A 143,445-nucleotide genomic window follows, 5' to 3' on the forward strand; every position below is an offset into this window, starting at 1 on the left:
TACTATGAACTGTCTGTTCAAATCTCTTGATGGGCTGCACTTTAGAGCCATTTGGTTGTTAGATTCTAGCAGAAATTACCTCTTTCTAAAGTCAGTCATGTCTCCACTCACAAATCCTTCCAAACTGGAGTCTCAGATCAACACATACTTTTATATTTATACCTGTGAAGCTAATTCTGAATGAAAAGAAATCTGGTGATAAAACTGTCTTCTGCAAATTCCTAATTTTTAGGCCAATAATTTTTGCTGGCAATAACCACTTACCTTTCGCTATCACGTAACTGATAGAGAGCAAACTTGATCTTTACTGTTATGTTGGAAATGGTTTGTAACAGCTCAAGAGAGCCAGCTGTTCAATTTTTAGGAATTTTGTGAGCCAACTGTTAAACAATGCCATTATTAAAAATTAACTTTTGGGCTTCCCTGGTGGCGCAGTGGTTGAGAATCTGCCTGCTAATGCAGGGGACACGGGTTCGAGCCCTGGTCTGGGAGGATCCCACATGCCGTGGAGCAACTAGGCCCGTGAGCCACAACTACTGAGCCTGTGTGTCTGGAGCCTGTGCTCCACAGCAAGAGAGGCCGCGATAGTGAGAGGCCCGTGCACCGCAATGAAGAGTGGCCCCCGCTTGCCACAACTAGAGAAAGCCCTCGCACAGAAACGAAGACCCAACACAGCCAAAATAAATAAATAAGTAAAATACTTCGCAAAAACTTTCAGATTGTTACCTTATTAGGACCTCACAGTAAATAGTTAAAAAAAATTAACTTTTATAAACTTACAATTAAATAAATTACATCAAGAACAAAGACCAAAAAATGATCAAAACTCATCACTTCCTTATTCTGCTACATTTTACCATTACCTATGTTCTTGAAGGTATTTACATCAGCTATCTGCAGGGTGGAAATCTTGTACAACAGTGTGTAATACTGCACATCTCTTCCCGGCTCTGCACTCAATGACATTGCAAAAATGGCCACGGTAGGAGTATTTATCCCTGCAAATGCTACAAATCAGGGCTTTTCTCTCTCCCCCTCCCAGGGGGACAGTTGTTAACCATGAACTAGCCCTCTATTCATTGCTGATGTGTTGGCTAGGGAGCAGACCAAACATGCCACTCACTTATTCAAAAGGAGTTCAGAGTATTCAGTCAACCTAGCTCCAAATTTGCCTCAGTTAACTTATTTTATGATTATTGTTAAAATTAATTAATTAATTAATTTTTGGCTGCTTTGGGTTTTTGTTGAACAAATCAGAGATAAAGTAGAGCAGACATTTGGGATGATTCCTAGTATGCTTGGAACACAAAAAATGGCAGCTATTATTGGCTATTACTCAGATGCTTATCAGATGAGAGGCAATGTAGCATGGGCTCTGGAGGTCAACTAAGGTTTGAATCTGATTTTGGTACTTATTAGCTGCGTGCCCTCGGGTGAGTTGCTTAAATTCTGTGTCTCTCTTTCCTTATCTCTAAAATGCAGATAATAACAATTACCTAATTCATGCAAGTGTTGTGATAATTAAATGAAATAATGTATGTAAAGTGTTCTGAATGGCATATAGCACACAGTAAATGCCCGAAAAGTGGTTGCTATTATTCCAGACTAAAGCACTTTCACATATATTTTCTAATATTCACAAAGACCTATGAGGATTGTTTTTCATTCTTTTAATTGAAAATTTTCAAACATATACAAAAGTAGAGAGAATAGTATAATGAATCCCTAGGTACCCATCACCCTGTGTCAACAATTAACATATTAATTAGCTAGTTTTGTTTTTTCAACTATACACCCACCCAACTTTCCTCCTACGTTTGGATTATTTTGAGGCAAATCCCATCCATCACATCATTTCATTCAGTATGTATCTCTAAAAGATAAGAACTCTTTTAAGAGTTTATTAACCTCTTTCGGGAATTCCCTGGTGGTCCAATGGTTAGGAACTCCCCACTTTCACTGCTGAGGGTCCAGGTTCAATCCCTGGTTGGGGAACTAAAATCCCGCAGTGGTGTGGTGCTGCCAAAAAAAAGAAAAAAAAATTTATTAACCTCTTTCAATAGGTTGATTAACTGAGGCTCAGCAAGGTGAAGTAACATTCCCAAAGGGACCGAGCTGGTAAGTGTATTAACCAAAATTCAAATATAAACCTGACTTCCTTTACATTGCCATTTACTGACTGATATAAATATTCACAGTCTGAAGGTTAGACATTAAAACTCTAAGCTTCAATAGTAAATCTTAGCATTTTAAAATTTAAAAAGAGAATAGACTTGTGGTTGCCAAGGGGGAGTGGAGGAGGGAGAAGAATGGACTGGGAGTTTGGGGTTAGTAGATGCAAACTATTACATTTAGAATGGATAAACAACAAGGTCCTACTGTCTGGCACACAGAACTGTATTCAATCTCCTGGGATAAACCATGACGGAAAAGAATATAAAAAATGAATGTATATATGTGTGTAACTGAGTCACTTTGCTGTACAGCAGAAATTAGCACAACATTGTGAATCAACTATACTTCAATAAAAAAAATAGAGAATAAAAATAAAATAAAATGACTTGGGAAAAAAATAAAGTAAAATTTAAGAAGAAATCATATAGCACAGGGAACTCTACTTAATACTTTGTAATGGCCTACATGGGCAAAGAATCTAAAAAAGAGTGGATATATGTACATGTATAACTAATGCACTTTGCTGTATACCTGAAACCAACACAACATTGTATATCAACTCCAATAAAAATTTAAAAATAAGAAAAAGAAGTCAGAATAGAATAAAAGCATAGGTGTTCAACACTGAGCAGTGATAGACCACAGATTAAGCTCTTATGGATTTATTTTTCCTCTGGTTGAAAGAATTTACCTTGATCTTTGAAGCCGTCAAGCATGAAGTGTGAAAGCAGACGTCAATTGTTCAGATTTTGTACATAGTGAATAACTGAGCAAATTTTTTCTCCAGCTTTCAGCACTAAAACAAATGCCTGCTGGAAACTACAAGCACCTGCTTGTAGTTTGTCACACTTTCAAAAGAAAATATTCCTAGCAATGTGATTATTTAAAAGGAAGAGTATACAGGCAGAAACTGCATGCAGGGAATTAAAATGACAGTGCCCAGCACCATGACAGCTTTCAACAAATGTTAATTGATGATGATGAAAATGATAGTAATCATAATAATGAGGTTGACACATGACATATGAACCACACGAACGAGCAGGAAGACAAGTCGTATGTCTGTAAATAACAGCTTGCAAAGCATCTTTGGAGTTTGTCTGAGGAAAAGGCCAAAGAGGTGGTTGTGTATGTTCCAGGTACTAAAACCACTGGCTTTGGGGCCAGCAAGAATTCTGATCCCCTACTATTAGATGTATGACTTTGAACATGTTACTTAACATCTCTGAGCCTCAGCTTCTGCATTTGTAAAATGGGGATACTAGTACCTATTGCATAGCTGTTATGAGGATTAGATGAGGTTGTGTGACTGACTTATGACTATCAAAATTGTTTGGGGGCTTCCCTGGTGGCGTAGTGGTTGAGAGTCCGCCTGCCGATGCAGGGGACACGGGTTCGTGATCCGGTCTGGGAAAATCCCACATGCCGCGGAGCGGCTGGGCCCGTGAGCCATGGCCGCTGAGCCTGCGCGTCCGGAGCCTGTGCTCTGCAATGGGAGAGGCCACAACAGTGAGAGGCCCGCGTACAGAAAAAAAAAAAAAAAAAAATTGTTTGAGAGTTACTAGGAGATGTCCCCCAAGCTTGAGAAAATGAGGCAAGTAAAACTGCTTTTCAGAAGTGGAAGAAGGAGACTGAAGTGTGCTTAGGCTGGCAATAATGTATTTGGAGAAACACTGAATTATTTAGAAGGGGAGAGTAAATATCCCAGGTTCTCCTGGTAACCTGATGAGGATCTAGCCTCCTGGGTTAAGTTTGCCGATAAGGAAGGAAATGAGCAGGCATTCAGCCTTCAAGTATGTAAACCCTGGGGCAGTGAGTCTCTCTGTGGATGACTAGGTTAGCATTTGGCTCCTGTGAATTTTGGGGTGCCCAAGTCTGTCTCTCAGGGCCTGGACACTCTGAGGCCTTTCACAGGAAAGGACAGATCAAGCCAGACTCACCTTAGACAGTGTGCACACAAATCACCTACAGGTCTTACTAAAATGAATATTCAGATTTGGTAGATCTGGGGTGGGGCCTGAGATGCTCCCAGGTGATGCTGAGTCTGCTGGTCCCTAGGTCACACTTTGAATAACAGAGCTGCAGACAATGCATGCACCCCCACTTTGTTACCCCTCTACTTTCCACGAGGATTCATCAATAGTATTTATCGTCCTCTCTTTCTTCCTGGGGTCATAAGTGTCCAACTAAGAACCTAACGCTTGCTGCCCAAGCACTCTACATCCGAGGACTAGAGCAAGTCTTTGACTTGCTTCCTTTGTTTTGTTCGTTCATACTTAGGGGTCAGCATGGGGCAATAATGGGTGTCTAAATCTTCCTCTCTCTAATCCAGGGCAGGTCCAGCAAGGGCACTGGCTAAGGCTGCTTAGCTGTATCCTGCCTGAGGTGGACTGAAGCTGAGAGAGAGAAAAGACTGATTGAACACGGGTCCCACAGGAAGCCCAAAGGCAAACCAGGGGAAGCTGAAGCAAAATTAGCTGGGTGAATGGGAAGAGCACCCGAGAGTGGGGTGAAGAGATGATGGTAGATGATTGTTTTGGGGCTAGGAGATCTCAGCTTATCTGGCAAACCCTGAACTTGCGGCTTGCATGATGGAATCCCTGCAACAGGCAAAGCTAAATTTGAATCAAGCCATATCCAGACTTGAGTTGTTAAAATAAGAAACAGGCATTGCAGGGCTTTTGAGAGTATCTTATTTTTGAAAATTTTGATTTGCTCATCTGAAAACTGAGAGAAATAAATTAAAATAAATGGGTCATAGATAAACCATAATGGAAAAGAATATAAAAAAAGAATGTGTATATGTGCATAACTGAGTCACTTTGCTGAACAGCAGAAATTAGCACAACATTGCAAATCAGCTATACTTCAATAAAAAAATATATAAATGGGTTATATAAAACTTAAGTATAGACAAGATTAAAACTCATCTATAATTTTTATTTTTATTTATTTTTAAAAATATTTATTTATTTATTGGCTGCGTTGGGTCTTTGTTGCTGCACTCAGGCTTTCTTTAGTTGCGGTGAGCTGGGGCTACTCTTCGTTGAGGTGCACGGGCTTCTCATTGCGGTGGCTTCTCGTTGCGGAGCACGGGCTCTAGGTGCACGGGCTTCAGTAGTTGTGACACGTGGGCTCAGTAGTTGTGGCTCATGGGCTCTAGAGCGCAGGCTCAGTAGTTGTGGTGCATGAGCGCTGTTGCTCTGCGGCATGTGGGATCTTCCTGGACCAGGGCTCGAACCTGTGTCCCCTGCATTGGCAGGCGGATTCCTAACCACTGCGCCACCAGGGAAGTCCAAAACTCATCTATAATCTTTAGATGAATGGTGTTACACAGGAATAAAGTGCAAGATGTCAGAGGAGAATTAATTACCACTGCATTAACTATCAAAAAACCTTCAAGTCTTTAAAACTTGTCCCTTTGTTTTTTTCTCTCACAAGGGAAATCCTGTTATAATTCTTCCGTCCAAATAAAGGCACTTTAATATCCCCTTTTTTTCTGCATGCTGTGTCTTGTTGAATTACAAAATTAGACATTTTTCATCTTTCAGAAACTTTTACTTAATTTTTTTGTATCCTACGAATAATGTTTTAAAGCTATGCAAAGTTTTAATTATTATAACCAAAAACATACGATAAAAGCTTGTAATCCTTCAAAGTACATCACAACAAATGCAAGAACTTTATTTCCTTCAAAGGGAACTGTCTAAATAAAGGAAGAAAACTGTGTTTTAAGCTAAGCATAATATTGTTTGCTGCTACATAATAACCAGTAGGCACACTATGGCTTGGGGTCTAGCAAATAACAGAGCACAATTCTTCATCACACAGTCTTGACTTTGATCTCAATTAGATTTCTGACCTTGGTAAGCCACTTTATCAGTATTAGTCTCATTTTATCCTCTGTAAAATGAGAGATTAGACTAGTTGGTATCCTGTCCCAGTGCTCCACTGATTCAGCAGAAGCTTGCTTTTGATTGTGAGAGCATCAAAAAGCATTTGCTGTTTTCTATACCATTGAATGTTTTAGTAAGCGGGGACCCAGAGAGGTGAAGCAACTCACCCCCAGTGCTAAAAGGGAAGAGCTAGGATTAAACTCCAAAATGCCTGACTTCTAGCTCAGGATACTTTCTATAATGGCAAGCAACTTAAAATCTTTTTCAGAGATGAACTTCCCTGCTATTAAAATAAAAATGCACCAGGAAAAATAAAAAACACAGAAGACGTTGGTCTAACATAATTTCCTCTAAGGAAGTGGTTATTTTTCTGGGTGGCTTAATATAAGACACAACTGACTGATTACGGTCGGACGTGTGGATGTAAATTATGCTAGAGAACCACATGAAAGCAGGTCAGGTTCTCATATACAGCCAAAATGGCTAGTTTCAAGATTACACAGTACTGATCCTCTTGGTCTGTGAGTGACCTGAAGGCAGAGGCCATGTCTGGTCCATCTGTGTGGTTAGCAAGGCAGGCATTCTGCATCTAGGAGATTCTCCCACTAGTTCAGGGCTGTGGGGGCAGGACTGGGGCAAAGGAGCAGATCTGCAGCATTAGGGAGAGGAACTGAAAGGAAGGGTTCTTTCAGGAGGACAAAGCATGCTACAAAAGGAGATCTTGCAATGGAACCAAACAAGAGTCTGTCCTCTGCACAAATACACGAGTAGGGATGTCAAGTGTCTTCAAAAAAAGTTCCTCACAAACAGGGAATATAGAAGGGATGATGGTGAAAAAAAAATAAACCACATCCGTTTTTTTGTAGATATACCTTGTCCCTCCCCACTCCTTTTCCTCTGAGAAAGTTTTAACATTATCATGTACATAGCATTAGAGTACCTGAACATATTACTTGAAAATAGATAAACGAGATAGCAAATTATTCACATATCTTTATGTAATATTTATATAACACTGAATATGTGCTAGGCACTGTTATAAGTACTTTCCAAATAAATATTAGGTCATTTAATCCTTGTAACAACTCTATGAAATAACACTATTGAAATCCTCATTTTACAAATGAGGAAACTGGAGCACAGAGAAGATAGTAACTTGCCCAAGGTCACACAGCTAGTAAGTGGTAAAGCCCAGGTAGTCTTCTCCCAAGTCCATGCTTTGCTTTATCTTTAAGAAAGGACTACAAACAAGCGGTGAGAGCGTGAAACCGTGCAACTCTGATTGGGACTTGAACCCACATGTGTTGAAACAGGAGGGAGGGGGGCAGGGCACAATCTTTAAAAGAATGACATAGCCCAAGGACACGACATAAAGTGATTAGAACGAAACAGGTCCAAGATGGCCTTCCACTAGACCTTGAGCCTCAGTATATGCTCATTGTAACACATCAGCAAGCTAAATGACACACCCACAGGTGCTGTAACAGTTCCAAGGCCGACCACAGAGGTCAAAAAGTGGGCAGTGGCACAATTCCTGGAAATCCCTACCCCTTCCTGAAATAGCTGGAATACTCCTCCCACTCATTAGCCTATGAAATTACCCACCTCTATAAAAACTGACAACCCCATACACTGGTGCCTTTCTCACCTTCTGAGATGGCCCACACTCTGTCTGTGGAGTGTGTTTCTCCCAAGGCTGCTCTCGCCTTCTGAGCGGCCCACACTCTCTGTGGAGTGTGTTTCTCTCTAAATAAATCCACTTCTTATGTATCATTTTGTCACTCACTGAATTCTTTCTGTGATGAGACATCAAGAACCTGAGTTTCATTAAGTCCTAAAACCAGGTGTGTGATCTCAGTTGGAAGACTGTGGGTTTAGGCTGGGTTCAAGTCCTGGCATGTGGGTTCAAGTCCCAATCTGAGGTGCACGGTTTCAAAAGGGCCAGGTATATTACATTGCTGGAGAAGGAACCTCATGGGTGTCTTAAACCCAGCCACTTATTTTTTGGCTCCTATAGGTGAATGCTAAGTGGCAATAGAACTTTGCTGACACTATGTGAAACTGAGCAGGACCCTGTGGGGCCCTCCTCAGTAGAAATCCTTTTGGATACAAATCCTTTCTGTGTCCCCCATTTCTTGTTTGTAGGAAAGAAGCTTCAGCCTCCTAGACCTTCCCTGTGTACCAATGGGTAGATTCAAACAGTTGCTTATCAGGGAAGAGAGGGAATGCAGACACAAAGGAGAAGCAGTCAGGAAACCATAGTGCAATAATAAAGCAGGGTCCTGGTTCTTCCTCAAGGAATATACATAACAGTATCTTTGAGTTCTTCTGTAGGAACTAAGGCCCCCACCCAGGTGGAGGATGCTAACTTCAGGCTGGGTATGATTCCTGGAGCATCACCCTGTTACCTCACCACCAACCAGTCAGAAGAAAATCTGCACACAGTGGAAGATAAAAGACTCTGACGCCCTCCCCAAATGATTAACTGTGATTAACTTCCCTTTTCTCCCTCTAAGAAACTTTCATGGTCAAGCAGAATCTTGGGAGTTGGTTCTTGGATACAAGTCCTATTTCTCCCCATGTTGCTGGCCTCCTGAATAAAGCAATCTTCGCTTTCCAGTCAACACTTGTCTCTCGAGTATTGGCTTTTGAGTGGCAAACAGCCAAATCTGAGTTAGGTGATATATGTTTCTCTAGTTTCTTGTCGTCACTACTAATTCTGTGCTTTTTTTGTTTGTTTGTTTCAGGATTGCTTATGGCTGATACGTTATTCCCCAAATTTTGTTAGTCATATTTGTTTCTCTACTTGTCCATCTTAAGACCGTGCAAACCAGGAAGGAGAACAGACTTTTACCTGGATGGGAAACAGCTCTTTGATATCCAAACTAGTAAGTTTTTGTGTTTCTGTTTTTACTCTTGACTTGCAGCTGAAATTGTAGATTTAAAGCTATAAATCTATATCTCTGTGTAATTTAGAAAGGCCTTTACCTCTCTGTGTATGAGTGTGAAACTGTAACTAAGCAAAGGGCTCATGGGCCAGCAGTACAGAAAGCCAAACTCTAGCAGTAGGAATTTGCAGCAAAGTAAGGATTTATTGCAGGGCACCAAGCAAGGGAGTGGGAGACTAGTCTCCACTCCAACTTGGTCTTTGAGTTAGGAGTTTTTTCAAGGGGGAGAACAAAGAGGCTGGGGTTAATCATCTTCTTGTGACATTTCTTAATTGTAGTTTTGGGAATCAGGATGTCTCTGGTTTGTGATTCTCTGGCCAAGTGGTCCATGGCTCAGAGGCCTATTAGCTCATCTTGCCCTAGAGAAACCACCTGAGTTTGTTTAAGTTAATAATAATATCTACAACAGCAATTTTAGTACATTAAATCAACAACATCAGTTTTAGTCATCTGACTCTGGTTGATTAGTGTTGAGTTAGCACAGGATTGAGGTCAGAGAAGAAAGAAAGGAAATAAAGTTTGGATAGAAAGAAAATCGAAAATTGGGTATGGGAACTCGGCTTTAGGGGGACTCAGTTGCAGAATGTCTACCTATCTCCAGATGATATTAATAAATTAGATTATAGGGACTTTCCTAGTGGTGCAGTGGTTAAGAATCCGCTTGCCAATGTAGGGGACACGGGTTTGATCCTTGGTCCAGGAAGATCCCACATGCCACGGAGCAACTAAGCCCTTGTGCCACAACTACTGAGCCTGCGCTCTAGAGTCCGCGTGCCACAACTACTGAAGCCTGCATACCTAAAGCCCATGCTCTGCAACAAGAGAAGCCACCACAATGAGAAGCCCACGCACTGCAATGAAGAGTAGCCCCTGTTCACCACAACTAGAGAAAGCCCGCACGCAGCAACGAAGACCCAATGCAGCCATAAATAAAAAAAAATTTTAAAAATAAATAAATAAATAAGATTATAATGACTTCTAAATTAAAGGAGCTCTGCTCTGATTGGCTTATATAGAGATAACTAAATACACACGTAAATCAGATATTCCTAAAATTCTCTTAAAATAAGGAAACCAAGCATCTAATACTTTAAATGTGCTCAACTAAAAAAATTCTAACAGAATATATGGGGAGGCTCAAGGAAAATAGGGTTCTTCTAACAAGGTACAGATTCTTTGTGGCCTCCATTCCCTGTCTCTGGTGATAAGAATGTCCTTTTCTTCCAGGGGCAAAGAGGGCATCTTTCACATGGGAGTTTTACCTCTTGCTTTCAAGAAGAAAGGGGAGGTCACAGTGCCCTTCTTGCATCTGCTGTTTTACAAGTGCCTTTAGCTCAAAATAATCAGTAGGCCAAATCAGCATATTTTGAGGTGGCATGTTCTGAACCCCTTCAAGACTCATTTAACAATTTTGGTTTTAAGAAATAGCTATCTCTTCCCTGATTTATCAGTGTTAAGTATAATACAAATCTACATTTTGTTCTATTTGTGTTTGTTTTTCCTAAACGTATGGAGGTTTACTGACCAAATAAGCTAACATTACTTCTACATAATGTTAATAGAGAAAAAAAGCAGACCCTGACATCCAGGAGCTGGCCTGGTGCTATCTATTGCTGGGCCTTGGTGTTGCTATGAGCTGGCTTGTCACTCACAGCTAGGTCTTAATGTTCTCCTGTTGGACATGAACTATTTCACAGAACATCAACATCAGACAAGGCCACTCTGTGACCATGGCAGATTAATACAAAAACAAGCTCACTCCAATAATCATGTCTGAACGTAGACAAAACAAGAACATTGTCCAAGCCATAAAATACCAAATATCTCTCTAGACCAGCTAGTATGTGACTCATACTGCTTTACCAATTATAGCTCTATGCTTGCATTAGTGTGCCTTCCCTATGAATAAGATGTATTGAGATAATCATAGATTGTCCCCGCTTTCACCTAGAGTAAACCCTCTCTTCCTGTACCTTCTCCAAAATCACCCAACCAAATCCCTAGTTGTATAAGTCCTTTCTAACATCCTATTACTGAGCCGCCCCACAGTTCCCTATGCTGTATGTTCTCTCCTGCTACAAAACCAAACTTGTTCAACTACAGGAGTGTTCCTGGTGGTCTTTGGCTGAAGGGCATTAACAATATTTAAGATTATGAAATGTAAATTTGTGCTCAACTAAATTGAATCATTATACTGACAACATTTTTATTTCAATAATAATTATATTTTGTAGTATGTATGTTTTATAGTAACCTGAAGTTAATTTTCAAGTTCTTTAACTTAAAACATTGGACTGGGAATTCCCTGACAGTCCAGTGGTTAGGACTCTGTGCTTCCACTACAGGGCGGCATGGGTTCAATCCCTGGTCAGGGAACTAAGAGCCCGCAAGCTGAGTGGCTTGGCCAAAAACAAAAACAAAAACCAAAAAAACCCCCAACATTGGACTGATATTAGGTTAATTACTAGATAATCACTGAATACCTAGATAACTTCTAAGTAATATAGAATACTGTATTGTTGATTATTACTAAGCATAGTTTTAAGTATACATAGTTTTGCTTCTTACTTTTTTTTTGCAGTACGCGGGCCTCTCACTGTTGCCTCTCCCATTGCGGAGCACAGGCTCCGGACGCGCAGGCTCAGCGGCTATGGCTCACGGGCCCAGCCGCTCCGCGGCATGTGGGATCTTCCCGGACCGGGGCACGAACCCGTGTCCCCTGCATCGGCAGGCGGACTCTCAACCACTGTGCCACCAGGGAAGCCCTGCTTCTTACTTTTATGTATTATAGAGAGGCTATAACTTGGGTCATGGTAATAAACATGTTCTCTTTGCCACTTTAAGAAGCTGAAAGAGATGTATGTGGCTGTAGAAAGGTGTAGTATATGTGTTCATGAGCTTTGCTAGTCTGCTAAAGTACTCCTGTACAACAAGCAATTCTCATTTATCCATCTGCCAGTTTTCTCTGTACAATAGAAGTTAGTTGCTTTGGTTAAAGTTAGTCCAACATAAATGGCTGAGACTATTCCAGGAGCAATAGTAATAGACAAATAAAACTATGTATGTCTTTTTTTTTTCCAAGGGAAAAAAAAAAAAGCTTTTGTCCTAAAGCAGAAATCCTCTGGTTTTCTCACCTCCAGATTTCTTAACACTTACATTGGAAATGGAACCAAAGAAAATTTAAAGACCTTTTAATTGATTTATTTAAAGTTAGCAATGATGACTCCATTGATGTTAACATAAATAACATCTTAGTATTATTATGAAACAGCTGTGATCTCATGGATCCAAGAGAGAACCACTGTCCTAAACTTCAAGAGAGTGTCAGTTTGTTCCAGAATATTAAAGAGCATAATGATAGGCAAAACTTAAAAGTTAATTTTATTTGCCTGTGCATTTGGCTGTTATAACAAAATACCACAGACTGGGTAGCTTACAAACAACAGAAATTTATTGCTCACAGCTCTAGAGGCTGGAAAGTCCAAGATCAAGGTGCCAGCATGGTCACTTTCTGGTGATGGCCCTCTTTCTGGTTCATTAGCCGGCACCTTCTCCCTGTGTCCTCACATGGTGGAAGGGGCCAGGGATCTCTGTGGAGGCACTTATCCCATTCTAAGCAACTCCCAGAGTTCCCATCTCTTAATATATCATCATCTTTGGGGGTTAGGTTTTTAACATATGAATTTTTTGAGGGGGGAGTGATCATTTAGACCATAGCACCTCGATTTATACTATCTAAGTTTGAAAAGAAGCTATGAAATTGGTGAGTGCTTTAGTGAAGCTCACTCTGTCTTGAACAGCTTGCTTTTATGAAATTATTCCTCCAAGAGCGCAGTCGGCCACTTTGTGGCAAGTTGAGTACATCCGGCCTCTTCTATCCACTTGAGCACCTCCTGGAATTCTTTTGATCCATTATAACTATGAATGGTTACATGTAGCAAACCTGGACTGAGAAGGGTATGATTATCAATAGGTCAGACCCCTCAGACATAAAAGTTTGAGTTGCACTATCAGGTAAGCCACGCAGATCTGCTGGGGTAGTAGCTGAGGGTGAGGGGAATTTAGAATACATAGTGGAAACCATAAGCAAGACGAAAAGACAACCCTCAGAATGGGAGAAAATATTTGCAAACGAAACAACGGACAAAGGATTAATCTCCAAAATATACAAACAGCTCATGGAGCTCAATATCAAAAAAACAAACAATTCAATTAAAAAATAGGCAGAAGACCTAAATAGACATTTCACCAAAGAAGACATACAGATGGCGAAGAGGCATATGAAAAGATGCTCAGCATCACTAATTATTAGAGAAATGCAAATCAAAACTACAATGAGGTATCACCTCACACTGGTCAGAATGGCCATTATCAAAAAATCTAGAAACAATAAATGCTGGAAAGGATGTGGTGAAAAGGGAACCCTCCTGCACTGGTGGTGGGAATGTAAACTGATACAGCCACTATGGAGAACAGTATGGAGGTTCCTTAAAAAACTAAAAATAGAACTACCATATGACCCAGCAATCCCACTACTGGGCATATACCCTGAGAAAACCATAATTCAAAAAGAGTCACGTACCAAAATGTTCATTGCAGCTCTATTTACAATAGCCCAGAGATGGAAGCAACCTAAGTGTCCATCATCGGATGAATGGATAAAGAAGATGTGGTACATATATACAATGGAATATTACTCAGCCATAAAAAGAAACAAAATTGAGTTATCCGTAGTGAGGTGGATGGACCTAGAGATGGTCATACAGAGTGAAGTAAGTCAGAAAGAGAAAAACAAATACTGTATGCTAACACATATAAATGGGATCTAAAAAAAAAAAAAATGGTACTGATGAACCTAGTGGCAGGGCAGGAATAAAGACGTAGACGAAGAGAATAGACTTGAGGACATGGTTAGGAGAGGGGAAAATTGTAGCAAAGTGAGACTAGCATCGACATATATACACTACTGAATGTAAAATAGCTGGTGGGAAGCAGCAGCATAGCACAGGGAGATCAGCTCGGTGCTTTGCAATGACCTACAGAGGGGGGATAGGGAGGATGCGAGGGAGGCTCAAGAGGGAGGGGATATGGGGACATATGTATGCATATGGCTGATTCACTTTGGTGTACAACAGAAACTAATATAGTATTGTGAAGCAATTATACTACAATAAAGATTTTTTTTTTTAAAAAAGAATGCATATGGGCTTCCCTGGTGGCGCAGTGGTTGAGAGTCCGCCTGCCGATGCAGGGGACATGGGTTCGTGCCCTGGTCCGGAATATCCCACATGCCACGGAGTGGCTGGGCCCATGAGCCATGGCCGCTGGGCCTGCACGTCTGGAGCCTGTGCTCCGCAACGGGAGAGGCCACAACATTGAGAGGCCCGCTTACCACAAAAAAAAAAAAAAAAAAAAAAAAGAATGCATAGTGGAGGAAGGAGAGGATGAGTACTAAATGAAGCCTTCAGATCAAATGCAGCAATAGATGCTGTAGTTCTTCCAACACACCTCCCTCACGAAGCAAGTTTCCCCTCAGAAAGAGAAGCCCATGGGCAGCATGGAGGAGGTGCTCCCTGTACAGTACAGAGAAGTAGGTCTGCATGGCACAATAGGTGGACTATGGCAGCTATGAGCTCTCAGGTCTCTGACTCCAGGGACCATAACTGACTGTAGGCCTCTGCTGTTGTGCTTGGAAATTCATCCTTGTTTGTGCCAAGGCCATGCTTCCCTAGCCAGTGACTGAGCACAGCAAGGATACTAAGGTAGGCCCCTTCTGGGAGACTTGTTGCTCTTCTTATGGAGACTTCAGCTGGAAGGCTACCTGATGGCCTGGAAAAGTTTTCTTAGAACTGCATGGCTGTCTAAGCATTCCCCCCTTCCTCCCTTCCTCCCTTCCTCCCTTTATCCCTCCCTCCCTCCCTCCCTCCTGTCCTTCCTTCATCCTTCCCTCCCTCCCTCTCTCCTTTCCTTCTTTCCTTCCTTCTTCCCTTCTTTCCTCCCTTCCTTCCTTCCTTCTCTCCTTCACTCAGGGTCAGAGCTGTACTGCAGTCTGACAGATCTCCCAGCCTTCTCTGGCTCCCTACCCATTTTCTCTCTCAAAGACATTTCCCTTAATAAATTCCTTGCACATTTAATCCTGTCTTGATGTCTGCTTTTCAGAGGACCCAGGAAATGAACTAACTACCAATCAGCCATCCATTCATCTATTTGTATAGAACCCTGAGTTTATTCTGATTCCCTCAATTTCACTCTATTACCATAGGGTTCATTCTAGCCTTCTTCCTTTCCATATTTGAACTCGTTTCTGACAGTGAGAAATCTAGAAATTATTCACATATGTTTACTAAGTTTCTCTGTCTTAGAATGCACAAAAGGTAGTTTCAGAATTACTAACTTGGGCTTCCCTGGTGGCGCAGTGGTTGAGAGTCCGCCTGCCGATGCAGGGGACACGGGTTCATGCCCCGGTCCGGGAAAATCCCACATGCCGCGGAGCGGCTGGGCCCGTGAGCCATGGTCGCTGAGCCTGCGCGTCTGAAGCCTGTGCTCCTCAATGGGAGAGGCCACAACAGTGAGAGGCCAGCATACTGCAAAACACAAAAACAAAAACAGAATTACTAACTTGCTCCATGGCAAAAAGCAAACTAACAAACTAGAGTTTAAAACTTGCTTACAGATATTTTGGATTTAACACCAAATGCAAAGGCAATAAGCACAAAAGTAAACAAGTGGGACTACATCAAACTAAAAAGCTTCTGCACAGAAAACAAAACCATCAACAAAATGAAAAGGCAACCTATGGAGTAGGAGAAAATATTTGCAAATCATATATCTGATAAGGGGTTAATATTGAAAAAATATAAGGAACTCATCAAACTCAATAGCAAAAAAACAACCCAATTAAAAAATGGGCAAAGGGGCAAACTATTATATATAGAATGGATAAAAAACAAGGTCCTACTGTACAGCATACGGAACTGTATTCAATATCCTGTGATAAACCATAATGGAAAAGAATACAGAAAAGAATGTATATATATGTATAACTGTCACTTTGCTGTACAGCAGAAATTAATACAACATTGTAAATCAACCATACTTCAATAAAATAATGGGCAAATGTTCTGAATAGATATTTCTCCAAAGAAAACATACAAATGACCAACAGGTACGTGAAAAGGTGCTCAACGTTTTTAATCATCAGAGAAATGCAAATCAAAACCACAATGAGATATCAACTCATACCTGTTATTTAGTTCATGATTTCAGTTATGGGCTAATTCCATTGCCAAGGAAAGTGCCAGACTGATCCATAGCCTAAACTGGAACCCATATCCAAGATTAGACCTGCTGACCAATCCTATTTCAGTATATGTGCTGCCAAAGCAAGCACTGGCCAATCCTAGCATATCAGTTCAGAAACCAGTTTACAATCCAGCCAGAATCCCAGCCAGTACCATCTCAGTATAATGTTGTACCCAGAGTTGTGTCGACACAGATAGACAAACATGTCCTCAGCTAAGAGATCAGTCCAACTCAGAACATAGTTATGTGCCAGTCCACCTTGACATAGAAACCAAACAACTCCTGACTAACCCAGATTAGGGCCAAGGCCTGGTTTCTGATGGCCCAGAACCCAAAATATGCTAGCTCATTCCCACACCCATTCATTCATTAATTTATTCAACAAGCCTTTAGTGCAGGCCTACTAGGCTTCAGGCACTGTGGTAAGTGTTCATGCTTATCTGGGCCTGGGAGGATTCCAGAGAGGCTTGCATCAATCACCCTAGTGGTGTAAATGCAGGGTCCAGCTCCTCTTCCTGTTGTGGTCAACACTTCCAGACTAGTGTCATCAGATACATTTTCACAGATTTTTCTCATGACATCATATTCTGCTTAATCCCCTTATGGCAATTTTTAAGAAACGATTTTTTATTTATTTGGTTGCACCAGGTCTTAGTTGTGGCAGGCAGTCTTCTTAGTTGCGGCAGGCAGGCTTCTTTGTTGCGGCTCGCTGGCTCCTTAGTTGTGGCATGAGAACTCTTAGTTGCAGCATGCATGTGGGATCTAGTTCCCTGACCAGGGATCGAACCCGGGCCTCCTGCGTTGGGTGCACGGAGTCTTAACCACTGCGCCACCAGGGAAGTCCCCCCCATAACCTTTTGACCTAGTAGATTTCTATACTTGCTTATGACCATTCATTCAACACATTTATTAAATGTCTTTAGATTGCTAGGCCCTGGAGAAACGAAAATACTGCCTTTAAGTAACTCACAGTCTTTAATTCTACCCAAGGAGATTAATAAATTAAAAAAAAACTACTGCAGTTCTAAAATAAAGGTATAAGTTCTTTAATAAAGGTATCTTCAAAATTCTATGACTGCCTAATAGACAAGTTGTTTCTTTTCTTTTTTTTTTTTTTTTGGCCACGCCATGCGGCATGTGGGATCTTAATTCCCTGACCAGGGATTGAACCCGTGATCCCCCTTCATTGGAAGCATGGAGTCTTAACTGCTGCACCACCGCGGAAGTCCCAGAGTTTTTTTTTTTAATGCTAGGAAGGTATAGTTAGAGAAAGTGATTTCTCTACTGTTCTTTGAAAAATGACTAGTTTAGTGAGAGAGAAAAACATTACAAGAAAAGAAGCAGTCTGTGCCAAGGCATGCAGGCAGTAAGGAGAATAGGATGCTCCAAGGACAAATAGTTGGTGATGTTATGGAATGTCTTATTCTTTGGAGACATAATGGTTTATACCACTTAGGGATAATGAGATTTGTTCTAAACTTGACCCATGGATGTTTGACACAAAGGACACTCGACAATATACAAATATATAATAAAAATTATGTCAACATTAGTGAATTTGGGAGGAAAGTATCTTATGAATTAAATTCCATCGATCCAGTTTAATTCCTTGATTAATACATAGACTGCATAATGGAGGCAAAATCCTCTGAGGTCAGAGTGGCAGGATCAGAAAGAATATTATTGGGATTAAAATGGCAAGATATAAACATCCTGCTGCTTCTACTCTTGTCACAATGAATTTTCCAAGGTCTCTATACCTTATGTCATAGATTACCTTCCCCTCCTACAACACTGACTCACCTCTTTGTTATATGGAATTCCCCAAACCAGTGTCACAAACTTAAAAGCCTACAAGTGCTGGGTGGATAATATGAGTAAAGCTGGCTAAGTGGGATTGTAAACTAATAAGTATCTGCCTTGTCCAAAGAGGGAAGCTGTTACTTTGCTCCAGCCAGTTGTTGCCATGTAGGAATACAGGCTAAGGACTGTCAGAACTCCAATATTTTCAAGAGAGAAGCCAGAAATCCTGATTTTTATTATGGGAACTTGTGACTTGGTAACTAGTTGGAAAAAACCCCAATCCTATAAGCAGGTCAAACAACATGTCTATGGGTCTGATTCTACCCCTGGGCACCAGTTGGTTAACTTTTTTAGTTTTCTGTGATATCATACTTAAAGGAATGAAGGACTGTTCCATCTCCTGACATTACTGGATTCCCGAATAAGGACTTAATCTCTTTCTCTTGTGAAGAACTATTTTGTACCACCCTCTAGTAATTGCAGTTTGCCCATTCCTTTAAGCATCAAGTTTTATGCTTAAAACCTCTCTTGTGATAACATGAACTATACCAACAATCTTTCCCTCCATTCTTGAACTTCCCTGGCCACACCCTACCCTTTATGACCTCATGAATTGCCCTACCACCTTGGGATGACAACCCATGCCTCCATACCATTGCAATCATTTGCCTATTTCTTTGTGTCATGCCCCATGATATCATGTATTAACCTCATTCAGGACTGCAACATAGGATGGGAAGTGGGAAGATAAAATCTGTATGGCATCACAAAAGCGTGAGGTTGCTTGGGAAACTTCATGATGTCATAAGAAAATTTCTACATTAAAAGGATCATAGGGACTTCCCTGGTGGCGCAGTGGTTAAGAGTCCGCCTGCCAATGCAGGGGACATGGGTTCGAGCCCTGGTTTGGGAGGATCCCACATGCTGCGGAGCAACTAAGCCTGTGTGCCACAACTACTGAGCCTGTGAGCCACAACTACTGAGCCCGGGTGCCACAACTACTGAAGCCCACGCGCCTAGAGCCCGTGCTCCGCAACAAGAGAAGCCATGACAATGAGAAGCCCACACACCGCAACAAAGAGTAGACCCCGCTCATCACAACTAGAGAAAGCCCGCGCGCAGCAACAAAGACCCAACAGAGCCAAAAATAAATAAATAAATAAATAATAAAATAAAATAAAATGGGCAAAGGCCTTGAATAAACATCTCTCTAAAAAAAAAAAAGATCATAAAAGTTAGAGAAGGATGTGTAAATACTGTGATTTAGATCTCATTAGAGTGAATAAAAAGTATAAATTCAGTTTTCCAAGTATTTCAGGCAAACATCTATCATAGTGAAGTTTTATAGGAGATCTCTAAAGAGATTCTGCTTTCTGGATATACTGTTTATTCTTCAGGGGGAGTGAGAGGTTATCTTTTTTTTAACTTCATAAAGTGAAAATCTAGTGATTGGGAATAAGATTTATATAACTACAGTCATTGCACATTATAAGGTTTTTTGCTGAACAGAAACAAAAATTATGAATGTAGCACACAATATTTATTTGATAACATTCCTTACGGCAGCATGACTGAATTTTTTTCTCACTAAATTCTTGTAACCTATGGAACACATACTTCATACTACTTTGTTTCTAGTTTCTTTTTTTTTTTTTTAGGATTCCTAAGTGGGAGTAAAATTATCATTCTTAGGATGCTATAAAACTTTTTGGGTAGAGATAGTCTAATTTTTAAAGTATGGGACTCTTTAAATTATTGTCATTGTAACATGGATCTAGATATTGTTTTTACTGTCTATTGATTTACTCTTATTAATATTTGTCTCCTATGCGATGATCACTAATATCAGCAGGCAGAGGACACAATTTCCATTCTCCTTATAAAGGAAAAAAAGATAAAAACAAGAATCAAATCCCTTTGTCAAAATACTGAGAAAAAACATCCCGAACAACATGAATACCTAAGATAATTAGGTGATTGTCCTTTCATTCACTCATTCATTCAACAAATATGTATTGATTGCCTACTATATGTATCAGACACTGTGCTAGGCTCTGGGTAAATGGTGAAAAACAAATCAAATATGGTCTATACTCTCATGGATCTTCTGGTCTAGTGAAAGAGACAGACAAAAAACAATTAAGGAAAGAAGTGCATATATATGTATACCTATATATGTAAATAAATTTCACATATATGTAAATGTATATATACATATTATTATGGAGAATAATGGGAAGGAGGAGAGGAAAATTACTTTAGGTTGAGTAGTCAGAGTGGGTTTTTCTGAGGCAATGGCAAGCTGAGTACAAGTGAAGAAGGATCCGGCCATGTAAAATGTAGGGGAAATAGTGGTCTACCGAAGGGGGTATACTTGAGCAAAGGCCTTAGCTGGGAATGGTTTCTAAGAACAACAACAATAAAAAATCAACATGGCTAGAGCAGAAGCAAAAAGAACTACAAGTCTGCAACCTGTGGAACAAAAACCGCATCCACAGAAAGACAGACAAAATGAAAAGGCAGAGGACTATGTACCAGATGAAGGAACAAGATAAAACCCCAGAAAAACAACTAAATGAAGTGGAGATAGGCAACCACCCAGAAAAAGAATTCAGAATAATGATAGTGAAGATGATCCAGGTCCTTGGAAAAAGAATGGAGGCAAAGATTGAGAAGATGCAAGGAATGTTTAACAAAGACCTAGAAGAATTAAAGAACAAACACCTAGAAGAATTAAAGAACAAACAGACATGAACAATACAATAACTGAAATGAAAAATACACTGGAAGGAATTAATATCAGAATAACTGCGGCAGAAGAAAGGATAAGTGACCTGGAAGACAGAATGATGGAATTCACTGCCGTGGAACAGAATAAAGAAAAAAGAATGAAAAGAAATGAAAACAGTCTGAGACCTCTGGGACAACATTAAACGCAACAATATTCACATTATAGGGGTCCTAGAAGGAGAAGAGAGAGAGAAAGGACTGAGAAAATATTTGAAGAGATGACAGTCAAAAACTTCCCTAACATGGGAAAGGAAATAGCCTCTCAAGTTAAGGAACCACAGAGAGTCCCAGGCAAGATAAACCCAAGGAGAAACACGCTGAGACACACAGTAATCAAACTGACAAAAATTAAGGACAAAGAAAATTATGGAAAGCAACAAGGGAAAAATGACAAATAACATACAAGGGAACTTCCATAAGGTTAACGGCTGATTTCTCAGCAGAAACTCTACAAGCCAGAAGGGACTGGCATGATATACTTAAAGTGATGAAAGGGAAGAAACTACAACCAAGATTACTCTACCTGGCAAGGAACTCATTCAGATTCGATGGAGAAATCAAAAGCTTTACAGACAAGCAAAAGCTAAGAGAATTCAGGACCACCAAACCACCTCTACAACAAATGCTAAGGGAACTTCTCTAAGTGGGAAACACAAGAGAAGAAAAGGACCTACAAAAAAAAAAACAATTAAGAAAATGGTAATAGGAACATACATATTGATAATCACCTTAAATGTGAATGGATTAAATGCTCCAACCAAAAGACACAGGCTCACTGAATGGATACAAAAACAAGACCCATATATGTGCTGTCTACAAGAGACCCACTTCAGAACTAGGGACACATACAGACTGAAAGTGAGGGGATGGAAAATGATATTCCATGCAAATGGAAATCAAAAGAAACCTGGAGTAGCAATACACATATCAGATAAAATAGACGTTAAAATAAAGACTATTACAAGAGAAAAAGAAGGACACTACATAATGATCAAAGGATCAATCCAAGAAGAAGATATAACAATTATAAATATATATGCACCCAACATAGGAGCACCTCAATACATAAGGCAACTGCTAACAGCTCTAAAAGAGGAAATCGACAGTAACACAATAATAGTGGGGGACTTTAACACCTCACTTACACCAATGGACATATCATCCAGACTGAAAATTAATAAGGAAAAACAAGCTTTAAATGACACAATAGATAGATTTAATTGATATTTATAGGACATTCCATCCAAAACCAGCAGATTACATTTTCTTCTCAAGTGCACATGGAACATTCTCCACGATAGATCATATCTTGGGTCACAAATCAAGACTTGGTAAATTTAAGAAAATTGAAATCATATCAAGCATCTTTTCTGACCACAGCGCTATGAGATTAGAAATAAACTACAGGGCGAACAATGTAAAAAACACAAACACATGAGGCTAAAAAATACACTACTTAATAACCAAGAGATCACTGAAGAAATCAAAGAGCAAATCAAACAACACCTAGAGACAAATGACAATGAAAACACGATGATCCAAAACCTATGGGATGCAGCAAAAGCAGTTCTAAGAGGGAACTTTATAGCAATACAAGCCTACTTCAAGAAATAAGAAAAATCTCAAATAAACAATCTAATCTTACACCTAAAGGAACTAGAGAAAGAAGAACAAACAAAACCCAAAGTTAGTAGAAGGAAAGAAATCATAAAGATCAGAGCAGAAATAAATGAAATAGAAACAAAGAAAACAATAGCAAAGATCAATAAAACTAAAAGCTGGTTCTTTGAGAAGATAAACAAAACTGATAACCCTTTAGCCAGACTCATCAAGAAAAAGAGGGAGAGGACTCAAATCAATAAGATTAGAAATGAAAAAGAAGTTACAATGGACACTGCAGAAATACAAAGCATCCTAAGAGACTACTACAAGCAACTCTATGCCAATAAAATGGACAACCAGGAAGAAACGGACAAATTCTTAGAAAGGTATAACCTTGCAAGACTGAACCAGGAAGAAACAGGAAATCTGAACAGACCAATCACAAGTAATGAAATTGAAAGTGTGATTAAAAATCTTTCAGAAAACAAAAGTCCAAGACCACCATCACCCTGATACCCAAACCAGACAAAGATACTACAAAAAAAGAAAATTACAGATCAATATCACTGATTACTATAGATGCAAAAATCCTCAGCAAAATACTAGCAAACAGAATCCAACAACACATTAAAAGGATCATACACCATGATCAAGTGGGATTTATCCCAGGGATGCAAGGATTCTTCACTATATGCAAGTCAATCAATGTGATACACCATATTAGCATGTTGAAGTATAAAAACCATATGATCATCTCAATAGATGCAGAAAAAGCTTTTGACAAAATTCAACACCCATTTATGATAAAAACTCTCCAGAAAGTGGGCATTAAAGGAACCTAACTCAACATAATAAAGGCCATATATGACAAACCCACAGCAAACATCATTCTCAATGGTGAAAATCTGAGAGCATTTCCTCTAAGATTAGGAACAAGACAAGGATGTCCACTCTCACCACTATTATGAAACAGTTTTGGAAGTCCTAGTCACGGCAATCAGAGAAGAAAAAGAAATAAAAGGAATACAAATTGGAAAAGAAGACATAAAACTGTCACTGTTTGCAGATGACATGCTACTATACACAGAAAATCCTAAAGATGCCACCAGAAAGCTACTAGAGCTAATCAATGAATTTGGTAAAGTTGCAGGATACAAAATTAATGCATAGGAGTCTCTTGCATTCCTATACACTAATGATGAAAAATCTGAAAGAGAAATTAAGGAAACAATCCCATTCACCATTGCAACAAAAAGAATAAAATACCTAGGAATAAACCTCCCTAAGGAGGTAAAAGACCTGTACTCAGAAAACCATAAGACACTGATGAAATAAATCAAAGATGACACAAACAGATGGAGAGATATACCATGTTCTTGGATTGGAAGAATCAATACTGTGAAAATGACTATACTACCCAAAGCAATCTACAGATTCAATGCAATCCATATCAAATTACCAATGGCAATTTTTACAGAACTAGGACAAAAAATCTTAAAATTTGTATGGAGACACAAAAGACCCCTAATAGCCAAAGCAATCTTGAGGGAAAAAAACGGAGCTGGAGGAATCAGTCTCCCTGACTTCAAACTATACTACAAAGTTACAGTAATCAAGAGAATATGGTACTGACACAAAAACAGAAATATAGATGAATGGAACCGGATAGAAAGCCCAGAGATAAACCCACGTACCTATGGTCAACTAATCTATGACAAAGGAGGCAAGGATATACAATGGAGAAAAGACAGTCTCTTAATAAGTAGTACTGGGAAAACTGGATAGCTACATGTAAAAGAATGAAATTAGAACATTCCCTAACACCATACACAAAAATAAACTCAAAATGGATTAAAGACCTAAATGTAAGACCGGACACTATAAAACTCTTAAAGGAAAGCATAGGAAGAACACTCTTTGACATAAATCACAGCAAGATCTTTTCTGACCCACCTGCTAGTAATGGAAATAGAAACAAAAATAAACAAATGGGACCTAATGAAACTTAAAAGCTTTTTCACAGCAAAGGAAGCTATAAACAAGATGAAAAGACAACCCTCAGAATGGGAGAAAATATTTGCAAACGAATCGACGGACAAAGGATTAATCTCGAAAATATATAAACAGCTCATTTAGCTCAATATTAAAAAAACAAACAACCCAATTCAAAAATGGGCAGAAGACCTAAATAGACATTTCTCCAAAGAAGACATACAGATGGCCAAGAAGCACATGAAAAGCTGCTCAACATCATTAATTATTAGAGAAATGCAAATCAAAACTACAATGAGGTATCACCTCACACCAGTTAGAATGGGCATTATCAGAAAATCTACAAAAAACAAATGCTGGGGAGGGTGTGGAGAAAAGGGAACCCTCCTGTACTGTTGGTGGGAATGTAAACTGATACAGCCACTATGGAGAACAGTATGGAGGTTCCTTAAAAAACTAAAAATAGAATTATAGTATGACCCAGCAATCCCACTACTGGGCATATACCCAGAGAAAACCGTAACTCAAAAAGACACATGCACCCAAATGTTCATTGCCTCACTATTTACAATAGCCAGGTCATGAAAGCAACTTAAATGCCCACTGACAGACAAATGGATAAAGAAGATGTGGTACATACATACAATGGAATATTACTCAGCCATAAAAAGGAACGAAATCAGGTCATTTGTAGAGTCATGGATGGACCTAGAGACTGTCACACAGAGTGAAGTACGTCAGAAAGAAAAGCAATTATCATATATTAACACATATATGTGGAATCTAGAAAAATGGTGTAGATGATCAGTTTGCAAGGCAGAAATAATAGACACAGATGTAGAGAACAAACATATGGACACCGAGGGAAAGTGGGGTGGGGGTGTGGTGGTGGGATGAATTGGGAGATTGGGATTGACATATATATACTAATATGTATAAAATAGATACGTAATAGGAGCCTGCTGTATAAAAAATAAATAAAATTCAAAAATCAACATGGCTAGAGTATAGTGATTGAGAAGGATGGTAGTGAGAAATAAGGTTGAATGGAGAGCTAGGAGACCTCATGAAGAAGCTTGATAGATACAGCAAGGAGTTTGGAATAGAAGCCATTGTTTTCAAGTAGAGCAGTGCTATGTTTTAAAGATCACCCCAACTGCTGTGTGGAGAATGGAATATAGGTGATCAGAGTGGGTGTAGGACACTACTTTAGAGGCTATCTGCAGTATTCCAGTGAGAAATGATGACTTGGACTGGGTTGGTAGCAGCAGAGAGAGAAGTAGATTATGTATTTCGGAGTAGAGTCAACAGAACTTGCTGATGAATTAGATATGTAATATGTAGGAACATTAAGAATCAGGAATGACTCATAGGGTGTGGCTTGAACAACAGGTGCATTCCATTTACTGAAATGAAAAAGATAGAGTGCTAATAGGTTCTCTGGGAAGCAGATGCTGACACAGAGTTAGGTGTGCAAAAAGTTTCTCAGGGAATAACACTTGTAAAAGGAGAAGAGGCAGAAGCACAGTTGTATAGAGAGAGGTCGCAAGCATGATGCAAACCTGACAAAGTCTCTGCCAGCCCAGTGGGGAGCACCAGACAGAGCACAGACTGCTACTTAGTAGAGTTCTGTGTTGGACTAGGTCCTTGTACTACCACCTTGCTCATTCATTGGCTGGGAGCCTCCCCAAGAACAGTACGCCATTAGTTGTACCCCAAGAAGAGTGTAACTGGCTCTAAAGGTGAGGTGGACCCTGAAACAGGTAAGAGCTGGAATCTGTCAGTTAACCCCATTCCTCACAGCTGGGCAGGCAGTCCTTCCTTGAAGGGGGATGTAAGTAAGCACATCTCCATGTCCACCACAGGGAACAACAGGTAGGAAAAGATCAAGAATTTAGTTTTCGATAGGAGCGGGGCTAAGACAGTTAATTAGATCATTCATTCATCAAATTTTTATTGAGCTTCTATAATAGACCATTCAAATGGAAATGTCAGGTGCATAGCTGGTAGCGAGTTCACAAGAGATGTTTGGGCCTGAGATATTTGAGAATTAGCATATATATGATATTTAAGGTCACAGATTGGCTGGCATCACCTACTAAGAGACAAAATGGTTTTTAACCCTGAGAAATATCACTTCTCTAGGGACTGTTGGGAGGCAATTTGGGTCGTCACACTGACTAAGGGGACAAGGGGGACACTACTGGCATTTAGTGGGTAGGGTCTAGGAGTGTAAAACATCCTGAAATACATGTGAAATTCTACTCAGTGAAGAAGTGTCCAACATAAAATGCCAATAGAGCCTGGGTGGAAAAATTGGCTGTAGACAGAGAAGTGGTCCCAGAACCAAGCCTTGGGACATTCCAACTCTTAGAAGTTGGGTAATGGAGAAGAAGCTGGCAAAGGAGACCAAAAAAGGAGTACCTAGAAAGGTAGAAAGAAAACTAGAAGTGAGTGGTGTCAGATGCCAAGAGTGCAGAGTGTTTCAAGGAGAGAGGCAGGTCAGCAGTAAAGAACGTTGCTGAGCAGCTGAATATGATGAGGACAGAAAAGTGTCCACTCAAAGGAAAGCTTAATACTGTAAGAGCCATCTCAGAGGAGTGGTGGAGATGGAAGCCAGATGGGCACAAGCTGAGAGTAAAGGGAGGGGAGCAAGCAGAGAAAGGAAATTTTTAAAGGAATTTGAACAAACAATAAGCAGAGAAACAAGATGGAGGATGATTTGGGGTCAAGGGAAGGATTTTATTTCAAATATTTTATTATCAAAGTTTTAAACATGCAGGAAGTTTAAAGAATATTACAATAAATCTCACTAAGTTCTATCATTAACATTTTACTATGCTTGCTTTATCATATATATATATTTTTTTATGTGGACTATTTTTAAAGTCTTTATTGAATTTGTTGCAATATTGCTTCTGTTTTATGTTTTGGTGTTTTGGCCGTGAGGCATATGGGATCTTAGCTCCCTGACCAGGGATCGAACCCACACCGCCTGCGTTGGAAGGCGAGGACTGCCAGGGACGTCCCTATCATATCTTTTTATATATCCATAAGGAAGGAATTTCTAAAGATGAAAAACACTCCTAGAGTATGTTTGTATGCCTACACTGTGATTCAACAGGTACGGAAGATTAATGATAAAAGAAAGAAAGGGAATAACCAAGTGAGAAATGAAGCCCTTGGGAACTGAGGGAGGGGAACAGGATTCAGAGTACAGGTAAAGGGATTGCCTCTTGTTGTTACAGAGGGAAAAAAGAGCAAATGGTTACAGAATCATGTAGGTTTGTGGATTTAACTCAAAATGGATTAAAGACATGAACATAAGACCTGAAACCATAAAACTCCTAGAAGAACTTCAACATAGGTGGTAAGTTCCTGAACATCAATCTTGTTGATGATTTTTTGGATTTGACGCCAAAAGCAAAGGTAATAAAAGCAAAAATAAACAAGTGGGACTACATCAAATTAAAAAGCTTTTGCACTGCAAAGTAAAACATCAACAAAATGAAAAGGCAACCTACGGAATGGGGGAAAATATTTGCCAATCCTATATCTGATAAGGGATTAATATCCAAAAATAAAAAGAACTCATACAACTCAATAACAAAAAACCAAATAATCCAATTTAAAAATGGGCAAAGGACCGGAATAAACATTTTTCCAAAGAAGATATTCAAATGGCCAACAGGTACAGGAAAAGGTGCTCAACATCACTAATCTTCAGGGAAATGCAAATCAAAACCATAATGAGATATCACCTCACACCTATGAGAATGGCTGTTATCAAAAAGACAAGAAATAAGTGTTGGTTCAGTATCCTATGATAAACCATAATGGAAAAGGATATATATATACATAAAAGAACGTATATGTATGGGTAACTGAATCACTTTGCTGTACAGCAGAAATTAATGCAACATTGTAAATCAACTGTACTTCAATAAAAAATAAAAGAGAAATGTGTTGATATGGATGTGGAAAAAAGGGAACCCTAGTGCACCGTTGGTGGGAATGTAAGTTCATACAGCCACTATGGAAAACGGTATGGAGTTTCCTCAAAAAATTAAAAATAGAATTACCATGTGATCCAGCAATTCCACTGCTGGATATTTATCCAAAGGAAATGAAAATCCTAACTTGAAAAGATACCTGCATCCCTGTGTTCACTGCAGCATTATTTACAATAACCATGACATAGAAGCAACCTAAGTGTCCATCAGTGAATGAATGGATAATGAAAATGTGATATACATCTATATATCTATATCACATTTTCATAATATATATATAATTATATATATATATATATATATATATATATGCATATGCGAGATGGAACCTCCACCACTCCTCTGAGATGGCTCTTACAGTATTAAGCTCTCCTTTGAGTGGACACTTTTCTGTCCTCATCTTATTCAACTGCTCAGCAGCATTCTTTGCTGCTGACCTGTCTCTCTCCTTGAAAGACTTTGCACTCTTGGCATATATATATATATATATATATATGAATATTATTTAGCCATTAGAAAAAGAAGGAAATCCTGCCATTTGTGACAACACGGATGAATGCTGATGGCATTATGCTAAGTGAAATAAGTCAGAGAAAGACAAATACCATGTGATCTCACTATATATGGAATCTAAAAAACAAAAATAAAAACATGAACTCATAGATACAGAGAACAGATTGGTGGCTGCCAGAGGCAGTGGGTGGACAGTGGGTGAAATGGGTGAAGGTGGTCAAAAGGTACAAACTTCCAATTATAAAATAAATGATCCTAGGGATGTAAAGTACAGCATGGTGACTATATGGTTTATTATATTTTAATTTAATTAAAACAATTTTTAAATTGTGGTATAGTTGATTTACAACGTTGTGTTAGTTTCACGTGTACAGCAAAGTGAATCTGTTATACATATACATGTATCCAGTCTTTTTTAGATTTCTTCCCATGTAGGCCATTACAGAGTATTGAGTAGAGTTCCCTGTGCTATACAGTAGGTTCTTATTAGTTATCTATTTTATATATAGTAGTGTGTTTATGTCAATCCCAATCTTCCAATTTATCCCTTCCCCCCCTTATACCCTGGTAACCGTAAGTTTATTTTCTACATCTGTAACTCTATTTCTGTTTTGTAGATAAGTTCATTTGTACCCTTTTTTTAGATTCCACATATAAGTGATATCATATGATGTTTGTCTTTCTCCATCTGACTTACTTCACTTAGTATGACAATCTCTAGGTCCATCCATTTTGCTGCAAGTGGCATTATTTCATTCTTTTTTATGGCTGAGTAACATTCCATTGTATATATGTACCACATCTTCTTTATCCATTCCTCTGTTGATGGACATTTAGGTTGCTTCCATGTCCTGGCTATTGTAAATAGTGCTGCAATGAACACTGGGGTGCATGTATCTTTTCGAATTATGGTTTTCTCTGGATATATGCCAAGGAGTGGGATTGCTGGATCATATGGTAGCTCTACTTTTAGTTTTTTAAGGAACCTCCATACTATTCTCCATAGTGGTTGTACTGGTTTACATTCCCACCAGCAGTGTAGGAGGGTTCCCTTTTCTCCACACCCTCTCCAGCATTTATCATTTGTAGGTTTTTTTGATGGTGGCCATTCTGACCGGTGTGAGTGATACCTCATTGTAGTTCTGATTTGTATTTCTCTAATAACTTGTGACGTTGAAGCATCTTTTCACGTGCTTTTTAACCATTTGTATGTTTTCTTTGGAGAAACGTCTATTGAGATCTTCTGCCCATTTTTTTGATTGGGTTGTTTGTTTTTTTGATATTGAGCTGCATGTGATGTTTGTATATTTTGGAGATTCATCCCTTGTAGGTTGCTTTGCTTGCAAATATTTTCTCCTATTCTAATGGTTGTCTTATGGTTTCCTTTGCTGTGCAAAAGCTTTTAAGTTTAATTAGGTTTTTATTTTAATTTTTATTGGAGTATAGTTGGTTTACAATGTTGTGTTAGTTTTATGTGTACAGCAAAGTGAATCAGTTATACATATACATATATCCATCTTTTTTAGATTCTTTTCCCATATAGGTCCTTACAGAGTATTGAGTAGAGTTCCCTGTGCTATACAGCTGGTCCTTTATGTAGTGTGAAGTACTGTATTTCACATTTGAAAGTTGCTAAAGAGAGTAAATCTTAAGTCTCAGCACAAGAAAAAACAATTGTATCTGTGTGGTGATAGACATTAACTAGACATATTGTGGTGATCATTTTGCAATATATACATATTGAATATGTAATATTGAAACATTATGTTGTATACTTGAAACTAATATAAATGATATATGTCAATTATATCTCAATAAAATAAAGAAAAAAAAGGCTGATGTGATGAAGTTTGATCTAGGGACTAGCAATACTGCTAGTATTGCTAGTATTGCAACACTAGGGTATCACCCTAGTGTTTGTTAGAAATGCAGGCAGATGGGATGAAGTTTGATCTAGGGACTAGCAATACTAGTATTGCTAGTACTGCTAGTATTGCAACACTAGGGTATCACCCTAGTGTTTGTTAGAAATGCAGAATCTCAGGCCTCATTGTAGATCTACTGAATCAGAATCTGCATTTTAATAAGACCCCCCAGGTAATTTGTATGCACATTAAAGTTTGAGAAGCAATGGATTAGGGGATTTGACGAAGGTGAACATTTTTGCAGTCGGGATATTGACAAATGATTCTGGGTGAATTATCAAGATCAAATGTTAGCAATTTTTTTTCTGTAAAGAGTCAGGTAGTAAATATATTTGGCTTTGAGGGCCATAGATTCTCCATTACAACCACTCAACCTTGCCCTTGTAATTCAAAAGCAATCAGAGACAATACATAGGCAAATGAGTGCGGCTGTTGAGAATGGCTGTGTTCCAATAAAACTATTTACAAAAACAGGCAGTTGGGTGATTTGGCCCAAGGGCCTAGTTTGCTGACCACTGACCTAGATCGTAATAAAACTGTTAAGTCTTGGTGCCCATGTACAGTTGTTTTCCTCTTTCTGATTACTTACTGTCTCTTGTAAGTACTCCTGCCTCCCTCTCCCCCATTCTGAACACAGTGAAGAACTTGGCCAAGTGATGTCCTGTGGGATCCTAGAAGTGAGAAGGAGAAAATTGAAGTGTTAAAAAGCCAGAATCTCCCTGACACCTTTTTTTTTTTTTTCCTGTAAGACCAAGGTATGGGGCAGGCTTCACATCAGCTGGTTCTCTGGAGTTGTTTCCCTTTTATTTTCTCCTGGCCTCCAGTAAACTCATTTTGAGCTTTTCATCTGAGCCAAGAAAAATCAAGCAAAGATATTTTATCCTTGCTTAGACCAGGTTAAGCAACAGCTCCTTGATGGCAGTGGCAGTGTTAATCAGAGAGGAGTTCAGAGGTAACAGGCTTGGGGCTTGCAGGGGTGGAGGGGGCAGAGAAATAATATTTATTGAGCATCTCTTCTCTAACAGTTTACATACATCCTCTGAACCCTTACAGTAAGTTCAATATTATGCTCCCAGGTTACAGATGGAAAAACTGAGACCAATATTGTATCAGACATTAATATAGCACTAACTATGTGCCAGGCACTGCTCTGCTTTACAAATATAAACACATTCAATCCTCACAAGTCTATGAGGTGGGAACTATTATTGCCTCCATGTTATAGGTGAGGAAGCTATGCTATGGAGAGAGGTTAAGTAACTTGCCAGAAGATACTCTACTAATAAAGATAGAACTGGGTTTTTAATCCAGGCAGGGCTGGGACCCAGGTCTGACTCCAAAGTCTTGTTTTTTCCCTCTCCAAGCTTGGGGTTTTACCTATTAAGTAATAACATTTCCTTATAAGTCCCTCACATGAGCTCATAGTTCCAGGGCTCACTATCAACATTCCTATTTTTCTCTACCACAAGATAGTCTTTACTAGTATAAGAGATGCTGTTGCCTGCTTTACAGGCACACGACATTCTGAAATACCTTCCTCAGTGATCTCTCCTAATCCTGAGTCTTGCTGTTTCATCTTTGTTTTCCTGTCTTTCTTGTTTTCTTTTTCTTTCACCCCAGAATATTGCTGAGAATATTGCCAGCATCTCAGCCACCAAGCTAGTGTTATCTTTTTCTTTTCATTGTGTTGTTGGACTAATCCAATTTCTCATTTTCCATTCTTCTTCTCCACTAGATTATTAGATAATAGTAATAAATAATATTTATCTAGATAAATAATCTAGATAGATTATTACAAGATCTTTCAGGGTCTCCCCTTAAAGGGTTTATCCCAATTTTTAGGGCCTAGATCAGGCACAGTGTGCTTGGCCCTTTGGTAGATAGTGGGTAATAAAAATGTGGAAGATAGCTCCTGCCTTTGATGTATTTACAGTTTAGTGTTTTCCACAGTGATGGGATGTGGTATTGTCTCCTGACCTAACAGTAACATTGCTTACTAATGGTACATAACCAATACCCCCGTATTAGTATTTCTCATGTTTTTCAAATAGAAATTTAGTCCTCCTATACCATAACCTCTTGAATATACTTTCTTTCTCTAGTGCTTTCACTTTTCAATCTCTCCATCAGAACGGAATATGATTATTTTCCTCACATTTGTCTCTGCTATTAAACCCTCAGTGAAGGCAGAGTCATAACATTCTAGGACTTTCATGATGATAAGGGAGATAGTTTGAGATTTTAAGAAAATTGACAAGTGTTTCCTCCTGAACCTTCAAAAAAGCTTAACCTCCAGGCACTGTTGTAAGTATACAGATGAGAGGTGTGTAAGAGTAAAGACTGCTGTTCTTGGAATCCAGAGACCTGAATTATAGCCGTAGCTCAGCCACTAAAGTGAGAAGGGCTAACATTTACTGAGCACTTACTATATGCCTGTCAATTTTCTATTAACTTATGCTGTAAGGAGGAGGGTACTATTATTCTCATTTTACAAAGAAAGTGAGGCACAGAGCACTTAAGTAACGCTGTGAGACAAGGAATTGGTTTGACATAGGCAGTCTGGCTCCAAATTTGTGACTTAGCTACTATTCTCTATTACTTCCTTATGAAAAGAAGCTACCATTACTAACATATATGCAACAGGTTCTATACTGGTTTTCTGGAATCTTATCTAATCTTCACTAACAACTCTGAGGTATATACTATTTTTCACAAGGGAGAAAACTAAGGCTCGGATAAAGATGCCATTACTTGGCAGACTTAAGTTTTGAAACCAGCCTTGAGGCTCCAAAAGCTTCTCTAACCCTCGAGCCACTAATATCTTTGAAGCTGAGTTTTCCTATCTTTAAAATGAGGGTTGTGGAGTAGATGTCTCAGTTCTATGAGAAGGGTGTGAAGAAAAGACAGATGTCCGCAGATGGGTGTGAGACAAGGTGAAATAAAAGCAATCAAGCCATAGTGGCCCAGGGCCCAGCAAAACGGGGGTGGGTGCGGTTACAAATACGAGGAAGATTCCCGCCATGGAGGAGGCCCGGGGTGTTAGACCCAAGCGAGGCCTGTGGGCGAAAACGAGCCTAACATCCTGTCTCTGACCAGTCCGGGAGCTGCCGGCGCGGACCAGCGGCCGAAGGGGAGGAGATACCTGGGTTTTTGTCCGCGTCCCGGGTAAGCACCTCACCCACCCAAATCCTGCTCCACAGGACTCTCCATGAAAGCCAGAGGAGGAAGGGGCGCGGCTTCTCAGCCCGCGCCGCAGAGCGCCACGTCCCTCCTGGCTCACCCTCCTCGGGGCTCCTACGCGTTAGCTCTCCACATCGCCCGCCTCCAAGCCCTCCGGCGCGGCCTGGTCTCCGCCCTTGCCAATCGGCACCTTCCACTCTTCGGGTAGGACCAATTAGCGGCTGCTGGGGCCCGGGGCGGTCGCCATGGCAGCAAGGAGGCGGGAGCGCGCGGTGGGTAGAAGTACAGAGCAGAGCTGCCGGCTGGGGGCTGCAGAGGCAGGTCGCTGCAAGCGTTCAGCAGGCGGAGCTTCGCGTGTGGAGACGCGGCTTCGTAAGGCCGGCGGTCTCGAGGTGGGTGAGGATCTGCACCGCGGGAGGCTGGGGTGAGTCCTGAGCTAAAGCTCAGGTATTCGCCTACCCTGCCCCGGCAGTAAGGATGGTGGGAGCTCCACGGTTGGGCGGGCACGGTGGAGAGTGGCTTCCAGCTCGAGCTTGAGACGCGGGGTCTCTTTCTCCGTTCCACTCGCTGCCGGGCACCCATGCTTTCTTTGCGGTCGATGAAAGTGGCAGGCTCCTGGCGAGGAGCAGGCGGGGGGTGAGTGCAGGTCCAAGTCCCAGTCTGGGCTCCAGCCCAGCCTTGGCAGGTTGATGGGCGAGGGAGGTGCCCCCTGGTGAGACTGATGCTCACACCGGCTGAGGCGCAGGAGCTAAGATAGGCCGGTGAATCCTGCTCTTCTGCCGGTTCTGTTCAGCCGGCAACCGCTGACATTAGGGGAGGAGAAAGTTCGTGCCAGGTGTGGTATTGTTTTCCCTAAGTGACAAATCATTAGGTGTGAGATGATGGTACAGGGTTTGAGAAGGATGGTACTTCCTTGTTGCACCTGCTAAATAGTGACTGAGTAAAATGTGGTTATTGTTGTGGTTGGTGCTGGCAGTGGTCTTGGATGGCAATTATTTTATAATGTCAAGAAAGAAAATATGAACATAAACCATTGAACCATTACTCTCATTTCTGGGAGACAGAACCTCTTGAAAGTCTCAGTGTCCACTAAACTCCTAAATTGGATAATGTCCATTTACACAATTGAATAAGTAAGTGCTGCCGTCTACGCCTTTTATTAAGGCTATTAAATTCATGAGTGAATATGAACACCAAACTATATATTACCTGGGTTAGAAAAGGGGGGAGGAGGGAGAAGGGAGGTTAAATGCAATTATATCTGATACTCAATGTTGTCTGAAGGAGATTGTGGACTTTCCTTATAAGAACTGAAAGAATTGATGAGATATTTGCTTTAAGGAATTCATTAAAAGTAGCATGACTAGTGGTATAATAGATTTGGATCCATTAACTTATAGCTTCTTTTACAGCCTACTTAAATTACTTGTTTCTTAAGACCTTCCCTGGTAAATTCTGTTGAATAGTGTCAGCCAATATCCAGATTCTTGCATCTTGTTCCTCATAGATATTGCCTCGAGACTCATTCTGATTTAAGCCGAGTGTTAGTTCTTGTTTTACAAAACTTGAAAACCAAGTTCAACAAACGTTGAACAAACAGATGTTTCAACAATTCTTCCTCAGTTAGTAGAGTCAAAATTTTAAGAAAAAAATGGAAATTAGAATTAGAAATGAAATCTCAAATAATATCCCTCTTGTTATTAGGGTAAACATAGGAACTTCTGGGCTTTCCTGGTGGTGCAGTGGTTGAGAGTCCGCCTGCCGATGCAGCGGACGCGGGTTCGTGACCCGGTCTGGGAAGCTCCCATATGCCGCGGAGCGACTGGGCCCGTGAGCCATGGCCGCTGAGCCTGTGCGTCCGGAGCCTGTGCTCTACAACGGGAGAGGCCACAACAGTGAGAGGCCCGCATACAGCAAAAAAACAAACAAACAAAAAAACCATAGGAACTACTGTTTCTCATCTTGGTCTTTAAATTCTCCATGATCTGGTCCAGCTTTTCAAGATAAGTGAAAAATTCATTTGTCTCCTTGTGGTTACCTATGTTGTTCTCCTTCTATTCTAGTTTTACCTATTTTGCAAGGGTGAAGTCCATGTTGTGTTTACCTTTCTATGATCTCCCGAGGTACTTATTGTTCATACCACACATTTTGTATATACCCTTTCAGTATGCTTTTTGCCAAGTTGGTTTGTGCTCTGTAAATACCAGTTAAAATGAAATGCACAATTAAGGCAATAAAGGTACCTTTCAAAACACTAGTTATTGATTATGGGCACTAATATAGAGTATCAGTAACATGATCAATACCAGTGTCTTTTTATTTTGGGATATGTTATGTACCTCTATAGACATACCAAACTAATTTTGTGTTATTTAGAATAATATTTAAATTGCTTTCCACTTTCTAAGGACGTTTTAGATGACTGAAGTGTGCAAAAGTGTACTGGGTAGCTGGAGGAATCAAGTGTAGGATTTCAAAATGTACTGAAAATAATTCTTAAAGTCAATAATCTTTTAAGTATTGTAATTGAGTTGACTATATTTGGCATGATAGGTGATTAACTTTTTCTAAATAATTGAAGGTCTAGAAAGGGGAAATTGTTATTTTTATATTTAATACATGCAATTAGTTTATAGGCTTTAAAAAACAGGCTCCTAACAATTTAAAATAATTTATTCAAGGAAAAGTGTTGATCACTTTAATGATTTTCAATCTAAAATTTTTAAAAACCACCACAATATGGTAAAAAGTACATTTAATTAGAATTAAATGGCCAGATTCCAATCCTGGCTCTGCCAAATGATCTTGGCCAACTCAGTTAACCTCCCTGTGCCTTATAACCTTTTATAAAAGTAGGGTCTGACCCGAACAACCTCTAAGATCATTTCTGGTCCCAGCATTCTCTGATTTTAAAAATTTAAAGCAGCCTAATGGAAAATGAGATAGCAGTTGCATGCTTTTATTTTTGGCAGTTTTTTGTTTGTTTGTTTTTTCTTTGTTTTTTTGGCAGAGCTTCTTGACATACTGTATTTTAATTATTGAAGTACAGTATGTGTAAATAATGAAGACATTGTAATTTTAATAAATTTAAAATTCTTACTGTTGCTCATATGTTTATTGAGTATACATATGAGCAACAGTATCTGCTTTTCAGAAGCCTTATCATCAAGGATACTGTAGGGGAGAGGGAGAGATAAATTAGGAGTTTGAGATTAACCTATACACACTACTATATATAAAATAAACAACAAGGACCTACTGTATAGCATAGGAAACTATATTCAATATCTTGTAATAACCTATAGTGGAAAAGAATCTGAAAAAGAATAAATATAAATATACATATAACTGAATCACTTTGCTGTATACCTGCAAGTAACACAATATTGTAAATTAACTATACTTCAATTAAAAGAATGGTTAATTTAAAAAAAAGAATACTGAAATTGTCTTTTAAGGTTGGAAAAAAAAGGCAATATACTGGTTTTCTTGATTGGTGTCCTTTTCTACAGATATGAGCAGCAGAGACGCTAAGATCTATGCTGATATCTTGATACAGGAAAGGGTTGGAGTCCAGCTCAGCTGGTCATACATCTGATGTTTTATTTTTTTTAATTTTTTAATTTTAGAAAGTTTCTTTTTTTCATATATTTATTTTATTTTTAATTTTATTTATTTAGTTGTTTATTTTGGCTGCGTTGGGTCTTCGCTGCTGCTCGCAGGCTTTTCTCTAGTTGCTGCGAGCGGGGGCTACCGTTTGTTGAGGTGCACGGGCTTCTCATTGCGGTGGCTTCTCTTGTTGCGGAGCACGGGCTGTAGACGCGTGGGCTTCAGTACTTGCAGCATGCTGCGCTCAGTAGTTGTGGCTCATGGGCTCTAGAGCGTAGGCTTAGTAGTTGTGGCGCATGGGCTTAGTTGCTGCATGGCATGTGGGATCTTCCCGGACTAGGGCTCGATCCTATGTCCCCTGCACTGGCAGGCGGATTCTTAACCACCGCGCCACCAGGGAAGCCCAGAAGCTCTGTTTTAATTCCAGGGAGGAAGAGATTGTTTTCTTCTTTTGTTGGATGTATTCTTTTCGTTGGCCTACAGCTGCATCAGGACTTTGGCTATGGCAATGCTCAGAGGAGAGCTCTAACATGGCCTTTCAAAAAATGACATTTAAGGTTGTATGTCAAACTGGTTTATTGCTTTTTAAGTTCAATGACTTTGGGTGTTTACAGCACAGATTTAATTTAAATATATAGATATTAAATTTTCAAGACAGGAAGGGCATTACTGTTTATGGAGCATTTACTATTGCCAGTACTGTGCTAGTTACATTGTATTCATTCTTATTTTCATCCAGTCAAAAACTTATGGAGAAGTATTAGTTCAATTTTATAGATAGGAAAATCGAGACTCACAGAGTCAAATAGCTTGCCAGTAAATGAGAGTGTTTAGGATTAAATCTGCTGGGTTTTTTTATTTTTTTTTGCGGTACGCAGGCCTCTCGCTGCTGTGGCCTCTCCCATTGCGGAGCACAGGCTCCGGACGCGCAGGCTCAGCGGCCATGGGTCACAGGCCCAGCCGCTCCGTGGCATGTGGGATCTTCCCAGACCGGGGCACGAACCCGTGTCCCCTGCATCCGCAGGCGGACTCTCAACCACTGCGCCACCAGGGAAGCCCTGCTGTTTACTTTTGACCATGCTGTGTTCATAAAAGTCATGTGCCTTTCCGACATATTACATGCATATGATTACTCTCCTGCTTAGATAATTTTATGTTAAATATAGTACCATGAAAAGAAATAAATCTGTGTTCTTAAAACTTGAAGATATTTTATTTCCTTATTTTCTTTACATACTGCTTAGAAATAATTATGTTCACTGGTGAGTTTGCACATGAGCTAACTGCCTTGTATTTTACAGTTAGGTAGTGGATTTCGAAAAAGATTTTGAGATGTTTTGCTTTATTACTGATCACTATGTCTGAGGCTGGGGCCAAGGTTAATTTTTAAAAGTGGTGCTAAGATTAAAAAAAGATTCCAGATAAAGATTTTAAGAAAAATTCCAATTAAGGATTTAATGGGGAAACTTACCCTATATATTGAAGTCTCATTGCAGAGGAAAATAAGCTTTTAATTTGAACTTTTCTTAGTTATTTAAAAGAGGAGCAATATGGTAAAACCTGGGTACAATAAATGAGTATCTTTGCTTATTCTGGTCTTTGATTCTGTTTAGTTAATATATTTCTTTCCCTTCCCCCACTGGAATACGATACAGTCTCATTCCACTTTATAGAAATTTGGCACCTTTTCTTATCACAGGATTTGACAAATGTTTACACTGTCATGTGCCATTACCACTGTAATAAGGCTAAATTTATGTTTATTTTTAATTTTTTTTTTTTTTTTTTTACATATATTTAGAACCTGTTAAGAGTCAGTTCTTGCAAAAAAGCATTGAGCCAGGAGCCAGACCCACCTCTTCACTAACTGATCTTGTGCAAGTCATCTTACCTCTCTGGATCTCAGTTGCCTGATCTGTAAAAAGGAGATAAAAATTCTTTACCTGTTTGAAGGTAAGCGATCAGTTAAGAAAGCAAAAATGAAAACAGACTTAGTGGTGGCTTCAACATAAAATATTTATTTTCTCGTGTAAAGTAATTCTTGAAGTAAGCAGCCTAGGATAGGTGTAGTAGCTTCATAAAGTCACCAGGGACCTAAACTTTTTCCAGTTCTTTGATCTGCTGTTCCTAAGATGTGGCCCTGGTCCTCGTAGTCCAAAATAGCTGCCAGAGCTCTAACTGTCAAAGCAGAGTTCCAGGCAGCAAGGCAAAGACAAAGAAGGATGCATCCTCTCCCTTTAAGGAGATTATCCTGAACCAAAGCTCAGGCTACCAGGGAAGCAGGGAAATGTAGCTGGATACATGGCTGCCCTGAATAAAACTGGGCTTTTGTTATTGAAGAGGAAGGGAAGATTTGGATATTGGCTGGGAAATAGAAGTATTTGCCACAATATGGATCTTTTTCTCTTTCATCTCTGATATCTGTAAGCTGTGATAACCACTCAAAGAAGCTTCAGTAGTTTGCCATGGCAGAGCTCTAGTCTGACCATTGTCTCTAGAAGGAAATAACTTTCATCTAATACACTGTTTTTCTTTTGTTATGTTTATCCCATGATTCATTATAGAAGGTTTTCTGTCTTGATTGGGTATTTGTTCTGGTTATTTAAAAAAAATTACCCATAAATGTTCAATAGTAGATGTTGGTTGTGTAGCTAACATTTATTGAGCCACTTGCTTTATGCAAAGTACTAAAAAGACAGAGATAAGTTATCCTAAGAGTATCACATAATAAGTCATCAGGAAGTAAATTTATGTTGAAAAGTGTAATCCACCTTAAGATACATTTAAATTCAATGTTGTCACGCAATGAACATTTTTACCTTTCTTCTTGGTTAAAAGTTGTGGTTTTTTTTAAAACAACCTAACTGTTAACCGTCTTGAAATTTCCTCTTACTTAACTACTAGCCCTTGCTTAACTTACTTAGGTATACCAATATTTTATTTCCTTCCAGACCTTTTTGGGTAAATATTATGTAAATATACCCTATACTTGTCACATGAAATGATTCAATTACCATTATATCTGTAAAGAAAGTGAATTGAAATAAAGTTTTGAGAAAAGGAAACTGAAATTTAGGAAATGGAAATTGGATGGGGGAAGAACCTAAAGATTCAGTGAATCTTTTAAGAATATTAGAAGGAATATAAGGAGCAAATTAAGACATTTAGCATTTTTAGTCACCTGACTGAAAACGTCTTATTTGCTGAATACTATTTTAATGCCTTAAAATTTTTTCAATTAACAGAAAGGATCATGCTGCATGTTGCTTTGTAAGCAGCTTTTTTCAAATTGCAATTGTTTACTTAATAGGCTGCCTTCCACACTAGATTGAAAACTCTGTGAGGGTAGGGACCATGTCTATCTCACTTACCTTTGTATCCAGCATAATGGCTGGAATACAGTGAGTACTTAGTAAATATTTGTTAAATTAATAAATAGCATACAACAGATTAAAGAAAACATACTTCAATTCAGTCTTAAATTTAAAAGGAATAGGAGTAAAAGAGGAGCATTGGGGGAGGGAGAAAGAGATGGATGAAGGAGGAAGAAGAGAAACAAAAGGAAAGAGAGACAAACTAGTTTCAGTTTTTTGTACTCTTCACACTTCTCACCCGTGACCATGCTTTTTAATCACTTCCAGGGTTTTTCTCCTTACAAACAAGCAAAACAGGAAACTCTTGAGAAACGCACACACACATACACACCCCAAGTAAACTTAATCTGGATAATTACTGGTACGAATCAGTAGTTGAGAAATGTGCCTCTGTTTATGAATGGGAATTTTGATTTGGTGGAGACAGGGAAGGAGAGTTAAACTTATTTTTAGGACTTGGACATTTAGGGAAATTATTTTGTATCTACTGCATGTTAGGAGAGGCTTAAGAACTCTGCTTTTTTTTTTTTTTAATTTTGGCTGTGCTGGGTCTTGTGGTGCACGGGCTTCTCTCTCTTTGTGACGCACAGGGTTAGTTGCCCCGCGGCATATGGGATCTTAGTTCCCCAACCAGGGATTGAATCTGTGTCCCCTGCATTGGAAGGCAGATTCTTAACCACTGGACCACCAGGGAAGTCCCAAGAACTCTGCTTATTTTGTAATTTTTCTTGAGGCTCTAATGCCTTTGGGATCAGTGCTTTCCATGCTGTCTTTTTTTTTAAATTTATTTTTTGGCTGTGTTGTGTCTTTGCTGTGCACGTGCTTTCTCTAGTTGCAGTGAGTGGGGGCTACTCTTCCTTGTGTTGCGCAGGTTTCTCATCGCGGTGGCTTTTCTTGTTGTGGAGGACGGGCTATAGGCACGCGGGCTTCAGTAGTTGTGGTGCATGGGTTCAGTAGTTGTGGCTCACAGGCTCTAGAGCGCAGGCTCAGTAGTCATGCAGCAGGGGCTTAGTTGCTCTGCGGCATGTGGCATCTTCCCGGACCAGGGCTCGAACCCATGTCCCCTTCATTGGCAGGTGGATTCTTAACCACTGCACCACCAGGGAAATCCCTCCATGCTGTCTTGAGATCACTGCCTGATTTAGAATTTCACATTATCCTACTTCAGAGCGTTAATTTTCAGTCTATCCTGGTTTGGATCAGTCTGCTGTGTCAGCCAGCTAGTTTGGCCCAGTATTTCCTCTTTAGGACTCTGTTCTTATGGAAGAAGAGAGTGATAAAAGAAAGGAGAAGGCCATTCTTAACTAACCTGATAGTGGAAGAGAAGTAAATTAGTCTCCCTTTCTTTCCATTGCCTCTCCTTATCGTTCATCTCTCCTTCTTTTGTATGGACATTTGTATATTATTGGGTTAATGAAAATCTGTAAACCTATCTCTGACACATTTGACATTATTAAAGACATCTTTGTATCGTTACTTTTCTACCTAATGAGCTAGAAAAATTTTCATTTCTTTTGTTATAACAGTTAACATTTATTGAGGGCTTATTAAGGAGTAAATGTTTTAATTAGCTATAGACTTCAGTAAGTTAATTGTCCTAATTATTCCTAGAATAAACAGTAAAAGATTAGAAACTAATAGAAGGGAAAAATGTATTTTAAAAATTCCTCATCAATCAAAAACAAAATTTTAAAAAACAGGCAAGAAAGGAGAGGAGATAAATATTAAAGGGGCAGGATAAATAGAAAGCCCAAAAGAAGATGGTGTTTCATCAACTCTAAGACTCCATTGATATTAAGACACCAGTTTATACTATATAGAACACATACTGCCAGTTAAATTATTACACTGTGCTTTATCACTTATAATTTCATTTTGTGTTTACCGAAAGTGCTTTTTAAGATTCATTTAAACATATAGATTTTTCTCACATCACTTTTGCAGATACATAAAGAAATTACAAGTTAAATAAATTGGTTAAGGTATTCCTAAGGCTTTTTCACATTCATAGTCTGAGTCTTTTGAAATGCTTTCTTGATTCAGAATTGTGAATGTTTGTGTTTTCCCACACGACATTGTTCTCTCTACTGTGAAGAGTGAGGGTAATTTTATTCTGGGAATTTCTTTAAGACCATTTGCCTGGAATTTTCTTCCAAGCCTCTGACATTCATTTTGCAAGCTTTGATGCCAGTGCTTTTCAAAAGATGACAGTGGAAAGTTGTCAGATTCATCTTCTTTCCTCAACCTCTCCTTCAGTGGTTTATTGACTAAAATGTTGAGGGGTTATAGTTTGTCTAGACATGGCATCAGGAATAACAACAAGTTGTGATACCTTTCCAGCAACCTATTCTTTTTTTTTTTTTTTTGCGGTACGCGGGCCTCTCACCGCTGTGGCCTCTCCCGTTGTGGAGCACAGGCTCTGGACGCGCAGGCTCAGTGGCCATGGCTCACGGGCCCAGCCGCTCCGCGGCATGTGGGATCCTCCCGGACCAGGGCACAAACCTGTGCCCCCTGCATCAGCAGGCAGACTCTCAACCACTGCGCCACCAGGGAAGCCCCCAGATTATTTTTAAAACAATCCCAGGCATCATGTATGCAGCCTCAGAATGCATCAAGAACTAAACTCATACCCTTGGCAGACCACGAAAGGCTCTTGAACATTCAAACCAGATTTAGCTAGCCTTCCTTTAACTCAGCCATAATCCCTCTTTTACATACACAGTAACGTTTTTGGGAAATGCTTTTGTAGTTTAAAATTTAATATGGCAGCAACTTTTGGCCATAGGTGCTCATGCTAGTGTTTCAGTGATATGCTATTCCCTATGTAACCCATTCTCAGGATATCGATCTCTTTAGTACCTTTAGCATTAGCATATCATTTTGAGGCCTGTGAAGAACATCAGGATTTTTTCAGCATTTCCTATTGACTAAATTCAGCTTTGTTTCTTCGTCAGATTACATGGAAATCATGCAGCTTCTGTTTAGTCTTGATAGGAAGTCTCTGACAAATTACCATTTGCCTTAACGATTCATGAATCCATCAAATCAGCCTCATGTTCTATAATTTATTTTTTATTTGTTGGAGGCATTGTCAGTTTCTACTGCCTTCACTTGCATTGTTTGGCTGGTCATAGATAATCTTGTTGCATCTCAAAATGTAAGGCAGCTTTGTCTATTTGTTGGTATCTTCCTGTCTAAAAGTCAGGTGAAGCACTTAAATGTTCTTTTACAAGAAAATGTAAAGTTGCTGTTATTTCTTTAACATCAAATATTTGCTTCACTAATATCAGCTGCTTCATTTCTATGTTTACAAAATATTTTTTTTTTTGGCCGCGAGGCTTGCGGTATCTCATTCCCCGACCAGGGATTGAACCTGGGCCACGGCATTGAAAGCCCAGAATCCTAACCACTAGGCAACCAGGGAATTCCCCAGAATAGGTTTTCATTTCAATGCCAAATCACAATTTAATCCTTTTGAAGATATTTTAAATGGCAATTAAATTCAATTTCTGAAGTACCCAAAATGCAAAAACTCAGTCTGAAGTGATGGAAGTAGGAATAGCTATAATAAAGTTCATGCATGTGCAGGCAGTAAAGATTATGTTGGTATTGCCACTTAGTCAACCACATTTTAATATTCCATTAACTGAAAAACACTCTGATTTCTGAGATGTTAAACTGAGGAATTAAGTACAATGTCAGTAATTTGATTAAATATAAACAGAGAAAATACTCTAGTTGGAAAGATTATTAGGCTGAATTTTAAAAAAACGTATGAACTGCTATGTTTAAAATGGATAACCAACAAGGAACTACTGTATAGCACAGGGAACTCTGCTCAATGTTATGGGGCAGCCTGGATGGGAGGGGAGTTTGGGGGAGAATGGATATACATGCATATGTATGGCTGAGTCCCTTTGCTGTGCACCTGAAACTATCACAACATTGTTAATCGGCTATACTCCAATATAAAATAAAAAGTTAAAAAAATAAAAATATGAGCTAGGAAGATTTCATCCTTACCAAGTGTACTTCAAAATAACCAAAAAAACCCAAAATATGACACATTTTTATATATAACTGGTCTTTATCATACAAATAAAAGAAAATTTATTAGAGAATGGAAAAAATAAATAAAATAAAGTGTGTGAGAATGTGCGTGTGTGTGTTTGTGTGTATCTACACACTAATCAAAAGAGAACTGATTATACTATATTACTGTCAGAATAGACCTTAAGGCAAATTGGGGTATAAAGGTCACTCAAATGTGAAAAAGATTAAACCCACCAGAAACCTAGAAAATCTTAAATTTGTGTACATTTTTTTTTGCGATACGCGGGCCTCTCACTGTTGTGGCCTCTCCCGTTGTGGAGCACAGGCTCCGGATGCGCAGGCTCAGCGGCCATGGCTCACGGGCCCAGCCGCTCTGTGGCATGTGGGATCTTCCCGGACCGGGGCACGAACCCGTGTCCCCTGCATCGGCAGGCAGACTCTCAACCACTGCGCCACCAGGGAAGCCCAAATTTGTGTACATTTTATAACATAGCCTCAAAATATTCAAATGAAAACGGACAGAATTATAAGGAAAAACAGATAAATCCAAAATTAAAGTGCAAGATTTTCACTTTTGTAGTATGATAGGACAAACAGACAAAAATCATTAAGAATGTAAAAATTGGATAATTATGAAAAGTTACAGAGCATGGCTAGTTCTAAAACCTCTATACTTTTGTAGGTAAATGATATTTGTAAATTGTATTTGTTCCTTTTTTAATGTTCGCATTTTATTTTATAAGCTCAGATTTTTTGCTCTATTTTTCATTACTTTAAAAAAAGTTGAAATATGATTCACATATCATAAAATTCACTCTTTTTAAAGTGTACAGTGTCTCACACTCTGTATGGGAAGTGTGAAACATTCCTGGCTTTACTTCATTCTTATTTTATCTAGATAGGAGCTTTCTTTGGTAGTTGATTTTTGTATTCTTTGTATCCCAGCACCCAGATCTTCTATTTGATCTACCAAGGTAATTTTCATCTGGCTGAATAAGCAGTGTTTGGTTTAAAGACATTTATAAATTATATAATTTAATTTCTTACAATTGGTGTGAGTACAAACAATTTTAGTAGTATTTCTGATAATGTAACAGAAAAGATCTACACATTATTCAAAAGAATAAGCTGATAATAGAATCTAAGAGCTTAAAGAATACTGAAGTCTAGTTAAAGTCTCTTTAAAAAAATTCATTATTTAAAAAAATGAGGAAACAAGCAGGGAAAGTTAATTGACTGACCTATGATCACATAGCAAGTGAATGGTACAGCTGGAATTAGAATATAGACCTAAATTTAGTTTTGCCTTACCCTTCTTAGATGTAACACCTGACTTTCATTTCCTTGAGGATCCAAATTTACTTTTCAGATACGCATTCTCTTTGTCTCTCATAGTAGAAGAGGTTTGTGAATAATAGAGCTAAGGAGAGGCAGTATGTCCTCAAGTGTTAGCATGCCTCAGAATCACCTATAGGGCTTGTTAAAACAGATTTTGCCCCCCCTCTTCTCTTCCTCACCCTCCTCAAAGATTCTTTGATTTAGAAGATCTGGAGTAAGCCCTGATAATTTGCATTTCTAACAAATTCCCAGGTGGTGCAGATGCTGCTCGTTCAGGGACCACACTTTGAGAACCAGTGCTTAAAAGCAGGCATACTCTTTGAAGTCAGTCACTCCCAGGTCCAATCTCTGGATCTACGATTTACTGCTGTGTGACCCAGATCAAGTTTTTTAACTGATATGTTTCAGATTCCTGTACTATAAAATGGGAATAATAATATTTATTTCACAGGGCCATTATAAGAAATAGATTAGTTAATATAATAAAAAAGTTTGGCATACTGCTTGCTACATAGTAGACACTCAATAGATGGTTTCTATTGTTATTTATAATAAGCCTGGGACCCAGTGAAATGTTTATGAACCATAAATTCAGTCAGTATTTTAGAGTAGATGCCCAGAGACTTTCTGTCACTTTGAGATGCTGTCAGGACACAGACACATAGACACATTCATATATACAAACACAAACACATTCTTGCTTGACTCTCTTCGTATTTATGGTAGACTTGAAAGAAGAGTAAGAGAGCAGAAGTGACAAATTGGTAAAGAGATTCCACTTCCAAGATTGGATTTATCTATAGTTTATTTTTATTACTCTCAGCTTCTATTGTGTATTGAAGTAAAGGTGGACACTATAAAAAAAAGAGCATATTTCAAGGTATGTGACATAGCTGCCAGTTGCTAAGACGGAACTGCTTGTTAATGTGTACGTGTGTTGTATGGTGGGAAAAGGGGAGCCTAAGAGACATCGGAGATGACACAGGTGGAGGGGAGAAGTCTGTATGAAAGATTCTTTTAATGTATTTTTTTTTAATTTTATTTTTTTTTGGCTGTGTTGTGTCTTCATTGCTGCACAAGGGCTTTCTCTAGTGGCAGCGAGCAGGGGCTACTCTTCGTAGTGGTGCACAGCCTTCTCATTGTGGTGGCTTCTCTTGTTGCTCTAGGCATGCTGGCTTCAGTAGTTGTGGCACACAGCCTCAGTAGTTGTGTCCCGCGGGCTCTAGAGCACAGGCTCAGTAGTTGTGGTGCACAGGCTCAGCTGCTCCGCGGCATGTGGGATCTTCCCAGATCAGGGATTGAACCTGTGTTCCCTGCATTGGCAGGTGGATTCTTAACCACCGCACCACCAGGGAAGTCCTGAAAGATTCTTTTGAACTCTGGATTGACCACATCAAGGGATAATCACAGTTCCTGATGGGGTCTGCAAAATGAAGTTATGGAGGTGTATCCCTGAGCTGACTTTCTCTGTATACATTATTATATAGAGACTATTCAAACCATTTTAGCAATTATTCATTTTCTAACTGTACAGGTACCATGTTAGGGGCTGCGGAGACTTAATTAAGCTCCAGAAGTGTGTGTAGAAGACATCAAAATTGACTTGAGCAGTTAAGTCATAACTTGGGCCTTTCAACCATGATTACACTTAAAACTTTTACGTTGTTTAATGGTCATTTGGTCAGCCTGTTTACAGTGGCATATGGGACTTGCAAAGGTAAACAAAACTTTCAATTCAGAGTTTTTTAAAAAACAACTAACTTAATATTTTTAAATTAATTTTTTAAAAGGTAAAAGGTATAGCTAATAAATACTTGAAAAGATGCTCAACATCATTAGCCAGTGAAATGCAAATCAAAATCACAGTGAGATACCGCTTCACACCCAGTAGGGTGGCTATAGTAAAAAAGATAGACAATAGCACGTGTTGGTTAGTATGTGGAAAAATTAGAATCCTCATATATTGCTGGTGGTAGTGGAAAAAGGTGCAGCTGCTATGGAAAACAGTTTGGCAGTTCCTCAAAAAATTAAACATGGAGTTATGGAATTAACCTAGCAATTCTACTCCTAGGTATACAACCTAAAGAATTCAAAATATGCTAACACAATAACCTGAACACAAATGTTCATAGTAGCATTATTCATACTAGCCAAAAAGGTAGAAATAACCCAAATGTCCATCAACTGATGAATTGATAATCAAAATGTGGAATATCCATACAATGGCAAATCTATTCAGCTGTAAAAAAGAATGAAGTGCTGGGACTTCCCTGGTGGCACAGATATTAAGAATCTGCCTGCCAATGCAGGGACACGGGTTCGATCCCTGGTCCAGGAAGGTCCCACATGCCTCAAAGCAACTAAGCCCGTGTGCCACAACTACTGAGCCCACGCTCTAGAGCCCGCGAGCCACAACTACTGAGCTCATGCACCACAACTACTGAAGCTTGCACACCCTAGGGCCCACATGCTGCAACTACTGAGGCTGCATGCTACAATTACTGAAGCCCGCGAGCCTAGAGCCTGTGCTCTGCAACAAGAGAAGCCACTGCAATGAGAAGCCTGCACACCCCAATGAAGAGTAGCCCTCGCTCCCCGCAACTAGAGAAAGCCTGCGCGCAGCAACGAGACCCAATGCAGCCAAAAAAAAAAGAATGCAGTGCTGATTCGTGTTACAACATGGTTATACCTTGAAAACAATGCTAAATGAAAAAAGCTGGGTACAAAAAACCACATGTTTTATGATTTCATTTATATGAAATGTCCAGAATAGGCAAATCTATATAGACTGAAAGTAGATTAATGGTTGCCAGAGACTGAGAGAATAGGGGGAGTGGGGAGTGACTACTAATGGGTATGGGGTTTCTTTTTAGAGTGATGAAAATGTTCTAAAATTGGATAATGGTGATAATTGCACAGCCTTGTGAATATACTAAAAACCACTGAATTGTACAATTGAAAAGGGTAAGTTTTATAGCATGTAAATTGTATCTCAAAAGAGCAAAACTAAAACATGTACCTACAGTGGGCATGAAGCATGAATGAGAAGTAAACTTTGTTGTCATAAAAAATAATTGTGGGAAGAGGAGCTAATTCATGGTTAGGAAAAGATTCTGTGGAGAAACAAACCATCCTTCTATTGGAGATTCATAATGCAGAGTAGCCGATCTGAAGTTCTGAAAGTCTTATGAAGATGGAAACTTATTTAGCTTCATTGAGCCAGTATCTCCCAAACATTTCATTATAAAAAACATTTATTCACGGCAATCATGTTGAACTAGTGTCCTAGAGAAGAGTGAATCTTGGTCTTGAGCATATGTATATAGGTGGATCACCTGGATTGTTTGTTAAAACAGATTCTGGGTCCCCACCCCAGAGATTCTGATTTCAGAGGTCTTGGCTGCAGGCTGAGAATTTGCATTTCTGACAAGCTCCCAGATGATTTTATCCTTCAGGTTTGAGAACTAAACTTTGAGTAGCATCTTTATAGAATAGTCAAATCCTGTACCTTAAATGGGTGAATTTTATGGCATGTGAATTATATCTCAATAAAGATGCTAAAAAATTTGATATACTAGAAATAGCACTACAATGTGGATTCTAGTGATTTTGTTAATGCAAGACAATGCTCTTTGAGTGATTTGTTTCCATTAAAAATTTCTTCATATATAAAATGAGTCACTGTTCTATGTATTACGTAGGGTTGTGGTGAAAATGAGGCAATGTACTCTTCCAAATTGTGTTCTGTAGATAAAAACATGTTACTTTAAAAAAAAGTCCATGGCCAGCTAAGTTTGGGAGTCTCTAAATTAATAATGCATATTCCAGTTTGATGGTCAGACCATTATTTTTGACTTGGATCCTAATATCACTCTCTCTATATAAAATCAATTAAGTATGAGCTTTTTATTCATTCTTATTCTTGTAGTAGATCCTCTGGAGCTACAAAGATCGTTATGAAGTAGAAGCTGAATAAGCAAGGTTTGAATAATATTGCGGGACCAACAATAGTTTTTCCTCTTTTGCTTCAATGCTGTTACATCCTGCTTGATATTTTATCGACCTATTTATCTGAAAAATTATTGGCCAAACAGAATTTTAACATAAGACTATTGGCTATGATAAAATAATGTCTAGGAAGGTTAAGAGAATACTTGTAGCCAGTTATTTGTCTCTTTTAATCAATTTATGTTCATAGAGCAACTTATTTTCAAAATTCGATTGAAGCTAATTTAAATATTATATCCAGAAATAATTTTGGCTCTTTAGTATTTTAATAGAGAAAAAAATAAATAGTTTTCCCTTTTCTCTTTTTTTAAAAAAAATATTTATTTATTTATTTGGTTGTGCCAGGTCTTAGTTGCGGCAGGCGGGCTCCTAGTTGCAGCTCGCCAGCTCCTTAGTTGCGGCATGTGGACTCCTTAGTTGCAGCATGTGAACTTTTAGTTGCAGCATGCATGTGGGATCTAGTTCCTTGACCAGGGATCAAACCCGGGCCCCCTGCATTGGGAGCGTGGAGTCTTAACCACTGTGCCACCAGGGAAGTCCCTCTTCTCCCTTTCTTAAACTTGGACTATTTATTTAAAAAAAAATTGAGTCCCTCATTACCGTCTTTATTTGAAGCTTTTATAATTAACCAAATGTTTTCTTATATTATATAAGCAGTTTAAACTTTAAATTTTTGTTTACTTGTCATTTTAATTTTAGCTGAAAAGCATTTCTTTCCTGATTTTCTTTAGTGATCTATTTTAAGCATTATTTTTGATGTTATAATCTATTTTTAACCCCTTTCCTAGAATTCTTTTGTTGAATTAAACTTCCTGAAATTAAATATATTATTAATGTGGCATTGGGAATGCATGTATATATAGTTTGAAAACATCTTTTCAGAACCTTAATATAATTGTACCTTTATTTCAGATGAAGTGGAGGACCATCCTACTACAATATTGTTTTCTCTTGGTTACATGTATACTTACTGCTCTTGAAGCTGTGCCTATAGACATAGACAAGACAAAAGTAGAAAATGCTCAACCTGTGGACAGTGCAAAGATAGAACCACCAGTAAGTGAATGCTAAAGATAACCTTGTGGGAAGAATTTTAACTAAAATATTGCTAAGAATTTATTACTTATAAAATTGGACATTTAGGAACTATTTCTGAAATAGTAGTAAAAAGAGTATTGGATAAGCATATGTTCTTTAATATCAGGCAAAGTTTTTTTAATGTAGTTATATTAGATATAGGTATCTAATTAGTATATTAGTGTATAGAAGAATTAATCATAATACATTTCCAATGTAGAGATAACCAACCAAGAAAACGTATTATATTCAGAGAAGAGACAGATAACAATGAGGAGAGACAGGTGACAAGGGGGTAAAACCATTAGTATATTGGTTAAGTATTCATTGTCTAAGCCATATAGAAAATCTACCTTTATGTAAGAGTAAAACATGACATTGGTTCTGATACAACTCTCTTCATTTGAGAAATACAGCTTTTAACTTTGGCTGCCCAAACTATCAAAGTAGGTATGTCTCAATGCCATTTTGCTAGACGGTTTTTTTTTTTGTTTTTTTTTTTTAGGATTGAAATCTTTAGATACAGGAAAGGAAAAACTTTCAGAAGAGTTACTGTTTGTTTCTTAATTTGAAGGATACTGGACTTTATTATGATGAATACCTCAAGCAAGTGATTGATGTGCTGGAAACAGATAATCATTTCAGAGAAAAGCTCCAGAAAGCAGACATAGAGGAAATAAAGGTAAATGTAATTAAATAATTATTTAACAAACACTTGAGCATGCCAGACACTGAGCTAAGTATTGGGATTACAAAGATAAGACTCGGGACTTCCCTGGTGGCACAGTGGTTAAGAATCCACCTGCCAGTGAGGGGACACAGGTTTGAGCCCTCATCTGGGAAGATCCCACATGCCACGGAGCAACTAAGCCCGTTTGCCACAACTACTGAGCCTGTGCTCTAGAGCCCGTGAGCCACAGCTACTGAGCCCACATGCCACAACTACTGAAGCCCACGCATCTAGAGCCCATCCTCCGCAGCAAGAGAAGCCACTGCAATGAGAAGCCCGCACACTGCAAGGAAGAGTAGCCCCCGCTTGCTGCAACTAGAGAAAGCCCGCACGTAGCAATGAAGACCCAATTCAACCAAAAATAAAAAAATAAATAATTTAAACAAACAAAAAACAAAGACTCATTCTTAGCCCTTAAAGAACCCTCAAGGGAGACTAATATCCAGGAAAAGATTACTAAGATAAATATATACTGAGCGTATAATACATTTTGGAGATACGGAGGATGGACACCTACTTCAGTAGGAAGCAGTGGGGGAAGGTGGGAAGTCTTTCTTCCTGGTAGAGATTATGCCTGTGCTTAAATATGCGGCTGAGAAAAGGAGAAAGACTGGGAGACATGCTAGGCCAAGGTACAAGGGAACAGAGACCGGAATATATAGGAACCTGGAAGGAGTAACTGTTGCTGGAACCTGGCCTGGGAAGTGGAGGCCATGACTGGCCAAAAGATGAGGTTGGAAAGAGTCATGGGCTAGATGACAGAGGGCCTTGTACATCATGGTAAGGGACTTGAATCATGATATGAGGGCAGCAGGAAGCTATTCAAAGGTTTAGCACAGGTTTAGTTCTGGTGTTTTAATCAGGTCCAGATTAATAGAAGACGTAATGGGCCATATCTTATCTCAGTAGGGGAGGTTTAATTATTTGTCTCTGTCCTAAGAACCCTATTTATTTGACATTACCCTAGCCCTAGACATCTCCTTCGTATTCACAATAAAGAAAGAAGGTAGTAAAAACCAAGATCTGACGTGAGAGATTCTTTTAAAGCCCTCCCTTGAAGGGTAATGAATCCACTTAGTTGGGTTTATCTTAGAGTCAGCAATAAACAAAAAATTCCAATGATTTAATTTTAAACTTTCAGTTATAACTCTCAAGATAGTTTTATTGGTTTGCTTATGTTATTTTTGTTTATCTGTTTTTAACTTTCGTAAAAAGTTATCTTACCTGGAACTTTGAAGGAAAATTTCTGAATCAAACATCCTTATTTTAGTCTCTGTCCCTGGTCTGGGCCCCTGTGATAGTCTGACCCACATTAGGTTGTGGCCACTATCAGAACCTGTGTGTGGCTTTTATTTATTTTATTTTATTATTATTTTTAAAAATAAATTTATTTATTATTTATTTTTGGCTGTGCTGGGTCTTTGTTGCTGCACATGGGCTTTCTCTAGTTGCCGTGAGTGGGGGCTGCTCTTCGTTGAGATGTGTGGGCTTTACATTGTGGTGGCTTCTCTTGCTGCAGAGCATGGGCTCTAGGCGCTTGGGCTTCAGTAGTTGTGGCACTCAGGCTCAATAGTTATGCCTCACGGGCTCTAAAGCACAGGCTCAGTAGCTGTGGCGCACGGCCTTAGTTGCTCCGTGGCATGTGGGATCTTCCCAGACCAGGGCTCAAACCCGTGTCCCCTGCACTGGCAGGTGGATTCTTAACCACTGCACCACCAGGGAAATCCCTGTGTGTGGCTTTTAGTTCACAGCTGTCCTCTTGGAGGCTGTGAATTTTTCTGGGAGAATGGTAACAGCCTTATGCCAATAATTCCCTTGAATTATCTTTATTTTATTTTATTTTATTTTTTTGAATTATCTTTTTTTTTTTTTTTTTTTGCGGTACGCGGGCCTCTCACTGTTGTGGCCTCTCCCGTTGCGGAGCACAGGCTCTGGACGCGCAGGCTCAGCGACCATGGCTCACGGGCCTAGCCACTCCGCGGCATGTGGGATCTTCCAGGACTGGGGCACGAACCCGTGTCCCCTGCATCGGCAGGCGGACTCTCAACCACTGTGCCACCAGGGAAGCCCTGAATTATCTTTTTTTAATTGAAGTATATTTGACATACAGTATTATATTAGTTTCATATGTACAACATAGTGATTTGACTTTTGTATACATTGTGAAATGATCACCACAATAAGTCTATTAACCATCTGTCACCATACAAAGTTAATACAATATTATTGACCTCATGCTGTACATTACATCCCCATGACTTATTTATTTTATACCTGGAAGTTTGTACCTCTTTATCCCCTTCACGCATTTCACTCCTCCCCCAACTCCCTCCACTCTGGCAACCACCAATTTGTTCTCTGTATCTATGAGTCTGTTTTTTGTTTGGTTTAGTTGGTTTGTTTGTTCTGTTTTTTTAGATTCCACATATGTCATGCGGTATTTGTCTTTCTCTGTCTGACTTATTTCACTTAGCATGGTATCTACAGTCCCCTGAATTGTTTTGAGAATAATCTCGTGTTTCTTTGAAAAATTCACTTGAGCTGTGGAACTAATTTCCTGGGATGAATAATATTTAATGTAGAACTTTCAATGTCTCTTATTTACTTCAGTTAGGACCAAGAGCGTTATTTGGGGGCTAACAGACAATGTGGGTAATGGGAGTTACTATATAGAGATAATCAGGGAAAAGAAAACAACAAGCTTGCCTTCTTCGGTATAGGAGAATACTTTTATAACTGTCTTCCTTTCACAGTCAATTCCTATTCCCTATGGGGTTGCGTGGGGGGAGACAAAATGAAGTAAGTTAAACAGTTGTTTAATGAAAAAGAAATTGAGTAAAAATAGACAATAAAAATCAAGCCGACAGAATCATTACAAACAGCTGAGCAAAGACTCCTGTCTCAGGAAAAACTGGAAAAAAAAAAGTTGTCCTTTGTTGTCAGCTAAGCATTTTGAAAGGAGACTCATACTGTTTCTTCACTTACCAAACATTGCTAACTGGGAAGATTATGGCTTCACCCACACCACTTCCCTGAATGTACTTTTGTGAAGGATGTCAGTTGACTTCCTTATTTTTTTTTTAATTAAAAAAATATTTATTTATTTGACTGCACCGGGTCTTAGTTGCGACATGCGGGATCTTTAGTTGCAGCATGCGGGACCTAGTTTCCTGACCAGGGATCAAACCCAGGTCCCATGCACTGGGAGCATGGAGTCTTAACCACTGGACCACTAGGGAAGTACCTGTCAGTGATTTCTTAATTGCCAGATCTAGTGAGCACCTTTTGTTCCTCTTCTTACTGGACTCCTTTATTTTATCTCAGTGGTTCTCAGATTTTAAATTGTTAAAACAGATTTCTGGGCCCCACCTCCTGACTTTCTGATTCAGTAGGTCTAGAGCCTCCATATCTAAAGTTCCCAGGTGATGTTGATGCTTCCACTTTAGGACCACATTTGAGAACTATTGTTTTATCTAATAATAATGACCATTCTCTCCTTGAAATGTACTACTCTTTTTGCTTCTATAACAGCATATTCTCTTAGCTCTCCTCCCTCTCTGAACATTCTTTCTTGGTCTTGCTTGAGGCGTTTCTTTTCCTTCCCTTCCTCCCCCTTGACTCAGTCCTGAAGGGTCTGTGTGCCTGATTGCTAGTTAGACTTGCAGTTTCTGATTGAAAATGCATTTTTAAACAAGAGAAGGTAAACCACTAGCTATTTTGTCTCTTAAATTTTGGAACATGTATAGAATTACTCATCTATGAAAAAAAGTAATCAAAGGAGACAACCTAAAAAAGATGAATTTTGAAAAGTTATTTATATATGGAATGACTAAAGCTTAAGGAGGCCACATTACTTTAAAAAAAACTTTATTGAAATATAATTCACATACCATAAAATTTGCCCCTTTAATGTATACAATTCAGTGGTTTTATTATATGTACAGTCATGTAACCATCACCACTATCTAATTTTAGAACAATTTTATTTCCCCCCAGAAGGAACCCTGTACCCATTAAGCAATCACCCCCCCTTTCCTTTCTCTCCTCAGCCCCTGGCAACCATTAATCTACTTTCTATATCTGTGCATTTGCCTATTCCAGACATTTCATATAAATGGAATCATACAAAATTTGGCCTTTTGTGCCTGGCTTCCTTGACTTAGCATAATGTTTTCAATGTTCATCACATTGTAGCATGTATCGGTGTATTCATTCCTTTTAATGGCTGAATAATATTCCACTGTATGGATATTCCATATTTTATCAATTCATCAGTTGATGGACATTTGGGTTATGTCTACTTTTTTGGCTCATATGAATAATGCTGCTATGAACATTCATATTTAAGACTTTATGTGAGTACTTCCCTGGTGGCGCAGTGGTTAAGAATTCTCCTGTTAATGCAGGGGACATGGGTTCGAGCCCTGGTCCAGGAAGATCCCACATGCTGCGGGATGTGGCAGTATGCCACAACTACTGAGCCTGTGCTCTGGAGCCAGTGAGCCACAACTACTGAGCCTGGGTGCCACAACTACTGAAGCCCATGCGCCTAGAGCCCGTGCTCCACAACAAGAAAAGCCACCGCAATGAGAAGTTTGCGCACTGCAACAAAGAGTAACCCCCACTCACCACAACTAGAGAAAGCCCGAGTGCAGCAACAAAGACCCAGTGCAGCCAAAAATAAAATATAAATAAATAAATAAATTTATTTTTTAAAAAAGACTTTATGTGAACATATGTTTCAACTCTTTAGGTATATACCTAGGAATGGAATTGCGGGGTCATATGGTAACTGTGGGTTTAACTTTTTGAGGAACTGTCAAAATTGTTTTCCAAAGTGGCTGCACCATTTTGCAATTTAAGTTACTTTTTGAGTTTCTTCTTTGTGCTTTAATTATGCTTTTCTAAATTATATGGTTTTTAGACATCTTGATTTTAGAGTTACAAACTGAATATCTTCTGAAAGAAATGCTGTTTGTAATGTCAAATTTATCTAAAATAGTCAAATGTATCACTACTTTATTATAACCCTATTTTTAATATATTGTGTCTTATCTAAAAATGCAGTGGAATAGATAAAATTAATTTATTATTTTTGTTAACAGAGTGGGAGGCTAAGCAAAGAACTGGATTTAGTAAGTCACCATGTGAGGACAAAACTTGATGAACTGAAAAGGCAAGAAGTGGCAAGGTTAAGAATGCTGATTAAAGCTAAATTGGATTCCCTTCAAGGTAAGTGCTAAAGAAAAGGCAGGAAAATTCCAATATTTGGTTGTTAAGGTAAGTTTACAGACCATGTTCCTATAGTCAACATTTAATGTTAGTATTGATTTGGCTTCTCTTATTTTTTAAAAAATTTATTTATTTATGGGCTTCCCTGGTGGCGCAGTGGTTGAGATTCCGCCTGCCGACGCAGGGGACACGGGTTCGTGCCCCGGTCCGGGAAGATCCCACATGCCGCGGAGCGGCTGGGCCTGTGAGCCATGGCCGCTGAGCCTGTGCGTCCGGAGCCTGTGCTCCGCAACGGGAGAAGCCACAGCAGTGAGAGGCCCGCGGACCGCAAAAAAAAAAAAAAATTTATTTATTTATTATTTATTTAGGCTGCACCGGGTCTTAGTTGCGGCACTCGGGATCTTCATTGCGGCATGCGGACTTCTTAGTTGCGGCATGTATGTGGGATCTAGTTCCCTGACCAGGGATCAAACCCAGGCCCCCTGCATTGGGAGCATGGGGTCTTACCCATTGGACCACCAGGGAAGTCCCACCTTCTCTTAATTTTTAAAATTTAATTTTTTGAATAGGTTATATATTCATGTCATTCAAAAATCAAAATGATTAGCCTTAAATAATTATATCAGTAAAAAGGAAGAATGAAAAATAATGAATTAAGCCACTGATTTAAAAGAGGAAAAATAACATCAAAGCAAACCAAAAGAAAGTAGAGAGAGAAAATCTAATTAGAACAATTTCCATAGATGAAATAGAACAATCGTCAGAGCTAGCTCCACAGAAACACCAGGTTCAGATAGTGCCAAAGGGAATTCCACCAAACCATTAAAGATCAGATTGTCAGTGCTATTTAAAGTATTCCAGAGCATAGATTAAGAAGGAAACTTCCACACTCTTATTATGTGTTGATGCCAAAGCCAAAATTGTTGGACGTTAAAAGAATATTCTGTCATAGCAAGTGGATTTATTTCAGGAATGTGAGATTAACTTAATTTTAGGAAATCTAATGCTGTACATTATCATATGAATAGATATAAGAAGAAAGAAATTTTTGGTGTGACAAGAGAAATTATAAAGTCAAAGGACAAATAATGAATCAGAATAAATCTTTGAAATTTGTATTTTTTTAAAATTAAGACAATTTTTTTAGTGCAATATAAGGTTCACAGCAAGATTGAGGGTAAGGTACAGAGATTTCCCCTACACCCCTGTCCCCAAATGTTCATAGCCTCCCCCAATACCAACATCTCCCAACAGTGTGGTACATTTGTTACAATTGATGAACCTACACTGACACATCATAATTACCCCAAATCCATAGTTTATATTAGAGTTCACTCTTGGTGTTGTACATTCTATGGGTTTAGGCAAATTTATAATGACATGTATCAACTGTTATAGCATCATACAGAGTAATTTCACTGCCTTAAAAATCCTCTGTGCTCTGCCTATTCATCTTTCTATATTCTTTTAATTTTAGACTATGAGAAGATTAAATAGCTATGAAGCAGAGTTTTTGAAATGTGAAGATATCTTAAAGAAAGTAATCTCATTGTTCATATGACATCTCCATATATTCAGAAAAGGCATTTGACAAAAATTAACACCCCTTCTTAATTTTAAAAAAGTAATAAAATAGTAATCAATAGATACTTCTGTAACATGACCAGATATGTCCAACTCAGCTACACATTGGGGAAACACAAATATATTTTCTCACTAAAATCAGAAACAAAACAATGATGCTCACTGTCACCACTACTAATTAATATTGTTTTGGAGGTACTAGCCAAAGCAATTATACAAATGAAAAAATTGGAGGTAAAATAATTGCAAAGTAGGGGATAAAGCCATCTCTATTTGCAGGTAATATAATTATTCACTTGGAAAACCGAAAGAACTTGTCTGAAAAACTTAGTATATACAAAAGGAAAATTCAGCAAGGTAAACAATATACAGAAATCAGTGTTTTTCATATGTACAAACAACAGCCAGTTAGGAGATATAATGGAAGAAAAGACTCCATTTATGATACCAACAAAGATAAAACACCCAGAATAAACCTATTAAGAAATGTGTAAAACTTACAGATAAAAACTTTAAAATGCTCCTGAAGAACACGAAAGTAGACTTGAAAAAAGGGGAAGACATAACATCTTTTTGATACAAAGACTCAACATTATGAACATGTCAGTTCTTCTTAGGTTAATTTACAAATTTAACATGATCCAAATAAAAAGATGTACTTTTTTCCCCTGGTACTAGCCAAGTTAATTTTAAAGTTCATATGAAAAGGGAAATGAGCAAGAAAAGCAGTGTGCCTCTGAAGAAGAACAAAGAAGAAGGACTAGATATATTAGATATTAGAATATATCACTAAGCCTCAGACATTAGAACTCTATGGTTTTGTCATGTAGGTAGAAAGACCAGTGGAACAAAATAGAAATTCCAGAAATAAAATTAAATACATATGGAATTTAGTTTGAATTAAAGGTGGTATCTCATTATTAGTGAGATAAAGATTAAAAAAAATAAGTAGTCTTAATAGAGTTGGATAGCCATTTGGAAAAAGGTACAGTTAGGTTTATATCTCATATACATCAGAATAAGTGCTTATATAAATCAAAGATTTAAGTGTAGAAAATAAAACCATAAAAGCAACAGTTGACAATATAAGTGAATTCCTTTATTGTCTTGGAATGGCCTTTCTAATTATGAATCAAAATCCAAGGGCCAGCTTTGGCAAGTGGTAGACCCTTCAGGCTGGCTCCTGTGTCCTTGTAACGTGCCCCCATAGGTTGGTTATCTGGGTGGTTCATTGTCATCAGTAAATATCTGAATACTTACTAAGGGTGGAATAGCAGTTCTTAAACTTCAGATTGCATAAAACTCACCTTAGGGAGCTAGTTAAAAATGCAGATTACTGGATCTCACCTCCAGATACTCTGATTCTAGGGATGAGTAATCTGCATTTTATCTTTCTAATTTTTAAAAATAGTTATTTATTATTTATTTATTTTTATTTTGGCTGTGCTGGGTCTTAGTTGCGGCATGCGGGCTTCTTAGTTGCTGCATGCAAACTCTTAGTTGCTGCATGCAAACTCTTAGTTGTAGCATACATGCAGGATCTAGTTCCCCGACCGGGAATCAAACCTGGGCCCCCGCATTGGGAGCATGGAGTCTTACCCACTGGACCACCAGGGAAGTTCCTGCATTTTAAACATGTACCTCTGGTCAATGGATCATATTGGAGAAATTGTGTAGAGCAGTAAACTCTCTGCTGGTGAATAGACTTAGAAAACAAGTACCAAATACTCTTTATCCTGAAACTAAGGATATCAATGAGAGGTAAATTAACTCATACCATCCTACTTCAGCTGGTCAGACACACAAGGTAATTCCATCCTTGAAGCCAGGCCTAAGGTGGTTTGAGATTTCTTTGCCCTTAGACAACTTCCATCCCCTTAATCTTGGCAACATTTTCTTTATTCCAAGACAGGGGCTGAATTTCATTATCTAAAGTAAACTGTTTTATATGCTTAGAAAAGTTATGAGTATTTTCTCATTGATTCAAAATTTATGAATTAAAATTTCTGATAATTTGAAGGAGGGCTTAAAGCATCTTAATTTTGTGGGGTGTGTGTGTAACTTTTAAAGTAGGCAATACATTCACATGGTTTAAAAAAACAAAGTGTAAGGGGCTTCCCTGGTGGCACAGTGGTTGAGAGTCCGCCTGCCAATGCAGGGGACACCGGTTTGTGCCCCAGTCCTGGAAGATCCCACATGCCGCGGAGCGGCTGGGCCCGTGAGCCATGGCCGCTAAGCCTGCGCGTCTGGAGCCTGCGCTCCGCAATGGGAGAGGCCAACAGTGAGAGGCCCGCGTACCGCAAAAAAAAGGAAAAAAAAAAGTGTAAGAAAGTATATAGCAAAAAGTTCTATGATATTTTTGTACTTTATCAGTTCCCACTGCCCCCTAATACCATCCTTCCTGAGTTTCTTTACTCATATATAAAGAAATACAAATAAATTTCTTATTTTTCCTCTCTTTTATACAAAAGATACATGCAATACACGTTTGTAGCTTGTATTTTTCCTTTACTAATATATTTTGGAAATCTTTCTGTATTAGTACATAGAGACCATCATTTTTTTTAGCAACTGCGCAGATTTCCATTATATAGGTATACCATAATTTATTTACCAGACCCCTGTTGATGGATATTTGGGTTATTTCTAGTGAACACTCTTGTACACATACCACTATGTATCCATGTAAGATTATCTGTAGGATAAGTTCCCCACAATGAAACTGTTAAACCAAAGGATATATGTATTTGTAATTTTGGTAGATACTGCCACCTCCACAGAGGGTGATCAATACCCATTCCCACCAGCAATAATTTCTCACAGCCTTGCTAATTATAAGTATCATCAAACTTTAGGAGTTTTGCCACTGTGTTAGATGGTATAATTGTGCAGGTTTAATATGTATTTCTCTTATTTTGAGTGAGGCTAAGTGTCTTTTCATGTATTTCAGTGACGGGTTGTATCCTTTAGGGCTAGGTTTTGTAACAGATCTTTTCTTCATAAGTAAAACTTCTAGTACAGGGCCATACTGAGAATTCAGTGAAAGCTTAGTTGAACTAAATTTAGCTGTTTCTTACTTTCTGGCATAACAATATGTTCCAGGCTCATCTTGTACTTTATACCCTGCCCTAGCCCTGGAATTAGCCATTTCTCTGAGGATTCCTGGTTCTTAATTTTAGTGTGAAATGATGTTACAGACCAAGAGATGGCACTAGGTGTGCTCAGTACTCCTGGGATATATTTTCTTCTTGACACTTCCATAGGACAGAGATAGGAAATACATGCATGTCTATACACATATGCATGCACACACACATATATAAATATATATTCATACACATGCATATACGTGTGAAATATACATGCATATATGTGTACACATTATATATGTATGTTTAGAAATAATAAGTTCACACAGTTAGTACTAATTCCCATCCCTTTCCCCAAGTTTCTTTCCTGCCTTCCATCATTTTCATGTTTGTATGTTCTTTTTTCCTAAGTGAGAACCCTGACTTCTAACAAATCAACACATGTACATATTTTGCTCAGTTCTATAATACAACTGAAATCGTCCAGAATTGCTTCACTCATTCAACTACAATACACTGTAGCTTTTTTTTTTTTTAAGTTCTTTACAAAGAAAACTGTTGATGTTTCTTTAAAAATCAGTCATAATCAGGGACTTCCCTGGCGGTCCAGTGGTTAAGACTCTGTGCTTCCAGTGTAGGGGGCGAGGGTTCGATCCCTGGTGGAGGAACTAAGATCCCATATGCTGTACTGCGCAGCCAAAAAAAAAAAGTCATAATCAATTGAATTTACTGAATTAGATTTTTATTGTTCCATAAAGGATTAATTGGAGCAGCATACAAATAGTTCCTTCATATAAATTTTAGAGCAATTCTTTTTAGAAATTATTCTTAGGACTTCCCTGGTGGTCCAGTGGGTAAGACTCTGTGCTCCCAATGTAGGGGGCCCGGGTTCGATCCCTGGTCGGGAAACTAGATCCTGCATGCATGCCACAGCTAAGAACTCCGCATGCCTCAACTAAGTAGTCCACATGCCACAACTAAGAAGCCCACATGCTGCAAGTAAGCATCCGCATGCCGCAACTAAGAAGTCCACATGCTGTAAATAAAAGATCCCACATGCTGCAGTTAAGACCTGGTGCAGCCAAAAAAGAAAAAATTCTTATAAAAAAAAAAAGAAAGAAATTCTTCTTAGACCTTTGGTGAGGGTGGTATATTAGAGTTTAATTAAAAGTAGGAAATTTGGTACTTTTACAATAATGAAAAAGTTTTTACTGTAAATTATACTGTAAAAGATAGCTAACTAGTCTTTCTTGAAATAACATTAAAGTGTACACATTAAATTGTATTCCATTCTAGATTCAAGGGCATTACCTTTGCCTAGAATAACAATATGTACGATATTCTAAAAGAAAATACAAACTTTTAAATCTAAAACTTTGAATTTTCTTGTAAAATCCTATAAGAATTAATATGAATGCTTATTCTTATGTATTATTTATATTAATGTTTCTAGCTTCTAATAATTCATTGTTTACAGTTTTCTCATTTTCTTTCAGATACAGGCATAGACCACCATGCTCTTCTAAAACAATTTGATCATCTAAATCACCTGAATCCTGAGAAGTTTGAATCTACAGATTTAGATATGCTGATCAAAGCGGTGAGACTCATTTCAAAATGTGTTGTCTTTGTTGTGCCTTTGAGGTTTTGTAATTTGACAAGTAAATTCCATGAAGTGGTAGTATAACTTTTACATACTCTCTAGAATATCTTTAAAGGGAGATAGCTTAACCCTTATTAGTATAGATAATAATGTGGACATACAGGTCTGTAATCCCTTGCCAACAATTCCAAAATCCAAAATACTATAAAAATGGAAACCTGGCTTGAATTATAGTAAGGCTATTTATAGGTTTTATTTAGCTTACTTAGTGTATTTATAGATTATGATAAGGAAGTACTAATCTGTTTGATTACAAACTCTTCAGGGGTGTTAAATGATATGGCATATGTGCCATATATCTTTTCTAAAATCTAGAAAATTCTTAAACACATCCTGCCTCAGGGATTTTAGATTATAATTTGTAGACCTCTCGTGTTGTACTGTATGAAGTTAGCAAATTAGATGTTCTAGCCTGGGTGTTACTAGATTTAGTTAAGTCGTTAGGAACTGTTCTAGTTCTCTATACTGTACAGATTTGATACAGTCCCTTCCTTTTTCTTCTTTTTAAAATAAATTTATATATTACTTGCTTATAAGGAACTTCCTAAAGTTGAAGCTAGCTTTGAACTTTTAGTTTCTTTGAATGCCTACATCTCTGAGAATAATAATGACCAAAATAGAAGGGTAAAATTTAAAACAGAAGTCAAATATGTTTTGGTCCTCCTATGCTACCTTCTGTTAGAGAGTATGCTATATGCAAGAAAGCCTTTATTTATATTTTTCAAGCACATCTTATTTAATTTAAAAATTGCATTATAGGCTACAAGTGATCTAGAACACTATGATAAAGCTCGACATGAAGAATTTAAAAAATATGAAATGATGAAGGAACATGAAAGGAGAGAATACTTAAAAACACTGAATGAAGAAAAGAGAAAAGAAGAAGAATCTAAATTTGAGGAAATGAAGAGAAAGCATGAAAGTCATCCCAAAGTTAATCATCCAGTAAGGATTATGACTTTGTAAAACCATAGTTAGATGAAGATACTTCTTTGTGCCAGATAGTAGAATTTTATAAGTTATTAGTACTTAAAATCTTGATTCTTAATTCTGCAAAGTTTTTCAATTTTATATTTTATTTTGAGCCTATATACATAGATTATAGTTTGTCTTGAGTGTTTTTTTTTAAATTGATTCACAGGGAAGCAAAGATCAACTAAAAGAAGTGTGGGAAGAGACTGATGGATTGGATCCTAATGACTTTGACCCCAAGACATTTTTCAAATTACATGGTAACAGATTTGATACAATATTAATATTTATATCTTTTGTTTAAAAAATTATAGATGCTTTACTCCTAATTGACTTCTGCCAAGGTTTGCTAATCGAGTCCTATTGATAGTAAACATTTAGAGTTTTCCTCTAGGGTAGTATAGTAGTCTTTATTGCTGGTCTGCAGTATAAAATATTTTAGGTCAGTAGCTATGTCTTTATACTTGCTTTTACTTTTGAGTCATTTTATGACTTATTACAAGTTTCTCTGTAAAATGAAGGCATTTCTGTGACTAGCTAGGTTATATCTAATGGACTTTATGCTGTAATATTAAAATTTACTTTTAGTCTTATAGCATATTGCTTCACTTTATATTTTGGTTAATATATATATTTTTCTAAATAACTATGATGAATTATGAATAAGTAGTGAATTGTTATCAGTTGGACTGATCTGAGGCTTCATAAAAAAGAAGGATACCTTTTTCTGTAGCATGTTGATGCTTCGTGTTAAGTAATACTTTTGCAAACCATTAGTAATTAGTTGTATTTTAACTATCAGTTTTCTAAGGCATTAAAATCAGTTTTTGCATTTGTAACTTTTAAACTTTAGATGTCAATAGTGATGGCTTCCTAGATGAACAAGAATTAGAAGCCCTATTTACTAAAGAGGTAAATGAGTTCATTAAGTATTCAGTGGTTTTGCTCTGTCTTTTTTCCTTCTATTATCTTCCTTTCTTTTATGTTGGTTTTAAATTTTTCTTTTTAGTTGGAGAAAGTATATGACCCCAAAAATGAAGAGGATGATATGGTAGAAATGGAGGAAGAAAGGCTTAGAATGAGGGAACATGTAATGAATGAGGTATGTTTGAAAAGTTTATCTGTTAATTCTGTGGAGTTTTCAAGTTCTTGCAATAAATCTTATTGTAAAATGGAAAATAAATATATATAATATTTAATTGGATTTTGCATTTTTGATCCAGAACAGTCAGTAGGTTCCCTTAGTGTAAATAAAATTATTTTGTAACTGCTTTAAAATATTTTAAAATATTAAGATGCTGCTGCATATAAAAGAATGCTGTAAAGCATTCTTTTAGAAGTAAAAAATAATGTAGTCCATTATTTGATATTGTAAATGCTGTATTCGTTTTTGCTAAGAAATTAAAAAACTCAATACCTTAATGGTTTATAACAACAAGTATTTATTTCTTGTTCACATTACTAAGCTGAAAACTCTGAAATAGCTATCATAGGCAGGGTAACTTAAGCCCACTTTTTTGTTGTTTTGTTTTGTTTGTTTATTTGTTTTTGGCTGCACCACGTGGCTTGTGGGATCAGCTTTTGGGATCTTAGTTCCCTGACCAGGGATCGAACCAGGGCCCTTGGCAGTGAAAGCACAGAGTCCTAACCACTGGACCACCAGGGAATTCCCCAAGCCCACTGTTTTGCTTCAGTGATTTTCACCTGTCATTTGAGCTATTTATGGTAAATTGGGATTTTTGTTGAGTGCTGGCTTCCAAGTAACAAATGAATTTCTTTGGCCATCATAGAGTTCACTTTTGTAACTGAATTTGCCATAGTCTATAAGAGCCATTAAACAGGGTTTGGAAAGGTTGTCAACTTCAGCTTTGATTTAGTTAGTTGTTTGTTTTTAGGAAAACATTGTTGAGAGCATTTTAACTTAAACTCCTTTACTCTTGGCTAAAACAGTCTTCTTTCTGGAAAGATTGTTTTTCTTGCCCAAGCACTTGGCTTTGAAAGGAGGTGTGGTGAGTAAGGAAAACAATACTAGTCTACCCAGTCATATCAGCAGACTCAAACTTGGTGATCTTTGGGGGTATCAGTTATTTTCAAATTTGAATTATATAGAAGAAAAAGTTATCTATTCTCTGATTCTAGGATAATGTTGAGTGTCCTGTTTTGATTTTTTCCCTCAGTTTCTCTGGATGTTAGGCTAGCCCTAATTGCTGTATATTTATGTAGTAGCATCTATTAGAAGAATTTCTAGTATCTAAATAATGCGAAAGAGTTATTTTATTTTACATGTACACTTTCCTTTAATCAGGTTGATACTAACAAAGACCGATTGGTGACTCTAGAAGAGTTTTTGAAAGCTACAGAAAAAAAGGAATTCTTGGAGCCAGACAGCTGGGAGGTAATAGAACCTACATGAAATGGGATGTATCGTTCAAGAAATTCTACATCAGTCTATTCTGCTTTTAACTTTTATTCGCCATTATGTTTGCATGTGTAGTTTTACCATCTTGGCTTTTCATATGAAATTTCACTATAAAATAATGAACTTGATTTCTTGCAAAGCTGGGACAATTGATCTCTATTGGTAATCACATTGCATGTAATTGTGTCTTTCTAAAATCGTCCTTTTTTTCTTTTTGTGGTACGCGGGCCTCTCACTGTTGTGACCTCTCCCGTTGCGGAGCACAGGCTCCGGACGCGCAGGCTCAGCGGGCCCAGCCGTTCCGCGGCATGTGGGATCTTCCCGGACCAGGGCACGAACCCGTGTCCCCTGTATCGGCAGGCGGACTTTCAACCACTGCGCCACCAGGGAAGCCCTAAAATCGTACTTTTTTTATGTGTAAAATAAGTTCATTCTTGAAAATTAAAAATATGGATACAGTTAAAGTATGAATTAGAGGTTACATGTAATTCTACCATCCGGAGGTAGACACTTAAATTATGTATTGTGTTATGCCAGTTTGGAAATCGTTTGTATATTTAGTATACGCATATATAGCATACAGTGAATAAATAGTATACTGTCCCATTTTTAGCTTACATATACACATAAATTCATATCTATATATTTTTTAAATGGCTTCATATATTCACTATATAAATGACTTTGTATGTTTGTGAAATTCTGTTTTTTAAAAATATAACAATATTTCATGAACATTTCAATGCCATGTCTCAAAATCTCGATTTAAAAAATGACCACTTAGCATGCAGTTGTGTGGTTGTAGCATAATTTATATAGCCATTCTTCCAGATTCAGACATTATGGGTCAATTCTAATTTTTTTTTACTGTGATAAATAACATTATGATGACTATCCATTTGTTCATGCATTTGGGGGCATCTGTGATGATTTCCCTGGGATTAATTCCTAGGAATAGAACTATTCTCAAGTTTTATGAACATTTTTTGGTTTCTAAATATATCTGTCAAATTGCTCCTGAAAAGTATTTGAATTTATACCATGGTTTACTGTGTATAAGTGAGTGCATACACATCTTGAACAGAATGGTTGAGCGGTACCAAAGTAGATTGAAAAAAGAACATTGTCGACAGGTGCAAGCCGCGGCTATCAGCGTGGACACCAGCGACAGTCATGAAACGCTAAGGCTGCTACTGCAGCCACCAAGAGGCCTGTGTGCAAGCACAGGTCACTATCCACACCACCCCGGGAGCCTGTGCAGCCCGCCACTGCCAGGGTCTGGTGATCCAGAGAAAACTTCCCCAGGAGAACACACAGCATGCCTCAGGCTATTGCAACGTCATGTCAGCCTCTGCCACCGCAGGCTCACCCCGCATTCCATACCCCTCCCTCCCCACCGCCTGAGTGAGCCAGAGCCCCCGAATCAGCTGCTCCTTTAACCCCATCCTGGCTGGGCAAAGAACAGACGCCCTCAGGCGACCTGCATGCAGAGGCGGGGCCAAATCCAAAGCTGAGCCCTAGGAGCTGTGCGAACAAAGAAGAGAAAGGGAAATTTCTCCCAGCAGCCTCAGGAGCAGCGGATTAAATCTCTACAATCAACTTGAAGTACCTGCATCTGTGGAATACCTGAATAGACAACGAATCATCCCAAAATTGAGGCGGTGGATTTGGGAGCAACTGTAGACTTGGGGTTTGCTTTCTGCATCTAATTTATTTCTGGTTTTATGTTTATCTTAGTTTAGTAATTAGAGTTTATTATCATTGGTAGATTTGTTTATTGATTTGGTTGCTCTCTTCCTTTTTTTTTTATATAGATTTTTTTTTTCCTTTTTCTCTTTTTGTGAGTGTGTATGTGTATGCTTCTTTGTGTGATTTTGTCTGTATAGCTTTGCTTTTACCATTTGTCCTAGATAATCTGTCTGTCCGTTTTTTTTTGTTTGTTGTTTTTAGTATAGTTTTTATTGCTTGTTATCATTGGTGGATTTGTTATTTGGCTTGGTTGCTCTCTTCTTTGTTTCTTTTTTTATTACTTTTTAATTTATTTTATTTATTTATTTATTTTTTGCGGTATGCGGGCCTCTCACTGTTGTGGCCTCTCCCATTGCGGAGCAACAGGCTCCAGACGCGCAGGCTCAGCGGCCATGGCTCACGGGCGCAGCCGCTCCGTGGCATGTGGGATCTTCCCAGGCCAGGGCACGAACCCGTGTCCCCTGCATCGGCAGGCGGACTCTCAACCGCTGCACCACCAGGGAAGCCCTAATTTATTTTATTTTTAATAATTTAAAAAAATTTTTTATTTTAATTATTTCCTTCCTTCCTTCCTCCCTCCCTCCCTCCCTTCCGTCCTTCCTACAGGTGTCAGGCCTGTGTCTCTGAGATAGGAGAGCTGAGTTCAGGACAGTTGGTCCACCAGAGATCTCCCGGCTTCACATAATATCAAACGGGGAAAGCTCTCCCAGAGATCTCCATCTCAACGCTAAGACCCAGCTCCACTAAACGACCAGCAAGCTACAGTTCTGGACACTGTATGCCAAACAACTAGCAAGACAGGAACACAACCCCATCCATTAGCAGAGAGGCCGCCTAAAATCATAATAAGGTCACAGACACCCCAAAACACACCACCGGACGTCGTCCTACTCACCAGAAAGGCAAGATCCAGCCTCATCCACCAGAGCACAGGCACCAGTTCCCTTGACCAGAAAGGCTGCACAACCCACTGAACCAACCTTAGCCACTGGGAGCAGACACCAAAAACAACAGGAACTATGAACCTGCAGCCTGCAAAAAGAAGACCCCAAACACAGTAAATTAAGCAAAACAAGAAGACAGAGAAACACACAGCAGATGAAGGAGCAAGGTAAAAACACACCAGACCAAACAAATGAAGAGGAAATAGGCAGTCTACCTGAAAAAGAATTCAGAGTAATCATAGTAAAGATGACCCAAAATCTTGGAAATTGAATGGAGAAAATACAAGAAACGTTTAACAAGGACCTAGAAGAACTGAAGAGAAAACAAACAATGATGAACAACAAAATAAATTAAAAATTCTCTAGAAGGGGGCTTCCCTGGTGGCACAGTGGTTGAGGGTCCACCTGCTGATGCAGGGGGCACAGGTTCGTGCCCCGGTCCAGGAGGATCCCACGTGCCATGGAGTGGCTGGGCCCGTGAGCCATGGCCGCTGAGCCTGCGTGTCTGGAGCCTGTGCTCCGCAATGGGAGAGGCCACAGCAGTGAGAGGCCCGCGTACCACAAAAAAAAAAAAAATTCTCTAGAAGGAATCAGTAGCAGAATAACTGAGGCAGAAGAACAGATAAGTGACCTGGAAAATAAAATAGCGGAAATAACTACCGCAGAGCAGAATAAAGAAAAAGGAATGAAAACAATTGAGGACAGTCTCAGAAACCTCTGGGACGACATTAAATGCACTAACATTCAAATTATAGGGGTCCCAGTAGAAGAAGAGAAAAAGAAAGGGACTGAGAAAATATTTGAAGAGATTATAGTTGAAAACTTCCCTAATATGGGAAAGGAAATAGTCAATCAAGTCCAGGAAGCACAGAGAGTCCAATACATGATAAATCCAAGGAGGAACATGCCAACACACATATTAATCAAATGATCAAAATTTAAATACAAAGAAAAAATATTAAAAACAGTAAGGGAAAGCAACAAATAACATATAAGGGAATCCCCATAAAGTTAACAGCTGATCTTTAAGGAGGAGCTCTGCAAGCCAGAAGGGAGTGGCAGGACATATTTAAAGTGATGAAAGGGAAAAACCTACAACCAACATTACGCTACCCAGCCAGGAACTCATTCAGATTCGACGGAGAAATTCAAACCTTTACAGACAAGCAAAAGCTAAGAGAATTCAGCACCACCAAACCAGCTTTACAACAAATACTAAAGGAACTTTTCTAGTCTGGAAACACAAGAGAAGGAAAAGATCTACAATAACAAACCCAAAACCATTAAGAAAATGGTAATAAGAACATACATATTGAAAACTACCGTAAACGTAAATGGATTAAATGCTCCAACCAAAAGACATAGACTGGCTGAATGGATTCAAAGACAAGACCTGTATATATGCTGTCTACAAGAGACCCACTTCAGACCTAGGGACACATACAGACTGAAAGTGAGGGGATGGAAAAAGATATTCCATGCAAATGGAAATCAAAAGAAAACTGGAGTAGCAATTCTCATATCATAAAACAGACCTTAAAATAAAGACTATTACAAGAGACAAAGAGGGACACTACATAATGATCAAGGGATCGATCCAAGAGGAAGATATAACAATTGTAAATATTTATGCACCCAACATAGGAGCACCTCAATACATAAGGCAAATGCTAACAGCCATAAAAGGGGAAATCAACAGTAACACCACCATAGTAGGGGGCTTTAACACCCCACTTTCACCAATGGACAGATCATCGAAAATGAAAATAAATAAGGAAACACAAGCTTGAAATGATACATTAAACAAGATGGACTTGATCGCTATTTATAGGACATTCCATCCAAAAACAACAGATTACACTTTCTTCTCCAGTGCTCATAGAACATTCTCCAGGATAGATCATATCTTGGGTCACAAATCAAGCCTTGGTAAATTTAAGAAAATTGAAATTGTATCAGGTATCTTTTCCAACCACAATGCTATGAGACTAGATATCAACTACAGGAAAAAATGTAAAAAGTACAAACACATGGAGGCTAAACAATACACTACTAAAGAACCAAGATATCACTGAAGAAATCAAAGAGGAAATCAAACAATACCTAGAGACAAATGGCAATGGAAACACGATGACCCAAAACCTATGGGATGCAGCAAAAGCAGTTCTAAGAGGGAAGTTTATAGCAATACAATCCTACCTCAAGAAACAAGAAACATCTCAAATAAAGCAACCTAACCTTACACCTAAAGCAGTTCGAGAAAGAATAACCAAAAAACCCAAAGTTAGCAGAAGGAAAGAAATCATAAACATCAGATCAGAAATAAATGAAAAAGAAATGAAGGAAACAGTAGGAAAGATCAAGAAAACTAAAAGCTGGTTCTTTGAGAAGATAAACAAAATTGATAAACCATTAGCCAGACTCATCAAGAAAAAAAGGGAGAAGACTCAAATCAATAGAATTAGAAATGAAAAAGGAGAAGTAACAACTGACACTGCAGAAATAGAAAGGATCATGAGAGATTACTATAAGAAACTATATGCCAATAAAATGGACAACCTGGAAGAAATGGACAAATTCTTAGAACAGGACAGCCTTCCGAGACTGAACCAGGAAGATAGAAAATATAAACAGTCCAATCACAAGCACTGAAATTGAGGCTGTGATTAAAAATCTTCCAACAAACAAAAGCCCAAGACCAGATGGCTTCACAGGCGAATTCTATCAAACATTTAGAGAAGAGCTAACACCTATCCTTCTCAAACTCTTCCAAAATATAGCAGAGGGAGGAAAACTCCCAAACTCATTCTATGAGGCCACCATCACCCTGATACCAAAACCAGACAAAGATGTCACAAAGAAAGAAAACTACAGGCCAATATCACTGATGAACATGATGCAAAAATCCTCAACAAAATACTAGCAAACAGAACGCAACAGCGCATTAAAAGGATCATACATCATGATCAAGTGGGGTTTATCCCCGGAATACAAGGATTCTTCAATATACGCAAATCAATCAATGTGATAAAATATATTAACAACTTGAAGGAGATAAACCATATGATCATCTCAATAGATGCAGAAAAAGCTTTTGACAAAATTCAGCACCCATTTATGATAAAAACCCTCCAGAAAGTAAGCAGAGAGGGAACTTACCTCAACATAATAATGGCCATATATTACAAACCCACAGCCAACATGCCCCGGTCCAGGAGGATCCCGCATGCCGCGGAGCGGCTGGGCCTGTGAGCCATGGCCGCTGAGCCTGCGCGTCCGGACGGAGCCTGTGCTCCGCGACGGGAGAGGCCGCGTGGTGAGAGGCCCACGTACCGCAAAAAAAAAAAAAAAAAAAAAAGTTTCTTGGGTTAGTTCTTTTCTCCTTCCCCCTTCTGTGGATTGTTTTATTCACTTAAAATAAAAGTATTATTTGTTTCTATTTGTATTCAATTTGGAGAGGTTTTCTATCCTTGTGGATTTTTATTTATTTTCTTTTTTTCTTTGAGTATGTGAAACATTGATATGTTTCCAACAATCAAATCTGTGCAAAAAAAGGCATATTCAAAGGAGTGTGATTTTTTTTCCCACATTGTCTTTCCACCCAGTTCTCCCCTTACTCTGTAGGTAACCAATCTTATTAGTTTCCGGATTTTCCTTCCTGTTATATCTTTTGCCCAAATAAGTGCAAGTGTATATATTCTTATTTCCCCTTCTTTCTTACCCAAAAGATATAATACTATAGATATTCTTTTGTACTTTGCTAAGCATAGAATTTTAAAGCTGAATCAGACCTTTTTGTTTTCTTTCTAAGGTTTCTCTTTTCTCATTTTTTTGTCTTTTAGACATTGGATCAACAACAGTTCTTCACAGAGGAAGAACTGAAGGAATATGAAAATCTTATCTCCATACAAGAAACTGAACTTAAGAAAAAGGCAGATGAGCTTCAGAAACAAAAAGAAGAGCTACAACGTCAGCATGACCAACTTGAGGCTCAGAAGCTGGAATACCATCAGGTGATATTTTGTAAAAAGTCTTGTGGCATTAAAAAGGATTTTAGGGGCTTTGCTACAAGCCTGTGTTTTTGTAATATATTTCAATTAGCTGTCGTATTTTAAATTTTAATATTTTTTAAACTGCGTTTTTTTAAACTTCCTTGTTGAATATTAATCTAAATTATAGAACGTGAATATCCCATTTTGGAAAACAATTTTCAGTTTGTTGTGCATTGTCAATGGTCATACATATTAGAGAAAATCAAATAACGCTTACTTTTAAGGCATTCTTTTTCCATTCACTAGGTTTTACAGCAGATGGAACAAAAAAAATTACAACAAGAAATTTCCCCATCAGTGCCTGGTGGAGAATCAAAGATCCAGCCACGTATGTAATTTTGTTTATTTGTTTGTTTGTTTGAGGAAATTAAAAAATTGAATAAATAGAAATACACATTTATTACAAATATAATTTAAATCATTAATATCTGTGCTATTTTCTGTTTATTTGTGGAAATAGAACAATTTGTGTTACAGGAAAATGAAAAAGCCTCTCAAATTTGTATACATCAGTACATTTCAAAAGCTATATAATTTGATAGCCATATGCATGGTGAAATGATTTTTTTCAGTATTATTCATAATTCTTCCTAATCTGTTATTGATACTATCACAGAATATGTTTTTTAATTGTAATCAGTGATTAACTAAACATAGTTAAAAAGCAAATACTCAGTATATCTAAGTATAAAAGAATATTCAGAATAAAGGAAGATACCTTTAAAATGAGGGCTTTTTTTTTTTTTTGAACAGGCATTTAAAGTCCAAAGTCCACCAGAACTTAGAATAAAATTGTTACATCATCATGTGTGTCATCTTTTTACCTCCCTTCCTTTTCCTCTGCTCAGTAAATATTTTAAAGCATATATGGAATAAAGGAAGATACTTTTTAAATGAGAACGTATTTTTTTTTTTTTGGACACAGATGTTTAAGGATTGAAGTCTACCAGAACCAGGAAGGAAACAAACTCAATACCTGCTCTCATTTTCATACCTCTTTTCTTTTTCCTTTGTTCTCCTTTAGTGATTTAATTAAGTGGCTTTATGCCATAATTTAATGAAACTATTAGTACCTATTTAAGTGAGAAAGCGCCACCCACTGCCTTTAAAATAAATTGTTTTCTCTTATTCATAAAGGTAAATACTCTTTTATGGGTGCTTATCATCCCCTCTCTCAATAAAAGCTCTTTGATATTAATAATTCTTCTCCTGAGAAGACCATAGTATTCCCCAGTGTGTGTTGGTAACTTTTTCCTACTTTTCAGCAATCTTAACTGCTAGAAATTCTTCTACCAAACAGCTCTTGCTACCACTTAAGTTCATTTTTCATTTACATTTTTGCTTTATACTCTATCATTCAAGATCAGGTTTTGCTACATATAACAGAAAACCCAAAGATAATGGTGGTTTAAACTGAATAAGAACTTTTGCCTTTTACATAGAAGAAATCTGGAAGTAGGTGATGTACAGGTTCCTATCTTTCTCCTCTGCTCTCCCCAGTGCATAGTTTTTATTCTTGAGTTATTTCATTCTCAGGGTCCAAGATGGCTCTTGGAGGCAGTGGGGAAGGGCAACAAAAGGAATGTCCCCCAGTTGAATCAGCTTCCTTGATGCAGTTTTCCCAGAGAACCACATAGCATTTGAATTTACATCTCATTGACCAGAGCTGTGTCACATGGCCATCTAGCTGCTAGGGAAGCTGAGAAATCCATGTGGCAATGGGACAGGCTAAAAGTTAGGATTCTTTTAGGAAGGATTCCCTTTAAGAAGGGAAGAGGGAATGTTTGGTAGGCAACTTACAGCTTTAATTTAAACAGCCTTTTGGTTACTTAAATATCTATGTACATTCTTCTGAAACAGAAAATGCTCACTTCCCCCACCTCAAAAGGAAACCACCAAAACCCAATCTATTATTGCATGTAGTTCAAAGCCCATGACATCTGAGTATAGTCCCCTCCATCAGGTTAGGATGTGGTTTTTTTATGTTCTGGTCATCTGCAAACTAAAAAGCAACATGTCTGCCCCCTGAGCACCATATGCATAATGGGATAGATACAGGATAACTGCAATAAAATCAACCTTTTAGAAAGGGGGAAAACAGGAAACAGAGCAGTCATCTTTCCATAACAATTAAAAAAATACTGCTTGGCAAAAATAGCAAGGTCTCTCTGCTCTGTCCATAAATATATTCTTTGGTTTTTCTATTAGGCAACCCCTGCTTCACCTTTCTGGGAGGAACTCCCTTGTCTAATGTCCTCAGGGGCCCTTGGCATTACCCTCTAGGATGTTTTTATTGCCCATTAACCTTCAAGGACGCAAGTGGGCATTGGGAAGTGTCCTCTTCTCGAAGGCTGGACAGTCTTCACACTTCACTTCCTGTTATTGTGGGTTTGGGGCCTTGGGATTGTTTCAGATAGTTACAGGCTCTTTCAGGCCAGGTTTAGGGTTTTTATTTGTTTTTGCTTTGTTTTGCTTTTTGGCAAAACAGTTCCCTCAAAGTTGTACGTTTCTGGTCTGTTTTCTTCAATTATTACCATGAGAAACCACAAAGATCTTGCCAAGACATATTTAACAAAGAACCTCATCTTTTACTTGCTTACCTCTGTGTTCTTTTCTCCCGTTGGGTCTTAAATGAATGGTACCCACTTGGGATTGTTTTAAACTATAGGCTTGGATGGGATAACAGGAGTCTTAATCTGATCTTTTTCCTTAAGATGGCTCCCATTATTTGGCAGAAAATTCTTAAGGGAAGGTTCTTGGAAAGTTTGTGAAAGCTTTAGCAGCTTCCTCAGAACCTTTACTTATAACTGTTTCAGTTTGGAGTACGGTAGTACAGTAGGTGACCTTTTTCAATTCTTCAGGGCTCCAGATTTGGGACTTTATCAATCTATTTGGTAGATAGAGAGCAGTTCTCTCGGCAAAGCTATATTGCTTTCTATCTCTGCAGGCTTGCTTACCTTAGCCCGAGCCACATCTCTCCTGTAGGACTTTTCTGAAAGAGGCAAGGCGCAGCCCACACATGCTAGCATTCTGAAATTCTACCACCATTTTCTCTGATACCTTAACCTCAGTTGGCATGAAGTATCACTGCCCCAAACCCTACCTTCTTAACTAAGCCAATTCCATTTTTTCAGATCCTTTTACTTGCTGCACCTTACTTCTAGCTACCAAATTCTGTATAGGTTTAGATTCTTCATTGTAAGTAATAGAATTGTCTTCAGGTACTAAACAGAATGGGATTGATGTGGGGAGAGCAGTATAGATAGATAGCTCACAGAATCTTTGGGAAGGCTGAAAGAACAGAACTTAGGCTGAGCTTCTAGGAACTGCGTCATGAGACTGGGCTGCCAAAGAAGCTGCTGCTTTTGGAACAATCAAGAAGCTGCCTGCTAAATCAGGAAGCCACCTGCCAGATTAGGAAGTCATGAAGTTGCCAAGCTCCAGAACCACACCACCTCTGCCTTGCTTTGTGTCAGCAAAAATGGATATTTCATGTCCTGCTTCTCTCCCCATGTAATTCAGTTCTGAGTAAAAGTTTCAAGTGAGTACATCTGATTGTTTGGACCAGTCATATCTGGAACCCTAGCTGCAAGGGAGGTTGGGAAATAATATTTAATTTCCTACCCCTGTAGTACAGGAATGCATGTTTAAAGCTGTTGAGTGAACAAATCCACTGTAATACCTCAAAAATTTACATTGTTTCTTTTAACATTAATAATTTTTAAAACTCTTAGTTCTCATTTTACAAATTTTAAAATAATCATTGCATACTCCTCCAAACACTTCAGATTTTTTTCCTTAAATCATGGATCCCAAAATTAAATCATGGATCCCAAAATTAAATAGAGCAATCTAGAAAAGTTCTGCTTATATGTAGCTTAAAAAAACCCACAGAAATCACTCAGGAGAGTAATGCTATGTTTCTTTAGAGATAGAGAAGAATTCCTATCTCTGTTGTTTAAATTGTAGCAAATATTTTTAAATGATCTGGGATATCCTTTTGTTGATGACTCTATCTGTAAGCGGTATTGTGATAAGACAGGGATTCACCTAGGATAAATTTTTTTAGATGGTGGACTAGGGTCAAATCAGAAAGTAATTGGAGACAATAATATTGTACTTTTATGAAATGTGACAAATATCAATACAACAGCAGTCATATTATAATATATTAAATATATCAAAGCAACACATCTTGCACCTTAAATTTACACAGTGGTATATGTCAAATATATTCAAGTAAAAAAATAGTAATTGGAGGAGAACTTAGAGAAATTTTTTAAAATGCTCTTTTGGCATGAGTAGATAACGGACAGATATTAATGTAGACATACCTCACAGTTGCCAGCAAATTACTAATTTATATTATTAAAAAAAGAATTGTTGGCCTAAGATTATTTATGGGCATAAGGAATCCCAGTTCTTATGAGTATTGGGCATTTATGAGTAAAGATTGTTTCTTAAAGAGTTGCTAATAGTATTTTTTCCAGCTCTGTTAGAAAGTATTCATCCTGTGTTTGATTTATCCCATTCTTCTTCATATTCTTAGATATTAAGAAGTCTTTGGTTTAGTTGACTTAGTGGTATGTATAAGTAATTTGGAACTTTGTTTCACATATGAATTTTCATGAAGCATGTACATTTTATAGTATACTTAGATATATATAATTAAAATTATATTTTAAAAGACAGTGGTCCTCTGGAATATTTGACTCTCACTAAAGGAAACTGCAATTTAGAAGCAGTGGTAAAAAATCCTTTGAAATATGGCTCTACTTTTTTTTTTAACCAAGATTTGTTTACAATGGCATTTTTTTCATGCTAATTGAACAGATTTGTATTACCATAAGCCTAAATGCAAATCTGTTTCTCCCATGAGGAAAAATATAAAGGAAATTTTAATATTTGTGATAATGTGACTTTTAAGATAGTCTTGCTAATAAAAGAGGGGGTAAGAAATGTATTTCCTTTAGGGAGAAATATTGACAAGTCTAGTTCTGGTTAGTGCCTAAAGTTTAATTTTTGTTTTATAGCTGTGCAATAAATCGAGAAGAAATTGATAAAGAGGCAGAGTTAGATGATGACCTTCATCATTTTCATGCAAGATTTTTGTCGCCTGAAAGAGCTGCTAGAGAAGATCGTCTTTACCCTTAACCACTGGTGTCTCAACTTGATACTTGAATAATTCATTTGTTTTTTGTTGGAATTGAGAAACTAAGGTGTATTAGGTAAAATGCAGAGTTCCTATAGGTGATACAATGGAAGACTCTAATTACAGCTTGTTTTCAAGGTATGAGATTTGAAGGAAATTGGATCTTTTCCTTGCTTTTTGTTTTTTTTAACACAGTATCATTAGCAGGATTTCAGTCTTTCCCTACCCATGTTTTAATTAGTTAATTAATTAATTAATTAAAATCCAACAATTTAGATCTAATAGGTGACTTTTTTCAGTTTTTAAAATTTCATATTGAACTATAGTTAATTAACAATATTATGTTAGTGTACAGTAAAGTGATTCATATATATTTATATGTGTATATATACTTTTCAGATTCTTTTTCATTATAGATTATAAGATATTGAATATAGTTCCCTGTGCTATACAGTAAATCCTTGCTGTTTATCTATTTTGTACATATTGTTGTACCTTTTAATCCCATATTCCTAGTTTATCCCTCTACCCCCCTTTTCCCTTTGATAACCATGTTTGTTTTCTATGTCTGTGAGTCTGTTTCTGTTTCGTGAATAAATTTATTTGTATTATTTTTTAGATTTCACATATAAGTGATATCATATAATATTTTCTCTGACTTGTTTCACTTAGTATGATAATATCTAGGTCCATCCATGTTGCTGCAAATGGCAATATTTCATTCTTTTTTATGACTAATATTCCATTGTAGTGTGTGTGTGTGTGTGTGTGAGTGTGTGTGTGTGTGTGTGTATATACCACATCTTCTTTATCCATTCATCTGTTAATGGACACCTAGGTTGCTTGACTATTATAAATAGTGATGCCAAAAATCTTGGCTGTCTGTGCACCAATGCCAGAAAGAAATACAGAGGCAGCATTTTGGAGAAACAAGAAAAATGACCTTAATCTTTGCCTGACAAAGGGGAAAACACAGCAGGCTAGTGCCTCCAGAACTGTGCCCCCCCTTCCCTGGGGAATAAGGAAAGGTTATATAGCCTGGGGCTTGAAGTCTGGGGTAGGTGATAAGTCTCAAAGTAATTAAGGTCTTGCATTTCTTTTCTTCTGGAAATTCATGGCCAAAGCTGGCATCAGGCAGCTCAGCAACCAGGTCTGATGGCCCTGAAGTTATCAGCCCATGATGTTCTTTTTGAAATGAAGAGTGCTACAAGGGAGTGTAGGGAGAAGAAATGCTAGGTGCAAAGGGTAATTCATATGGAATCAAGAGTAATCAGCTTTGTGAAGGACAGGTCTAGCTACAAGTGTTTGTTAGTAGTAACAGCTAAAGAATAACCAAGATTGCTTAACTCTTTCAGGCCTGTTTATGTTGTTTCCCCAGCCTGTTCATTGTTTCCTTATTTTCCTTGTTTATCAGAAAAGAAAAGTCTCATTTCTATTTTGTTTTTGTAAATTTATTTATTTATCTTGGCTGTGTTGGGTCTTTGTTGCTGCATGCAGGCTTTCTCTAATTGCGGCGAGTGGGGGCTACTCTTCGTTGCAGTGTGCGGGCTTGTCATTGCAGTGGCTTCTCTTTTTGCAGAGCACAGGCTCTAGGCACGTGGGCTTCAGTAGTTATGGCACATGGGCTCAGTAGTTGTGGCTCGCAGGCTCTAGAGTGCAGGCTCAGTAGTTGTGGTGCACGGGCTTAGTTGCTCTGCGGCATGTGGGATCTTCCCAGACCAGGGCTTAAATCCGTGTCCCCCCCCATTGGCAGGCAGATCCTTAACCACCAGGGAATTCCCTCATTTCTATTTTTGCTGCAACAAATTCCCCACTGCTAGTTCATTCCCTCCATATCAATGGAGGAAGGGAGAAGGGCATCATTCTTGTCTGGCTGAGGACAAAACTTCAGTTTTGCTCCATTTGATAAAACACCAGCTGTCCAGCCCAGGGGCCCATCTATTTCCTACTTCAATAGTGCTATTATTTATTTATTTATTTATTTCATTAAAAAAAATTTTTTTATTGGAGTATAGTTGACTTACAGTGTTGTGTTAGTTTCAGGTGTACAGCAAAGTGAATCAGTTATATACATATACATATATCCACTCTTTTTTAGATTCTTTTCCCATATAGGCCATTACAGAGTACCGAGTGGAGTTCCCTGTGCTATACAGTAGGTCCTTATTAGTTATCTATTTTATATATAGTGGTGTGTATATGTCAATCCCAATCTCCCAATTTATCCCTCCCCCCACTTACCCCCGATAACCATAGTTTGTTTTCTATATCTGTAAATATTTCTGTTTTGTAGATAAGTTCATTTGTACCCTTTTTTTAGATCCCACATATAAGTGATAATCATATATTTGCCTTTCTGTCTCTGACTTACTTCACTTAGTGTGACAATCTCTAGGTCCATCCATGTTGCTGCATATGGCATTATTTTGTTCTTTTTTATGGCTGAGTAGTTAGTTACGCATTAGTAACTTTGCTTAAAAAAGTTCAAGAACTGAGCCAGAACAAGCAGTAGCAGCAAGTGGTGAAGACACCAAATTGAAAAATTTGGATTTATGGTTACCAGCACTACCAAACTGTTTATTGAGATAAAAGCAAAGCAAAACAAAACCAATAAAACCTTTTATTTAATTTCAGAAATTCAGGGATTTTTCCAAATATTGCCTATAGAGTTATGTAGAAAAAATTTACATTTCACGTTTACAGATATCTACAGTTTTCACAAATTTAGTTTATATTTTAATTGATATTAGTCATGTTCTTAATGACGAATGCCATGTACCATCTTGGTTGTCAGGCAGCCCTTGACAGTGTATTTTTACTTATAGGCTCACCCTTCCAGTTGCCTTCCAAGCTCTGCCTGCCTGTTAACAAGTTGTTTTGTTTTGTTTTTTAACAATTTTTAAACTAGTTTTGATTATAATTTGTTTACAATCTATTGTAAGCAATAGATATGACTTTTGCTGTGCAAATTTTCTTACCTCTTTTTTTTTTGGCCACGCCACACAGCTTGTGGGATCTTAGTTCCCCCACCAGGGATCAAATCCAGGCCCATGGCAGTGAAAGCACCGAGTCCTAACCACTGGACTGCCAGGGAATTCCTGCTCCTTTTTTTTTTTTCTCCTTTTGTTTTATCCTTAGTAATAAGTATGTTTCCTAAGACTGTCCAGGATTATGAATATATATCTTGCAGTTAAAGTGTTAAAATATTTCATTTTAGGGCTTCCCTGGTGGCGCAGTAGTTGAGAGTCTGCCTGCCGATGCAGGGGACACAGGTTCGTGCCCCGGTCCGGGAGGATCCCACATGCCGCGGAGCGGCTGGGCCCGTGGGCCATGGCCTCTGGGCCTGCGCGTCCGGAGCCTGTGCTCTGCAACGGGAGAGGCCACAACAGTGAGAGGCCCGCGTACAGCAAAAAAAAAAAAAAATTTCATTTTACAATTCTTATAATTTTGCTACTCCATGAAATTTTTTAATGAATAATGATTTTAAAGTTATAACTTGTCTGAGTGTTTTAAAAATAAGGGAGGAAAAAATAAAATTCCATCTACTAGCTCTCTTTGCCATCTCCCATGAATCATTGTATTAAAATGTTATTTTTTAATTTTAGTCCATTTAACATCTCCTTTTTAGTGATATGAAAATATGTGTCATTTAATTAAATCCTCACCCTCACTTTAGATTCCCTGTGTATGGAGTAAGTAACACATGTACAGCTTATGCCATTCTATATTTGTTTTGTACCATGTGACTTTACCTATTTTGCTGTCCACTATTACTCTTCACTTGTCAAAGTGATTTGAGTTTGCTTTACTTTTGAACTTTATCCTTTCTTTTCTTGGTGTTGCTACTTCATAAATATGTCCTTATTAGAGTAGTGATGTATTATAGATTATTTCTTTTTTGAGACATATTTGCCATGCCCCTTAATGTTTTAAACATTTTTATGGTAGTATTGAAGCATTTTCCTCAAACACAACAATTTAAAACTCCTATATCTTTGTGTAGTGATTCCTTCTTGTTCTATAGCATTGAGTAATGTGTATTAGAATTTGTATTTTAACTTTTTCCTGACCAAATCTCAGTTCTAACCCTGTATTCATTTCTTGTTTCCTTTGATGTGTATGTGTTTTCACTCTCTGATATTTCTAGTATGTTTCATTCAGAGTCAAGGTTGATCTTGGGGAAAAGAAAACTATGTCTGCAGAAAAGTCAGGTTTTCTAGAGCTTGTTAGGCAAGAAGGCAGTCCTTGCTAGAGTGGTTTCTGAGCACGGTGGAGAGTGCTTCTAACCCTGAAAAAAGTTTCTGACTCATGAGTAGAGATTTCCTGACTCCTTCCCTTTAACAGAGTGAAACAGCTTACAGAGCAAAAGCGTCCAGATTGTGGTGAATGTCCGTTGTCCAATTCTTTAGCTTTTTTATACCCTCCTTAAATAATAATAGTATTTAAAAATACTTTGTGCATCCCAACAGACATTCTCCATCTTACAGTTGTTAATAAAGGAAAATAAGTATTTTTTGGAACAGAAAGACCAGGACATGAATTTGGCAATCTCTGATTAGAAGAGAAGTAGCATATTTTATTGTTTCATCATCACTTTTGCCTGGATGATCTGAGTTTTAGTTAAGTTCCTCTCTAAGTACTCTCCCATTTTTCTACTGTTGTATTGACTTTTCCACTATTGTATTTCTAATGCACCTCCTTAATCATTGAAGAGTTTCGAGGGATGTAAAATGTTGTAGCACCATTGTTAGAGGTCTTAAGGTTTCATAGCCACCAGCTTCATGGGACTTATTATCCAGACTTTCAAATGAATTCTCCTCTTCCCTCACAATCCCAAATAATAATCTTTTCTCTAAGGAAGTCTGTTACTAATTAAGATTTAGAGGTGATTTTATTAAAACAGGATTAATTTCCAAAAGGTTTATATAAAAGATAAAATAGATGCTAAATCTTTTATTTTAAGGACAACAATTTGAAGCCAGTTAATGCTCAGAGTGACTGTTTCATTCATTTGGAATATTTCTGGTGACTTCCAGGTAGTTTGGTCTGCCCCTCTCTATCTAGTTTAAGGACCTAAGAATGGAAGAGCCCTGGAGGCTGAAGTACTGTAGACAAGGGGGAGGAAGGAGCCCCCATCCTGCTGAAGGTGTTTCTTTCTCTGAAGCAGTTAGTCCAGGATCTATTAGCAAATGAAAGTTCTAAGCCCTTGCAACTTTCAAAGTATCTGTCTGTGTACCAATTTATGTAGCCTCTAATTGAAAGATCATATTTTTGGAAGGAATATGTATTTATATGTAAGCTTGTGCCTAAAACAGGTCTGAAGGGAAGACCATTATTTATCCTGTGTTTTTTGAAAAAAATTGTCTTCTGAAATTAAAACATAAAAACATTTTTTCATTATTGCTTTTCTTTCTCATGAAGGAAACCTGTGTTGCATAATCCATATTTTATCAATATTTATTGTTTTAAAAACCATTTCATAATGATGGTTTATATATCCTATTTTGTCAGAATTTTTTTTATTAATTAATTTATTTATTTTTGGCTACATTGGGTCTTCGTTGCTGAGGGCGGGCTTTCTCTAGTTGCGGCGAGCTGGGGCTACTCTTCGTTGCAGTGCGCCGGCTTCTTATTGCGGTGGCTTCTCTTGTTGCGGAGCATGGGCTTCAGGTGCACAGGCTTCAGGAGTTGTGGCACACGGGCTCAGTAGTTGTGGCTCACAGGCTCTAGAGCGCAGGCTCAGTAGCTGTGGCGCATGGGCTTAGTTGCTCTGAGGCATGTGGGATCCTCCTGGACCAGGGCTCGAACCCGCATCCCCTACATTGGCAGGTGGACTCTTAACCACTGCGCAACCAGGGAAGCCCTAAGGTCAGAATTTTAAATATCTTTTATTTGTTATTACTAATTCTGGGGGATTTTGAAAAGTTTTCAATTTAAATGAATTAAAAAAGTAAGTGTTTATAAATATGTGGCCAGACATGTTCTGTTGATTTTAAACTTTGGAAAGAAATTTTATTACTTTTAAGTATCCTCAGTTTAATTCTTTTTGGCTTATTTAGATACTTTGGACTATTTTTAAAACTACAAATAAATAATTGGATTTCAATTTGATAATTAGGAAGACAGTTTATACGACTTTGTTATTTTTTTTAATAAATTTATTTTATTTTTACTTTTGGCTGCATTGGGTCTTTGTTGCTGCACGCGGGCTTTCTCTAGTTGTGGTGAGCGGGGGCTACTCTTCATTGCAGTGCACGTTGCAGTGGCTTCTCTTGTTGCGGAGCACAGGCTCTAGGCATGCAGGCTTCCGTAGTTGTGGCACGTGGGCTCAGTAGTTGTGGCTCGCAGGCTCAGTAGTTGTGGCTCATGGGCTCTAGAGCACAGGCTCAGTAGTTGTGGTGCATGGGCTTAGTTGCTCTGCGGCAAGTGGGATCTTCCCGGACCACGGCTCGAACCCATGTCCCCTGCTTTGGCAGACAGATTCTTTTTTTTTTTTTTTTTTTTTTTTTTTTTTGTGGTACGTGGGCCTCTAACTGTTGTGGCCTCTCCCGTTGTGGAGCACAGGCTCCGGACACGCAGGCTCATCGGCCATGGCTCACGGGCCCAGCCGCTCCGCAGCATGTGGGATCTTCCCGGACCGGGGCACGAACCCATGTCCCCTGCATCGGCAGGCAGACTCTCAACCACTGCGCCACCAGGGAAGCCCGGCAGACAGATTCTTAACCACTGGGCCACCAGGGAAGCTCAACTTTGTTATATTTGAATTTGTCTTTTGACTATATGTTGTAAGAATTCTTCCAGTGCAATATTTGTTGGAAAATATTATTCTAGTCATCATTTGTATAGGTTTATATTTAATTATATTAAATGTAAAATCAGAAAAATATGTAATATTTGTTGTAATTTTCTGGGGAAAAAGACAAATTTGACAATGTTGAAAGAATGAATTGTTTGAAAAACACTAATGTTGCACATTTTGGCTAGAATATTAAAATTTGTAATTTGTACATATCCTACATTGTTATTTTAATAGTATCACTAGCATATTTATTTTCTACACTAGATATTGAGCAAAAACATTTCTTTTGTGCGTGTGTTTCCAGCTATCATGATAAATGCTTATATGCATGTATGTAAATGTAACATGGCTGAGCCTTTTTCTTTTACCTCAGTTTTAAAAAATGCCGAACAGCACAATAGCCATAACTAAATTATCTATGGAGTGTTTACTTTGGAGGTGAAATAAGCTAACAAAAATACTTGAGAATAAACATAATGAGGCAACTTTTATACAGGGAAATATATTTCCACTATTCAAAGTGCTTCATATATTCATAGAAACATTAGAAAATGTAACTCTGCCTAAATAATGCCATACTCTTATAATATAATTTAAGATGTTAAATTCAAATGAAGTGACTTATCATTTCTTAAAACAAACAAACAAACAAGAAACACTAACATTGCAGAGTCATAGAGCCTCAGGGTCTTAGAGATCATTTACCTGGAAGGGACCTCTTCTCCAGCATTCCCTAGTAGACTTTCATCCAGCCCTGCTTCCAGTGATAGGACTGAAGTGGAAATCACAGTAGTTACCAGGCTTGTCTCCAATATTGGAATCACCTAAGAGCTTCAAAAAATACTGATTCCTGTGTCCCACCTCCAGAGATTGTGATTTCATTCTTCTGGAGTGCAGTCTGGGCTATGAAATTTTTAAAAGATCTTCTGGTGATTCTAATGTGCAGACAAGTTTGGGAACTGCTGGTAGATCATGTGGAAAACCAACATTAGAGAATCTATGCTGGGGAGGAAACCTGACTGATGTTATGAAGGCTCTGTAAGCATTTAAATGTCACTTCAGTTACATGCACGCACACACCAGTGTTTGTAATGTGTAGGAAGCATTTCCACTTAAATTCAAGAACCTTTTAATAGCAAGATATCACAGTGACAAAGAATCCATGATAATGGGATAGTGGAAAGTACTGGGGGCTGGGTGTTAGGACCCTGGCTCTGTCATTCTCCAACTATATGATTTTTTTTTTCCTCCTAGTGTCTGGAGAAAAAACTCTAAAAGTTCTAGACTGTGAGCTTTTACTAACTTTACTAACTAAAATTTCCTAACTTTTCTATTTGAAAGTATTTCAGATTTGCAAAAAGCATGCAAAAATAGTACAAAGAATTCCCATAAGCCCTTCACCTAGCTTCCCCAAGTGATAACATCTTACAAAGTTATTAAAATCAGGAAATCAATATTAATACAATTTTACTAACTAATATGCAAATTTTGCCAATTATCCCACTAATACACTTTTTCTAGGCTAAGAACAAATCCAGGATCTCACACTGCATTTAGTTGTGTGTACGTGTGTGTGTTTGTTAACTCTGACAAAAAATTATCAAGCCTATCCAAAAAGGTTGCAACAATTGTACAGGTAATTCTAGTGTGCCCTTCCCCTAGATATATCAGTTCTTAGCAGCTTGCCACATTTGCCTTCAAGCTTTCTCTCTGTATAATTCAGTTTTCTTACTGAAGCATTTCAGTAAAAAAGTTTTTTTTTTTACTGAAGTTTCAGACATTGTGATCCCTTACTGTAAATATGTGAGTGAGCATCTCCTAAGAACAAGGACATTCTTTTATAATAACTATCTTATAAAAATTATCCTCTTATCAAATTCAGGAAATTTAACATTGTTACTATGGACAAAGGATGTGGTCTGCCATTTCAATAAAGAAAGGATGTTGCTACCCTCAAGCCATCAGCCACCATAGCTGCCCACAAGAGTGCACCCTGAGGAGAACTCAGGATGGAGATAAACAGGATACTAGTCCTTAGAGAGTTGAAGTGCATATCAAAGGCATGATTTCAGTGAGCCCAGATTCTTGCATCTTCCCATACATAGAAAAGTGCTAAATTCATTAACCTGAGATGTCTGGTTTTCTTTAATTAACGGTAATCTTTTAATGTTCTGACAACCTGTTTTTGTTGTTTTTGTTTTTTTCACAAAAACTCCTATACAGTATATCCTGGTTCCTCCCTTACCTCTTTGGAACAGCCCCTTGGAGCTATCTGAGAGGCTGTCTCCTGGGCTTCAGTCCTCAGTAAGTCCACTGAATAAAACATAATTCTCGGGCTTCCCTGGTGGCGCAGTGGTTGAGAGTCCGCCTGCCGATGCAGGGGGCAGGGGTTCGTGCCCCAGTCCGGGAGGATCCCACGTGCCGCGGAGCGGCTGGGCCCGTGGGCCATGGCAGCTGGGTCCGCGCGTCCGGAGCCTGTGCTCCGCGACGGGAGAGGCCACAGCAGTGAGAGGCCCGCGTACCGCAAAAAAAAAACCAACACATAATTCTCAACTCTTAGGTTATATGTTTTTTTTCAGTTGACATTCTAATACTATTGATCTATTATAACATCTGGTCCATATTCAGATTTCACCAGTTGTCTGAATACTGTCCTTCATAGTAATTTCTTTTTTTTGTCATCTAGGATTTAATCCAGAATCAAGCTTTGCATTTACTTGTCATGTCTCTTTTATTTCCCTTAAGCTGAAATAGCTCTTCAGCCTTTCTTTGTCTTTCATGACATTGATATTTTTGAAAAGTACAGGCCAGTTATTGAATGGCCCTCAACTTGCATTTGTCTAGATCAGTGTTTCTCAAAGTATGTTCTGTGACTGGTGCTGGTCTATACACCAGTGCCACCCAACAATGAGGGGTCAACATAGAAACTGAAATTAGTTATGCCTTTGAAAATAATTTTATGTCTGTTTTATAATAAAAATGGGAGCTTATATTTTTATGTCTTGATTTCCTTTTTCTAAGAATTCATTTTTGTTGTATTTTATAAAATATCAGTCCCCAATGGGTTGGATATTTTCTTTAAAAAGGTCCTTTGTCACAGCTACTTTGAGCAGCACTGGTCTAGATGAGCTTTGTGAAGCTAAGGACTGTGCTTTATTCACCTGAATCCATTACATTCAGGCCGTACCTGGCAGAGTTCAGTGAATGGTTGCCTGTGGGATGACTTAAAATGGCCATTCCTGGGCTTCCCTGGTGGCGCAGTGGTTGAGAGTCCGCCTGCCGATGCAGGGGACACGGGTTCGTGCCCCGGTCCGGGAAGATTCCACATGCCGCGGAGCAGCTGGGCCCGTGAGCGATGGCCGCTGAGCCTGCGCGTTCGGAGCCTGTGCTCCGCAACGGGAGAGGCCACAGCCGTAAGAGGCCCGCGTACGGCAAAAAAAAAAAAAAAAAAAAAAAAAGGCCATTCCTTTATTAGAGACACTTACGCTGAGTTCAAATCTGTCTCTCCATAAATTCTACATAGGAACCTTCCTTCTGCCTTCAAAAACATACAACATGTCTACGCATATACTTATGTGTTAGCTTTTCAGAGATTTAAAAACTGATAATAAGTCTTAAAGCCCCAGTCTACTCCAAGCAAAAGTAGCTCCATTTCTTTTACCATTTGTAGTGATTAGGATTAAGTTTTGCTGAAAATAAGAACACCTCAAATAAGAATGGCTTATTGACTTTGTTTCTTATGTTCTGCAAGCTCAGAGGTGTCATTCTAGGGCTGGTAGGGAAGTTTCCCAAATCATCAGGGACCCAGCACCCCTCTATTTTGCTGTCCCATTGTCCCCAATGTGTGACTTTTACACTATGGTCCAAGATGTTTGCTGATGCTCTAGCTATTACATCTGCATTCCTGCCAGCAGATGGAGGAAAGGGTAAAGAGCATATCCCTCCCTTTAAAGACATTTCCCAGAAAGCACACAAAACACTTCCATTTATATTAATTGGGTCAGAACTTGGTCATATGGCTACAGTGAGCTTGTTCTGCAGATAAGGGAGAATGTAAATATTTGTTTAGTTACTGACAGTACCACTAACTCAAAATTCACTGTGCCAATAAGACTACTCTTTTTGGGATTTGATCCACAGCCCACAGGATACTGTAATTCTTACAACAGTCCTGAAGGGAAGATTTTACGACCTGAATTTTAGAGAAGTGGAAATCGAGGCTGTCAGGGGTAGAGGGGGTGAGGTAACTTGCCTTTTGTCCTGCAAAGAGCAGCTGGTGTAGCTGGCATTTGAGTCCAGGTCTGCCTGTGAGTTTCTGTAGGTTACACTCTTTTTAAAGATGTGAGAAAAATAATTAAATAGGATCAATGAGACTACTGGAATGCAAGATGCTGGAGAAAGAGATATGTGCGTTTATAACAACAGCAAATGCCACTTGTGTTCTGAACTTGGCAGTTAAATTGATTTTAAAGGTGGTCTGGAGATTGTAAAACTTGATCACTGAGCATTTTGTTTTGCTTGGAGAGGTCACAAGCCACGTTTTGGTTAGTAAGGGGAAATGGGCTGTTTTCAGACATTTGACTGAAGCATCCTGGAAATATAAATTTAGCTTTAGGTTTCAGTAATATAAGATTTTTTTTTTAAAGAAATGTAAGTTGGAGCTGGTAGCAGATGTTCCTATTCTATAAGTTTGCTTTACAACAATATGAAAACAAGTGACATTCTTTACAGGTTGAAGGGTTTATTTTTTGTATGTCGGCTGAAAAAATACACGCATCCTAAAAGTTATGGGTTATTTTTAACATCTTTATTGGAGTATAATTGCTTTACAATGGTGTGTTAGTTTCTTCTGTATCACAAAGTGAATCAGATATACATATATCCCCATATCTCCTCGCTCTTGCGTCTCCCTCCCACCCTCCCTATCCCACCCCTCTAGGTGGTCACAGAGCACCCAGCTGATCTCCCTGTGCTATGCGGCTGCTTCCTACTAGCTATCTATTTTACATTTGGTAGTATATGTAAGTCAGTGCCACTCTCTGAGTTATGTTTTATTCGGCGGGAACTTTTAGGACTTCAAGCCCAGGAGGCAGCATCTCAAGTAACTCTGAGAAAACTGCTCCAAGGAGGTGAGGGGGCGGGTTTTGCAACAAAGGGCAGGTAGTCGGGAACATCAAAAGATTATTGTAATTAAAGAAAACCAGATACCCCAAGTTAAGGAATTAAGCCCATTTCTACATATGGGAAGATGCAAGAGTCTGGGCTCACTGAAATCATTCCTTTGATATGTACCTCAACTATCTGGGGCCAGTGTCCTGTGTTTTTGTAGGGAGTGGCTGCGGTCTGCTGCTAGATGGCAGGTATTCTTTCCTTCCTGAGTTGCCTCAGGGCTCACCAGCTTACCTTCTGGTGGTGGCTACAATCCCCGGTGACTGTGACAGCCTCTGTTTACTGATATGTTAGGAAATAATCCATTTCTCAGTATCAAAATAAAGAATGACTTTTCAGAACCGTAAAAAAAAAAAAAAAAAAGCAATGTTAGTTTATCATGCTGATGGTAAGAACAATTGCCCCCAATGCGCTCCTGCATAGTGGATCTTCCTTAGAGCAGCGCCCAGGCGATCGGATCCTGGCCTCAGATTACAAAGCGAACGTAGAGGCTGACGCTAACCCTGTGCCCCTGCCGGCCGGCGCGCTCGGATGTGAGGACTTCCGGCCCACTGCTCGCCGCTCCCACTCCCGGCGCGCGCGCGCAGCCGGTGGAGGTGTGACTGAGCAAGGCGCTGGCGGTAACTTTCCTTCTCTGTGAACGGAGCAACCAAAACGACTTCTCGCAGAGTTGCAGAAGGTGCAAATGCGCCATTAACTAATTCTGCGTAAAGTTCCAGTCACCGCGCAAGAGATGTTCCGTCACCCACTCCTTAGGACCTGCCCACTCCTAAGAAGAAGAAAGCTACTAAGAGGAAGTTTGAGGGTGCAAGTTCCGGGAGGCTGTAGCCATGGCGCAGAGGGCGGGCGGCCCAACGTGGTGGGGTTCCGTGCTGTGTTCCCGGTTCTGGTGCTGGTCCTGGGGCTCACGCTGCTCACCGCAGGTAGGGCAGGAGGGAGAGAAGGAAGGAGGCAGGGAGGGAGGAGGGGTGGCTTTCGCTACGCAGTGAGGTCCGAGTCCGGCTGGGGCTAAATATCTTAAAAAGCCCCAACCAACCCTGAACTCTGTATTGTGAAATGCGGATTCATTTACTGATTCAACAGTTGTATACTGACGCCTACTATGTGCAGAGTCGGCACTTGTAGGAGTCTGTGAGCACACGCTCTGATGTTCTGTAAACCTCTGCCTCTCTTGTATCATGCCAGTTGCTGGAACGGAGAGGCGTGAAATAAGAAATTTACTCTGGGACTTCCCTGGTGGTCCAGTGGTTGAGACTCCACGCTTCCACTGCAGGGGACACGGGTTCGATCCCTGGTTGGGGAACTAAGATCCCGCATGCATGCTGCCAAAACAACAGCAACAACAAGTTTATTTCCCACAGTTCTGGAAGCTGGGAAGTCCATGATCAAGGTGCTGACTGATTTGGTTCCTGGTGAGGGACCCCTTCCCGGCTTGTAGGTGAACACTTTCTTACTATATCCTCAGGTTTGGAGAGATGTCTCATATTTCTCATGTCTCTTATTTTTTATTTTTATTTATTTATTTTTTGGCTGCGTGGCATGTGGGATCTTAATTCCCCGATCAGGGACCAAACCCATGTCCCCTGCAGTGGAAGCACAGAGTCTAAACCACTGGACTGCCAGGAAACTCCCTCTCATGTCTCTTATAAGAGCACTAATCTGATTCATGAGGGCTCACCCTCATGACCTAATTATCTCCCAAAGGCCCCTCCTCCAAATACCATCACACTGGGGATTAGGCCACAACATATGAATTTGGTGGCGACACAAACAGTCCATAACACATCCCCCAAACACATTTGTGGATTAGAAGCAACATTGCTAAGATGGCAATACTTGCCAAATTGATCTACAGATTCAGTTCAATTCCTATTAGAAACTTAGCTGACTTCTTTGTAGAAACTGACAAACTGTTTCTCAAATTCCTCTGAAATTGCAAGGCACCCAGCATAGCCAAAACAATCTTGGGGAAAAAAAAAAAAAAAGAACAAAGTTGAAGGAGTTTATGTGGATTAATGAGGGGCCATAAACTAAGGGCCTTTGTATCTGAAGACCCCTCCCCCCGTCCCCACAAAAAGGGAAGTTGTTTCCAATTATATGGCAGTGTTTTAGAGCCCCAGGTCTATGTTTCTTCCAAGGGTCTTCCATAACACAGTTCTCACATTGCCCCAGGTTTTCTGGAAGTGGAGATGGCAGGGAGGACTCAGATGGTTTTCCTGAATGAAAATGCGACTATCTTTTGCAAGATCCCTGGTTTCCCACACCTGGACATCAACAGTATGGGTATCACCTGGTTTCGGAAGGCTCAGTTGTCTGAAATAGAGATCAAACTGTTTGAATTTTTTGGAGACCACAAAGTGGCATTCCGACCTGGAGCCAACGTGTCTCCATGGAGGCTGAAGAGGGGGGATGCCTCACTGCAGCTGCCTGGGGTCCAACTGTGGGAAGCAGGAGAGTACCGATGTGAGTTGGTGGTCACTCCTCAGAAGGCACAGGGGAGAGTCTGGCTGGAGGTTGTAGGTGAGTGCCTGAGGGCAGTGCCCTGTGATTCCCATGGTGATGGGGCTTGGGGTGGAGATGTAGATGGGCCAAGTGGAGCAGAGCATGGGCCTAGGAGTCACATAGATGTGGGTTTGAGTCCTGGGCTTCCATGGACTTCTAGACAACTTTGGACAAGTTATTAATCACGCTGAATCTCAATGCCCTTCCCTCTAAACAAATGTAATAGTACTTTTCTAAGAGGATTGATTGTAGGGAAGAGGCTATGAAAAATGCAAGGAGGATGCTTAGAATAGCGTTTGGCCCATTTTAAGTTCGCAGTAAAAGATAGTCAAAGTAATTATATAATTTCCTTGGTGTGTGGACAGTTAGTCTTCACTGAAGAGGTACCTCTGAAAGGTAGCTGGGGAAGGAGAGAGATTGCACTCTGGTTCCATGGATCTGAATCCTATTCTATCTAACTTTGTTGCTTCCAAACTGAGTGATTGGGTCAGCCATTTAACATCTTTACACGTGAATTTTCCCATGTGCAAATGAATTTTCCATGTGCAAAATGAGGCAATAAGTCATACCTGCCTCATAGTGTTCTGAGGATTGCACAAGATCATGTATGAAAATGCTCTGCCAGTGCTGTTGTGAGGTAGGTGCTCAGTCAAGATTTATAACAACACTTTTCCCTAAACACGTTTTTGAGCTCCACTTTCTTCTATTATAAATAGGTCAGATACTCTGTGGATGAGCTTGGGGCTGCCATAACAAAACACCACTGACTGGGTGGCTTAAACAACAGAAATTTATTTTCTCACAATTCTGGAGTCTAGAAGTCTGAGATCAAGGTGACAGCAGGGTTGGTTTCTTCAGAGGCCTCTCTCCTTGGCTTGTAGGTGCTTGTCTTCTCCCTGTGTCTTCACCCCCTCTTCCCTCTGTATTTGTGTATCCTAATCTCCTCTTCTTACAAAGACATCAGTCATATTAGATTAGGATTCAACCTAATGATCTCATTTAACTTACCAACCTCAATAAAAACCCTACCTTCAAATATAGTCATAGTCTGAGGGACTAGGACTAGGGATTAGGACTTCAACATATGAATTTGGGGGGGCATACAATTCAGCCTGTAACTGAGGGGCAGTGTCTGTGAGCCCTCCATAATTGTACTTAAGACTTTGAATGTTTTGTACATATTAATTTTGGTAATGGGGATGTATGTTAGAATTCATTTCCTCTGCAACTGACAGAAAGCCTAAAATAAAAGGTTTTTTTTTCCCAAAAATTAGATACACTTTATTTTTCAGAAGAGTTTTAGATTTACAGAGAAATTGGAAAGTTAGTACCGAGTTCCCATATTACTCTTGCCTCCACACCCCACTTGCCCCATTAGTATCATCTTGTATTTATGGTATATTTGTTATAATTGATGAATTGATTATTCATTAATAATGTTCTCTTTGGGTTAGTATTTAGTTCTCTTTGGGTTAGTTCTCTTTGGGTTAGTATTAGTATGGTATATCTTTCTCAATCCTTTTACTTTTAATCTATTTGGGTCCTCATATTTAAAGTGGGTTTCTTGTAGAAAGCACATGTTTGAGTCTTTTTTTTATCCACTATGACAGTCTCTGTCTTTTAGTTGATGGAGTTAGACCATTCATTTAAAGTGATTGCGTATATAGTTGGACTGATATGTATTGTGTTTGTATCTGTTTTCTATTTGGTGCCCTTTGTTTTTTAAATTTTTTAAATTTAATTTTCCGCCTCTTTTTATGCCTTCTCTGGTTTTTTTTTTGGTTTTTTTTTGTTTTTTTGCGGTACGCGGGCCTCTTACTGTTGTGGCCTCTCCCGTTGCAGAGCACAGGCTCTGGACGCGCAGGCTCAGCGGCCATGGCTCACGGGCCTAGCTGCTCCGCGGCATGTGGGATCTTCCTGGACCGGGGCACGAACCCGTGTCCCCTGCATCGGCAGGCAGACTCTCAACCACTGCGCCACCAGGGAAGCTCCCCCTTCTCTGGTTTTAATTGAATATTTTATATGATACCATTTTCTCTCTTTTCTCTGTATATCAATTATACTTATTTAAAATTTATTTTAATGGTTGTCCTAGAGTTTGCAGTGTACATTTACAACTAATTTAAGTCTGCTTTCAAATAACACTGTATTGCTCCATGGGTAGTACAGGTCGTTAACAACAGAGTATTTCCAGTTCTTCTCTCCCATCTCTTATAACATTACTGTCATTCATTTAACTTTTTCATATGCTGTAACCACGCAGTACATTGTTGCTATTATTATTTTGAATGAACACAATGATCTGTTAGATCAGTTAAGCATAAGAAAAATAAATGTTTTATTTTGCCTTCATTTATTCCTTCTCTGACACTCTTCCTTTCTTTTTGTAGATTCTAGTTTCTGACCTATATCATTCTCCGTCTCTCTGAAGAACTTCTTTTAACATGTAGCAAAGCAGGTCTACTGGTGACAGATTTCCTCAGTTTTTGTCTGTCTGAGAAAGTATACTTCATTTTTGAAGGGTAATTCTTCTGGATATAGGAGTCTAGATTGGTGGGGCTTTCTTTCTTCGAATACTTTAAATATTTCACTCCACTCTCTTCTTTCTTGCATTTAAGAAGTCCCATGTCATCCTTATCCTTGTTCCTCTATAGGTAAGTTATTTTTTTCCTCTGGCTTCTTTCAAGATTTTCTCTTTGTTTTTTTGCATTTTGAATATGGTATACCTAGGTATAAATTTTTTTTTTTCTTTTTTTGCTATTTTTCTGCTCGGTGTTGTCTGAGCTTCCTGGATCTGTGCTTTGGTGTCTGTCATTAATTTTGGAAAATTCTCAGCCATTATTTTTCAAAATGTTTCTTCTGCTCCTTTCTCTTTTCTTCTTCTGGTATTCCTATTACATATGTTACCTTTTGCTGTCATCTCACAGTTCTTGGATATTCTGTTCCCTTCTGGTTTTTTTCCCCATTCTTTTTTCTCTTTGCATTTCAGTTTGGGAAGTTTCCATTGACATGTTTAAGCTAGCTAATTCTTTCCTTGGCACTGTGAAGTTTACTGATGAGCCCATCAGAGGCATTCTTCATTTCTTTTATAATGTTTTTGATTTCTAGCATTTCCTTTTGATTCTTTCTTAAAGTTTCCATCTGTCTATTTACATTATCCATTTGTTCTTGCATATTGTCTGCTTTTTCCATTAGTGCTCTTAACATTTTAATCATTATTTAGAATTCTCTATCTGATAATTCTAAAATCTGTGTCATACGAAAGTCTTGTTCTGAGGCTTGCTTTGTCTTTTCATACTTTTCAGCATGCCTTGTAATTTTTTGTTGAAAACCAGATATTATGTATCAGGTAGTAAGAACTGAGGTGAATAGGCTTTTGGTGTGAGAGTCTATGTTGCTTTGGCTAGGCGTTAGGCTGTGTTTAGTGTTAATGCTGTACCTGTAGGTGCCAGAGTTTTCCCCCTTCCTTGTTTTGTTTGAATTTCCCTATGAACACCTTAAACAGAGCCTGTGTTTAACATCTCTCTCAGTTGTAATCTGTTACCATTCTGGAACTCTGTTGATGTAGTGGTAAGGTGTTGTGGAGGAGAAGCAGTCTATACTCTTATGGTTAAATCTCATTCTTTTGAGTTGCCTGAGCCCCTAGGCTGTCTCACCTTCAGAAGTGTTTCTAGGTGAGGCGGGAAGGCTAGAGGGGGCTGGAGTTGGCTAATCATCACTATCCCAGGTCAAGCAAGACTCTGGCAAAGTCTTTTCCCTTGAGAGCATCCTTTATTATGGAGAATGCACTGGGTATATTTTTAAATAGTTACTTTTCCTCTCCCCATTGCTCACAATAGGAGGGAATTTTTCTTGGATCTTCACAGTGAGAGCGTGGTGGGATTCTGGGAGGTAAAACTCATGAAAGTGTTGTGACCCCCCCCCTAAGACTGGGCCTTTAGGAGTTTTTTTATTCTCAATCTAGTCCACACTTATCCTTTAGCAGTTTGTCAGAGTTTCTGCTTAAGTGTGTCGACCAGTTTATTACTCCAGTACCTTCTGCTTAAGGTTTTATGATCTCGGCTGTGATTCTCTCAATCTGCCTGTCTTTTTTCAGGGTGGTGGTTTGCCCTGTCACCTCAATTCTCTGATGGATCTAAGAAAAGCTGTGGATTTACAGTTTGTTCAGCTCAGATTTTTTTCCTGTTATGAGGATAGAAGTGATGACTTTAGGTCTTTACATGTCAGAGGGAAGCGAGAAGTCAATAGTGCTTTTAAGAAGGTAGTTTATTTTCCTTTCACAAAACTGTGGCCAACCCAGGGCATGTATGGCAGTTCTGTGATCATCTAGGACCCAGGATCCTTTTATGTCATCACTTTGCCATCCTCAACCTGCATTTCCACCTTGTGCTTGGAAATGTCTTCTCCATCTCCAGCCATGACATGGTATTGCAGCCATTCTGCAGGAAGGAAGAAGTGGAGGGGGAGAGACACTGTTCTTTTCTTTAAGATACCCTTGTTATTTCAGGAGACTTCTTAGAAATTGCTCTCACTACTTCTGAATACATGCAAACTTCCAGACCCTTAGTTCATATGCCTACACCCAGCTGCAGAGAAAGGTGGGAGAAGTAGCTTTAACTTGGAGGTGTCTTTGAAGAATAGAGATTCGCAGCAATTAGCAGTCTCTGCCACAACACTGTTCCAAGGCTTTCCTCAGATTCTCAACCGTGTCTATGACACAGAGGGGCTTAAGAAACTCTGCTTTATAAAATTGCTGTGAGTTTCGGGGTCACAGCATATCGGCACCCTGCCAGCACTGGGACCAGCATACCCAGAACATTTAGCCTAGGCAGAATACCATTCAGTTTACTCACCTTTCCTGAAGGCTTGCCATGGGTCTGACATTGGGCTGATAATAAGCAAGTCCCTACCTACCCTCAAGGCATGATTTCTCTCCCCTGGCAGCTCACCCAGTCAGTAGCTTGTTTCTGGAGCGAGCTGTGGTGAAAGATAATGAAGACAAACATATTTTGTGTAAGTCAAGTGGATTCTACCCAGAGGATATTAACATAACGTGGAAAAGGTGGACCCAGAAGGATCCCCAGTTCCAGGAGATTTCTGAGGACGTTATCACTGGCCCCACCATGAAGAATAAGGATGGTACATTTAATATCACTAGCTACTTGAGGCTGAAGCCCTCTCTGGAAGACAATGTGACCATCTACCAGTGTGTGGTATGGCATGTATCCTCACTCATGTGCCAGAGTTTCAACTTCACCCCGATTCTGATAGGTAAGCAGCCCCCTAGACATTTCCCCATCTCTTCATCTTGAGGGGAATATAATATCAACTTTGGTTCCCACACAGTCTAGGGGAATATGGGGGCCAATAGGGAAGGAGAGAAAGCTTGGTCTGGTTTAGCTCAGCCCCAGAGTCAGCAGTCCAGATTAGGTCCTTAAGCTGGGACAGATGGTCTAATAGGTAGAGAGTGGTGATGACCTGGCTTCCAGGGTCATGGCTCTGGCCCTGCTGGTCCAATGCATCTGCCTAGAGGTGAGGGAGGTAAGGAAGGCAGAGGCTAACTAGTGGCCCTGGGAAATGTGGTCAGGGTGTGCCAGGTGGGGCTTGGGATGGCCCTGAAGGGAGAGAGAAATTGTTCCTGGAAGTAAGGACTAGGGATTGTGTGGGTGGGTGGTGTGTGCAGGGATGTGTTTAGGATATGTGTGGGGCATGGGGAATATGAAATTGAAATATGCTTTGTGTGTATGGTATAAGGGATTTGTCTGGGTGATATGTATATGTCTTAGTCTGTATGGGCTGCTATTGGGTTGGCCAAAAGGTTCATTCGTTTTTTTCCATAAGATGGCTCTATTAGCACTTAGTTGTCTTTAACTTCATTCAAAACAATTTTGTTAGATTGTACGTGACAGCTGTCATATCAGTGTGCATTTAAAAAAAGACATCAAAATTGGTGAATTTTTGTGTAGCCATTTTAATATTGAAGATGGAAGGAAAAAAAGCAACATTTTTGGCATATTATGCTTTATTATTTCAAGAAAAGTAAAAACACAACCGAAATACAAAAAAGACTTGTGCAGTGTATGGAGAAGGTTGCTGTGACTGATCAAATGTGTCGAAAGTGGTTTGCGAAGTTTTGTGCTGGAGATTTCTTGCTGGATGATGCTCCACGGTCAGGTAGACCAGTTGAAGTTGATAGCGATCAAATCAAGATATTAATTGAGAACAATCAACATTATACCACGCAGGAGATAGCCAACATGCTCAAAATATCCAAACCAAGCGTTGAAAATCATTTGCACCAGCTTGGTTATGTTCATCTCTTTGATGTTTGGGTTGCACATAAGTTAAGCAAAAAAAACCTTCTTGACCATATTTCTGCATGCGATTCTCTACTTAAACATAACGAAAATGTTCTGTTTTTAAAACAAATCGTGACGGGCGATGAAAACTGGATACTGTACAATAACATGAAACGGAAGAGATCGTAGGCAAGCGAATTGAACCACCACCAGCCACACAAAATGCCAGTCTTCATCCAAAGAAGGTGATGTGTATATGGTGGGATTGGAAGGGAGTCCTCTATTATGAGCTCCTTCCGGAAAACCAAACGATTAATTCCAACAAGTACTGCTCCCAATTAGACCAACTGAAAGCAGTACTTGACGAAAAGCATCCAGGATTAGTCAACAGAAAACACATAATCTTCCATCAGGATAATGTAACACCACATGTTTCTTTGATGACCAGGCAAAAACTGTTACAGCTTGGCCGGGAAGTTCTGATTCATCTGCTGTATTCACCAGACATTGCACCTTTGGATTTCCATTTATTTAGGTCTTTACAAAATTCTCTTAATGGAAAAAAATTCAATTCCCTGGAAGACTATAAAAGGCACCTGCAACAGTTCTTTGCTCAAAAAGATTAAAAGTTTTGGGAAGAGGGAATTATGAAGTTGCCTGAAAAACAGAAGATAGTGGAACAAAAGGGTGAATACATTGTTCAATAAGTTCTTGGTGAAAATGAAGAATGTGTCTTTTATTTTTACTTAAAAATCGAAGGCACGTTTTGGCCAACCCAATACAACAAATTGCCACAGACTGGGTCACTTACAAACAACAGAACTTTATTTTTCACGGTTCTGGAGGCTGGAATTCTGAGATTAGTATGCCACTATGGCTGAGAGCCCTTTTCCAGGTTTCAGACTTCTCATGGTGTCCTCACATGGTGGAAGGGGTGAGGGATCTCTCGAAGGCCTCCTTTATAAGGCACTAATCTGACTCACGAGGGCTCCACCCTCATGACCTAAAGCTCCCCAAAGCCCCACCTCCTAATACCATTGTATTGGGCATTAGGATTTCAACATAAGAATTTTGAGGGGAGATAGACATTCAGTCTATAGCAGTATACAAGTGATACAGGGTAGTGTAGTAGTATGGAAGCTTTGAACGTGTGCATGGTATGTGTATATTGTATGTGGTGTTTGATATTGTGGTGTTTTTCTAGCAAGTGCTAAGCAGGCTGTTTGATGTGTGAAGGTGTTAAGTGATAGGATGGAGGATGCAAAGACGTGTGGCAGAAGGTTGGTGGTTCTATCTCTGACAGGGAAGATGATACACAGCCACAGAGATCCTAGAAGCAGTCGTGTGGTCTTCTTTGGCCCCTGCCAGTAGGTTTCCTCTTAATGTTCTCCTCTTCTTTCTCTCTGCAGAATCTGAGAAGAAAACTGACTCGTGGATTGTTTGGTTGTATATTGGATTGATCTCTACTGCACTGATCGTATTAATTTTATTTTTATGTTTTTTTCTTTGGAAAAGGTAAGAGGCTGCAAAGCAAAGTTTAGACTTATGTTTTGGAGTAGGCTCTGGGAATTCAGAATTCATGGCCAATGCATGGTGTTGGAGAGTTCTCAGGGTTGATGCTGGGATATTCTAAGTGTGTTTATGGTGTGTGGCTTTTTCTGATGTGTTGGGGAGGAACTGTCTCATTTGGTCTCCGTGTGGTGGCCTGGGACTCTGAGGAGATGCATTGTAAAGCCCCTCTGCCTTCTCATAATAAAGTCTCACTGTAAATCAAACCTGACCTCACGGTTCACACCAGGCCTGTGAGTGATGTGGGCTGCACTAGTGTTCTCACATATAGAATCCACAGCTCAGAGAGGGGAATTCCTTCCCCCAGTTGCTCATATTTTGTTAATAGCTCAATGAGATAACTTACCACCCAGATTTTACTGGTTTAACCAAGAACGTCTAACCCTAGCGAGGGTGTTTCCAAACTAAAACATGTTTCCAAACATGTTTATCCCTCTGGCCCACATAGCAAATAAAATAACTCAGGCTGTTGTTAAGACCAGTGTAAATGTGTTGGTTAAATGGTTCTAGGTAATAAAATTGCCTCCAGTTATTTATGAGCCTGCCAAGGCAGAATCTGTGCAATAGCTAATATATCTCATTATAAATGCTTTAGGAAAAGCAGAACAATCGATTAATCAAGAAAAAAGGCTGTTTGTCTAAAGTTGACCAACTGATTCATAGAGCCTGCTGGAGGGTGAGGGACACCGGAATCAGAGCCTGCCAGAGGATGAGAGACCCTGGAAGCTGGAGCTAGTTGCTCTAGTGGAGGCCAGTCTGGATCAGATGACAGCCACCGGACATGTAAGCAAATCTAGCTAAGATCATCAGCATCAACAGAACCAACTCTCAAATGCATGAGAAATACTTATTTTTTCTTTTTCTTTTTCTTTTTTTGGTGGATGGGCTGTGTCACGGCATGTGGGATCTTAATATTCCCGGCCAGGGCTCGAACCCATGTCCCCTACAGTGGAAGCATGGAGTCGTAACCACTGGAGCGCCAGGGAAGACGCTTTTTCTTTCTTTCTTTTTTTGAGAAATACTTATTTTTTCAAAGCCACTGTGTTTTAGGGTGGTTTGTTACATAGCAAAAGCTAACTGATACAGCTCCCCAGGAAGCTGAATTTTGACCCAAAAGTGTGGTTGCCGTGGAGATGTGCTGCTGAGAGCCCCTCCAAGACAGAGCCTGCTATGAAGAGTGTACTTAGCCACCATGTTCCAGCTATGGCATCTCAGGGATCTGCTGTAGCTTTTGAGCTTATGCCATGCTGTCCTGGCCAGCCAATGGCCGATCAAGGCAGGAATCTTTGGAGCTCCCTGTTGGGGTGGCTGAGATTTTCTTGGAGTTGCACTGTCATATGACGCTCTTGCTAGCCAATCGTCCTTTCTCTCTCCCTTCAGAGGTAGAAGACCTATGTCAAAGTTTCAGTCAGAACTGTAGTTATTTGCTTCCGTCTGGTTTACGCTGGAGTATCTTCCCTTCCCCAATAATAATGGCATTATAGGAAAAACTGGAGTTGATCAAGTGAAGAGTACACAGAGGCAGGGCTGCGTAATAAATTGTGTGGTGTATCACTGCTTTACTCATTGGCATCAGTGCCTGGAAGGACCTAAGTATGGGGGACAGAGAGAAGATCACACTCCTGTACCCAAGTTGGCCAGTCTAGGTGGCCTGTCTTTCACATCACTCCAGAGTTGGGCCAGCCCAGAGTGGAAATAGAGTAGGGTGTAGGTAGATGAAGATGTACAATGCCCCAGTCAGGTGGTCCTGGCACAGAGGATGCCAGTAGTCTAGATTCTAATGCAACAAACCCACTCTCTGGAACTCAGTTCTGACCTTAATCCCATTGTTCGGCCTTTCCGCAATTCCTTTCAAGTTGGAACAGATCTGTTGTTCTTCAGGCCTGCCCCAGTCTAGGGTCAGCAGCATTCATGTCTTCTTCCCCCAAGTCTTCTGCATGTCTTGGTACAATAGGGTGTCTGACACTGGACCTGGGGAGACCTCAAAGGTGAGCCCAGAGATGTGTGGGGAGCCAGGGCTACTCCCTGTAGCAAGCTCCCTAGGAAAGTTCTCCCTAAAAGAAGATGTTGGAGAGGAACTCAAGAGCAGGACAGAGCTGGGAGGATGCTACCTGAGGAGAATGGGTTCTATAGAAGCTGGGTGAGTCCTCCCCAGCAGAAAGGCTGGACGTCCACCTTAGTGGGCCACATGTGGGCCATGCAGTGACTGGCTGGAGATGCCAAATCCAGAGGCATTAGGCCTGAGCAAGTTTCCAGTATGGCTAGTGGGCTAGTTTTCCCAGACTAGCAATTCAGTTTCACTACTGGAAGAGGGTGGCTTGGCTTCCCTCCTCTCTTGAACTCAGGACTGAGGCCCAGGACACATGTCACAACACCTGGTGTGAGTTGGGGACAGACAGGAGTGGCAGATGTGCCCCATTAGTCTGCATTGCCACCTGACTGGCTGTGGGAAAGGTAGCCTGGAAGGTAGGGACCCCAGTCCATTTGCAAGAAGACAGAAGATGGAGGGTTCATCATACACATGGGTGGGAGAAAGTGTTGGTGAGGTCCTGTAATAGGGAAGAACCTTTGTATTCTATTACAAGTTAATCACTAAAGGGATGTTGCCTATAAGCTTAAATTATACATAATGGCCCGTCCCTGGGAACCCTGCCTCCCACGTAATGAGTATTAAGCTAAAATACCTTTGTTTAGCTCAAAGGAAACATCCTGACCAGGCCCACCTGTGAATGACTGCAGGAAGGAAGAAATTAACACATACCCTCTGGAGGCTGACAGGAACCAGGACATGTTTGACTTTACCCCCTCCCCTTTTAGTATAAAAGAAGCCTGAATTTCTAACTCAGGCAAGATGGTTCTTAGGGGCACGAGCCCACCACCTTCTCCGTCTGCTGGCTTTATGAATAAAGTCGCTGTTCTTTGCCCCAACAACTCGTCTCTTGATTTATTGGCCTGGCATGTGGCGAGCAGTACAAGCTTGGACTCAGTTAACAGTCCCTCTGGCTCCCTTGGTGTTTTGGACATGATCTAGGCTGTCACTTACCATAGCTGAGTCTGTATCAGTCTCAAATCTGGGACCTTCCTGAGTTGTGCTTTCCCTTCCTGTTCTTGGTCTAGAGACATGACGCTTGAGATCAAGGTGGCACCCCTAGAGAAAGGTGGCGCTCAGGAAATTGGGACTGTGCAGCAGGGGGAAGGGAGCAGGGCTGTGGTTTGAGACAGACTCGGGTTCAAATCTTGGGCCTGCCACTTACTAGCTGTGAGATGTTAGCAAGTTAACACCAAGTCTGATCCCGACCCCTCATCTGCAAACCCAGAGAACAGTGCCTCTGTCAGCACTGGACCGCAGTGACCTGAGATACATCCTTGGGATCTGGAGAGCCAGTTCTGCACACAGGGTGTGGACGAGCTTGGACTGCTACATCTGCTCTCACGTGACACCCAGTGCTGTCCTCGAGGCGGAATATCAGAAACAAAATTCTCACAAAAGTTCCTGCTGGGCTGAGTGGAGCTCAGGGGAGCTCCCTTGTCTAGTTTAGACAAGTGCCTTAAAAAGGGGGTGCCCCCAAATGGTGGGAGCACTGTGAGTGGACAAGAACATCCGGTGGAGGGTGTCAAGGAAGGTCTGGTCCAGCTGTCCCTCCATGCCTGGAACTTTCCAGCTCCTCCCTGAGCTAAGCCTAAAGGCTAGGGGTCTCAGAGCGGAAAGCCTAGGACCAGTGGTTCTGAGTTTTGGGGATCAAGTAGGTCTTGTCTGTGGTCAGCAGGTGGCGCTGAGCCCTCAGTTCTGCCGGTTCACTGTCACCAGCTCTTTAAGGTGCATGAGGGAGTGGAGGAAGGTTACTCTGGATGGTCCCCAGAGAAGGTGCTGCCCAGGGGCTTCTCATTAGTGAGTCTGGCCTCCTGCTCTGGTCTTAAGGATGGTCAAGCTGAGTCCCAAGAGCCAGGCACTGTCCCCAGAACTCTGGGCCAGCTCTGAGGAGCTTCTCATCCCTTCTTCCTCTAAGCCAGAAACAGGTCAGCTCAGCAAAGAATCAATGTTGGGGGGGTCTGTGGGTGCAGAGAGGGGGCTTCTTAGAGCTTCGACCAGCAGCTTCCTGGCCGTTCAGGCCTGCCTCTGGAGTAGCCTGGGACAAACTCTCACTGATCCAGCCAAAGCCCTCTGCAGGCCTCAAACTGCAGCATTGACCTTGGCTTGTTGTCCTGTACATTATCCACCATTCATTCATTCATTCAGCACTTACTCAGGGCCAGTCACAGTGCTGAGTCACAGTCCCTGACCTCAAGGAGTCCCTGACCTCAAGTAGCCATGGACTTGGGGATGGGGAGACGGACCCATAAACACAGGCAAAAGTAGAATGCCCACAAGCACAGAGGAAGGGAAGGGACCATCGCTTTCTAGAGGAATCAGGGGAGGCTTCAAGGAGGCATCATTTGGTTTGGACCTTAATGGATTTCAACAGGTAGAGATGAGGCTTGGGCATTCCAGGCAAAGGGAATAAACAAGCAAAAGCTCAGATGTAGGAAGATAAATACAAGGAGGGGATACTGAGGCTGCCAGGGTGGTTGCACAGTGTCCTGGCCAGAGAACAGTAAGCTGTAAGGCTGGAAAGCAGGCAAAGCCTGAAATGACTGGTCACAGGTCTAGCCTTGACCAGAAGGTGATGAGGAACTACTGGAGGCACTTGACGTTGGAGAGAATGATGTCTTTTAATAAGACCACTCTGGTGGCTACATGGCAGATGGTGTGCAGAGGATGAGACGGAGACAAGAAGCCCAGGTAACAGTTGCAGTCACAGCCCCTGTCGTCGGGGTCTGAGCTGGGAGGGGACATTGTGTAGAAAGTAAGACCAGGCAGAGAAACACATCACCAGGGGACATATAATAGCACCTTCTCTCAGCATTTGCTTGCTCAGTTGTCTCATCACGTGGCTGATTGAATAGCAGTCTCAACAGTTAACATTTATTGAGCACTTATTATGGACAAGGCACTCAAGCATTTGACATAACGCTTTTCACTTACTCCAACAATTCTATGAGGTAGGTACTTGTAGTATCCCCACTTTATAGATGAGGCAACTGAGGCACAGAGAGGTTAAGTTATGTGACCAAGGTCTTAGAACTCAAGCAACTGTTTTGAGAGTTAACGCTCCAATTGCCACACTAATGCCTGTGACATACCCGCCTCTCTCCTGAGCCCCTCGGCCTTCCGTCAGCCCCCTGGGAGTGGAGGCAGGGCTCAGGGCTATAAGCCTGATGGGTGCCCAACGGAGATGGTCAGACGGTCTTGTAGGGCTGGGCTACCAAAGGCAGGAAGGGGAAGTCTCTGAACTAGGGGAAGAGGGCCAGCCCCAGGTCCCTTTCCTGGCCTCCCAGCTGGGGTCCATGGCGCCTCTGAGATGTAGGCTGGCAGCTGCCAGCCCCTGCTCTCCCTGCCCACCAGCAAGAACAGCCCAGAGTTTAGGTCACGAAGGGGGAGGCTTTATTGACAATGGAGAAGGCAGAATTCTGGGCAAGTACACACAGCACTGCTCCAAGAGTCCGGCTTGGGGGTCAAGCCTGTCAGGACCAAGGGCCTTTTTGCCTCAGGGACCTCACACACCCACTCCATCCTGAGCTTTCCAACATCTCCTTTTCTAGCAACCCAAAGGCCCTCCATGGCCACCCTCTGGACAAAGTGAGTGGCAGCCACTGGGTGGGGGGGAGCCAGGCCATAGTACAGTCTGAGGCCTGCCAAGCGTGGTGGGCCCAGGACCCCAGTCTCTCCCCAGCCTCTTTCAGCTTGGCATGCCAGGGTCCACCCCAGCCCACTCCAGCCTCCCAGGGCCGGGGACAGAATGGAAGTAGGCAGGTGCAGCAGCCCCAGCCCCTGGAGCCCCCACTGAAGAAGCCTTGGGTTCAGGGGTAAGGGGCCCGTCTCCCCTTCCCCGTGCCTGGGCAGGGCTCAGCAAGGTAAGCCTCCCAGTGCCATTTCCTCTCTGCCAAGCCCGTCCCAGGGAGGCTCCACATCTCCAGCCCTCCAGCTAGACTGTGTTCCCTCATTGCCTGCCCTCCCCAGCAGGCCAGGCCCACCCTTTTGGCCATCACCTTTTCAGGGACCAAGTAGGGGCTGGGGCCTCACCACAGGCATCTCTCAGGGCCACAGAAACAGAGCAGCAGGCCTTCCATCTGGGGACTGTTCTTCCCTAGCCACCCGTCCAGCTTGCAGCCGGTCGGTCGTGGGGGCCGAGGACTAGATGGAGTCCCAGCTTTAGGGCCTGACACTTCCCACAGCTCCCCTAGCCTGGGGCAGGGTGGGGGGGAAAGCCAGTCCTGAGTTGGGGCTGGGAGGAGCAGGGACAAAAATAACCCTGTACAGGCTCCTGCTGAGGCCAGAAATAGAGTAGCGACAAGTGCCTTGCAACACCCTGGGCGAGCAGCAGGCAGGGAGGCTGAGATGAGGAGGGCCCAGCCTCTTAACAGGTCCTGGCCTGGCCGAGGGGCCCGCACTACGTCCACTCTACATACCATGCCACACTGGCCTGCACGCACATGAGGAGGGGGGCCCAAGGGAGCAGGGCTCAGGAGGGGGAATCTGGAGAGATGCTTAACTTTGCCTTGGCCTTGGCCATGGCCATGCTGCGCTTGCGCAGGGGCCCGCGGGCGAGGGTCAGGACATCCAGCAGGCTGGGGTCCTCATCCAGCTGGCGGGCCGTGCAGAGCGGCGTGGGCACTTTGATGGTATTGCCAAACTTGGAGTAGTCCACAGAGTAGCGGCCATCCTCCTCAGCCACGATGGGTACAAAGCGCTGGCCCCACAGGATCTCGTCGGCCAGGTAGGAGGTGCGGGCCTGGGTGGTGATGCCCGTGGTTTCCACCACACCTTCCAGGATGACGATGATCTCAAGGTCCTGATGGTGGTGCAGGTCGCAGGGCGCCAGGTCATAGAGCGGGCTGTTGGCGTCAATGACGTGGTAGATGATGAGGGGAGCCACCAGGAAGATGTTATTGCCACCCACACCATTCTCCATGGGGATGTCCACCTGGTGGAGGGGTACCACCTCGCCCTCAGGGCTGGTGGTCTTGCGCACCACCTGCATGTGGATGGTGGCGCTGATGATCATGCTCTTGCGGAGGTCGCCCACGCGCAGCATGAAGCAGAGGCGGCTGTGGCGCAGGGCGATGACCGCATGCTTGCTGAAGATGAGGGTCTCAGCCCGCCGGTGGGCCTGGGCAGTCTTCATGAAGATGCAGCCCAGCATGATGGCATTGATCATGAGCCCCACGATGTTCTGCACAATGAGGATCAGGATGGCCAGAGGGCACTCCTCGGTCACCATGCGCCCGCCAAAACCGATGGTCACCTGTACCTCAATGGAGAAAAGGAAGGCAGATGAAAAGGAGTGGATGCTGGTGACGCAGGGCACAGCAGCACCCTCACCAGGGGCCAGGTCACCGTGGGCGAAGGCGATGAGCCACCAGACCATGGCAAAGAGCAGCCAGCTGCACAGGAAGGACATGGTGAAGATGAGCAGCGTGTATGGCCACTTGAGGTCCACCAGCGTGGTGAACACGTCCTGCAGGAAGCGACCTTGCTCCCGGATGTTCTTGTGGGCCACGTTGCAGTTGCCATTCTTGGACACGAAACGGGCTCTCCTCTCACGGGCACGGTACCGGGGCTCTGTCGGGTCCTCTGCTAGCCGCGTCAGCACATACTCCTCAGGGATGATGCCTTTGCGGGACAGCATGGCTCCAGCGACCACCAGGGAGAGGTCTCCCCCATGGGGGAGGAGCAACCACCTGACTGAGCCTTCAACCTACTTTGGGGTTTCTGCCCTGGGACCACCCTAAGTCTGCACCGGCCTCACTTCTGAGATGCCTCCCCAGCTAGGCTCACCCTCAGCTCCACCCGGCCCCTCCTTCACTTTATACCAGCCTCACACCTCAGCCCACCTGCCCACTGCCTACTGAACCCCCTACTCTGCCTGTTCCCCACCTGACTCTGGATCCCAGCTCAGCTCTCCTCCACTCGCTGACCACCCCTGGGCGTCTCCCTAGGACCCTTCTCCCCACTCAGCCTTCTTTCTCAACCCACCTCTCCCACCTGGGAACGTCACACCTCCGGATCTTACCAACCGACCACACCCCACACAACCCGCACCGTGTTTCCCGCCGCACCCATTTCGGCCCCGGGCTCCCCTCCAAGCTCCAGTTTCATACCGTCTCACCTCCAGGTACCTCTTTCCTAACCCACCCTCCGTAGCGCTCTCGCCGCTCTCCGATCTCCCTCTAGCTCTCGTCCTCTCTGTCTCCTTGGGATCCTCCGCCCTCCAGAGTCACCACTCCACCCAGCTCCACTCCTGATCCCCTCGCCCCCAGCGCGACCTGGCTGGCGGGGCCCACTCTAAGCCGCGGCCTCCCGGCTCCGCGCCGGCAGCACGCACGCCGGCGCCGCGACCCCGCCCGCCGCTCCGTCCCTGCCCCCTCCGCGCTCCTCGCCGCGGCACCTGCTCCTGCTCATCAAGCCGCAGTCCTCGCCTCCCCGCCCCCTCCTGCTGCCCGGGCGCTCGCGAAGGGCCGTCCTCCGGTCCTTCTGTGTGTCAATCGGCCCGCGGAGGCCGACCTGTGCTAGGTGGGGTGGAGAATTGAGGACACCGAACGCCGGAGGCGTGGAGTGGGGGCCGGGGGCCGCCAGGGGGAGCCCGACCTATTCCTGGGCTGGAGGGCTGGCGGGCACAAGCTCAAGCCCCGCCCCTCGCCATTCACCTCCCACCGTCTTCCTTCTCCCGGCTCGCTTCGTCTGGCCTTGGGAGTTTGCCCAATTGGACTAAAGAGGTTCCTCCCAGCCCACACGCTACGAAATTAGGGCGGGGCGGGGCAGGGCGGGACGGGGGCGGGGTGAAGGGAGTCGTGACCCGCCCTCCCATTCTGGGGACAGATGCCCTGTCGCCCTGGTCCCACCGCAATTTTCCCATCCTGGGTTGGGTCAGTATCCGCCTGGGCTTTGTGGGTTCCCAGCAAAAGGAGGTACCGAGGAGCTGTGTCACCAACCTGGTGACTGGGGTTGGGGCGGGGAGATTAGGTGGCCCGAGGACTCCTAACTGACCGCTTCTTTTCTATGGCGATGATTTTAGTATTTTCAGAGTCACGAATCCTTTGAGGGTCTGATGAAAGCCACGGACTTCCTGGGGGTGGGGGATGGAGATCTACCTTAGTAGGTGTAGAAACATAGTTTAACACCCACTACAGGGGATGCTGGATGCTGCATCCCAGAAGCCTGGGTGGTTGCATCTTCTCAATCATGACCCACACTTTCAATCCCACCCCTGCATTTTATTATATCTTATTTTATTATTTATTTATTAAAATTTATTTGTTTATTTTTGGCTGTGTTGGGTCTCGTTGCTGTTCGTGGGCTTTCTCTAGTTGCAGTGAACGGGGGCTCCTCTTCGTTGAGATGCGCAGGCTTCTCATTGTGGTGGCCCGTGGAGCACGGGCTCTAGGCACTTGGGCTTCAGTAGTTGTGGCACACGGGTTCAGTAGTTGTGGCTCACAGGCTCTAGAGTGCAGGCTCAGTAGTTGTGGTGCACGGGCTTAGTTGCTCCGCGGCATGTGGGATCTTCCCAGACCGGGGCTCCAACCCGTGTCCCCTGCTTTGGCGGGCGGATTCTTAACCACTGCACCACCAGGGAAGCCCCCACCCCTGCATTTTAAAGGGGGTTTGAGCTACTGGCACTTGCTTTACACCTCCTTACACCTGCAGCCTGAGGAGCTGTGTCAGGGCTAGCTTGGGCACTGGGGGTCCTAAGCTCTTGGCCTGAAGAGGAGTGGTGTTTCTACTGCAGGCATCAACCTAGTATTGTCCTATGGCTTGGGCCCCCTCTACTACTCATGGTAGATCTTGGGCTATACTGCCAGAGATGCAGTGCTTAGGGTGGGGAAAGGAAAATAGGGTGAGCAGAGAGGGCAGCTCAAGGAGACAGAGTTACACAGGAAAACTCTGGGGCAACTACGGGTGCTCAGCCATCAGAAAAGGAACCTTGGAGAGTCTTCCCAGGGAGTTCAGATACTATCACAGAAACCCCTGAGGTCCAAGGGGGATGGACTATTTTGTGTGGTCCAAAGTATAAACCAGTATAGACACTGAGTGGAACAAAGGCAGGCTTTGATTTCACGTATGGAAGAGTCATTTCTAATTACCAGAGATGACCCTCATCTATGGGGTATCCAAGTCGAGGCTGGCACACCATCAGGGGTGCTATAGAGGAATTTGGGCTAGAATGGCCTTAGGCATCTCTGCAAGACTTCAGTGTGAGCTGTGACGTGCCCCTGTGCCCTTGCTACTTCCCTTTAATCCCTTGGCTGGTCGTAGGCATGGGGGGTGGGAATCCTCTTTTCCCTCCTTAGGCTCTGCTTCTGGGAGGCCCAACGGTGGAGGGAGTGCCGGGCCCCCAGAGGCATCTCAGAGCTGGAAAGGCTAGGACTTGCCTCACAGCGTGACCCTGAGGCCTCGCTTGCCAGGAAGGCGAGCCCCCCACCAAGAGGGCTCAGCCTCCTGCTCTGCTCCATCCTGCACCTCCTCATACTCATCTCCCCCAAACACTGCACTTGTCAGGTCCCTTTCACATTCAGAAACCTTCTCCACTTCCCTTTTGTGCATAGGCATGTCCCAGACTCCTTGTCCTGGCATTCAAGGCTCTCTGATCTTATTCCCCCTCCCCCACATGGGCCCTTTTCTCTAGCTCTCTGCTTATCTAATTCCCACCCTTCCCATGCCCAACTTAAATCCTGCCTCTCCCAGGAGCCTGCCAGGCCTCACAGAGCTCTCCTTTCCTGAGCTCCTCTGGCTCCTGGAACAGCCAGAAGGGTCTGTGCTGGACCCCTCTCCAAAGACTGGTGGATTTTCTTTATGCCGTATGACTCTGACCCCCTTGCATACAACAAGGATGAAGGCCCAAGACTCCTGGGTCTGCACCCCAAGGGCCTGGTACAGCCAGTACTGAAGGCAACGTGTAAATGATAATAAAATGATACGCAAACAAGCACCTTCCTTTCTTGGTGGGACAGGTATACACGCGTGTCTCATGATGCACGTGGAGTCCAAGGACAGCTGATTTTTAGTCTCCCCAGCGTCTGGGCCCCAGTATGTCCCAGTCACTACCTGGACGACTTGTGGCATATGTACTGTGCTTTCTCTCTGAACGGCCGCCCTTCTCCCACTTCTGAATGTCCCTATGTGTGGGATGGAGATGGGGACATGTGATTCAGGCCCCTCTCTTTTTCAGAGGGGTAGGATGTAAGCTGGAGGTGCTAGTGGCCATCTGTCATGGGGGAGGGAGAGGAAGATGGAATTCATCACCCCTGATGTCAAACACCTGGATCTAGCCGTGCTTCAAGTAGTAACCTCCTGGTCTTCTCAATCACATAGGATAATAAATTCCACTGTTTAAGCCACTTTGAGTTGGGTTCCTGTCATTTGCAATGGAAATAATGCTAATCCGGGGTACCTGGGGACCCACCGTTTTAATCCAAGAATTAAACTGAGAAGGAAAAGGGACCAAGATATATGCAGATCTGCTACCTTATCTGATGAGATAATCACAAAAATACTATAACTCTGTTATGGACTGAATTGCATTCCCCCCCAAATTCATATATTGGAGCCCCTGCAATGTGATAGGGCCAGTGAAGAGGTAATTTAGTTTAAATGAGGTCATAGGAGTGCAACCTCATCCAATATGTCTAGTATCCTAATAAGGAGAGAGAGAGATAAAAGGGGTGTGCACACAGAGGAAAGGCTGCATGAGGACGCAGCTAGAAGGTGGCTGTCCGGAACCGAGGAGAGAGGCCTCAGGAGAAACCAAGCATGCGACACTTTGATCTTGGACTTCCAGCCTCCAGCACTGTCAGCAATAAATTTCTGCTGTTTAAGCCACCCAGGCTATGGTATTTTGTTGCAGCAGACGAATACAACCTAGCAGACTAAGACAGCCCTCATGTCACAGATGAGGAAACATGCTTTTGCCCACACTCACAGAGCTTCGTCAGGTCTGCCTGATGCTAAAGTCAGACTGCTTCCATGGGACCCATGGTCCACCCCAGTCCCTGCCCACCAGACCCACGGCCTCTGGTAGGAAATAACCAGTCTCTTTATTTACAAGTGATTTTACAGTTAGAGAACCCAGGCGGGAGGTGGGGGCAGGGTGGGGCATGGGATGGCACTTGGGCTCTGGTAGGTCACTTGTCTGCACGGACAAAAGAGGCGAAGACGCTGTCCTTCTGGCTGAGCAGCTTCTCTGGCTTGTCGAACTCAAGGATGGCGCCGCGCTTCAGGACGATCACCAGGTCTGCACTCAGGATGGTGTGCACGCGGTGCTGGGCGGGGCAGGAGGGGCTGTCAGGGTGTGTGTGTCGGGGGCCAGGCTGGGGCAGCTGAGGCATCCCTCCTGCAGCTTGGAGGAGGAGGCTTGTGGCCAGAATGTCTTATCTCTGCGGTGACTGCCCTTTCCCGGGATGGCTGTAACTCCAAACCCTCCATCTGCTAATGCCACCCTCTCCCTCACCAGGTCTCAGCTCTGCCCCACCTCCAGGCTTCAAGACTCAGAGATTCTCCCAACACCCCCATCTCCCATTTGCTTTGGAGAAGTAACCCTAGCCTAGCTCACAGGGCCTTGGGACAGGAGCGGACCTTGGAACCTGGAGAAAGAGGGGAGGTCTGAGGGAAGTGCAGGCACAAACCCTCCTACACCCCAAATCCTGCAATCCAGGCTCGCTGCAAGCCTGCCAGACTCCTTGCCCTGCACTGCCACAGGGTCCTCTCTTGATTACCAGGCGCAGGTGAGCCCAGAGGCTGCCCACTGATGACAGCCTCAGGAGGCCAGCTGTCTCTCTGGGTGTCCCCCCTGCACCCCATCATGGGCCCCTTACCGCTATGGTGACCACAGTGCGGTCTGCAAAGGCCGTCATCACCACCTTCTGGAGGATGTTTTCCTGCCAGGTCGGAGCAGCAACTGTTGGCTCACCTGCCCAGTGGGTGGGGTCTGGCCTGGCTTCTGGCCCAGCTCCCATCTGACCCCAACCCTAGCCCCACCCCCTCCCTCTGGCTCTAGTCCCCATAGGACCAACCAGGTTCCCAGTGTTCAGGGACTGGGTTCCACCTGTTGGGAGCTCAGCTGCGTGCATGTGTGTGTGCTGTGAGTGTATCTGGGTGTGCTGGGTTGTGGGGATGGGTGTGAAATTTGTGGGTCCGTGTGCAGCTTGTGTGTATGTGTGTTATATTCCAGCCTTAAGACTAGCTGGAATCAGGGTCCCCCAGCCCGTCGCCTTTTCTGCTCCATATGACTCTTGATGTTAAAGGCAACTTGAGTTTCAGGACTATTTTGTGCAACCTTCTCCCTAACACCCCCAAAAACCCTCTCCAAGACCCCCATCCCATGGGTGTGCCCAGCACCGACCGTGGCCATGTCGATGGAAGCCGTGGCTTCATCCATGATGAAGATGCTGGTCTTCCTCACAAAGGCCCGGGCCAAGCAGAACAGCTGCCTCTGGCCCTGGCTGAAGTTTTCCCCGCCTTCCGTGATGATGGCATCTGAAAACAGCCCCAGGAAGGGGGCGCAGGGCTGAGTTAATTCTGCGTTGTGAGTTTAGTGGATGGAGTGGCTTGGGGTTTCAGGAAATGTGTGTACAGGGGTAAATATGTAGGTGTGTGTCATGAGTACGGGTGTGCACAGCGTGGCTGCACCTTACACAACACGGATGCCATCTGCTAGAGCTACAAAGAGAAGAGCGCTGCCTGGAGTTATGCACGGCTGTGGCCCTGGGCAGTTCTGGGAGGCGCATCAGCGCAGAGTGTGTCCGTCCTGCATGTGTATAGGCCTTGGTGGGTGATTTTCTGAAGCCAAGGCTTGGCCGGCCCCCAGTCCCAGGGGTTTCAACAGATACACCAAGGTTCTGCTGACCCCCGGGGTGGGGACACAGTCTTCCCAGTAGCCTTGATGAGTGACCTGTGCCTGTGATTTCCAGTCAGTCCTCTCCTCCCTCAGGGCAGAACTGGGCAGGCAGGTGGATGCGGAGGGCAGGGCCGAATGTACCATCATGGTATTGGGGACTTGCCAGTCCCTTACTGTACCGCTGTGCCCTGTGGGAGAGGCCAGGTCCGACTGACCAGTTGTGTGACCTGGGACAAATCACTTGACATCTCTGAGCTCCTATATAGCGAGAAGTAGAACTTAATGGTCTCTGGGATCCTGCCAGACCCCAGGCTCTAAACTCTGAGCAAAGCTAAGACACGGTGTGAGTTGTCCCTTCCCAGCCCTTACAAGCGTCCTTTAGTACCCAGCCTGTGCTCAGCCAGGAGTAGTTACCGAGGCCTCCTGGCAGCGCCTTCACCACCAGCTTCAACTGGGCTATCTCCAGGGCCTCCCACAGTGTGCTGTCAGAGCACTTCTTCTCCGGGTCCAGGTTAAATCTGGAGGGCGACACACCAAGCCCTTAGAGAGGGGAGCAGGGTCCTGGCTCTATTCCCAGGGGACTCGCAGAGGGTGAGGCTGGTGAAGGGAGCAGTGAGTGGGAACTGATTGACTTGGGGGCCTGGCTGGGAGGGGGCAGCAAGGTGCTGGCAGTGGGTGGAGGAAAGCATCCCAGGCTTGAGGGTTGGGGGACCCCTACCAGTGCCTAGGCCTAACGGAAAAGAGAAAGGCATGAGGGTGCAGCTTTAAAGAACCCGCGCCAGCCCTTCATCAGAGCTAGAGCAGGGCTGCTTGCCCAGGGAGGCTCGTCCACCCCTTCCTCGCTATGCCCCAGATCTGGAGGAGAGGAGCCGGGCCTGGGGCTTGGGTGGGCCTGGTGGCGGGGGTCAGGGGGCTCACCGGATGGTGCCGCTGAAGAGGACGGGGTCCTGCAGGATGATGGAGAGGCGTGAGCGCAGGGTGTGCAGCGGCAGTTTGGCGATGTCGATGCCATCGATGATGATACGCCCTGCATGCAAACAGTGTCACAGGTGGGGCACCAAGGAGCGGGGAGACGGTGGCACTGGGGACAGGGTCTGCCTGCAACATGGGTCCCAACGAGGATGCGGGGGAAGGCAGTGATGGCTGGGCCTCCTGTGATGTCTGACCATACCCAGGACTGAGGTACCATCTGGTGGCTGTGGGTACATGAGGGGTGCCCGTCGTACAGCTCACCTTCGAACATGTCCACCATGCGGAAGAAGGCTAGAGAGAAGGAGGACTTTCCACTGCCTGTGCGGCCGCAGATCCCAATCTGGAAAGAGAGGAGCAGGTGCGCGGTGGGCACCTGGGGTGTCTGGGAGCCTCTAGTGCTGGGCTGTGCAGGTGTGGGAAGCCCCAGCATCTCTTCTCGTCCTGGTGTTCTGACCAGCATCTCTTTAGCTAGGGCTGGGCCCGGGTTTGGGCTTGTTTCCTGCAGTGGATCCAGAGGGGGCTCCTACTTGTCTGGCTGGGTGTGGTACATGACTGCAGGGGAGCTGGGGACACGGGTGTCTCTCTATGTGCCTGGGTGTGGCGGGAGGGCACAGGGGTGGCTGAACGTTGTGTGCAGGATGTACCCCACCTTAAACTGGAGTCGTCTCTCACCCCATCGCATCCGATACGGAGACAGAGGTGGTGATATAGAAGGATAAGAGAGGCAGGGACAGAGGTACATCTAAAGGTCAGAGACAGTGAGACAGACAGCCACAGACAATGACAGAGTGAGAGAGACAGAGACAAAGAGACAGGAGGAGAGGGGCAGCGTCGGAGCAGACGGGGAGAGAGGGGGGAGTCAGTCAGAGTCGGATCGGAGTGCCAGACAGGAGCTCCCTCCCCAGGCCAGGGCTTCACTCTCTGCCCCAGGGCCCTGCTCTGAAGTTCAGGGTACAGTGTCCTGGGAGAGCCCCTAACCATTTGTGGGGGGCCCTGACAAAACCCCTCTGAGTCAGGGGAGTCTGGGGTGTCCTGTCCATCTCCTTGGTGGGTGAGTGAGGGCAGCAGGAGGAGAAGGCGAGAGGCCCGGGCCTGGGAGACTGGGGGTCTGAATGGGTGTGAGGCCTGGCGGGCCCTGAGGGCCAGGAGGTGACTCTGTGAGGCGGTCCAGCCCTCTGCCCTCCCCGCTCCCCTGACCTTCTGTCCTGGGGAGATGAGGGCGTTGACGTGCTTCAGCACTGGCTTCAGGGAGCTGTCGTAGCGCACACTCAGGTTCTGGATCTGGATTTTCCCTTGGTCTGGCCAGTTCTTCGGGATCAGCGATGGTGCTGGGGGCCGGGCTGGGGGTCAGCTGCCAGGTGTGGGCCACAGCTGGTATCCAGGTATGCCCTCCTGACCCCAGGCTCCTCGTGTCCCCCTCAACCCAAACACACATCCACGTTGGGCCCTTTCCCCAGAAGTCCTCCCGCGCCCCTCACCCAGCAGCCCCTCGTAGCGCTCTGCTTCAGTTTTCAGGAGCCCATGGATGCGTTTCACGGCCCCCAGCTGGAGCTCCATGTCCGCCAGGTTCCTCACCATCCAATTGAGGTAGTTGGACACCTGTGGGAAGCAAGCCGTTCACAGTTAGTGATCACGTGGTCCTGTCCCTGGCCACCAGGATGGCTCTTCTTACAGTTGAGGATGCCTTTTGCTGCCCACCGCTGACTGTCCAGGGGGCCCTCCATGGAGGTTACAGTGAGTGTGGATCCTCACCCACCCCCACCTGGGGCCCAGGCCTGGGTGAAGGGGCAGGGACCTGCAGTAAGCCCTCCTGCCCACATGGTCCCTCTGGCATCAGACTCGGTATAGCTTGGGGTAAGGCCTGGGAGCATCTCAGTCAGGGAAGGTGCCCTGGGCTTCCCCGGGGGCTGGTGTCTGACTCCTCCCCTGCCCCACCTGCTGCCACTCACCATTAAGGCGTAGGTAAGGCCCAGTCCCACCAGGCCGGCAGAGAGCTCCCCGTGCAGGGAGTTGGAGATGGAGGTCACGGCCGCGATGAGGACCACACATGCACCAATGTACTCCTGCAGAGGGAGTGGAGCTGGCCTGGACCCTCAGGGGTTGAAGGCACAGCACCCCTACCCCTCACTCCCTTCAGGGCACAGAGCAGCTCAGCCGAGACTCAACCCCAGCCCCGCAACATATCATCAGACACACAGGAGGCTGTGAAGGCTGGAGCCCCAGTAGACAACGTATGCACACAGCTCTGCTCCCCCCGCCCCCAAGGCCAGCACGCATGCCTCACCAGCTGGCCCACACCTGTCATATGACCCACTTCAGACACACCTGTCACAGCTAAACACACAACTGTTCTCGCTCTTGGCACACACCTCAGACACACAAGCGTCCAGGCAGTGATATAAGGAAGGGAGGGCTCAGGTCAGACACGGGGAGGACCAGCAGAGTTGGGAGAAGCAGGAGGGCTCGATGCCCACCCCGAGTGCACACCAGGCCGGTATCCGTCCTCTCTTCCCACCCTCTGGTCCCTGTTTGGCCCTTGCTCTGGCTGCACAGCCCTATGAGAACCCCCTGTCCCGGGGGTGCGGGGAGCTGGGGGCCACTTGCCATGCGAACTTCGAGCCACCTGTTGGCGGCCGTCAGGAAGAGGGAGGCGATGTTGTTGGAGTCCGTGTATTCAAGGAGCTTCTGCTGGAACCGGGCCTCGTACCTGGGGGGAGGATGGGGAGGGTGAGGGGGAATAATCTTGGTCCATGTAGCCCCCGAGACTTTCCTCACCTGCAGAGGGGGCTGCCCGGGCCTCAGCAGCCCCCAGACATGCCACCTCTGCCACCTTATGGATGCCACTCCTTCCTGGAACTCCTTCCCAGCTCCCTCCTGCTTATTCAAACCTGTCAAAGGTGCCACCTCCTTCAAACGCTTGTTCTCACCCCAAGACCTGTTCTCCCCTGCAGGGCTTCCCTGTTACAATAAAGCGCACCTCCACCCGCCCAGGCGCTCAGGCTCTCAGGCTGGGAACCCAGGAGTCATCGGGATTCACATCCAATCCCTCAGTCCTCTTATTTCTTTCTCCAAAATAGCCCTGGCCTCTGCCTGCCTCTGGCCTGCTTCCTGCCCACTGCAAACTCACTTGGACTATTGTATCAGCTTCCTGATAGGTTTACCTGCTATCTCCCTTCAGTCTACCCTCCACACAGCAGCCAGCATAATCTTTCTAAGTCATAAATTGCATCCTATCTCTCCCCTGCTAAGAATATGAATGACTTTTCGGATAAAGAACCACCTCCTTGCCAGAAGCCTGTGTGAGCCAGCTCCTGCCAACCTCACCCACCTCCTTCCATGCCACAAATTCCCTTGCTCACTGTGTTGCAGACACAGAAATTACAGTAAAGTAATTTATTACTTTACTTGCCTTTTTTCAGTTTTGTGACAATGCCAAGTTCTTCTCCACCCCAGGGCCTTTGAACATGCTGTTCCCTCTGCCTGGAAGGCTTTCTCCTCTGCTCTTCCCAAGGCTGACTCCTCTCCACTTTCAGGCTTTACCTTAAGTGGCACCTCCTCAGGGTGGCCTTTCCTGGCCTCTTTTTCTCCATCTCTGCAGCCTGTTTATTTCATAACCTCTGCTCATATGTTAATTTCTCTAGCTGTTTAGTGTCCATCTCCCTCACTAGACTGTAAACTCCATGAGGATGGAGACCATGTTTGTTTTGGTCACTAATGTATCCCCAGCACCTGGCACTGTCAATAAGTATCTGTCAAACGAATGAACCTTCCCTGACCCTCTAAGATAGATGGGGCCTCCCTGTACAAGGAACTCTGGAGGCTTCTTTCCTGCCCTCGTGCCCTCATCACGTTCTCCCTTGTGTTACTTTGTAGGGATCTGCCTCTTCTCTCTGACAAGCCTGGGCTCCTGGTGTTGCTCTCCTTGGCCACCCCTTCAGACTTTGCGCCAGGCCTAGAGGAGGGGCCAGGTGTACTTGTTTGATGGTGAATGAAAGAACGAATGAAAGCTGTCTCAGCATATGCTCTCAGGGAAACAACTGAGGGGACTCAGAAGAACTCAAGATGGATCTCGTGGGCATTTGCTTTTCACTCCCAGAAGCTGTTTGTTCTGCTTCGATTTTTTCTGAGTGGAGGGCCTGTGTCTGAATCATGTGTCTGAGGAGAGCAAAGCAAGTCTCTGAGTTGTGAGAGGGTGTGATCGCCCAGCCACAGGGTCGATGTGTGTGTGTGGGTGATGTGTCTGAGGGGAGTGTCAAACCATCGGTCTGAGGGTCTGTGTGAGTAAGTGGGTGTTGTAGATGTGTATGTATGTGTGGGTGCATGTGTGAGTGACTGGGGAGTCTGAGGGGTGTGTGACTGGCCTGAGGGGTGGGTGTGCATGAGAGTGTGCGTGAGATGGGAGCTTCTGTGGTAGGTGTATGACGGTATAAGGAATGTGGAAAGAGCCCCAGTTTTGGGGCCATGTGGACCCCGGTTGGAGTCTGAGCATTATTACTTACAGGCTGTGCCTCAGGACCAAGTCTCAGTCTCCTCACCAGTAAAATGGGGATAGTAATAGTTCCTACATGGACTGAAACAACCATTCAGTGTTAGGCACCTTTGAAACTTTTCTTGGGAAAAAGTAGGGCCTCCAGAAAAACCCGGAAGGTCAGCCAGGCCTGGGTTCCAAGCCCAGCACCAGCTCTCACTGTCTGTGTGACCTTGGGCTGGATACTCAGCCTTAGCTGTACAGCGTGGCTTCTCCTACCTATGTCATGAGGCTCTTATGAGGATTAAATGTAATAACCCACACACATACCTGGCACGTGGGAAGTGTACAACCAATAAATGCTAGGTAGCTCTCAGCAGGACAGGCCTCTGGGCAAAAAGCCAATGAATTCAACGCATTCAGGGATGATGTAAAAAGTCCTTCACTCAAATTTAAGACTCATTGACCATGTCAGTGCAGGGTGTGGGAGGCCTCCCAAGCAGCAGTTTCTCTGGCTAACCGCTGGCTTGGTCTGAGGCTGGTTGCAGGATGTGGGCATACACTCAGATCCTACTGAAGGGTCTGGCCCACTCTAGGAAAGTCGCACTCTCTCTGCCCCAGGCCCTGCCCAAAGGCCTCCAGAATATCAATTCTAAGAGGAGCATCACCGAAGCTTAGAGTAGAGGTTGGCCCAGGAGTGTTGAGGGGTCTGGAAGGTGAAGGAACTGGGGAGTTCAGGCTTGAGAAGAGGAGGAGGCTGGAAGGAAACCCTGGAGTCATGCCAGGCTCCAGGGAGCTTCTGTGGGGAAGACAGCACAGGCTTGCACAGTGACAGGGGATGTCCAGGGAGCAGAGCCAAGGCCATGGCAGAACTCTGCTTTGCTTTGCTTTACTAGGACAAGACCCCAGAGAGGACCTCCCATCGGCCCCAGATGCCCCAGAGAGTGAACTGGGGCTGCGGTGCTGTGCCAGGAGCCTGGGCACCTCTCCCAGGGCAGCAGCTAGACTTTGGGGGTTGGAGGGAGGAGATGCAGGCAAGCCTCCTCAAACCCTGTCGGCTGGCCCTTGAGCCCTAGGGTTACTGGACACAAGGCTGGTGTCACATGGTTACTGTCATGCCCCGCACAGCTGTGCCATCCTAAAAATAACCTAGAATCATTCTCTGGGTGAGGCTTAGAGACCAGAGCCCCAGTATCTGGGTCAGGGGTCTCTGGCCTGTCTATCTGGAGGAGAGATGCCCTAATACTTCAGACAGAGACTGAGGTGGGGAGCAACAGCCCCCTCCACTCCCAAGGCAGCCTCAGATGCTTCTGTCAAGCCCAATATCACAACTCAGAGTGGCAAGAGGATGGTGGGAGTTTTGGAGGAACTGAAACTGAAGTTTTGGGAGAGTTCCTCCAGCCTGGTGAAGTCTTATCTCCTCTTTGAGTCCTAGCACTAATGACACCTCCTCAATGAAGCCTTCCATGACTGCCTCCCTTCTATGTTCCCAGAGCCTGTGTCCCCCTTTCTTTCAGAGCACTTGTCACGTGGGTTTGTCCTGGCCTGCTCAAAGCCTGGACTGTAAATGCTTCCAGGGCAGGGGCTCATCTGACTCATTTTTGTCTTTTTAGTGCCTGGTGTGGGGCTTGGTGAACACTCAGTAAATGTTTGTTGAATGAACAAGCAGGTTCAAATCTGTACTTTGTGGGACCTTACAGACGGCCTCAATTTCCTTATCTGAGAACTGGGAACAATCAAGCTTTCCGTTTCAGACTGCAGTGCAGAATGAATGAGACTGGCATGGAAAGTACTCAGCATAGTGTTTGGCTCACAGGAGAGTCTCAATGGAAGATGGCCTCAGGGCTGGCCCACACCATGTAAGGGCCTTTCCAGCATTGATTTGTGAGGAATTGTCCCGGCCTTTTCTCTTTTCATGTTTTCCCTTAGTTCACAGAGGCCATGGGCTTGGCTCTAGGCCTGAGATTCTCCTCTCTGGATCATGCCGCTAGAGCCCACTAGACCTGACACCTTGGGTGGACTGGCTTTGGGGACTGATGAGGGGTTGGGAGACATGTGTCCTGGGCTTTCCTAAGCAGAGCCCTGAGAATTGAATCTCATGACCTGTGACCCTGGCTCCATCCCCACCCCCCTACCCCCCCAGGGTGAATCTGGTACCTGAAGGCCCGGATGGTGGTGAGACCTTCCACGGTTTCGGCAAAGTGCGAGAGCAGCGGGAGCTGGGTGGTGTCGTCCAGCTGCTGCAGGTCCCTGTGCAGGGGAGCAGAGCCTAATGGTTAAGAGGGCAGCTCAGGGCTCAGCCTGGGTCTGAATCCTGGCTCCACTTCCTACTACAGTGCGGGCAAATAGCTTCACCTCTCTAGGCCTCAGTTTCTCGCCTGTAAAGAGGGGAGACAAGGGTACCACCCCATCAAGCAGTCGTGAGGACCGGATGAGCTCGTTTATGTAGATACTTAAGCAGAGCATGCTGGACGGTTACTGTTATCCTGGGCATCGTCCACCTCACGTCTGCATCTGTCTATTTGCTTTGCCGCACCGCCTCACTCTGCAGCAGTGTTAGTTCCCTTTCACAGGCGAACAACTTGAACAGCTAGTCAAAGGAACAGAAAGACCAAACTCCACGCTTTCAGTCCCCTCCCCGATAACCACCACAGGCTTTGGATTTAAAGAGCTCCTGGAGAGGGTAAGGCCAGTGGTTTCCATGGCAACAGAATTATTCCTGCTCCCCACAGCTGCACCTTGACAAGTGTATTAGTGCCAAGGGGGTCAGCTTGGGAATGCAGGAAGCAGCTTTCCTGGACAAACTGGTCCCCAGGGCCAGAGTGGGTGCCAGGGGAACAGGGTGGTTTCTCTGGCAGAAGAAATGAACCTTGTAGATCAGCTTGTACGGTGTTTAAAAAGCCACTGTGATTTTGTGAATATCAGTGCACTATGTTCCACGTGGGTACCAGGGGATTCTGGATCACCCAGGCAAAAAGCCGTTTATACAAATCGTGATCCTTGTGGGCAAGGTAACTGTGGCCAAAATGTATCTAAATTTAATTATTGTTATCATAGCCAATCAGTATTTTGACTCATTTCTAACAAACTCTGTGTACTTGAGAGAGGTACTTAACCTTTCTGACCACAACTCCTAGTAAGAAACACATTTTGTATCACGAATCAGTACACACACACCACCATACATGACCAAAACAAAGGTTTCATCAAGCAAAGCTTACTGTTACTATGTGAATACAGTCTCATATTTTCTATTCTATTTCATTAAAAAAGTTACGGGTTGTGATCTATGATACTGATTTCATGACCCACTGATAGGTTGTGATTGGCAGTTTGAGACACACTGGCCTAAAGATTCTTAAAAATTGTCCCTACAAATCTTTGAATCTATGAGCTTAACAGAATCACTCCCAGAAAGAACTTCCAAGAGAACATTCTTAGAAAATTTTGAGTAGGAAAGAGTCATGCGTGGCTCCAAGGCTCACGAAGGCGAATGTGATCAATGCGAAAGGCCGTGAGAGGCTCCCTCGAGTCAAGGCTTCTAGCCACGCTCTGGATCCACGTGGGTTGGGAGGTCTGGTTGCCATAAGACCCCTCACATCAGGTGCCCTCTGATTTTATGCATCAACCATCAGCCTGGACACTGGAATCATACAATCCTCCCGGGAAGCGCTTTGGCAAAACGAATGAAGGGCATAATCACGTGCCTGCACCCTGACCTAGCAATCCCAGTCCTGAGCATATCACCCAAGGAAACAGTTCAAAGAGTAACTGCAGTGTGTGCGTGCTGACAGATGGTTATATTAGGGTAGTGGAATATGAATACTTCAATTTTCCATTGTTTTGGGGGACACGACTCTACTGCTTCTACGAGGATGATTCTAATAACAGTGCTGAAGTGCCTGTTGCAAAGAACTTCCCATCCCTCACCCCCTGGCAAGTGCTGCCATCACCTGGATGCCACCCGGAAGTACTTCTGGATGAAGTAGCACACGACAGCCAGGGGCAGGAGGGCCACGAGGAACACAGGTGTGACATAGGAGATGACGGCCAGAGCTGAGACACAGAGCAGGGTGGAGCGGCTCAGGCACTCCAGCGTGGACGGGATGTGCTGCAGGAGGGGAGGGTGAGAAAGGGAGGTGAGTTTTGGTATTTGATGGCCTTCAGTGTGTTACCTGGCGCCATATTTTGCTCTCTTCCTTTATTACGGGTGCATGTCTTACCCCTGCAGCTACGCTGTAGGCTCCCTGAGAACAGGAATTAGAGCTTTGTTTTTCACCATCTAGTATGATGGCAAATAAAGAACACAGGCTAAATCAAAATGAATATTCTCCACAAAATCAGTCACCTTGGTTTAGAGTATGCTTGGAACCTTATTGTGAGCCATAGTGGGCTTGGATGGAAGCCAAAGGGATGTGGTTTCCTTCAGCCTTATTATGAGGGTCTCCCAGGGGAGGCCCCAGGTCCTGAGGCAGCATTATAATCAGATGGGGGCCACTGGGTTCCTACCCCAAGGCTCTGATCTGGGGAAGCCAGTGCCAGACAGGAAAAGCTCCTGGGGGCCTGGCCTCTCTGAACTGCGGAAATGCGTCACCGTCCTGTGTACCTGGTCGATGGTGTTACAATCGGATGAGAACCTGTTCAGGATGCTTCCAAGGGGTGTGGTCTCGAAAAACCTAAGAGGTAACCAGAGGAGCAGTTACTCATGTGTTTACTGATTTCCTTCCTGTTTACTGAAGGAGGACAGTTATTTCTTTCGTTTCAATGTCTATGGGGTCATCCCCAGGTCTGCTTTCCCAGGGGCATGCGCCTTTGCAGGTCTGTAGACATCTGGCCTGTGTCGCTGAGAATTCGGGTGGCCACCCAAAGGAGTGCTGGCCCCTCCCCAGCCTCTCTGACCCTACAGCCCACGTGTGACCTCTGCCACCGTTCTCAGCTTATCGCTCTGCCCGACACACTCAGGACTCCCTCTGTGTCCTCCTGGGGACACAGAGTTCTCTCCAGAGGGACAACTCTCCCAGGGTGGGGAGGGGGCAGGGCCCCGGGGCAGCTTGTTGGCCGGCTGACCCTGCAAGGCCACTCCGGCTGTCAGCACTCCGGCTGTGACCCAGAACCGGCACAACCCCAACAAGAGGATTTCAGAACCACAGATCTGGACAAATAGAGGGTAAGTAAACCTGGAGGCCGTGTCTGTGGGCCACAGAGGGCTCACAAGGCTGAAAAGTGAAAAGTACAGATGGTGAGGTCTGGCATTGAGGAGGGGCCAGATAAGCTGTTTGCCTACTGTATTTGTAAACCGAGTTAGCCAGCCAATTGGGCTGCGACACGCCAAGCAGCCTTTGGGGGTTTTGTCCATCCCATTACGGACGATGAGAACAGCTTCCCTGTGTGTCCCTGGGGTCAGAACCTGCAGAATGGCTGCGGGCGGAGAGAGAGGCAGGGGAGGTGAGAGCTGAACCGTGGGTGGTACCTGACTAGGGAGGGGAAACTAACATTTACGCAGAGCCTGCAGACACTCGCTGTGAAGGGCTGTGGTGACAATTAGATGAGCTAACCATGTAAGATTCCTAGCACCATGTCTGGCTGAGTATATGCCAGTTTCCCTCTGCTTTCTGCACCGAGGAGGGCACTTTTCTCACATCATCTCCTTGAGTCACCCCCAGAAGCCTGCGACAGAGATCGTATATCCCCATTTTATTGATGGGAGACCTGAGGCCCAGAGAACAATGACTTGCCCATAGCCCAGCACAGCCAGGGGAGAGGCCTACCTCATGGGAGCCAGGATGATCTGGTTTAGGAGGCTGCAGTGCAACCTCTTGGCCACCTTCAGCCCTGTCCACTCCACTGTGATGGATGTGACAAGGCACAGCACGATGCCCAGGCTGCAGAGCACTGTGAACACCATGGCGTAGACGGTCTGGTCGAGGGAGCACTCCTGGGCCTGGCAGAGAATAAGGCAGGGTCCTGCGGGGGGGGGGGGGGGGGGGGGTCCATGCTCAGCCCTCCCCCCACCCCTGCCCCGGCACTGGGGCTGCTGGCCACACCTGGCTGAGGGAGCAGTTCCTGGACATGGGGCTCAGGATCAGGGCACTGTCAGTCCACTTGGCCAGCCAGTAGTCAATGGCCACCAAGACCATGTGCTTGAGCAGCTGGGAGAAGACGAGCAGTGAGAGAAGCAGCATGCCGGCCGAGGACAGGTACTTGGTGCAGGCCCGCCACGGGATCTTGGCGCGCTGGTGCAGCACCGACGACAAGTTGTCCTCCTCCCCACTCTCGGCCACCTCCTCTGCAGGCCGCAAGAACCCTCCCTGTGGCTTCACATTGCACACCCCTCTGAGGGGAACCAGGGGTGTGTGTCAGCCCCACTTACAGATGGAAAGACTGAGGCACACAGATGGGATGGGATTTCATCAGAGGCACACTATCTCCCCACTCCCAGAACCCCAAACCTTAGTCTCCTCATGGTTGATCAGACCTCAGGCCATGATTTCACTCCAGTCCCACTGTCTGTACCTTCCTCTTCTTCCTCATCCTGCAGGAGGCCATCTCTCGAGGACATGGCCCGGGGCAGGCCCTGGGGTGGCTCTGCGGCTTTTCGCTCCACAATGGTCTCCTAAAAGACAGATGGGTCTGGCCGATGTCCTTGGGGTGTGCAGAGGGGAAAAGGGAGGGTAGGGGGGCAACCACCCCCGGTGATGTCCAGTGTCAGTTTCTAGGTTGCCGCTGCCTGGGGGACGGTCCAGATGGACACATGTTTGCCTGCCAGAATTTATTCCTTCCCCTTCATCAGCTACTAGCACCCCTATATCCCTGTGGGAGACCACCTCTCCCCTATTCTTAGTCTCTGTGATTCAGGGGGCTGATCATTCTCCCTTGCTCCTGGGGTGTGCACGTGACCCAGGACTGGTCAATCTTCACATTCCACATCCCTGACCACAGTGATTTGTTTGGGGTGGGCACATGACCAAATCGGACCAATAAGAGTCAGCCCTGGGACTTTTGCTAAACTATCATGAAAGAGGCACTTTCATTCTGGCAGAGTTGTTGACCTGGGAGAATGGAAACCTGAGATTGCCAATGGCCCTCATTTTTATATGAGAATGAAGCCAATGTGAGGTGAGTAGAGCCAAGGGATGGCGAGAAATAGATTCCTGATGATATTGCTTGACTACCTGGATCTAGCTCCACCTGAAGCTATGGCACTGACTTTCCAGTTTCTTGAGCCAATAAATCCTTAACTACCCACCCTTTTTGTCTTTGCTTAGCCAGTTTGCATTGGTTATCTGAAGCTTTGTAACTAAATGGTACCTGACTATCTCAGGATAAGCGGAAGTCATCCTCCCGACCCTGCCTTGGGTAGCTGGCACAGGTACTGGCTCTCTAGTGGGAGCAAGTTCATGCCCAGCTCCCACATCTGTCCTTTGTGTGTGTGGGGGGGAGGGGGGGCTTCCTGGGGCCAATGAGGGCAGGAAGACCTTTATGAGTTCAGGTTCTAGCAAAACCTTCCCCTCAGGGGGTGGCTGACTGACCCCCAAAATACACCCACCTTCTCCAGCTCTTGGTCCTGCCGGTTCATGAGGGTCTTCCAGTGCTCAAAGAGCTGGCACTCAGACCTCTGGAAGTCCTTGAGCGTGCCCTCTCTCTGGATGGTGCCATCCTTCATGGCGATGATCTGGAAAGACAGAAACAAACCTGGCGGGGGGCTGGCTGGGGAGGAAGAGAGGTCACACCCCTGCCTGACCGAGAGGTCTAAGATGGATGTACACAGAGCACCTATCTCTTCCCCACCACAAACGGCCTCCAGCTTGCCCACTGCCCTCAGCAACACACTCCAGGATTTAGAGTCTGGTACCTCTGGGGGGGGCGGGTATTCTCAATGGTTGCCCCGTGGTTGATAGGAGGGTTTGCAGAGCAAATTAGAGCATCCTGCTCAAGCTGTCTGGTTATCCCCAAGGATAGGAGAGCTGTTTCCATACACTGAAAGGGCTAATAGCACGTTACCCTTAGCGCCTCCTCATGGCAGGTCTGATATGTTCCACCCGTGTTTGGCAAAGCACCTGTTGGTCTAAGTGTATGTGGCCTCTTTGAAATCAATAAAACTTATTTTATTTGAAACATTCAATGTTTTATACCCATGTAGACCCATCAGTAATTCAGAAACCCATCCTGCTCCTCTCACCCCCACCCACCCCATGCTGGGGTTCAGGGACAGATGCCCAGGAGTCCTGTTCACTGACACCTTGAGGAACCAGGCACCTCCGTGTCTGCCTTCTTTGGACTGAAGATTGTCCTGAACTGTCTCACCAGAATCACCACAAAAACTCAGACACAAACCTGTACCTGCTTTAATAGCTTTTTAAAGAAATCTAATTTTTTTTCTTTTTTCTGCTTTAATATCTTTTTGTGAAAAATGTGGATCTTTTTTTTTTTTTTTCACAGTAGAGGGAAGATCTTACCACATGTAGAAGGAAGACTTATTTGGGGGGAATTAGCAGGGCCGATTAACACAGACCTGAAGCTTAGGAAGAACCTCAATTTCCCTGGACAAATTTATGTAGGATTCAGGCAAGACCCAGATTTCACAAGTCACATGATTTCCATCTTAAAAATTAAATGCGTTCCAGTTATTTGAAAAGTAACTATTGTCTTTATGTTGAGGAATATGGGAATTTAACTGATGTGGGATTTCACAAAATTGCGTTCTACTGGTAGTATTGAAGTTTCTATTACTACTGCTGTTGTTTGTTTCCATATTTTCCATTTGATCCTAACTTGAATCTGATGCACTAGTGGGCAGGAAGATGGCTCTCCCCTCCAAATGGGCACTCCCCAGGGCTAGGGGGGGTGAGTCATCAAACTGGGCAGGAAACAGAGGTAAGAACTGAGTGTCTGCTTCTTTTTGAGACTTCTTTGTGCCAGCCTTGTGTGTACCCACATGGGGCCCGTGTCAGGATATGGGTGTCTGCAGCTCTAGGTGATACCAAACCCTTGGGCTACGCAGGGTCTCCCTGATTGGCCCAGCCTGTGTGAAGCCATCCATTGCTGACCTCTTCTGCTTTGTGGCCCTCAGCATTTGCTACTGAGACATCTGATTGACTCCTTTGAAGATGTCCGACTGCCTCTCCCAGCTCAGCCCTCCACAGCTTGACCCCTTGTGGCCCCTCACCCAGTCTGCATGCGGCAGGTACTGTAGCTTGTGCGTCACTAGGACCACTGTCCGCTTATCATCTCGCAGCAGCTCAAGGATCCCAGCCTGCATCAGGTGGTCACTCAGATGGACATCCAGAGCTGAGAAGGGGTCATCCTAGGCAGAAGGGAGAAGGTAGGGACACACGTGGGAAGAGGGGATAACGGTGAGTGTAAAAACCACCAGAGTTATACCAGCTCTGTTTTAGGGACTGACACGAACCCAGCCCACTGCGTGGTCCTGGACAGTGCAACCAACCTTTCTGGGCCTCAGTTGCCTCGTCCTGAAATGGGGCTATCAGTTATGCCTCTCAAACAGATCTAATCACAAGCATTTCCTGACTCCTGAACCTCCACTGATTCCCTATAGTTTATTAAGTCTGAATTCCTTAGCACACTAATCCAGGCCCTTTATTTACCACCTGCTCAGTCTTCCTTTCCAGTCTCACTTCTCATCTGTCTTGTGCAAGCTCCCTACGCTCCAGGTTTCCAGGGAATTTGCCATTCCAGGCCTTTGCCCAAGCTGTTCCCTCTGCCTGGAGTGCTGATCTGCCTCTTGTCTGTCTGGTGAACTATTACTCATAGTAATAGTGGAGGGTGGAGAATAAAGCTGGGGTCAGAGACCTGAGGTTCCTTCTTCTAACCGTCTGTCCAAATGGGCTTCCTCTTTCCTTCTGTTTAACTGACTCACTCTTCAAGACCCTCCTCTAGGAAGCCCTCCCTGATTACTCTAGCCCTCACAGTTGTCTCCCTGGACATAGTCTGTGTCACACAGTTTGGCTTTTAAGTGGGCTGTGGCTCTTGAGTGTGGGTAAGCTCTGTCTCCCTAATCAGACTCTCAACCTTTGAGGCCAAGGGCTGGGTCTTAGAATTCTTCAGTATCAACTAAGGCACCTCACTCAGAACTTGGCATGAAGTAGGGCAGGTATAGATAAGTTTTATCTCATGTTTGATTACTAGTGGTTAACTGGAGTGCTGTGTTGAGAAGGATTCTGAGGCCAGGTTAAGTTTCCATGGGAAAGAAAGCTGTGATCAATTAGCAATGTCTGCTCTGGGCATGAGATGTGAAGTGGTAACTCACCTTCCATGTATTTGCCATTTTTATAGTCGGGCTAAATAAGTGTTAATAGGTTGGGGCTGTCCTACAGGGAGGAGGCCTATAATTACTACTCGCCTCCCCAGAGTCCAGTGTGAAATCCACATGGGTCAATTGGACTAACCTTGCCTCAGTTTCTCCATCAGTAAGATGGGTAGGTAATATCTCTGGCAGGAGAGGATTGCTCCTGGAGGGGGAGGTTGTTGGGTGATGGTGTGTGGGGGTCTGTCTATCTGTGTAGGCAATGAGCCAAGGTGGCAGCCAGACACGAGGGCCCCAGGGAGGTACCAGCTGGTGCACTCACCAAGAAGACGACATTAGTGTGCTGGTAGAGGGCTCGGGCCACGCTGATGCGCTGGCGCTGACCACCGGACAGGTTGATGCCCTGCCGCCAAAGGGGAGGAAAGGTCATGCCCTCACAGCCCTTCAGGAGAGACTGTCCTGGCCCCTACTTGTGAGCTCTTTGGGAGGGAGGCCTGGCTCTATGCACCTCTTTGCCCCATCCTCACCTGGCAGAGAAGGGGAACTTGTACATGTTTACTGAATTCATTCAGAAGTGGGGACAATGATTCCCAAGGTGCTAGGGACCATCTGACCCATGAAAACCAGGATGGAGGAAGGGCGGATTTAAATCACACATAAGGAGGACAGCCACAGAAGATTCCTATCTGTTTAAGCTTATGGAGGAGGGACCCCGCCCGGAGAGGGAACAGGAAGAACCACCCTGAGTCTAGCGCAGTGTTGTGCAGGCTCTCAGTACGTACTTGGGGCATGAATGGAGATGTCAAGTCATCTCCAGCCTGGGAAAGTGCTAAGCTGACTTCTGCACCAAGCAAGACCGAAAACTTTTCGAGGACAGCCACCAACCCAGGGCTCAAGGAGATCATTTTGATCCCACTGCAGGCAACTCTTCAGCCTTCCCCCTCTCTCATTTCTCATTACCTGTTCTCCCTGAGAAGGATGTCAGGGCATGGTGATGGTGATGGGTGGGGAGTAGGGGAGGCTGAGGGCCCCAACTTTGAGAACCACCCCCTGGAAGCTGCTACTAACCCGTTCCCCAATCTGGGTCTGGTCTCCATGGGGCAGGATGTCGATGTCTGGCTGCAGGGAGCAGGCTTCGATGACCATCTTGTACCTGCAGTGGGGTGGGCGGGGACACAGCTGATCAGCCTGGCCAGAGGCGGGCCTGGGCATTTGCAGAGGGTCATTACCTTCCAGGCAGACGTGCCCAGGAGGAGCAATGGCTTTAATGGGCCTCCTGATGGGTGTAAGCAAACACCCCGTGAGCTTGAAAAGAGCTGAGGGCAGCACCTGACACCATCACGAAGAAAGTTAAATATTTGAAAGATGAAATTGGATGGGAGCAGATAGCCACATAAGTGACAAGAGAGGGCCTGGGGCCCCTGTGCAGTGGGAAAAGCTGTAGCCAGAGCCCATGCTTGGAGCACTGCCAGGGAAAAATCACTGCTGGTTTGCTTAGGCAGGTGCCAGCCAGAGTGCATGGAGGCATCACAGTGTCTTGGTGACATGTACTTGGGTGTCAGGAAGACTTGGATTTGAAACCCATTTCTGTCACTTACTGGCTGGGTAGCCTTGGGAAAGTTACCTAACCTTCCTGAGTCTTGGTTTCCTCATCTATAAAATGGGGATAATAATAGTACCTGCCTACTGGGATTGATGTGAGCATTACAGCCAGTCATGCATAGCAAGAGCACCTGGAAAGAGCTCCATGGATGTTAGCAGTCATTAGCACTGGAGGGATTTGTGTACAAGCTGCGGAGCTGGGGGTAGGGAATCACGAGATGGAGACTCACGGAGGGCTGGGCGAGCCTTCTCACCAACCTCAAGAGAAGGCACCAGGGTTCCTGCACCTCCCTCCCCTTCTGCCTTCTCAACCACGGGAGCTGGACTGCCCTGATGCCCAGCACATCTGGATCATTTCCAGATGGACCATATGGAACAGGCTGGAATCCAGATAAGGGGGCTGGAGAGCAGGATGGCTGGGTGAGGAAGATCGATGGAGGAGCAGGCAGCCGGCCGGGCTTGGGGGCTGGGGCAGTGGCTAATGCATGACCAATTGCTCCCGCCCCCAGCTTGCCCCCCAACCCACCTCCTCGAGGCTTTTACCGTTGTTTGTTGAAGGGACTCTCAAAGGTGATGTTCTCCTCCACGGTGGCATTTAGCAGCCATGGTTTCTGAGAAGCATAGGCCACGGGGCCTCTCTTCCTGGAAAAAGAGGGGCAGGAGTAGGGAGGTATTCTCAGGGGGTCATTGTCAGAGGTGGTTGTCAAGCTGATGGCTTAAACTGGGGCAAGGGGGTGGGGGCAGCACTAAGATGAGGAGGTGCAGCTGGCAGAAATCTGCTTTGAGTGGCTCCTGGTGGCCTCTCGTTCCCCAAGGGCCCGAGGCAGGCTTGGGTGCTGGGTCTTAGCTGGCTGGGGGATAAGGGACCTCAACCCCTCCCTGCTCTCCACCCCTCCCTATCCCACCCCTTCAGTCTGTTGCCCTTCCTAAGTCTCTACCCAGAGCCTGGGAAGACCCCAAAGTGTGACCAAACTAAGTAAATACTTGAACCCTGATTTCCTCCTTCCTTGAGTAGCCCTCAAACCACTCGACTTTGATGTTAGCAGGTAACACTCCAAATGGAACTTTTTAAAAATGAAGAGTCAAGGAACCCACATTTAGTGTGATGTGGTTTCTGAAGACAAAAAAAAAAAAAAAGGAAAGAAGGAAAAGATGACCACCAGACAAAACTGATCTGGTGTGAAGGGAGCGGCTTGATGCACGGAAGCAGCGGTGGCCCCCGAACCACCGCATGAAGCACAGCACCCTCCCTGGCCTCCTCTGCAGCTGGGCTGGACCTGGGGGGCTGCCTTCCAGAGCTCTGTGGCTCCCTTGGCCTGAGACCCCCTCTGAGGAAGTCTGCCCTGGAGGGCGATGCTCTCGGGACACAGTACCTGATATCCGAGTCGGTTGCCGTCTCCCGCTCTGGGCTGCAGCAGGGGAGGAAAGACGTACCTTCAGGGTTCACCTGAGTAGACTGAGTTCTCCATAGACATTTTGAGCTCCCTCAAACCCAGCGTGAGTGCCTTTATAATCCCTGAGACCACAAGACTGCAGCCACAAAAGCCACACGCCACCCAGGGGAAGCCTCCACTGCCTGAATACACGCGGCGCGTGTGAGGAAGGCCTCAGGGGACCTGGTTAAGTTACGAGGGACAGTGGGGGGAAGGCACCACTGGTGTAGGCTCATGGGGGGCGGGTGGTGCTTCCCACGTCAGAGGAGCATGAGGCCCAACATGTGGCTTCTGCAGACCCAGCCTCTGCATTAGGGCGTGGATGCACTGGCCGAGGTCTCGGGCTGACATGGCTGCACAAATATCTGGGGCAGGAAGTGCGCTTTGACCGTAGCCAGGCGAGGCCGGGCAGGCCACCATGGGTGCCTGCAGTCTGGGGATGGCAACCTACAGCCGATGGAACTCAGTGTGGTACCTAGAGAGCTGAGAAGGGCTCCAGGTGTGATTTGCAGCCCCAGGTCCCTGTCAGAAGACAACCGTGGAGCCTGGGGGATCTGCCGAGAGGGACATGGTCAGCTGTGGTGCCCACGTAGCCTGAACAGACCCCAACTGCTCCAGTGTCAAATACTCCGTCCCGTTGTGCTCATCCATGCGTTCATACTTGTCACATACTATGAGGCCTGATTTTTGGCTCAAGAACTATAGCCACTATGGCTAGAGAGTCTGGGCTGTCATCATGCCCTGGCACTTGGCGACAAGGTGGGAGAAAGGGCAGAGAAAATATGGGGAAGTGAAACCTCTGTGGTGTTGGAGAGTGAAGGCCAGAAGCTTAAACAGATTTCCAAGGTCAAGTCAACCTCCCACTCCTGACTTCCCACCACCTCCAGTGTGTCTCGATTGTCTTGAAAGAGGTGTGGTTGGGCAGGGTTTTGAAGGTCTTAGAGCCACATCAATCTATTTCACTTGGATGTCTTAGACGACCAGAACATAAAGCACATTGAACATAAAGCAACACAACTGAATTTTCTGTCTGCCTAGGGGATACCCACCTCTGCTTTTTATACCTTTGTTTCTCAACTTTTCTTTCTTTCTTTTTTTTTTTTTAATTTATTTTTTATTTTTTTATCTTTGGCCGCTCTGTGCAGCACGCGGGATCTTAGTTCCCCGACCAGGGATCTAACCCATGACCCCTGCACTGGGAGCACGAAGTCCTAACTGCTCGACCGCCAGGGAATTCTCCAAGCCCCTTCCCTTTATTGGAACCCACTTCCAACCGAGCTCCAAGGCTGTACCTGGGGTCCTCTCCCGTCTCGCTGTCAGGAAGGCTGCTGGGGCACAAATGGGAAAAAACAATACCAGTTACTTCTCACTCCACTGCCTTCCTCTCCATCACACTGTGTCTTTGGGGAGAAGCAACCCCACAATCCCCACCCCTCTGACCCATCCCCAGTGCCCCCAAGTGGCTTCCATGGGGGCAGAAACTGTTCTTCTCAATCTCTGTCCCTCCCACAGCAACTGGATGGGCCCCATCCAAACAGCAAGGGCTTCATTAGTACTCCTGACACAACTCCAAGCAGCAGTGAAGCTGGTTTGGCATCAAGACTGGCTTATAGTTGGGAAAACTAAAGCTCAGGGAGGGAAAATGACTTTCCCAAGGTCATAATCATTTCGTACAGCGTTTTCCAACTGTGGATTGGGACCCGAAAATTGCGTCTGAAACAAGTAAATTGCAACTGCACTTAAAAAGAAAAGAAAAGAAGAAAATACGAATATGCATTGCATGTGGTCAAGATGTGTACTTTTTGTGTGAATTTTTTTTTCTCTTACCTATCAATGCATAAATGTAGTGGACCGTGATGTAAAATCTGTTTCATACTGTGGATTACAGTAAAAATGTTTTTGAAAAACACTGAGTGAGGGGCTTCCCTGGTGGCACAGTGGTTGAGAGTCCGCCTGCCGATGCAGGGGACACGGGTTCATGCCCTGGTCCAGGAGGATCCCACATGCCGCGGAACGGCTGGGCCCGTGAGCCATGGCCGCTGAGCCTGCGCGTCCGGAGCCTGTGCTCTGCGACGGGAGAGGCCACAGCAGTGAGAAGACCGCGTACCGCAAAAAACAAAACAAAACAAACAAAACAAAAAACACTGAGTGAGGTGACCAGAATTTTGGTGCCAACTTTGTCAGTGCTCTTTCTCCTGCCCCAGGCCACCTTTCAACCTTCCAGAAGCAACCTTCTGCCAATGAAGTATGTACTTCTGACATGCACATTTGGGGAAAATCAATCTGTTCTGTCTTCATGCAGATCTTACTTTAATAATAGTAAAACCAGCTAACATTTATTGAACTTTTATAAGCACTTGTGATAAGCACTGCAATAGTATTATCTATTTTAAAGCTCAAAAAAACCATATGAAGGAGGTCCGCACTTTATAGACAAGGAAAGTGAGACTTAGAGAGGCTAAGTAACTTGCCCAAAGTCACACAGCCAGCAAATAGCAAAGAAAATAGATTTGTCTAACTCCAAAGCTTCATGCTCTTAATGACTATGCTACATTGCTTCACTGTGATTACCCAGGCCATACCTCTGATAAATTTCTTGCCAGGAAAACAGGGTGGACAAAAACAGGGATGGAAAGAAGCCTGATGAAATTCTCTTTTGTCTTCTGCTGAGGAGCAGAACAGAATGGACCCTGATGGAGACAGAATCACCAGTTCCCTATGATCCTATTCGCCGACCTTTATGGTTTCATTTCACTCCCTCAACTCAACCTAACCTCACGTTCCCTAACCATCAGATTGCTGTAGTTTATGGACAAGCTGGTAATGTGGGACAGATTAAAAAACCCAAGCTTACAAATTCCAACTCTGCGGCCACAGCCCAGATAAGCTCATCGCTGCAGTCTTCTGCCTTGACTGCTTCCAGAGTTGCAAAGGCTGTTACTTTTCTGGAGGGAAGCACATCTGTGGCCTCCCTGAGGACCCCAGCACACACTGAACTCCCTCGGCTCTAACTCAGTTTGCAGCATTATCTGGGCTGTTCATTTAGCCCTTATAATGGACTACCTTCTTCTCTAATCAGCTCCTGTGTAAGTCTTTTATCCCCAGCGGGATTTTAAGGCAGGAAGAGCATCTTTTTCAGCTCCACAGTGCTTAGCACATGACAGGTCTGTAATAAATGGAGGCTGGTAACAGACATCTTTAATCGTTTGGGAGGAAGGAAGGGAGGGGGGCTAGCACTCAATGCGGGCCATCCTCATGCCAGGCACTGTGTGAAGTTGTTTGTATTCATCACTTCATCCTCACAACAACTCTATAAAAAGATGTTAGTATCCCCATCTTGCAAATGGGAACACTGAGGCTTAGAGTTTGCCTGATGTGCCCAATGGTACAGAGCTAGAAAGAGGGGAAGCTGGGATGTGAATCCAGGTTCATCTTCTCCTCTTTCCAGTGTAGTTCCAGCCTTCCTAGAATGAGCCTCCTCATTGTGTGTGTATGTCTTAATCTGAAAAGTAAAAAATGGTATATGTGGCACACACTTCCTCTCATTGATTGCTGGGCTCTTAAATGATTGTTCCTCTTCTGCCTGCACTTTTGGGACCAAGCAGTGAGCTAAGAAGATGATCTCTCCTTTTCTCTGACCCACCTCCTTCCCTGCAGCCAGCTGTGAGCTGGGTGCCTGTGTGCATGGCAACCCGAATCACTGCACAGAGCCTGCCCTCAAAGGGCTCACGGTCTGGCAGAGCGAATCAGACAGGTACAGATGTCAGAAAGTTATAAGGGCCAAAAGAAAAGTAGGAGCAAGAAAGTCCTATAGAAATTTGGGGGGAAAGTACACACAAACACATATGCAAATATGCAGAGAAAAGACTGGAAACTTCTGGGTGGCGGGATATTAGGTGGTTTTTAATCTTCTTTATACTTACGTATCTTTTCTCATTTAATGTACATTCTTTTAGAGTCAGAGAAAAATGTACTTTTTACAAGTAGTTTGGAGGAGGAAGAAATCTGAGAAAGTGAGGAAGGGCTCATAGAAGTTACAGGTGAACGGAACCACGAAGCGGGAAGGATGGAGACAGCGGAGGTGGAGGGAGGGAATTCTAGGCTGGAGGAGGAGCCTGCATGAGTGCAGGCAGTGTGAGGAGTGGAAGGAACATGGGCTCTAAAGTTTGTATCCGATGGACTTCTCTACTCACTGGTTGTGAAATCTTAGGCAAGTCCCTTTCCTTAGGGGAGCCTGTTTCCTTATCTATAAAATTGGGGTAATGGTAGGAACCTCACCATGACTCTGGGAGAATGTATTACCAACATAGCCCATAGCTGGTTGGAGGGAAGGACCTGGGTGGGGTTCGAGAACGAGGGATGGGGTGGGCGGGAGATCATCCTTTCAGCTCGGTGCTTGGTTTCAAAGGCACAGGCAGAGGAGGAGTCCAATGGCCCCAACATTCATTTAAGACCCCAACAATAAATAAAAAGGAGAGCGGTGGAAATTGAGGTTGGAAGGGGAAGTTAGGACTTATGGGTCTCCATGGTCCATTCATCCTGCCCCAGAGGGGCTTGTTGCTGCCCTGAAATGTTACCTTTCACACACAGTGCCCTTTCTGATTGATGTCGTTGGGTCCTAATACCAAATCTCTGAGGGAGGAAAGGGTTTTTCTTATTGTTCAGATGAGGAAACTAAGATGCAGAGAGGTGAAGTAACCTGCCCAAGGTCACACAGCTATCGAGTGGCAGCGTCAGGACCACAACCAGAGACTATCTAGTTCCCAAGTCGGGCTCATCATGTCCACATGGTGCCCCTGCTGTCTGCTCACCGTCTCACCACACCTGCCTCCTGCAGGAAACCTGGGGTGCCCTTGAGCCCCTGACCCAACTCCCCAAAGGCTCCAAGGAACTGTACGAACAGATGGGATCACAGAGTCGTCCTGAGACAAGCCTATTTTTCACCCTGGGGAATCGGGGGTCTCAGGAGGCAGCCTTCACACCAAAAGGCAACAATGTCCTGAGGCAGGCTCAGAACAAGTAGGGCCCGGGGCGCACACCTCCGTGGGTGGCAGGAGCAGCAGGGAGCTCCAGAGAGGCCAGTTTGCAGTTCCTCGTGGGGAGGTACCTCAACACTTTCCTCGGATCCCTGCTTCCTGCTGTCTCCCCAGGGCTGTTTAAAATCAATCTACTGTGGACATTATGGCCCTATTTTTTATTTCCAGGGAAAGAATTTCACTTGAATAGATCTGCTAATTTTGAGTGTTTATCAGAATGTTTTCCTCTTAAAGATTAGCAGAGAGTTTGCAAATTCCCAGGTTAACAGTGCATCGAAGCAGAGAGCCAGGCAGGCGCAGGTGACTATCAGTAAAGTGAATATTTGGGAGCCGCACGAGACCTGAGTTCTCCCAGAGACATGGAGCCGGGCAACAACCGATGTGCAGGACCCACTCAAGGCTGCCTCAGTAACTCTGCAGCCTAGAATGTAGGGCCTCACCCCTGAAGCCCCCATGTGCATCCCAGGCCTCTGTCCACCCAGGACTGGTGAGCCCCCTGAGGGCAGAGGCCAGGTCTTCTCCTTTGTAGCTTACACAGAGTGGTTCACAAAATACACATCCTGTGGGGGGGGGCACCTGGGGCATGGCATGGAGTAGCCCTCCAGTCCCATCTCCAAGGAGCTCAGTGTCATGGGGGAGACATGCCCCAGCATACGGTGTGAGGCATGCACGAATAGGATTTGCACATTCCAAATGCTGGTGGAGAAGTTGGGTGGTGGAGGTCTGGGTGAGGGAAACAGCTTGGGCAAACGCATGTGGGAAGGAGAGAGAGGTAAAGGCGCATTAACTGCAGTCTCCTAAAGGTCATAAGTTGTTCCTGGTTCATTCATTTAGCAAAGGCGCTGTGGATACAGAGAGACAAACAAGATATGATCTTTATCCCCAGGGAGCTCACTACAGTCTCTCCTGGAGACAGGCTGGAGTATAATTAAAGAGCAATAGGGGAATTTTGTTCCTGGAATAGAAGTACATCGTCAAAGAATAATATTTATAATAATATTTATAGGGCATTTGCTACATGCCCGGTTAAGCCTCACATTAACTCCACGGGCAATAAGGGAAAACTGGTACAGAAGGGTCACAGAATTTCCCAAAGCACAGAGTCCAGATTTGAACCCAGACAGCCTGCCTCCAGAACGTTTGCTCCTATCCGCTCAGCAATACTGCTCATTTTCTTCAAGGAAGGAATAAATGAATGGTTGTACACACAAAGCAATCTCCCCAGAGCATTCTCTGCTGTGACCCTCCTAATCCCCCAAATCCCTGCCTTGTACCTCCTGGAACTCTTTCTGGCTGCCTGGTCACCAGGTCTTGGCCCTGGTATGGATGAAAAACACCGGAGCGGCTTGGCATCGCCCCTGCCTCTGGCTGCAGACAGGCAGGCCCGCGGGAGGGGCTGCTGGGTCAAATGCTATTTTGCTCTTGGCTCACTTGGCAAGCGCATCGTTGCCCTGCAGCCCTGCAGCCCAGGGTCTGAGGCATGGAGCTCCTGCAAGTAACGGAGGGGGGCCCTCAACACACAGTCCCCACACTTAACTCATTGCCCAGGGTAGGTGGGCCAGGCAGAGCTGTGTACGTGTCCAGGATTTTGAGAGACAAACAGCAGATGAAGCCAGCTGAGCCAGGTACCAGCCTCCTTCTCCCATCCGCTGTAATGAACTCCTGACTGATCTCCCTTCCTGCAATCTCTCTCTCCCCGATCCCTTATCCTGTATCACCAGCACGTTTCTCCTACAGCCTTCAGGCTAAATCTTGTCTCCCAGGCCAGGTATACAGGGTGTCTGACCTCAGCCCAGCCCACTTCTTTCTTTTCTTTTTTTTTTTTTTTTTGCAGTACGCGGGCCTCTCACTGTTGTGGCCTCCCCTACTGCGGAGCACAGGCTCCGGACGCGCAGGCCCAGCGGCCATGGCTCACGGGCCCAGCCGTACGGGCCCAGCCGCTCCGCGTGCGGGATCCTCCCAGACCGGGGCACGGACCCGTGTCCCCTGCATCGGCAGGCGGACTCTCAACCACTGCGCCACCAGGGAAGCCCCCAGCCCATTTCTTTAGTCCTGTCCTTCACCAGCGTCCCTAACACCCACTGCTCTGGCACCAGAACCACACCCTCTTACATGATCACACCTTTGCCCACGCTGATACCCTTGCCTGGAACACCTTCCTCTCCCACCCCGGCCTCTTCCATCTGATGAAACCACGCTCATCCTTCAAGGCTCAGATACCATGTCCACGTGAGCCTTCTTTCCTTGACCACAGAGTTCACTGTTCCTCTGTGCTCGATGATGGCACTGATCTCTGTTCTCCCCCCTTGGAAGCAGCGGCCACGTCTTCACCATCTTTGCATTCCTATTGCTGTGCTCGGGGTCTGGCACACAGCAGGTGCTCAGTAAATATGCGGTGAGCGAATACATCAATGTAGAGAAGCCAGAACATGAGTTGAGTCATGAACAAATTCTCACAACGTCCCGGGGTTGGCTGCAGGCTACCCTGATGCACTCGCTATGCTTGGGAGGGAAGCTGTGCTGTGGAGGAGGGCAAAGTGGATCCTGGAGCAAAAAGATCCTTTCACCATGACCCCTCACTGAGCCTGGAACAGAGCCAGGATGTGGGGCCCCACCTGCCGGTCGAGGAGGCTGAGTGTCAACGCAGACAGAGCTGTGAGCTGTGCTCCAATGGTTCTGCTGAGGTGGGGCGGCGGGGTATCACGGCCATTGAGGCTGCTGGCCTTCAGAGTGGTCAGGCTAGCTATTTCTTTGTGTTGCTCTCAAGCCCCTTCTCTCTCAGCACACAGTGGAAAGCCCATGCACTTGAGCACTTAGGGGCACATCCCACTTCTGCCATTTAAGGGCTGGGTGGCCTTGGGCAACTTGCTTCCCCTCAGTTTCCTCATCTGTTAAATGGGGATAAAGATAATGCCTACTTCACAGAGTTTGGTGAAGACTGACCGAGACAATGAAGTAAATAAAGTGCCTTACACAGTATCTGGCACACAAGAGGCGCTCCAGCACCCTGGAGAGGCCCCTGTACCCCCTGGGGCTGGGGCAGAGGTTTCCTAAGAAAGAAGAGGAAGCAGTCAGACCCTGAGGGTTGGCACACCTTGGAGGGGAGGTTGGGGCTGAGGCTGAGCTGCCTCTGTAGAGGCCAGAGAGGTGCTGACACTGGTGTGACGGCACCTGAGGTTGAAGGGGATGGGGAGGAGATGAAGGAAGTGGGGCAAAGGGAACACGCTCAGAGGGGGTCTGATTCTGGCTGAGTGGGACACAGACAGGGGAACCTAGGGGCAGCCCCAGTCTCTGGGCTCTGTAATCTCATCTAGGAAAGGCCTGCCCTGAGGGAGGGCCTGGATCCAGTTTGCCCTCCACATGGAATTTCGAGAATAATCCCTGGAACTAGGACCCAAGGGACCCCAGCCCAAGGCAGTGGCCAGGCTTGAGGGAAAGAGCCCAGGCTTGGGACCCTGGTCTGCATGCTGACCAGTAAGTCACCCAGCCTCTCTGTCCTCAGTTCTTACTTCTGTGAAATGGGGCGATAACACCCAGCGGGAAGCTTCAATGAGATCGTGCTTGCAGTGCACTTAGCAAAGGGCCTGCCCATAGCAGGTGCCCAGTAAATGATCAGTTGCTTTCTTCAGCTCACAGTTCACTGGGGGCTCCTGTCTTCCCATCACAGACACACACAGGCAGTCAACGGACAAGGGCTCCTCCCTCCAAAGCCCTGAGGGGCAGTTGGTACAAGGGCCTGGCAACGCAATGCTTGGACCTTTCCTGTCAGGCTGTGTTGAGAGACACCCGAATAAGATAGGGAATGGATGCAGAGACCGTCTGTCCCAGACATACCACATCCCCAGTGGAATCAAGGTTCCAGAGACTAAGGTCATGGGAAACCCAAGGGGCTTGTTTGCCAACCCACAGCCCCGTTGAGGAGGGAAACTTGCCAGATGTGTTGGGTGCACCATTCAGGGACATTTTGGAAAAACAGGAAATGCGGGTACATGCAGGTGTTCAGACACTGGTCCCAAGGTCTTTCTCTCTGCTCAGTCTGCACTCAAGCTTATGAAAAAACCTGACATCTTGCCTCTGCTGAACTGGCTGTGACTTTCATTCCTGAAACCTCAGTCGGGTCCCTCTTTCTCTTGGATTCTTGGATACTGGGGACGGGGAGGTGTTGGGGATGAGTGTCGGTAGGCTCCAAGCCACGTTGTGTGATGACTGCAGTAGCCATG

General features: G+C 43.1%; 4 protein-coding genes and 1 long non-coding RNA gene across 7 annotated transcripts in view; 2 read left to right on the plus strand and 3 right to left on the minus strand.

Moving 5' to 3' along the window:
- Window positions 1-15,532: 15,532 nt before the first annotated feature.
- LOC114886975 lies at window positions 15,533-34,250 on the minus strand. The gene is made up of 3 exons (XR_003791479.1): window positions 34,102-34,250; window positions 31,549-31,630; window positions 15,533-15,603 (listed from the first exon to the last, which is right to left on the minus strand). It is a non-coding gene; the product is annotated as an uncharacterized LOC114886975 (long non-coding RNA).
- A 166-nt stretch (window positions 34,251-34,416) lies between these two features.
- On the plus strand, window positions 34,417-75,210 carry NUCB2 (nucleobindin 2). Of its 2 annotated transcripts, XM_029208209.1 has the most exons (14): window positions 34,417-34,531; window positions 39,550-39,701; window positions 51,434-51,577; window positions 52,173-52,280; window positions 57,434-57,560; window positions 63,730-63,833; window positions 64,656-64,841; window positions 65,038-65,128; window positions 65,722-65,780; window positions 65,878-65,970; window positions 67,174-67,263; window positions 73,823-73,993; window positions 74,279-74,360; window positions 74,786-74,898. In XM_029208209.1, the coding sequence occupies exons 3-14, from the start codon at window positions 51,434-51,436 to the stop codon at window positions 74,791-74,793; spliced, it is 1,263 nt and encodes a 420-aa protein (XP_029064042.1). In that variant the 5' UTR covers window positions 34,417-34,531; window positions 39,550-39,701; the 3' UTR covers window positions 74,794-74,898. The 2 variants fall into 2 exon arrangements, with proteins under 2 accessions (XP_029064042.1, XP_029064043.1); XM_029208210.1 differs by lacking the exons at window positions 34,417-34,531; window positions 74,786-74,898 and adding an exon at window positions 74,958-75,210 and having other exon boundaries at window positions 39,548-39,701.
- Window positions 75,211-91,775: 16,565 nt separating this feature from the next.
- On the plus strand, window positions 91,776-104,443 carry NCR3LG1 (natural killer cell cytotoxicity receptor 3 ligand 1). The gene is made up of 5 exons (XM_029206804.1): window positions 91,776-92,075; window positions 93,325-93,672; window positions 98,599-98,925; window positions 101,363-101,468; window positions 102,118-104,443. The coding sequence occupies exons 1-5, from the start codon at window positions 91,886-91,888 to the stop codon at window positions 102,137-102,139; spliced, it is 993 nt and encodes a 330-aa protein (XP_029062637.1). The 5' UTR covers window positions 91,776-91,885; the 3' UTR covers window positions 102,140-104,443.
- A 2,110-nt stretch (window positions 104,444-106,553) lies between these two features.
- Window positions 106,554-109,381, minus strand: KCNJ11 (potassium voltage-gated channel subfamily J member 11). The gene has a single exon (XM_029208736.1). It carries the CDS (start codon window positions 109,247-109,249, stop codon window positions 108,083-108,085), a length of 1,167 nt encoding a protein of 388 aa, XP_029064569.1. The 5' UTR covers window positions 109,250-109,381; the 3' UTR covers window positions 106,554-108,082.
- A 4,251-nt stretch (window positions 109,382-113,632) lies between these two features.
- Window positions 113,633-143,445, minus strand: part of ABCC8 (ATP binding cassette subfamily C member 8) — a 75,760-nt gene continuing 45,947 nt past the window's right edge. The window contains exons 17-39 of one of the 2 annotated variants that reach the window (XM_029208063.1): window positions 135,482-135,514; window positions 134,130-134,165; window positions 133,300-133,398; window positions 132,223-132,307; window positions 131,477-131,557; window positions 130,057-130,194; window positions 128,437-128,562; window positions 127,404-127,503; window positions 126,935-127,176; window positions 126,659-126,825; window positions 125,497-125,566; window positions 124,844-125,001; window positions 123,048-123,140; window positions 119,027-119,129; window positions 118,372-118,485; window positions 117,901-118,021; window positions 117,620-117,750; window positions 116,684-116,762; window positions 116,369-116,477; window positions 115,865-115,968; window positions 114,956-115,089; window positions 114,429-114,491; window positions 113,633-113,876 (exon numbers count right to left, since the gene is read on the minus strand). In XM_029208063.1, the coding sequence (XP_029063896.1) occupies window positions 113,739-113,876; window positions 114,429-114,491; window positions 114,956-115,089; window positions 115,865-115,968; window positions 116,369-116,477; window positions 116,684-116,762; window positions 117,620-117,750; window positions 117,901-118,021; window positions 118,372-118,485; window positions 119,027-119,129; window positions 123,048-123,140; window positions 124,844-125,001; window positions 125,497-125,566; window positions 126,659-126,825; window positions 126,935-127,176; window positions 127,404-127,503; window positions 128,437-128,562; window positions 130,057-130,194; window positions 131,477-131,557; window positions 132,223-132,307; window positions 133,300-133,398; window positions 134,130-134,165; window positions 135,482-135,514 (2,524 nt within the window). In that variant the 3' untranslated portion in view covers window positions 113,633-113,738. Of the gene's footprint in view, window positions 113,877-114,428; window positions 114,492-114,955; window positions 115,090-115,864; window positions 115,969-116,368; window positions 116,478-116,683; window positions 116,763-117,619; window positions 117,751-117,900; window positions 118,022-118,371; window positions 118,486-119,026; window positions 119,130-123,047; window positions 123,141-124,843; window positions 125,002-125,496; window positions 125,567-126,658; window positions 126,826-126,934; window positions 127,177-127,403; window positions 127,504-128,436; window positions 128,563-130,056; window positions 130,195-131,476; window positions 131,558-132,222; window positions 132,308-133,299; window positions 133,399-134,129; window positions 134,166-135,481; window positions 135,518-143,445 lie in introns of both variants that reach the window. The other variant, XM_029208062.1, reaches the window with a different exon arrangement.

Source organism: Monodon monoceros, unplaced genomic scaffold (assembly GCF_005190385.1).
Source record: "Monodon monoceros isolate NGI ecotype Baffin Bay Population unplaced genomic scaffold, NGI_Narwhal_1 Super_Scaffold_7, whole genome shotgun sequence".
Taxonomy (NCBI): Eukaryota; Metazoa; Chordata; class Mammalia; order Artiodactyla; family Monodontidae; genus Monodon; species Monodon monoceros.

Excerpts from the sequence above, each read along its gene's own strand:
- NUCB2 (XM_029208209.1), top strand. The coding sequence starts at position 51,434 with ATGAAGTGGAGGACCATCCTACTACAATATTGTTTTCTCTTGGTTACA. Across the intron at positions 57,561-63,729 it reads TAAATTGGATTCCCTTCAAG|ATACAGGCATAGACCACCAT; the intron begins GTAAGTGCTAAA and ends ATTTTCTTTCAG. Across the intron at positions 65,781-65,877 it reads AAGCCCTATTTACTAAAGAG|TTGGAGAAAGTATATGACCC; the intron begins GTAAATGAGTTC and ends TTTTCTTTTTAG.
- NCR3LG1 (XM_029206804.1), top strand. The coding sequence starts at position 91,886 with ATGTTCCGTCACCCACTCCTTAGGACCTGCCCACTCCTAAGAAGAAGA. Across the intron at positions 93,673-98,598 it reads AGTCTGGCTGGAGGTTGTAG|CTCACCCAGTCAGTAGCTTG; the intron begins GTGAGTGCCTGA and ends CTCCCCTGGCAG. Across the intron at positions 101,469-102,117 it reads TGTTTTTTTCTTTGGAAAAG|GAAAAGCAGAACAATCGATT; the intron begins GTAAGAGGCTGC and ends TAAATGCTTTAG.
- KCNJ11 (XM_029208736.1), bottom strand. The coding sequence starts at position 109,249 with ATGCTGTCCCGCAAAGGCATCATCCCTGAGGAGTATGTGCTGACGCGG.